General features: G+C 55.1%; 2 protein-coding genes across 3 annotated transcripts; one reads left to right on the top strand and one right to left on the bottom strand.

The window, feature by feature from the left end:
• Positions 1-23,307: 23,307 nt before the first annotated feature.
• Positions 23,308-54,653, top strand: DAP (death associated protein). The gene is made up of 4 exons (XM_084233973.1): positions 23,308-23,434; positions 33,552-33,648; positions 53,864-53,906; positions 54,402-54,653. Exons 1-4 carry the CDS (start codon positions 23,380-23,382, stop codon positions 54,513-54,515), a joined length of 309 nt encoding a protein of 102 aa, XP_084090099.1. The 5' UTR covers positions 23,308-23,379; the 3' UTR covers positions 54,516-54,653.
• Positions 54,654-73,152: 18,499 nt separating this feature from the next.
• ANKRD33B (ankyrin repeat domain 33B) lies at positions 73,153-137,683 on the bottom strand (the record flags this gene model as incomplete). Of its 2 annotated transcripts, none has more annotated exons than XM_084233205.1 (4): positions 73,153-73,985; positions 81,482-81,622; positions 93,858-93,987; positions 137,333-137,683. In XM_084233205.1, the coding sequence occupies 4 exons, from the start codon at positions 137,681-137,683 to the stop codon at positions 73,153-73,155; spliced, it is 1,455 nt and encodes a 484-aa protein (XP_084089331.1). The 2 variants fall into 2 exon arrangements, with proteins under 2 accessions (XP_084089331.1, XP_084089332.1); XM_084233206.1 differs by having other exon boundaries at positions 137,360-137,683.
• Positions 137,684-139,051: the final 1,368 nt, after the last annotated feature.

Below are 139,051 nucleotides of genomic sequence, written 5' to 3'. Positions count from 1 at the left end.
TTTAGTTCTGCTGCTTTTCTTCTATCCCTGCTATACTGTGACTGACCCACACATAGAAACAAGACAGAAAATTTGAAAGTACACGATGGTTTGGATAGAACTGGGGCCCTTCTCATTGGAAGAAATGTCATAGTATAGATCACCCATCGGGCTTCCCCCTCGAGCCTCAACCTTACCACGGCCTTCCATATCACTTTCATTGGAATATGCATTTTGCACACATACATAATTTAAATGAAAATTGACCATAAAAATACACTTTTAATGATAAAACGATATGGGAATTGAAAAAAACTATACTTTTTATGCTTGTACACACTAGTAGATCCATATTTAAATTCAGTTGACATATAAAAATCCTCATTTATTTATAATCAATGCAAACTATTTGGCAGGCTCATTCTGCATGCTCCAAATGTATTTTATTGTAGTAGATATTTCCAAGTAGTTAATATTAACAGTCACCTACTCTATCCTATTTCAGAAGTGGACACTAAAATTGCTGGTGGCGGTGTAGCCCAGAGGAACTTGCCTAAGCAATTTACCATTAAAAAGAGAAATTAAAAGTAATGTTTCTTAAAACTATTTCTATATTTTCTATTTTTCATGGGAATGGGGGAACCCACCTTTACCAAGTAGGTTTCTCCATACAAATAGAGACATCCTAACTATCACAGCTTCTAAGATTGCATCTCAGAAAATTTTTAGGGTCTAGAAACTTGAACAGTAAAGAAACCATAATGGCTCCCTGGAAAGCTTCTTCCCCTGTAACTATCACAGCAAAGGAATCGATAGGAAAGCAAAAGGCAAAAAATGAACTCCCTGAACCATCAGGCCCCCAATGGGGAGGGATGGACGTGGGGTTTCATAGCACCTGGCATGTAATAGGCTTTTAAGAAACATTTATTCATTGAATGAATGAACAGATGGGTGGATGAGTGACTTGGATCACCATGTAAGAAAAAGTTTAGATAAGCCAAGGATAAGAGCTCCTGGCGACAGAATGCCAGGGCCCCGCTGGCTGAGAAGGACGGTGTTTGAGAACAAGTTAGTTAAAATGGAGGTCACTGTTTATTTTCAACAGGCCTGGATTTATTCTAATTGGAAGAGCAGGCAGATGCGCCCGCAGAATACAGATGGACTTTCTGACGCGCCCGGGTCTTGCCTTGTCATCTCATCGTGTCTCTGCAAGACTGAAATAAATCCCGCACATGTTACTTAGAAAACTGGAGGACTTTCTCGAAGATTGCACAGTCCAGAGATTGCAGGAGAGATGGACCGCAGCCCTGGTGTTCCCCGCCCGTCTCCAGAGCTGGTGCTCCCAGCACCTGACGGCGTCCTGCGTCTCCAGCAGGAAGGTTAAGGATGTGGCCGATGAACTTGAGTCCTGAAAACAGCTAATACAATGGCCGAAGGTCATTGCCTTGATTCTATGTTTGCCGCTCAGCCTCGTCTCATCTGGCAGGAGCTCTCTAGAGTGAACATTTCTGCCAGTCACGGACGCCCACCCCTCCCTGTGAGGGGAGGAGACAGGAGGATCCCCCAGCTTCCACCTCCACTGGCCCCTTCCCGCCGGCTCAGCAGAGGCAGACCTGCTGAGCTGGTTTTCCTCGGCCTCAGGTATCTCTGGCCACACTGTCAGTCGAGCAGAACCGCTGAATCTTTACTCCCAGTGATGAGGCAAGTCACGGCAAGTGCACAGCTGGATTTTCTGATCACAGGTTGGATTTGCGAGGCTTAGGGTTGGGGAGGGAGGGAGTTGTCTTTTAATGTGCTCACTGAATAGTCAGTTGGAAGCCCAAATCCATAAAAGCAGAGAGGGAATCCCATATTCTACCGGCTTCTAGTTCTCAGACAGGGATGTCCTCTAAAAAGAAATTGCAGTTTTGTCTTAGGTGATAAAGTCAAGTAAGCAAGAACACCCCCCACGTGACTGGATTTAAGTAATTTGAATACAAAGCCGGTCTTCCTTTTAGGGCTTGTGTGTAAACTTGGTGAGAGTAGAGAGCTCTTCTCCCTGTCTTGCCCCACAGGACAATTCAGGGGCCACACACCTAGCAGGGGGTGAACAAATATTTCTGAAAGGCGTGAAAGAATACCAACCTCACACAGTTTAACGCTCCACCAAACAAATGAACAAGCCTGAAAGGAGACACACAACATAGAAACTCTGCAATCTATTTGCAAGAAAACACCCAACCCCCTCCCCCACCCCCCCAATCTGGCTGGTGTGCCTGGTACCTGGTTCCCTGAGAGAACATTAAAGCCTGAAAAATCCACCAAAGGCTCCTGGACTCTCCCTATGCATCTGCTCGAATCCACAGTGGACCTGCCCTGTGCCTGCTGGCCCGTAGCCCTGCACCCTGATGTCAACCCCAAAGGTAAGCAGAAGGGGGCGATGTAAATCAATTTGCCTTTGCACAATGCAGGAGGTCCAGACTGACCCACTCATGCAATTTAAGGACAGTTCCCTCTTGTTTGCACAGCAGATGGTTTAAAGCATCTCCTGGGCTTGGCGGTCTGCTCCCCGCTGGATGGAGCAGCTCACACCCCACGGAGCTTCCCTGAGGAGTGAGCCCCAGCATGGAGCTGCAGAGCCCCCGTGGCCAGCTTGCTAAGTCCGCGTGTCCTTATTTCCTCCAGCATTTGTCCCATTCAGCCGCATCCCATCTCACGTAACCCCCAGGGCAGGGAAGGGGGCAGAAGGAGGGGGCATCTATGATGAGGTCTCTTCTCTTTGGGGCATCACATCTTCCTCTGGGTCACCCCAGAATCCATATAGTGTGACCTATCTTTCTTCTTATTTTTTATGGACATGGTTTTCATTTTTTTGCCCATTTTTGATCCTAGTTTTCAATCTGGCCTGTCATCTTTTTTTTTTTTTTAAAGATTTATTTATTTGTTTGTTTGTTTATACAAGCACTGGGTACAGTCAGAAGCGCGGGAGGGTGAGAGAATTCACCAGAGCCAGAGCGGGGAGCAGAGCAGGCAGAAGGACCGAAGGACACTGCTGAGGGGAGCAGCGGGCGGCAGGAGAGGTCTGCGCGCCATGTGGGACCCTCCTCCAGTGGCCGGGGAGCAGCCGGGGATCGAACCGGCACCGCAGAGGCCGTGGGCAGCTTCGCAACCCAGCGCTCAACCGCTGCACCACCGGGGAGGCCCTGGCCTGTCATCTTAATTCCACTCATCTTTGTGAAAATACATGACTTGTCGAAATACCCAGATTGAAGACTGACAAATGAGCAAGAGGCAGAAGCCATGCTGAAGACTTTTACTGTCAAACAGGGCGCCAATCAAGAACACAGCTCAGCGAGATTGCTCAGCTGTAAAGACGGGGCATCGTGCCATTGACAACAGGATGGACTTCGAGGGCATCTGTTAAGTGAGCCCAGTCGGAGAAAACTCTGTGGCCTCACGTGTATGTGGAATCTAAAAAAAAAAACCAAAAAACAAAACTCATAGAAAAAGATCAAGCTTGTGGTCACAGGAAAGTGGAAGGTGGTTAGAAGGGAAAACTCTGCTTCTTAGAAGTACGGGGTAAAAGTAGAACCCGAGGACTCTGGTTATGCGGGTGGCCTGGATGCAAGGTCTTTAAAAGTAGAGCCTGCAAGTTGTCTACCAGGAGACAGCTTGGGCTGTACGTGTGTGGATGATGGGTGGGTGTTCACCAGACTTCTGGGGCGATCATTTCAAATGCACGTGGGTCAAACCAGTCTCTGGACACGACTGCGTGTCGTTACCTCTCCATAAAACTGGAAAAAGAAAAGAAAAAGTAAAGAACACAGCTGCCGGTTGAAGGCACAGGAAGCCCCGTGCGGACTCACAGGGGCCCGCCGAGCACTGCGGAGGGGAGCACAGGACTGCAAAGGCCGAGGCCTCCGGCCTGCAGGAGGGACAGGGTGAGAGTTCATAGTTAGAACAACACGGGCAAAGTGCGCAAGTGCGGGGTCGTTTTCCTTGGAGGGAACCACGAGGGTGAAGGCGCAGAGGCAGGAGCATCACAGGCCTCCTTGCGGCGTGGAAATCACCCAGCGTGAGCCAAAGCCTGGGGGGCGGACAGAGAAGCAGGGGAGGCAAGTTAGCACCAAACTGCAAAGTCGCGGACAGGCCCCGGGAGACGTCACCTTGATGTGCGCTAACTGGAAACTGTGCGCGTGTTGGAGCCTGTGACTTGCTACAGGTGCGCCGCGGTCACCTCCTGGGCACCACAGCCAGCGACTGTGGAGGCTGCAAGCCCCAGGTCAAGGCGTGGGCTGGGTGGGCTTCTCCGGAGGCTGGCGGGGCTCCTCTGTGCTCCTGTCTCCTAACGGCTCTTCTACGAGGACACCAATCCCATTGGACCAGAACCCACCCCGATGACCCCTCGTCACTTTAAAGACCGTAGCCCCAAATACACTCATCCTGAGGCTCTAGGGACGAGGGCTTCAGCGCATGAGCTGGAGGAAGGGGCACCGCTCAGCCCACGTCAACAACATCCCAAAGGTAGATGGAGGCAGAACAGAGCAAGGGGCCTGGGCGGCCCTGGAGGCACAACAGGCCCCGTGAGACACAAGCACAGGGGGGACTCGGGAGGTTTTATGATGATGGATCTTTAAACTCGGTCTGATGGATACCGGGGATGGTGGGGCGGTGGGGCCGTGCGGGGAGAGCAAGCCAAGACACCCCATGAAACCTAGAGCCAGGTTGAAAGTGTCATGGCCCCTGGCGCCTACCAGCCCATGGAGACAGGGAGAAGGGAAGACTGGCTCCGGGGACAGAGGTTGTACAGGACTAGGGCAGGAGGCAAACTGCTTTTCACAGTACCTGTGTGATGTTTGGGTTACTTTTTTTAAAGATTTAGTTTAGTCATGCATACAAGAACCGGGGTACAGGCCAGGGGTGTGGGGGTGAGGGTTAAGAGGATTCACCAGAGACAGAGCAGGGAGCAGAACAGGCAGACTGATGAAACACACTGCTGAGGGGAGCAGCGGGGAGACAGGAGAGGTCTGCCCGTGCCATGTGGGAATCTCCCTAGCCGGCCAGGGATTGAACCCGCACTGCAGAGGCTGAGGACAGCTTCACAGCACTGCGCTCAACCACCTGTGCCACCAGGGAGGCCCCGGATTATTTTTTTTAATGGTGTGTGCCAAATAATTGTGGAGCATCAAAGGTCTTTCCTTTCTGGACTGGCTTTTCATATCACTGGACTCTTTCCCTGACCCCTGCCCATGTAGGTTGAAGATGCCATTTGAGGAAAGAACCCAGGCGAGAAAACACAGTGGTCAAAGGTGAGGTCAAGGTTAGAAAAACCAGCTGAAATTCACCAGAAGCACAACAGGGCAGTTTTGTAGAGAGTGACAGGATACAGGAAGAATTAGCCGTGGAATTAGCCTTGGAATCTTCCAAGAAGCTTCAGTAACCATCTCCCCAAGAAAGCTCATCACCGTGGGGCTGCTGAGTGGGCTGAAAGAAAGGGTAGCACCCTACAAGCCTAGCACCCCAGAGTGTCAGCCCTCCCCCGGCCCCCACCCTCATGACAATGCCCTGGGGCTGCAGAAGCATCTTGAGGAGCCCTCAGGGATGGAAGCGAAGCACTGATCTTGGCTGATGCCCCAGCAGCTCTTCCCTCCTTACTTAACCTGTCTGGAGGCTGGCGGCTCTGGACTGAGGCTCTCCTCTTCCCCCAGGGAGGACCTTGATGGGCCAGTCACGGCCACTTCACTCCCCTGTGGGTGTCAGGCTTTGGAAGGAAATGCAGCCGTGCTCTGGTGCAGCGGGAGGCGACCCGCTGGGAAACCTCTGGTGAAGGCTACTCGCTGCTAGGCAGGCAGAGACGTGCCAGCGCTGGTGTCCCTGGACTGCAGCAGCCATCCTTGAGGGAGCGGAGAGCTGGCCGACAAGCCAAGTCCGGGAGCAGCCGGCAGGCAGGCGGCAGGACAGAGTCCGGGTGCTTTTGCTGAGCTGTTCACTTACCCCATCCCGGCCCCGCCTCCCCGGCTTCCAGGTGAGGGTTAGAGAATGCGGTGAACCCGGCTAGCGTGTCCACCTGCCGTGCAAAGCGCCCTGACCAGACCCCCCCCCTTCGGCTCCTGGCAAAGCCTGGCTCTCATCCTGCTGCCTCCCGCGCTTCTCCACCCGGCCGGGCAAGCTCCAGGCGCGGGCCAGGGCGCCCACGACCTCTGCGCCGAGCAGGTCACCTGTGCCGGAGCCCCTTCTCCGAAACACCCGGGAGGGAGACAAGCGATTTCCTGGGAGCCCAAGGCACATGACCCCCCCTCCCCAACCGCCGCCGACGCGGCCAGCCTCCCGGGACTCCTGTCCTGAAGCCCGCGCGAGGCCCAGCGCGCCAGCGGCTGTCCCCAGGCTTGGGTCTTTGTGTTTGTGGCTGCAGCTTCTTTTTCTGGGATGCTTTCCTCCTGTTCCGCCGAGAGAGAGACAAGTTGGCCTCCCCGGCCTGCACTCCGGGCCGGCTGCCGGGTCCCGGCACCCGCACCCCGCTGGGCTGGAGAGGGGCGACCACCCAGTTTACAGAGAACTTCCCTCCAGCCCCCTAACGCCACCCTCGCGACCACCACCCTGGACCCCTTGTGAGGTGAGCAGAACAAGCCGCTTCACCCCTGCGCTGCAGAGGCAAGACCTCGCCAGGGAGGGTGATGGGTGTGCAAGGTCGAAGGGCAGAGAGGGGGCCTCTCTGCAGGCGCAGGCGGGTGAGCACAGCGCGGGGAAGCTGCCCGCAGCCTCTGCAGCGCTGGTTCGATCCTGGCCTGGCCGGCCAGGGAGGGTCCCCCATGGCGCGCAGACCTCTCCTGCCGCCCGCTGCTCCCCTCAGCAGTGTACTTCGGTCCTTCTGCCTGCTCTGCTCCCCGCTCTGGCTCTGGTGAACCCTCTCACCCTCCTGCGCATCTGGCCTGTACCCCAGTTCTTGTATAAATACATCTTTTTAAAAAGGGGGGAGCGGAGAGCTGGCACGCGTGCAAATCAAATCCAGAGCTAGACTGCCTCTCAACTGGTTGCATCCCCTCGCACTCACATCGCCTGGGGCTGCCCCTGTGCTGGGCGCCGTGGGCCTGCCCGGGAGAGGTGAGAGGCGCGTGATGTTCTCGTCCTTCCGCAAAGAGCAGCCGGGGCCAAACCGATGCCGCGCGGCCTCGGCTGCGCCGGTGTCAGCGGAACGTGCTCCAAGTTGGAGACGGTCCGCGCTCCCGGCCGCTGGGACGACCCTCTGGGTGGGCAGGTTGGCTCCTGGCTGTCTCCAGTGGGGAGCACAGGGCAGAGCGCGAGGACACCCGGCGGGGAGCGCACGGGCGCAGCCCCCAGAGCATCTCTGCTCGGTCTGTGTTGACTCAGGTCGACCCCAGCCACGGAGAAGTGTTAGGAAGAGAAAGTTTCCTTGAGACTTTTGCCAAAATAGAGTTAACCAACGTCGGCTTTCGAGCTGTCCAGAAATTGACATATGAATATTACTGGGTAAGCTCTGGGGGCCGTGACTTAGGAATCCGGGGGGTGGAGGGGGGTCGCTTTAAAACAGCTTAGATCACACTGAGTCAGAAAAGCAGAAGCGCCTAGAAATGCTCCCCAACGTAAGTGAGGCCCTCGAGGAAGGACCTCAGGGAGGTGGGGCGATGCTCGTTCTGCCAGATCCTCCTGAAACAGCTTCTTTTCATTCCCTGCTTCGCCCAGGGGCTTGCAGTTCGGGATCTGATTAGGATGTAAACCTGACATTCCCCCCACAGCAGCAGAGGACGCTTCTGTTCCCGTCCATTTGAAAAACTGCCCGCTGGAATTGGGGAAGAGAAAGCACATTCTTGCATTTGCCCAAAAGCAACGGAGCCTCAGACAGTAAGTTAGGATCATAATATTCTTGAGGGAGACAAAAGCCTCAGTTCCAACATCAACTGTGCAATTGGTGATCTCTATACCGTTAAGAAAATGTTCCCCTGAACAACCAAACATCCTCGGTAACTGAGCTCCTTACACAGCAGCAGGCAGAACAAAGGCAGAGAAGAGGTAACAATAGAATCCTCCTCGGCCTACCCGCCAGGAGGAAGCTACCACCTGTTGGCAATGTGGGTTTAAGGTGTCATCCTTCAGGGGGTTGTTAATGATGGGTGATCAGAGCCTGGATTTATGAGGCTCAGGACTCACACCCAGACACCAGAACTCAGAAAGGGGTGCGCTCGCCCATTCCCAGGGCAGGTGCATGAGGAGTCAGGACCGAGCCCCAGTCCTCTGAACCCGGGATACAAGGTCTTTTCTAGAGCCCAGGAGGGGCTCCCATAGCCTGTTTTAAAAAAAATAGCACCTCCCCTGAGGCTCCCTGTGATGCAGGGGTTGTCTCAGCACTATCAGGCTATGGCCAGCCGCTGCACCCTGAGTTCGATCCCCAGCCTGCTCCCCTCAGCAATGGATTTCAGTAGATCTGCCTGCTGTGCTCCCCGCTCTGTCTCTGGTGAATCCTCTCCCCACCCCACATCTCAGGCCTACACCCCAGTTCCTATATACATAGATAAAATTTTTAAAAAATTAAAAATTTAAATTTAAAAAAATAGCACCTCCCTGGTGAATTTGAATGACACAAGCTTTTCTTTTCATGTACTTTCTAGATACTTGCTTGTTGAATGAACTTAGGTGAACTAGCCTTCCAGGTGAAGGGGGGTCAGACAGAGGATAGGAACATCCAGCACCAAGTCCACCAGAGAGCGAGGTGGAAGGGTCTGGGTGTCCTCGAGCTGACCCCTTTCTCCACCATTTTGGAGCTGTACAACCTTTGACGGGATCCTTAGCCTCTCTGAGGCTCAGTTGTCCCCACTTAAAAAATAAGCATCTTTGCATGTAAGCGGCAACCCCGTTGAAAGTGGTGGACATGGGGCCTCCCTGGTGGCACACGGGTTAAGTCTTAGCACTATGACACTATCACCAGCCACCGCAGTATGAGTTCGACCCCCGGCCAGGGATCTGACCCACACCGTGCAGCAGACCTCTCCTGTCTCCCTGCTGCTCCCCTCAGCAGTGTATTTCAGTAGATCTGCCTGTTCTGCTCCCCACTCTGTCTGGTGAATCCCCTCACCCCACCACCCCTCCACCTCTGGCCTGCACCCTGGCATTGGATGCATAAATAAATTAAAAAAAAAAAAAAAACAACGAAAGTGGTGGACGAGGTAAACCAGACACGTGTGAAGCCTCAGCTGTCGGTTCTGCTTTTAGTTGACATGAAGACGCTCATTTTCAGATTCTGACATTCTTCGGTGCATCTGACAGCCTCCAGCACCCTGGCATCTAGATTTGAACGGTACGTCTTACAATCGCTAAAGTTTGGATTTGATGGAATATGGTGTTGTAATTATCAGAACTATTATTACCAAAGAGATCAGACCATGCAATAATAATGAGAGACTGCTGTGCGAGCCACAGACAATACGCAGCCTTGTCATTTAATAGCAGGGAGGCCCAGATCTCCCGACTGGAAGACCGTCCGGGGCCTCAGCGCTCTGGCTGAGATGAATGAACAGGACCTTCTGGCAGCAGCAGGCTGGCTGTAGATCTGCATTACCTTAAGCAAGCCCAAGATAGGAAAACCCAGATGTCTTTTTAAAGAGCTAGTTGAGGTAATACTTCAATCTAGAAGACCTTTACGACAGTATCCACTTAGAGTGGTTTCTCCACCCTGTATTTTTGCTTCCCCCCTGCCACAAGCTTTTTTAGATAATTTTGTCCTAATCCTCAATGAAATTTTAATACTAGAGACACACTATCAGCTATGTCTGCGCCCTGTGGACAAAGCCGTGTAAACAACATCACAGCACAAGTCCCTCCTCTCGCTGCCCCCAGTGAGAACACGCTGCAGACACAGACCTCGGACACATTCAAAATACTCTGTGATGGAAAATTTTTATTTGCACTCAAACTTTCCGTGACACGACAGCTCAGAAAAGGAGGAAACATGTAAGCTGTTTGACGAAAAGTCCACACTGTGTCCTTGCGTGCTTTGGGAGTTTCGGAGCAACACTCCAGGATGCAGGACACACGCCAGTCGGAACTTCCTCAGAGGAAAATGCCCCAAAGGTGAGCAGACGCTTCCCAGTGTCACCGTGTCCACCTGCCCCATCCCCTGAAAGCAGGAGGTCACCAGTCATGCGTAAAATGCACTGGAATTATCCCCACGTTAGCCCCCTGATGGCTTCTTATCTCCCATTACTATTTCTCAGGCAGCTGAAGTCAGCATCCTGGTCCACAATTTTCCTGAATATTCTTTACAACTAGTGTCCCCAGTTGCACAGGCCATGGTCAGGCAGGAGTTTCCTGGACTCCTGAAGATGCACAGACAATGGCTTCCTCCTTCCTGTGCCCCACTTCCTGCTTCCTGCCTCCTGGTCCCCATTTCCTGCTTCCTCCTTGCTGCATCCCATTTCCTGCTTCCTGTCTCCTGCTTCCTGCTCCCCATTTCCTGCTCTCTCCTTCCTGCACCCCACTTCCTGCTTCCTCCTTCCTGCTCCCCATTTCCTGCTTCCTGCCTCCTGCTCCCTCCTTCCTGCACCCCACTTCCTGATTCCTGCCTCCTGCTCCCCACTTCCTGCTTCCTCCTTCCTGCTCCCTATTTCCTGCTTCCTGCCTCCTGCTTCCCATTCCTGCTTGTTTTTTGTCGAAAGCCCAAAGCAACAGGACTGTGGGAGCCCAGTGCCTCTGCCTCGGAGTGGATGGGGCCCAGGCGGAGGCTGGTATGGAAGACGGACACAGGGTGGCCCCTGCACTGGAAACCTTTGCAAGGGGGAAGCGGAGAAAGAGGCTGGAGGCCCGGCGGGAGGGGCGATGGGAAGCCCCAGCTTCCATGGAGGCAGCCAAGGGAGACGCCAGGGGCCAGAGCCAGGCCTCGCAGGGCAGAGCTGTGATTTAACATGTACTTGGCCCCACGGTCAGCTGTCAGAACTGTAGCAGCTCTGGCTGGCAAGGTGGGGTGCACAGGAAGCCCCCTGAGGACCACTTTAACCCAGAGGAAGGGCTCAGGGTGATGGCGGCGGAGCCGAAAGTACAAAGGAGCAGGGGGCGAGGGCTGGCTGGGCCCGCGGGTTCCCCCGGGCTGTGCTGGCTTCCCCGACCCCCCAGGCGGCTGTGAGGTCACATCATCTCCCTTTCCAGGCACCGCGCGGCGAGGGGACAGCGCGGGTTGGAGCCACAGGTGAGTGTGCGTGGCCGGCTGCGTGTGTCCTAAGTGCACACCCACCACAGGGGAGATGCGCCTTTCACCCTGCAGATCCTCCCCAGGCGACGAAGGGGCTGCGGTGGCGACCTAGGGTGACGTCGAGGTGTGGGAGAGAGAGGGCGCAGTTGTGCGACAGAGCACAGCACCAGTCAGAAGCTGGAGGAGCTTGAGACTGGCAGGGGAGGGGCCGCATGCGAACCTGCTCCTGGTTGACCCCAGGATTGCAGCCGGCGCCCCCTGAACGTGCTGCACTGGTTGTTGACCCAGGACTCGACCAACCCTCGGAGCAGCAACCTTGTGCACGTTGTTCAGCAGCGTTCAGGGGTCTGGAGCAGCGCCTGGAGCCAGGCCACCCCCCTCCCCGCCCCACACACACACACACACACGTGTGCTGCCAGTGAGGAAGGCAGGGAGGGCTCCGCAGCTGGACACTTATCACACAGTGGGCGCTGAGGCCCGCAGGCTGTGTGGCCACGAGGTTTCCTCCAAGAGTCCGTATATACTGCAGCGGACCGAGCAGAAAACCGCAGCTCCTGGAGAGAGATCACCTCCTGCATTCTAAAGCGCCGCTGGCGTTTCAGCCACATAACCTGGAAATACCTTATTCCAGGCAATGGGCTGAAGGCTCGGCTTTCTCTCTTCGGTTTGGTGTCTGCACTGCACTCAGAAGCCCCAAATGCCCACACTCTGGGTGCCCCCAGAAGCAGCCCCACCCCTGGCCCTGTCCCCAGCCCCAGGGGTCGCCCCGGCAAGGGCAAGCGTGGCAGCCCCGTGCTGCGGCCTCCCGGGAGGATGCGGCTGGGGCCCAAGACCCAGTGGCGTGATGGCTCAGCGTCTTCTCCGCAGCTGTGAGCGAAAATGAAAGAGATTTCCATCGAAAGGGGATGCTGCTGCGAATGAGCGGAATCTTAGCCCGCATCAGCGTTCTGGAATTAGGTGATGATCTTGCGGCAGTGAACACACTTTGCTCATGAAGCCTTTACCTGTAAGTTCTTTCCAGATGCCTCGGCCGGGGAGTCTTAACACGATGTTGGCTTTGCAGCCAGTGGCGGGAGGGAGAGAGGAGCGGCTGGGAACGCAGACGCCCCTGAGGACCCACGCTGACTTCCCCGCGGCTTGGCCTCCCGAAAAAAGGTAGAGAAAATGAAGGATTTGGTGACGCCCAAACTGTGGGGTGAATCAGAATCACGTGGAGGACTTTATCGAAATACTCTGGCGTCCCCCACGCAGATTTTCCCACGGAGTGGATCCGAAGTCGCATTTCTTTTTTTTTTCTTTTTCAAAGATTTTATGTATTTATTGATACAAGCACTGGGTACAGTCAGAAGCGCGGGAGGGTGAGAGAATTCACCAGAGCCAGAGCAGGGACCAGAGCAGGCAGAAGGACCAAAGTACACTGCTGAGGGAGCAGCGGGCGGCAGGAGAGGTCTGCGCGCCATGTGGGACCCTCACAGGCGGTCGGGGATTGAACCAGTGCTGCAGAGGCTGTGGGCAGCTTCACAGCCCAGCGCTCAACCGCTGCACCACCAAGGGAGGCCCATGAAGTCGCATTTCTTTACAAGGTTTCATGGCACAGATAATCGTGATCCCGGGACTATATTTTGAGAACCATTGCTTTCAAAGGAGCCTGCAAACTTTCTGGAAGAAGCCAAATAATAAATATTTGGCCTTGCAGCCCACACCAGAGCTGCTGCAGCTGCCACCTCTGCCATCCTTACTGGAGAGCAGCCGCAGGAGACCCACAGGTGAACCTGCCTGACTGTTTCAGCAAAACTTGATTGCAGAAGCAGCTGGTGGCTCAGCCCTGCCCTCCTGCCCCAAGTGAAGGGCTCTCCCCACCAGCCTGCCCAGCTCCCGGAGCAAGAGAAATCCCTGCAAGGGGCAAGCCGTGTGCAAGCCAGGGGCCTCCCACCCCAGCTTCTTTCCTGAAGGGTCTCGCTGCACATCCGCCAAGAGCCAGAACCCCACGGCACCTTTTTATCTTTCATCCTTTAAAATGTGTCCCTGGGAACTCAATGTGCCATTTGTAGAGAACGAGACAGCAGGAGACCAGGCAGCCTTAGCTCCACGGGAGATGAGACCTTTGGCCCAGCCGCAAGATATTTGTGGAATGAAATTAAGCAATAAAACTAATAAATTCCTTCCTCTTCTTGAGATTTCTGGATCTGCCCTCAGAGCCCAGTAACCAAGCTCGCCACCTTCCCCCCACCGTTACAACCCAGGGAGGACAGATTGGGTAGGGGCTGGGGGTCAGGGGGTGCTGGAGAGCAGAGCTTCCCGTTGTATTAGAATCCACCACAGCCACCACTTTTTTATTTATGTGCACTTCGTACAAGGAGAAACTGTAGACCCTGAGGCTTGTGAATCTTCCCAAAGCAGTGGAATTTACGTGAGATGTGTAATCCATGATGGTGTTGAACTGGCACGAGGCCAGTGAGCTCATCTGCTGCTCCGTCAGTCAAAGAGGCCGGGGCCAGAACAAACACGGCTGCTTCCCAGGGGCAGGCTGAGCATGATGCAATTCTCTCCTTTTTTAAAAAAAAAAATTTATGCATACAAGAACTGGGGTGTAAGCCAAATGTGCGGGGGGTGAGAGGATCCACCAGAGAGGGTGCGGAGCAGAACAGGCAGATCCACTGAAATCCACTGCTGAGGGGAGCAGCGGGCAAGACAGGAGAGGTCTGCTGCGCCATGTGGGTAGCTCCCTGGCCAGCGGGGACTGAACTCGCGCTGCAGTGGCTGGCAATAGCTTAACAGCGTTGTCTTTAACACCCGCGCCACCAGGGAGGCCTGTAATTCTCTTAAATGTACTTTGCCACGTGGAGCTACACATGGTCTGGGTTAAAGTGTTCCATTCCTGATGAGCAAGCAATGACTCACGGAAGGTCCTTATCTCCTGGCATGGAATTCTGGAAAAACCTGACTGAGCAGGTCGTTGGCATTTATGAGAGATAACTGCACGGTCACATTGAAAGTAGAACCTCCTCAGCCTGATGAATCAGTGAACAGAGCTCTCTAGCTGGCTCCTGGGTTATAAATGTCCTAGCCTCTTCTGCGTGGTTATCAGGCCCAGAAAGGCCCTTTAGAGCACAGCACCTGAGGCCCAAGAGTTTTCATGCTCTATGAATTAAAGGTGATCTCAGGGCCTCCCTGGTGGTGCAAGGGGTTGAGCACAGCACTGTGATGCTGTCCGCAGCCTCTGCAGCACGAGTTCAATCCCCAGCCAGGGAGCTACCCACATGGCGCAGCAGACTTCTCCTGTCTCCCCGCTGCTCCCCTCAGCAGTGTATGTCAGTAGATCCACCTGTTCTGTTTCCCACTCTGTCTCTGGTGGATCCGCTCACCCTCACAACTCTCGCCTGCACCCCAGCTCTTGTATGCATAAATAAATAAATCTTTAAAAAAATAAAAATAAAGGAGCTCCCAATGAGTGAAAGCAGTTGTGCTGCGGGTGTTAGGGCTCTCCAGAAAAACATTGTCCACAGGATAGAGAGGGCGATAGACAGACAGACAGTGGGGGGAGGAGGGAGAGACAGAGGGAGAGAGAAGGAGCGAGTCGGCAATAGCAGGGAGAGGCTGGTACAGCCATGGCTGCTGGCAGGTCCACAGTCCACAGAGCAGGTCAGCAGGGAAGAGCTGTAGTTTGAGCTTGAAGGCCTGTGCTGGAAGGACCCCTCCTCCCCAGGGAAGTCTGGCTGCTACTGAGGACCTCACTGAGTGGGTGAGGCCCACCGACTCATGGCCTGTGATCTGCTTGACTCTGTCCACTGATTTAAATGTTCATGTCATCGAGAAAGTACATTTACAGAAGCCTCTAGAATAATGCCTGACCATGTTCAAGGTGAGCCATGAAATGAACTTCCACGCAGTCAGGCCCTGGCAGTGACCTGGGGAGAAGAGCCAATTCCTGGCGTTTCCAGAGCTTTCCCAGTTTGCCTTCTTCCTTGGGCTCAACGACCCTCTTCCTATTTCCATGACCTCCTTCACTGCTCTGCAAATACTCCAGTACATTATCAGAGCTGGTTTTTCTTCTGTAAATATAAGGAGGAAGAGGGGACCGGAGGGGAGGAGAGAGGAAGAGAAGGGAGAGGAAGGAACGGGAAGGAGAGAGGGGATTAAGAACAATTTCTTAAATGACAGGGGAGCAGTAAATAAGCCATTTGCACCCATCCTGGCTCAGCATGCCCCCCCCCCACGTCTGTGGGAGCAATGTCCCCACCAAGGTAGCTTTTCCTTGCAGGGGACTCTGCAGAGAATCTTCCAAGTGTCAGGGGCCTCCCCGGTGGCGCAGCGGTTGAGCACTGGGTTGCGAAGCTGCCCGCGGCCTCTGCGGCGCCGGTTCGATCCCCGGCTGCTCCCCGGCCACCGGAGGAGGGTCCCGCATGGCGCGCAGACCTCTCCTGCCGCCCGCTGCTCCCCTCAGCAGTGTCCTTCGGTCCTTCTGCCTGCTCTGCTCCCCGCTCTGGCTCTGGTGAATTCTCTCACCCTCCCGCACTTCTGACTGTACCCAGTGCTTGTATAAATAAATAAAAATAAATCTTTAAAAGAAAAGAATCTTCCAGTGTCCCTTTTCTTTCCCTGGTTCTTTGCTGAGGAGACAAACAGTCAAGTAGGTCTCCAGCAAGCTGCCAAAGCGTGTCTGCTTCTTTTATCTTTCCCATGGCCAAAGGCAGTTTATTTACGCCAGTGAAACTCTCGGAGTCATGCCCCACAGGGGCCCTCCGGCCCTGAAGGCTGGGTGTGGGCTCTGCTCTGACCTGGTCTAACAGCCAACGTATTTCCCAAACTCAGATCTTTTCTGAAAATGGAGCAAAAACACCACTGGCATTTCTGCAAGCCCAGTAAGAACCATCTTCCTTTCTGATTTGAACTCAAGCCTTTTATTTCTTTGTCTTGCCTAACGGCCGTGGCTACACTTCCAGTATTACCTTGAGTAACCAACCTTGTCTCGCTCCTGATCTTGGAGGAAAAGCTTTCAGTCTTTCACCACTGAGTGTGGTGTCAGCCGTGAGCTCGTCGTCGATGGCCGTCTTCATGTTGAGTAAGTTCCTTCTAAGCCCAATTTGGCGAAGGTTGTTATCACCAGAGGAGGTTCTATGTTATCAGAGGCTTTTTCTGCAATTATGAAGATGATCATGTGCTTTTTATCTTTCATTTATGGACCTGGGTAGGTTGAACCATCCGTGAATACCAGGGATAAACCCCATCGGGTCACAGTGTACGCACCTTTCCCTCTGCTGTTGAATTCAGTCTGTGACTATTTTATTAATTATATTCACATCTGGATTTATCTGGATCACTGACCTAGACCTCCCTTTCCTTATAGTGTCCCTCTCTGCCTGTTGGTATCAGGGTCTTGCTGGCCTCATAATATGCGTTCCCCTTCTTTTTAAAGTTTTGGCATTTTTCACATTAATTTTAAAAAGTCATAAAATTTGTATGGCTGCACAAAGCAGTCCTGAGGAAGAAGAACAAAGCCAGCGCTCTCACACTTCCACATTTCAAACTGATTTGCGGTGCAGCATGACTACAGAGCGACAGTAACGAGGGCGGTATGGTGTGGGATTGGTCTAAAAATAAACACATACACCAACAAAAAAGACCAGCGAGCCCAGAAATAAACCCTTGTATATGGTCAACTAATAATTCACAAGGAGCCAAGAACAATGGGAAATACTGCTGGGAACACCAAATAACCACAGGTGGGGAAATGAAGTTGCCTCTCTCTCTTACACCACTCACACACACACACACACACAAAAAAAAAGCACCTCAAAATAGATTAAAGATTTAAACAAAAACCTGATACTATAAAATTGCTGGAGGAAAAATCCTAAGGCAGTGGTTTTTTGACATTGTTTTTGGCACTGATTTTTTTTTTTTTTTGACAATGACACCAAAAGCAAAACAACAAGCAAAAATACACCAGTAGAAATTGATCAAACTAAAAGTCTTCTGCAGGTGAAAAAAAATCAACACAATAATAAAAAAAAAAACCCCTTTGAAATGGGAGAAAATACTTGCAAACCATCTATCTAGGGATTAATATCTGAATACACAACTCAGTTTTTTTAAATAAGATTTTAAAAATGGACAGAGAAACTGAATGGGCATTTTTCCCCCCAGGAAGACGCCCAGATGGCCAGCGGGCGCATAGTGGATGCTCAACACCACTCCCTGTCAGGGAAAGCACATCCCACCCCCAGTACACACCAGCTCACGCCTGCAGGGCTGGCTCCCGCGAAAAGAGATTACACGTCACAGTGAGGATGGGGGGAGAGGGGACCCCCGAATGTTGTTGTCAGGGATGTGAATTATTTCAGTCTGTGTGTAAAACAGTATGGAGGGTCGTCAGAAAATCAAAAATAGAACTAGCACATAACCCAGCAAGCCCATTTCTGCTTAGATACCCAAAGGGAATGAAAAGAGAATATTAAAAAGCTATCTTCACGGCCATGTTTATTGCAGCGTGAGTCACAAGAGCCAAGACAAGGAAAGACGTGGAGACCACCTAAGTGCCATCAACATGACGTGAGGTGCAGACGTGTTATTCAGACGTGAGAATGTGGGCAGGAATGAGGGCATCGTGCTGAGGTAAGTCGGCACAGAAGACAAATACTGAGGGATTTCACTCATGTGGGCTTTGAAGAGGTTGCGCTCGTAGAGTCCAGTTCTGGTCACCAGAGCCTGGCACAGGGGATCCGCACGTGCAGAAGCGGGCAAGCACTCCCGGGGGTGAAATCACAGGGCTGTGAGGGCAGACGGCGCTGTGCTGTGACCTTCCACCCTAAGAGCCTAGACCTGAATTGCTCTCAGCTCAACAAAAGGAGTGGTGACCAGGCGGCTCCATGGAGGTGCGAGCTGCCCCTCAGGAGTGTTCGTACCACAGCACGAAGTGTATCAAGCCCACACCTTGCACACCATAAACAAGCACAATGTCATGTGCATCATATTTCCATTTTTTAAAAATCCCTGTGAAAATCCTTTTGAGCAATGGGGTCACAACCAAACTCAAAGTTGCTCACGCTGCCTTTGCGAAGGTGAACAGCACAGAAGGGGGGCCAGAGGGGAGTGGGGAAGAGACAGCGGGGGCACCGGCCACTGTCGGGTGTGCACGTCGCCCTGGGGCCTGACCTCGCTGGCCAGCGCCCCTGGAGCCCACCTGCTGCCCTGGCCCCCCGCCCCGGGTGCCGCCAGCTGGCACTGCCTCCTGCCCTGCGTCCCCAGCAACCACAGTGTGCTGCTGCTGTTGACTCCCTTCTCAGTCTTAACTGTAAATCAGTGCGTGTCTGTAGACTAAGAGAGAAGAGCAGTTCCTTTGACCCATCCGAAGGGGTCTAGGAGGTCCAAACTGATTTTTGAAATCATCCTGAAATGTTATTCACTTTCCCCCACTCAGTCTCTGGGGTATGCCGGGAAGTTTTCCAGAAGTTCCATGATGTGTGAGAGCAAGGGACTGAATGCAGAAGCCAGGGTGAGGAATCGGCCGTCTCCTCTGCAGCCAGACCTTAGCCAGGCCCTCCTGGTCCTCATGACTTCCCAGGTGACTGGGTGGGTCACATATGGGCATGTGGATGCTGCCTCCTGCCTCCATCTGCTTTTCCTGGTAGGAAACGCCCTCCCCTTGCCTCCTGCCAGCCAGAAGGCCCCACTCCACATTCCCTCAAAGCCTCTTCATCATCCCCACCCCCGCCCGCTATGAGCCCGCAGCAGTCTCTCGCTGCTCTGGCACATGTACGCCTTCTGCCTTGAGTTACCTATTTACTCTGCTGTTTCTCTAAAATGTCTCTAACAAGCAACATGCCTTGGGGAGGCTGTGTGTAGTTCCTTAACCTTTACAAAGCATTTTCAAGATGCCCCCACCTACTGTCACTGTCATTCAGAAGGTTCTAGAGGGCACAGTCTTTCCGCCATCTTTAGGTTTGGGCGCTGAGACTCACCTGGGCTGGTTTCCCAGCATCACACTTCTGGTGTGTGACCAGGCTGAGTCTCAGACCTGGGTCTGGGGACCCCAAGATCAGTGCTCCATCGTTTATAAATTCTCCTTGTCAGACTGAGGCCCTGTGATGAGGCTCATGGGCTGGGAAAGGCAAGAGAAAGTCTTCCACGTTCTTTGACTACTTGCCACTCACTTGGGATCTCCAAATATGACACACTCACACCTGACGAGACTTTTGAGTTGGTTGTTGCATCGTGCAACACCACACTGGTAAAGACACGAGAGTCGTGGAGCAGGCTGCACAAGGCAAGATACTGCTGAGAGCAAGATCCTGGCCATTTTTATTGCTAGAATAATCATAGAGCATCAGCTACGGGCATTAGGAAGACAGGAGAAAAGGATGGTGAAACTCAGGAATGTCATCTAGGGCTTGGGGGACACGAGTCTGCTGCCCGTGTTATCAGCTTGATGGCCAAGTGTTGTCATCGAAACTAAACCCCAGGCCCCAGGCCATGGTCCTAATCTTATCGACAAGGCACTCCATTGATCAGCTTCTGGGGTCCCTTGTCATACATCAGTCCTCGGCCCCCCCGGCATTCCCGGTCATACCTCATGATGTGTGAGTCGGGAGTAAGTTTATGCATCCGTCCTCAGCCCCCCGGGTGTTCCCAGTCATACCTCTTGATGCACACCCTTCCAGAGTGATCCAGCTTTCTGCTCTTGACTGATGGGGAAGGCACCTTGCAAGGTTTGGCTCACATGACTGTGACTGGACAGTGCTGACCTTCGTATGGGAACGCAGAACTGCAGGTAACCCTAGTGGTGGCTGAGCAGGCCGCTTAAGTCTAGCAGCCACGGAAGTCTAGCAGACCCACAACTGTTTTATTTTTTTTTTAAAGACGAGGGTAAAATGTTCTAGTACCAGTGGCTCCCTTTTAAAAAATAGGATCGTCTTTTAAAAAGCTAACAAAAATATGTTGTTCCTCAATGTTAGATTTCAGACTCCCTAGAGATGATTTCATCTTGCCGAGAGCCTCTTTATTCTTGATGCCTTTGTCATGTTTATTTTTATACTGATAGCAATTCATACACCCTGGCAAGGAATTTCATACAAGGAGATAAATGCCAAGACATAATATTGAATAACTATGCGAATTCCCATGTAAGAGGGCTCTTGCTGCCTCGGTGCGGAGCTGAAATCAGGGGGTACGGGCAGCCGGCGCAAGGTCACAGAACGACTCCGCGAAGAGCCAGAAATAAAATCTCCCTACCACACACCCCCATTTCTCTGCAAATACACATTTGACATGAATAACTGACACCGCGGCAACTCCACAGGACATCAGTATTCGCGGCTGTATTCCTGCCATCTCTACTGCGGTGTCTATTCTCTGACTTCCAAATAAAGATAAAAGGAATAATTTTTCAAGATTCAGACCGCTTGTGTTTTTCTCCACATATCTTTAGCCAAAGGATAACTTCCTATGTGACTAAAGCTGGCCTCCATGTCCCTTAATAGCTGTTGAATTACTTTTGAAAAATTGCCTCAAAGTGCTTCTCAATTACCCTGTGGCTGGCTGACCTGCTGGAGCCCAGTGGAAAATCTCAAAGGACTCTTCCCACGTGGGGGCCTACGGGGTGTGCAAGACATGATGTAATCAGATTTCCAGCTTAATTGGTAGGACAAAAGGAATTTAGAGAGAAACCCAATCAAAGGTTCCAGCAAGCTCTGTGGTCACACACTAGGAGAAGGGGTGCAGCTGCCTGAGTCACACCCACCTGACTGCAAAGGGGCGTCCTGGTTTCATGGGGTTGATCCCCATGCAGGCCAGTGGGGAGGCAGGGCATTGGCAGGTAGTGGGGAGTCCAGGCCTTCGTGGTTTCAACACAAATGAGTAGTTGACTTAGTAACAGCGAAGTAAGGTGACACCACGGAGCAGGTTCCAGGGGCCCTGAAATGAAATTCTACCATTTTTTCATTTGACCTTGGGACATGCATAGTATCACCGAGTGTTACATGTGTATCTGTGCTCTGATTAAATTGTATTTAAACTGACACTATTTAAAAGCTGTTACATCATCTAATAAGCAATGTTACAAAGCAAACTCTAAGAATGACCACTGCCTTCCCTTTTTTTTTTTTAAGATTTATTTATGTATACAAGAGCTGGGGTACAGGCCAAAGATGCTGGGGATGAGAGGATCCACCAGAGACAGAGTGGGGAACAGAACAGGCAGATCGACTGAAATCCACTGCTGAGGGTGTTATAGGACAGGGAGAGGGTCAGCCCAAACCCTGCAAACCTGCCTATTCTAAATGGGTTCTGCCATCCGCCGCATCAACACAAAACATATAAGACTTTAATGGGGAAAAACTTTAATAAAACTAGGAAACAATACAGGTAAGGCAAAGAGTCTAGTTTCTAAATGAAGCACCCAAAGTTACCCGTCCCCTCGTGGGTAAAACTTCATCCATATGGGATCGGCCCAGAACAAGGCCCCAAAGCCTGCCCCAAGTCTAAAGCATCTTCCAGTGGGGACCCACAGAAAAGGGTCACAAACAACCAAACAAGCCCAGAAGGAAAAGAGCAAAACCAACATCAAGATAAAAGCTGCCATGGTCACCTCCCCATGGGTCTCACCCACATCTGTGTCACCCCGTCCACGACCAAAAGACAAGCGCAGTTTCTTCACGTGTCTCTAGGCTCCATGCGCCTCCTCCAGGTCTCCTGGCTCCATCCTGCTTCCTTCCTTCCTCAGTCCCTTCTTCAGCTTCTTCTCTTCCTGCTCAGCTCCACCCTTCCTTGGGTGGGGCAAGGAACCTGGAACCTCCCCCTTTCCTGGGGACCCCCCTGTTACAAGGGGAGCAGCGGGGAGACAGGAGAGGTCTGCTGCGCCATGTGGGTAGCTCCCTGACTGGCCGGGGATCGAACTCGTGCTGCAGAGGCTGCGAATTGCTTCCGTGGTGTGCTGCTGAACCCCCTGCGCCACAGAGCACTGCCTTCCCATGCTGAGCCATGCCAGCAGTGGGAGAGAAATTCCCCGAAGTGAGCACATAAGCTCTCCTCTGCCCGGCAACAGCACGAGACAGAAATCGAGGACCCACACAGCCACACACGTGCGCACACACTCACACACACAAGCACACACAAGGATGCATGCACATTCCCACCACACACGCGCGAGTGTCCCCACACGTGTGCACATCCTGCATAAACACACCCGCACATCAACACACGCGCACAAGCGCCCCCGCAATGCACACACAGGGGGGCACGCGCATTCACAGCACCCGCACACATGAATACACGCACACATGCAGACACACACGTGCAGACACACACGTGCTCGCAAGTGAAAGTGAACTCGGAGAAGATCCCGCGGCGGCCTTCAGGCTGTGCACACTCTGCAGGCGCCACCTCGCGCGGTCCTCGCCGCTGCCCGTCGTGAGAGGAAAGTCGTGAGAGTAAATGACCCACGGGGGGGGCGGGGGGCACCCACGGAGTGTGACCCCTGCGTCCCTCCCGGCTTTGGGGGGCCGGGACTTCCCCCCTGATGGACGCGGCCTCTCCCCTGGCGGGCTGACCGGCCAGGCTGGCCAGGGAGGCGGGAGTGACCGCCGGGCCACGTGGACTTGGGACGAGGCCAAAGCGCGGACAGTCACGCCGGGCCCCGCGCCGCGGCCGTCCTCACCCCAGGGGCTGTCCGTCCCCTCCCCGCCGCGCCTTCAGGCACGCGGCGCGCACGCCCCCCGGGGTCCCCCCCCCCGTCCCCGCCTGCACCCGGGCGCCGCCGCAGGGTCAGCCGGGAGGACGCTGGGCGCTGCCCGACCACCCGCTCCGCCGCGGCGCCCCCCGGGCGGCCGAGCCCCCGCGTCGACCCGGCGGGCTGGCGGCGCGCGCCCCACGGAGGAGCCGCTTCCACCGCTCGCGCCCCGCGCGCCCCCACGTGGCACCGCCGACCGCGCAGGCTCAGCTCCGGGGCGCGCGGCCCGGGGCGCGCGGCCCGGGGCGCGGGGCGCAGCGCGCAGCCGCGGGGGGCGGGGGGGGCGGGGGGGGGCGGGGGGGCGGAGGGGAGCCGCGCCACGTCGGCGGGGGCGGGGGCGGGGGCGGGGGCGGGGGGCGGGCGGGGCCAAGTCCGCGCGCGGGGCCACACCCCCTCCGGCGGCGCGAGGAGCCCGCCCGCCCCCCGCCGCGCCCGCCGCGCCCGCCGCCCGGTGCCCGCGCCCGCCGCCGTCCCTGCCCCGCGCCCGCCCGGCCGCGCCATGTCTTCGCCTCCCGAGGGGAAGCTGGAGACGAAAGCCGGACACCCGCCCGCCGGTACGGACTCGCTTCCACCCTGTCTCCCTGGCGGCGCCCCGGGGCGGGCTGCGGCGCGGGGGGCCGGGGGGCGCGGGCGGGGGCGCGGGGCGCTCGCGGGACCCTGCCCGGACCGTCCCGCCGGGCCGCCCGCCCGCGCGCCCGTCCCCCAGACGTTGGGGCGGCGAGCGCCAACTTGGCGCCCCGCAGGCTGCGGGGGAGCGGGGCGCGCGGCCGGGGCGCGCTCGGCGCGGGTGGCGGGGCGACCCCCTGGCGCGGGCCCCGCGCGCGGACGCGGCTCCCTCGGCGCCCGCCGGACGCTCAGCCCCGCGCCCCGGTTCCGCGGCGTCTCCCCCGAGCGCCGCTTCTGCGCGGGGAGGGGTCGCGCGCTCTCCAAGCCCAGAACTCAGAGCCGGGATGTTGCCCAGGAAAGAGCCTCCCTCCTGGGACGCAGGAACCGCGGCACCTCCATGTGCAGGGGGCGCCCCCAGAGCCCAGCTCCTGTGTCCCCAGGACCGTCCCACTGGGCAGCTCCACTTGTCCTCCCCTTGGGGCGTCTGCCTTCCATATGGAAGGACGTGGGGGGGGGGGGGGCCGGCCAGGGCAGCTGGGTCGCCAGACCGTGGCCTCTGCGGGAGAGAGGGGTGGTCAGGGGCCTCAGGGTCCACACCGGGGTCATCCGCTCAGTCTGGCTGAAGCCTTGGGCCGCTTTCTGGGGCCTACGTGGCCTCCTGTTCCAGATTCCAGTAACCTGCATGGCTGCCGCACCAGCCTCTGCCCCCACACCCGGGGTTGCTTCCAGAATAGGTCTTACTCCTCACTGGTTGGAGAGGCTGTCCTCAACACCCGAGCTGGCGCTGCAAGAGCCATGACTCACTGATGCGCTTGGGACTGTAGGAAATAGTTACGCTGTGAGGACAACAGGAGGGGGACCTTCGTGTGGCCTTAGTTTTTTAAAAAGTATCAGAGGAATTTTCCTTAAAGACAACTGACTGGTAATGCCTCCTGCAGTGGGGCGGCGTCCAGCTGGCCCCGCACCCCAACCTGGGCAGCTGGGCAGGAAGACACCCTGGTTTCCTCTTGGGGTTCCGGCTGTAGAGGCTGTCAGTGCTCCCCAGCCCCAGGTGAGGGTGACATTCAAGTGTATCTATTGGAATGAAACCAGATCAAAGCAGCAGTAATTAAATTGCTCCTGGAGACTCAGCCATATGGAGATGTTTAAGATCAGAAGTATAAGCTGCTCAGATTAACTCCCTGGGAGGAGTCACGTGAAGGGCTCTGGTGTTCTTTGAACTGTAAACAGCCAGGCTTTGTGGATTTCACATGAAATAGCACATTGTGCATGAAGAGAGAGGCGCCGGCTTATTTGTGCTCCACAGCACAGTATACCAGTGCCTTGGGGTTCTCAGTTTTGACACTTGACAGACTCTGTGAACAGGTTTGGGGGCAGTCACAGGCCTGGGCTCACTACTTTTGCTGCCGTTACTAACCAGCCGTCAGGATCGGCACCCAAAGGCAGGTGACCCCACAGGTAAACTCAGGGCAGGCCTGTAGGGTAGCGGGCCCCAGTCTAGCCGGAGCTGCTTAGCCCCGTGTCACTGTCCGGCTTTCTCCAAAGTCAGTCACACTTTGCCAGAGTTGGAGAAGGATGTGGCATCACTGTGCAGAGGTTGAAAGGGGCCTGTTGTGGGTTGCAGTATTCTGCCTCCCAGCAGCACCCCTCAGATGCATTCCACCCCCGGCTCCCCATTGTACAGGGGCCCTCCTATGAAAGCCTTTTTTTTGGCAGAAAGCTCAGGGCGTTCCTGTTTAGTCTGGCATTGCCGGAGAGCAGGCAGTTCTGTAAAGTAGATGTTTAAAAGGGAAAAAAGCAACCCACTAAAATAAATGATAATCATCAAGGATAGCCAAGAGCACAGTTCATAAATCAAAATAACAGCCTTAAAAACTGTGGGAACACGTTCATTAAGTGCTTAAATTGGATAACTAAGACTTGTGCTTAACTCCTCAATCGGAAACAATAAAACTCTCCACATGACCGACGTCATGTCCTTTGCGTTTTCTCCTTATTGCAGTGGAACCAGGTACCTCTGTGCGTTCCCCAAATCCCCTGTTTCCTGTTACCCCGCCTGCCTGCTTCGGGGACTGGGGTTTGGTGATGTCTTTATTCCCAGGGCTGCCACTGCGCCTGGCACAAAATAATAATCAAGTGCGTCTCCCTGAACGCTCGTGTTGCCGCTCACTCCCCCATCCCTGCGGGGCCTGCGCTTCCCTTCCCTGACTGTGTGCAGCTGCGCCAGGCGTGTGGGCGAGGGCCCAGCCGTCCTGATGCTGGAAATAGTGACCTTGGTTGAGTGTGTCAGGGCACCAGAGAAGTCACCCCATCACCTCTCTGGGTTCTCTAGGCTGGCAGATAAACAAGCTTCAGACTGATTGATAAGAAAAAAAGCCAAAAGAATTTAATAATAACGTGTGTATTTCCTGTCTACATGGGAGGTTACCAGCACGAATGACTCATACATCTGGCCTCAGAGCCGTGTTCACGGCTTAGCTAAGGCAGAGCTTTGGAAGGTGAGGGGGAGGCAGGGGGAGGTTCGCTGGGACGGTCAGCTGGGGAGGTCACCAGGGGACACCAGAGACAAAGACGCCGCCTCAATCCTGCCTTCTGCTTTGATTTTTTTAAAAAGAATTATTTATGCATACAAGAACCAGGGTACAGGCCAGAGGTGTGGGGGGTGAGAGGATTCACCAGAGACAGAGTAGGGGGCAGAACAGGTGGGTCTACTGAAATCCACTGCTGAGGGTTTCCGCGGGTGAGGCAGGAGAGGTCGGCTGTGCCATGTGGGTCTTGAAATCAGATTGGGTCTTCCTGGTACAGGCCCTTCCAGAGAAGTTTACTTGTAAAAATAGCTTTTCAAACCCATCCTCCACCCAGTCTTCAGAGCCCCTCCCATGAAATAACACCTTTTTACCAAAAAGACATCTTTTGCGGGGCACATTTTTGCTCCCCTACATCTGTCTTTGTGGGCCTCTGCGCAGAAACAGGGTGAGGCTGCGTGTCGTGGAAGCAATCGCTGGTACAGATGAGCAGCGTTAGAGTGAGCGAGGCTCTGTCTTCATCAGACACAGCAAGAGGACGTAATTACCAGCCCCAGTGGCTAATCTCTGCCGTCTGTGAGTTCGTGGCCGTGCTGTGGATAAAATCTCTGTTCCGCACACTTTGCTGGGCACATTCCCCTCCCCCCGGAGCCAAAACCATGTCAGTCACGTTGTCATAAATCTCAGAGATGACAGCTTTGAGCGCTCCTGGTTTTACACATGGTTTTCTTTGAAAAGTGCCCCCTGGGCCTCCCCTGGTGGCGCAGGTGGTTGAGCGCTGGGCTGTGAAGCTGCCCGCAGCCTCTGCAGCACCAGTTTGATCCCGGCCGGCCGGCGAGGGTCCCACATGGCGCGGCAGACCTCTCCTGCCGCCCGCTGCTCCCCTCGGCAGTGTATTTCGTCAGTCTGCCTGTTCTGTTCCCCGCTCTGGCTCAGGTGAATCCCCTCACCCTCCTGCGCATCTGGTCTGTACCCGGGATCTTGTATAAATAATAAATAAATCTTAAAAAAAATTCTTTTAAAAAAAGAAAAGTGTCTCCCCTCTAGACCAGAGCCATGTGGAAATACGAGCATGATTGTATTTACTTACAGTGAAGTGGGGAATAAGCTACTTTGTTCTTTTTCGGTAACTTCAAAGTAAATTCAATGTTCTGTTAGGTTCATCAGTCAGACGGTGCGTTAAGGACGCGTTTTGAAGGTGGCGGTGAGAGCACTCCCCGAATTCTCTTTCACAGGAAGGTTTCAGAGGACCCGGGCCTCGGTTGCTCTGGTTTGTCTTTCATTGCACTGACCTGCTGACATGGGTCAGCTCAGCCCCATGTCCTCAGCCCCATCGCTGCCCGCGGAGCCCAGGAGGGCGCCTGCTCGGCTCTTGTGGGCGCCCTTTCAGCCACTGCAGCGTTGCAGACGCCCAGGTCAGGATGGGCCGGAGCGGGTCTGGGTGGTGGTTTGCGTTTCGCTTTGGTCTCAGACTTGGGGCCTCTTCCTGCCCTTTTCATTTCAGCTGTGCCCTGTGCACTCACCCCTGCCCAACCTCGGTAATCGCAGTTGTGCAGGGAATATTCGCTGGGGTGTAGCTGGGGTGTAGGTACCGTGATTCTGTTGTGGGCAGAGCTAACGGGGATGAGTTACAGTTGCACTGGGAGCACAGGGTTACTATTGTAACAGGCGCCCCATCTCCACCCATGGGGGTTCATTTCTCTGCCAGGAGCCCCCTGCAGCCTCAGCACCGGCCTTCGCATGGGCTCCGGGGAGTGTCGGGACAGCGCAGTGGCCTGTCCCTGCCTCAGCTTCCGGTGGCCACTGTAGCAAAGTCGGACCAACTTAGTAGCTTGAGGCAACACCGTTTCGTTTCCCTAGGCCGCAGCAGGTGGGAAGTCCCAAGGGCTTCACAGGACAAAGTCAGGAACTTGCGGGGTCGGCTCCCTCTGGGGGGATTCTTGGGAGCAGCGTGATTTGGCTTTTCCTGCCTCCAGAGGCTGCTCATGTTCCTCAGTCCTTCCTGCATCGCTGAAGCTGGTCGAGTCTCCCGCCTGCTGTGACTCTGCTGCCCTGGGAAGAGCACCTCGTCCTCGCGGTTCTCCCCCGGCATCGGGCTCGCAGCCCCAGCCCGCCCTTGGCTGGCACTTGTGTCCCTGCCCGGCGAGGGGGCTCGGTCTCCTGGGAGGCGCATGCAAGGACAGGCTGCCGATGTGGTGAAGGGCGCTGGCGTGTGGGGGCTCCATAAAGGGGGGGACGCGTAGCCAGGGGTTGGAAGGGGCAGCAAAGCTGGAGGGTCTGTGATTCTCGAGAAGCTCCCTAACTTAGATGTGGTGGGGGTGAGCCGAGCACATCAGCGGGCACCGCGGCGGCAGCTCCTCAAGGGGGCTTGCTCCTTGGCCACCCAGGCGTGAGCCTAACACCCGTGCACATGCGGCGAGGTGTGAAGCACAAGGACACCCTGGGGGTCTGAGGATGCGACGCTGGCTTTGAAAACCCGCTGCGTGAGAGTAGCTGGCGGGTGAGCACACGCGGGGAGGGCCTCACGGTGCTGCGTCACGCAGTCCTCGGCCAGGGAGGTGGGCACCATTTCTGCAGGATGCAGGGCCTGAGGCACAGAGAGCATCTACAGTTTGTCCAGACATGCACACACAGTCCTGCACAGTGTCACACACAGTCACGTGCATGTAGACACAGTCACACACATAGACACAGCCAGACACGTGCGCACACACACACACACACACAGAGCAATGTACATGCGTAACAGGAGACACGGACACACACAGACACAGCCAGACACACATAGCCCAGAGATACAACTACACACGTGTGTGTGTACGTGTTTGTGCAGCTGGGCTTTGAACCCCGAGCTCCGGGCCTGTGCTCTTTAACCTCTGCGCACACTAGGGTGAAGGGGAAGCTTGTCACTCACATGATGCTCTCATTTAAACAACAGTCACTTCCACAATAACCCCAGGCCTTTATTTCTAACATTTCATAAAAATACTACGTTTGCAAATCATTCTGCCAATAGAACCCTTTCGCGGAGGGCTCAGTGGCAGCAGGAAAAGGGTCAGGACAAATCCGCGCCGGCGTCGCTTTTATCGCGACTTCACACGCAGCTGCCCCGGCCAGAGTTGCGGTCACTGCCCCGGCCGTCGCTGCCCTCACCCCGGATGAGGGACCGACAAAGTTAATTGTGTCTCTCATTGAGCGAATTCTCGGGCAGACGACGAGGCTCGTGGGGCCCCTGTGGAGGTGAACAGGCCGCCCCAGCCGCAGACGTGACCCTCCGGCCTCGCCTTCGCGGTCACGTCATTTCTGTGGCTGTGGCACGGCCCTTTCGCCTTCTGCCGGTGGACAGGCTCCGTCTGTGAGTCACCGTGTCACAGTTTCGTGTCTGCCATGTCGGAAAGGGGGGAGCGTTTTAAAGTGGGTGCCTGCGTTAGTTTGCTCAAGTTGCTGTAACAACCAGGGCTTGAACAACAGAAGGGGAACGTCTCCAGTTCTGGAGGCCCCTGTCCAGGTGGCGCCGGCCGCTCTGGCCTCTCTGTGGCCTCTGCTGTGCCCAGGCCTGCCCCTCCCTGTCACCCTGCAGGGTCTCCCCTGGTCACCCTCCCCGGTGGCTCCTTTTCCAGACGCCGGTCGTGCTGGAGGAGGCCCCATCCCTGCAGAGTCGGTTTAGCTTACCCTCTAGGGGCGCATCTCGGCCCGGAGTCGCAGGCTGAGGTGACGGGGTTGGACTTCAGCATCAGAATCTGTTCCAGCGGGGTGGGGGGCTCGATGGAGGAGGAAAATGAATTGTAGTAAAACATTGAATGGAACAATTCCAGCTTCCTCCTTTAGCCCAAAACATTCATGACTCCAATTTTATGTTTCCAGAGAATGGGGAAAACATACTGCAGAATTTTATTTTCAGTCTCCATTTCTTAAGGTTTGGCAAACTCTAACCTGGGAAATCTTGATAAACTGCCTGCAGACATTTTGGGTTTTTTATGCTTTCTTTTTAAATCTAAGCCAAAGTGAAGGAAACCCCTAGAAACCACACCCAAAGAAGAAAGTGAAATCGAGAACAGCCGGATTGAGGCCTCTGAGTCAGGAGCCCTCTAGTCGGCCTCTTCCTGTCAGGGCCCACCTAGTCACCCCATTCAACCCCAAGCCCCAACCTGAAGCTGGGTGCCCCCCGCCAGGAGAGAGGGTGGAAGCAGGAAGGTGCCGGTGGCACCAAGGGGCAGCAAGGAAGCCCAGGGTGCAGCCTGAGCCGCGGGCAGGGAAAGGGCCTTGAGCTTTTGCAGGCTGGGAGCTCAAAGTGACACTGGCCGCTCCTGTTCTGAGGAATCTGATGACGAAGGGAGTGTGGACAGCAGCTCTCCAGAAAGGTGCCGGCCCCTGAGGGTCCCCACAGATCCAGCCCTGATGTAGACAAGTTCCCACCCCACCGGCACCCCAAATAGCAGCCAGGGTCAGCAGAGCAAAGCTCAGCTCGGGCAATAATTGGATCAACAACTGCGAGGCGAGCTTGCCTAAAATGGAACATGTAAGAGATTAAAAACACAAGAGATGAATCAGACCCTGTCCAAGACCAGATGAATCTGAGGGGAAAAGAAAAAGCTCTAAAAATGAAAATCAGAATGATTGCAAGAGAAAGCAGCAGATGGGATTTCAAAAAGCAGAATTTTTTTCAACCCCCAGGTGGAGAAAGCCCCCCACCCCCCCACCCCGGGCGCCAACACGAGAGGGTGTCCCACAGTTATTACTCGCGCCGAGGGAAGTGGATTTCCAGCTGCTGTAATAGGTTGCGAATTACTTTGGGGGAAGCAGATTTTGAGAGGTTCCTGCGCAGGCTGAGTTTCCTCCTTCCCCACGGCCCCTCCCTCTGGAGAAGAGGCTGCAGTGGCAGGAGTCAGGCCCAGACCTGCAGCGCGCCACACCCTCCCGCCGCTGCCCCCTGCTTTGCACCTTCCTGAGGGCTGCTGCCCCCTTCTTCTGGCGTGTCCCAGGAGATGGGACACTGAAAAAGTCCAAGAGTGTGAGCCTGAGGGGCTTTGCATTCTCCTCCTTGCTCTCCAGCATCATAAACTTGTTCCCGCAGGATCCAGCCTTATTTGAAATGTCAATGGACACTGTGCTATGGGGTCCAAGTCAGGCCGTGGCAGGATGCTCTGAGGCCAAGGCTCGGGAGCCCCACACCCCACCCTAGCCACTGTGGGCACCATGGCAAGTGCTGGGCTGTGCCTTGACCCCCAGCCCCAAGCGCCCCTGCCTGGTCTGCTTGGATGCTGCTCTAGATACAGCCTGGGGGGCTGGAGTGCAAGTTCAGGGCACCCGCAGAGGCCATGTCTGGTGAGGTCCAGCCTCCTGGCTCATCGACCCCGTCTCCTCTGTGTCTGCACGTGGTGGGAGGGTGAGGGAGCTCTCTGGGGCCTCTTATAAGGGCACGGATCTCATCCCAGGGCCCCAGCCTCGTGTCCTAGTCACCCCCAACACCACAGCTCCTGATGCCATCTTTTGGGGGTTAGATTTCAACAGGCTGAAATTTCAGCTTCTGCATCTTAGCACATGGCCCTGTTCCTTCCCACAGAAGAGGCCGCCAGGCCTGGGGGAATAGCTAGTCTGAAGCCACCACCCTGTGGATGTGGCGGAGCTGCTGACCCTGGAGCACCTGCTGGTGGCCGCCTTTCGTGGCTGGCTTTGGGGCGGCATTTCTAAACTCTTCCACGGAACACTAGTGTCTAACAGACGATGACCATCATAACTGCCCCCCCAACAAAATTCTGTGGTCAAGTAGAGTCGGGACAGACAGCAAGCTCACCACCCTCAGGAAGCTTCACAATGCTCATGAACAGCAGGACGGTCTGTCCCAAGGAGACCCATTTAATCTCGTTCATTTCCCACACTTAGTAGATCCTAAAATCCCAATTTTTAAATTTTTTGTTTGGTAAAATGATTAGCACGTTAGCCATAGGAAATGCAGGTCAGACTACAGCAAGATGCCAGTTCACACCCTGGCAGGACAGTAGCTGCAGAGCGGGTCAGTGTGGGCGCGCACAGCTCCGTGGGAATCCTTGCGGGTGAGAATGTAAAACGGTGCCGTGTGTAGCATTTGCTCGAAGGGTAAGCCTAGAGCTACTATTGTAGGTGACTCGGCAGCTCCTGTCCTGGTATGACTCTAAGGAGCAGAGCACGTCTGCCCTCAGGCCTGCACCCAGTCCTGGCGACTGCGTGGTCCACACAGGCTGAACGTGGACCCGGTCAGCGGGTGAGTGGACGGTGGAAGCGGGCTTGTCTGCGCAGGGTCTCAGCCATAAAGGAAGCAAGCCCTGGCCCATGCTCCTAGGTGGCTAAGCCTTGAAAGCATGCCAAGTGGACGAAGTCACCAGAAGCCACCAGTTTTCCCCCAAAGGGTAGCTTATTCAAAACAAGGTGACGAGGAGTAGGAAGGAAGAAGAGCGATCTTAACACAGAGGCACACAGGGAGCTTCGAATTTTCAAAGAAAAAGCCGTGGAGGAAGTTAGGTCACATCCAACAGCTGCTGCCTCGATGGGGATGGGCTGTTTCCGTGCAAACCGTGTAAAGGGCATTTCACGTCAGCCTAAGCCAGCGTGACGCGTGTGTGTTACGAGAGGCTAAACGGCGAACCTCGCGTGTTCCAGCTGTCCGCCCTCAGCAGCAGCTGCGCCGGCCTTTTCCAAGCGGGCCCACGAGCGGCTGGCGGAGGCGCTCCTTCCCGAGCGCGCAGGAGGGCAGCATGGATTCCAAAGACGGACGGAATCCTGCTGGACCTGAACGTGGGCTTAAGAAAGGGGTGAGCGGGGGGGGGCGCAGGGCAGCTGTCCCCAGCAGGGGCAGTCAGGGAGGAGCTGCGGGCCCGACAGGCGCCCGGGAACAAGCACCGGGGCCAGGGCCCGAAGACCTGGGGTGGCCCGGCCTGGCCCGGCATTTAGCTCTGAGCTTCCGCTTTTCTACAAGACGAGGACAGTCATCTGTGACTGTGGCTGTCATGTGCCCAGAGACGGCGGGTGCGGGTGCGGGAGCTGGGGGAGACAGGTGGCGTGGCCGTGGAAGGAGGCGAGGCGCTGTGGGGGGACGGGCCGTGGCGGTGCTCGTGTGAGGCTGATGTGACGAGGCCGTTTAACGGGACACCGTCCGGAAAGGGCTTTCTCGGGCGTCGGGCACCTGGAGCGGGCTGTGTCCTGGCCGCCTGGGACTGCGTCTTCCGATCTCAGGGCAAAGGTCCAGGGGGCCTGGGCTTGAAGGTGCCTCACCCACGCAGCCTCGTCCCCGCGGGGCTGTGCCCGTGACACAGCTACTCTTAGGAGAAATACTTGAGTGGGAACCAAGAAGACAACAAGCCAACAGCCTTGGGAAGTTTCTGGGTGATCTGGAGAGGGAGTGTCAGCGCAGCTTGGTGCCACCCCCTCGCACACGGCGCCTTCCCCGGTCAGCCGTGTCCCTGCCAGGCTAGCAGGACCAACTCGTGATCCGGGGTGTCCCGCAGCCCCCCGTGCTCCCCAAGCTTCCGTGTCCACGTGGTCACACCCCTCTGTTTCTTTGCAGTGAAAGCCGGTGGGATGCGAATCGTGCAGAAGCACCCTCACTCCGGGGACGCCAAGGACGAGAAGGACAAGGATGAGCAGGAGTGGGAGAGCCCCAGGTGGGAGTCCCCTCGCCACCCAGCCCAGTTACACCCTCGCCCGGGCCCTCTGCTTCGGGGTCTCTGTCGGGGTGGGAGGGCCCTGCGGTGTGTTCGCTTCTGGAATGAATCAGTGAGGTGGGGGTCCTGTTGGCAGGATGGGGGGCACGGTGCCTGGAGCCGCAGCCTGAGCTGGCCCCTGGACAGTGACCTTAACTTCCACCGCAGAGCAGAATCCCTGGCACGCTTGACCCCCAGGGCCTGGCCTTCTTGGCAGCGGGGCAGAGAATAAGAGTCAGGAATGTGCGCGGAGGGTGCGATCGGACGGCAGTGGTGGCCTGGATCTGCCGTGGGAAACGATTTTGCCAGGCTGGAAAGGACCAAGCAGCTCTCCAAGGTCAAGTGGGCACCGGTTTTATTGTCATCACACGAGTGGGCCCCAGAGAGGAGAATTCTGTCCTGGAAGATCTGGGCCCTGAACATGCACAAAAGTTTCCTTTTATACTCGGTTAGTTTAACGTAGGTTACATGGGTAGATTATACTTGGAGTTACAAGGTCGTCCAGATGGAGGATGAGCAAAAGGGGAGTAGCGCAGTGGGAGGGAGGGGCAGTTCCCTGCTTGTTAGATTCCAGACCAACCATCCATCCATCAGACAAAAGGAAATTTACAAGTGATAAGGGAAAGCAAACTTGCTTTTGCCCTGGGCTGGCATGCTCATCGAATGGGGCTTTTACTGCATTCATTTGTTTATTGGTTTTTCCCTTTAAGACCCACGCCCCATCCCCCAAGCCTGGTTTTGACACTATGAAGAAAGTTCATCAGCATTTGGGCTCTCCTGACCCCGAAGCCTGATCTAGAGAGCGAGGCCTCGCTCCTGCTGCGCCCTGGCATCCTTGCAACTGCCCAGCCTGATCTAGAGAGCGAGGCCTCGCTCCTGCTGCGCCCTGGCATCCTTGCAACTGCCCAGCCGGCCCTGGGCCCGGCAGCTGGCCTGGCCGCTTCCCCTCCCCCGCCGCTGTGAATTTGTTTTCCATGGAGGTTCTGGTTTCAAGGTTGTCCAAGCACCTGGGTCCAGATCCACTTCCTTCCACCTGGTCACACACACGACCACACCTGCCTGCGTGTTCTGAGTTTGTCCACGTGGAAGAGGGTGGTGCCAGCCTCTGCTCCTGTCTGCCACAGCCAGGGGAGGGGACGGCGTGTGGGCGGCAACCCAGATATATTTCCATGGACCAGGCACTCATTTCATTTCATTCTGATAGTCTCGGTGGTCAGTGATAACCTCCCCAGCTTAACGAGTGAAGAAACTGAAGCCCCAGGGGTGCAGACCTGCCCCTTCGGGTGCATGTCAGCAGAGCAGGAACTTAAACCCAGATCCCAGGGGACCAGAGCAGCCAGGTTTCCAAAGCGTAGCTCCCAGGAGCTGCATCCCATGCTCTGGAACTGCACCTGTCTGCCCAGGTGTGCTTCCCACCGGGGCACGTCTCTGTACCTCATGTGGTGTCAGACACAAAGCAGCCACTTGAGGGGTGAACAGACCATGGGGCCAGATTCCTGAGTGAGTATTGCCCACCCCTGATCAGCTATGTGAAGCTTCAGCCCACATTCTGATTTTTAAAAAAGACAGGTTAAGGAAAGTTCTGGAATGATCCTTCTCCCTGGTCATTTTCACGCAGTTGTGTTTGGAACATAACAACAGAAACTCTTAGAGGTCAGTCCATAGTCCTGTATCAGACAAGCTCAGGGCCACCATATTTCAGAATTGAGGAGCCTCGGGGTGTTGGAGGCCTGCGGGTCTTGGGGGAGTCATCAGCAGGGGGAGCCAGGCCAGGATGGCACTTGGGGCACCACCTCCAGCGGGACCCTGTGCCCTCTGCGTGGCACGTGGACAGACTCCTGTCTGTCCAGCGCAGCTGTGCCTCCCTGAGAGTCACAGGAGACTTCCAGTTTTCAGGATTGTCTCCCATTTGGGATTGAACTAAGAGTGTGTGGCCTGTGGGAATCCCACCTCTGGGAGACCGCGATGTCTTTCCCATCCTGCCCAGCTGTTTCCTTATGGAGGAAAAGGACGAGGAAGAAAGCCTGGCCCAGGAGACAAATCCTGGGAAGGTGAAACCTGCTTTGCTGTGTGCGCGCACGTGCAGCGAGGGCCCGCGGCCTTCTCCCCGTGTGACAGTGTCAGTGCCGCGAGAGCGGGTCATTTATTAACGTGTCTGGGAATAAGGACAGAACAGCCCATTAGTTTCCTTCCTATTGATTTTCTCCACAAGGTAAAATACAGCGTTTATTGAAGATTCACTCTTTAAATAAACATGTCAGAGGATGAGCGATTGCAAGAGAAAGAGCTGGGCCCTGCAATGTAGACTCACCCGGAGGTGTTCTTCCTGGCCAGGTTGTTGGTTAGTTTTACCGGAGTAACATTGCATCAGCAGAGTGTCAGGAGTTTGAGATTCGACATGTGTATGTGCGACATGCAGGTCCCCATGAAAAGTCCAGGTCTACCACATCACCCCACCCTCTTTCCACACTTACCCCACCCCACTGCTAATTGGTCTTATGGTTCAAAAGTCTATTTTTGTTTTATTTAGTTCAGCTGCTCATTTTCTCTGAGTTCCGCGCTGAGTGATGTCACATGGTGTTTGTCTTTCTCCTTCTGGCATTTCACGAGGAATTCCCTCCAGTCCCACCCAAGCTGTTGAGATGGGGGGTCTCGTATTTTTTAATAGCTGAATAGTATTCCATCGTGTCTATGGACCACATCTTATTCGTTCTTCAAATGATGTGCACTTAGGTGGTTTCCAGTTCTTATTGTGGGGGTAGAAGAACTGGGGTGCAGGCCAAAGGAGCAGGGGGTGAGAGGATTCACCAGAGACAGAGTGGGGAGCAGAATAGGCAGATCTACTGAAATGCACTGCTGAGGGGAGCAGCAGGCGAGAGGAGAGGTCTGCTGTGCCTTGTGGGTCAGCTCCCTGGCTGGGGATTGAACTTGGGCCATTTCAGTGACAGCGCTGAGACTTAACCCTTGGCTACCAGGGAGGCCCGTTGTAAGTAGCACCACAATAAACCTGGGGGTACATATGTCTCTTTGAATTTGTGTTTTTGTGTTTTTGGAACTGGGCCTTTGGAAGCAGGCCAGCTGCAGGGTACGGCGTTCAGGACACACGGCCAGGGGTTCGGTCGCCTGCAGCCAGGTTGCTGTCACATGTCCCTCCTGAGCATGTTGGTTCCTGCCTCTTCAGTTTCGCTCGTTATTACTTGGGTTAAATGGAGCACCTTTGAGGGAGTGGGGTGGCCTTATGTGGACACAAGGTGTTGACATAAGCTGCCAGCACAGCTTCCAAAGCCCTGTTCAGGGCGTGGTACCTGTGTAACAGTTTACTTCCACCACCGCGCACTCCCTGCTTTTCTGATGACTGAGTAGTCACAACCGGCATCATCACCACTAGTAGAACATTAGCCTCGCCCGTTCTAAGCGATTGCCCGTGGTGGTTCATTTACTCCTCACAAATACTCGATTTATTATCATCCCAATGTCAGACTTGATTATGGGTTACCATCCCCAGTCTCATTGATGACGCCTACTTCAATGGCTCAGAGAGGTTAAGTGACTTTTCCAAGGTCACACAGTGAATAAATGGCAAAGCCAACATTCAGTCCTCACTCTCGGCTACTCGGCTGTGCTTACCAATTGTGTTTTATAAGGTATTTGTGCGGTGCTTCCCCTTGGGTTTAAGGTCCCAACCACCTGGAAGTGGGTGTTACTGTGCCCACTGTGTAGATGAACACCAAAGCTTAGGGAGGTGGTCCTGCCGTCACCGCCAGCCATCAGCAGCCTGGCCAGTGGTCAGCCCTGCCTCTGACTCGGAGGCCCAGGCCCTGACATGCTGTAGAAGCCCCCCAGATTGGCAGCATAAGTTCTGGATGGACTGTAAGTTTGGTCCCCTCTGTGAAATAAGCCTGTTGACTCTGGGCTTGCCCGGACCCTCCCCCATATTCCTTGGGCTTGACCCCACCCTGCAGGCTCGCTATCAGGAGACGCCCAGGTACCGTTTATGAGGCTGGAGCGACCTGGGCTGGCTTACTTTACATCTGGAAAGGCCTGCGTATTTGCAGAATTTTCCAGACGTTTATTATCATCCCTTGGAAATGCCATGACATGTGACTGCAATATCCACATTATTCTAATTGCTCCAAGTGTCGTGATTTTGCATGTTTTGATCTCGGCGTTCTCCACATAGAAAATAAACGTGTCATCTCGGAAGCCAACTCCCCCAGTGGCCAACTCTCTGCTTCCCTTCCCAGATATTTCAACTGACTTTACGTATACAGACTCCTCTCTGACTGTTGCCTGCCCATTCATCAGGAAATCAAACACTAATTACAGAGAAAATGAGCAAGTGGAGCCCTGAAGAGGTTATTATGTGACCAAACACCCAAACCAAAAAACACAACTTGTTTTCATAATTATTTTTTGGGCAAATATTTATGCTGCTCTTACTCCCTTTAATCGTGTAATTTTCCAGAGATTTACAAATAGTTTTCCGAGCGGCCGATTTGTTTTGAGAGGCTACGTTTAAGGGAGAGGTGGGGGTGTAGCAGAAACTTGAACATGTTGCCCGAGAATTCGCAGCAAGCTGCATCCTGGGGCCTGCGGCCTGCGCCCCTTTGCATCCAGAAAGGAACAGGCTTGGTTATTAGCTCCTGCCTCCTGGAGGGCTGCCGGGCTCCGTCTGAGCACTGAAGGGGGGACGGCGTGATGTCCCTAAGCCTTTTGTGGAGCGTATTGAGACAGTTAAATGTCCTATGTCTTGGGCCCCACCCGAAGGCCCGCTGTGGTAGATTTTACAAAGAAGAGGTGCAGAAAGAATGAGCTAGAACCAGAGGGCTTGACTGTCGACTAGGGTGCAAGATAGGCCAGGCCCCAAGGACGTGGCAGGAGCGGCCCCTCCCTGCATGTGGCTCTCTCGGCCCTGACAGGACCTGGTGCTGTTTCACGTGCCTGAAAAACAAGCAGGTGATGCAAATAGCGTGGGAGCCAAGGCTAAGTGCAGCTGAGCTTCAGGCGCGTGAGCAGTGGGAGGGATTGGGGAGGAAAGCACTTGACTAAGTGAGCGGGAAACAAGGCTTGGAGGAGATACAGAGTCAGTGCTGCATCCCGGGCAGCCTCTCTCCCGGACATGGCTACGGTGTGAAGTCACCCTGTGTTCTGGGGCACCCAAGTGGCTAGATTATGGCTGAGCGCCAACTTTCTCACTGTGTAGGGATCGGACAGGCGGGGGCGGGGGTGGAAGGAGAGGGGCCTGGGATGCAGCTGAGCCTCCCAGGCCCCCAGGAATCTTTACGCTCCTTCCTGGCTCTGTGGCATCCATGGTCTTACCTCTTCTGTAGTCCCTCCACCTCCTGCAGCCGCCCTCCCTCTCTGCCTGCCGCCCTTGTAGCCCTGCCCTCCAGGCTCAGGAGTGCCCACCCACCAGGCCACACCCACGCAGCAGGGCCACCATCAGGCACGCGTGCCCCACCCAGAGCCTTCTGCATCAGCACGGTCAGGGCCACAGATGACAGCTGTAGTGTCAGGTGATGTGAGAACAGAAGCAGTCCGCTTCCCCTACACACTGTTGCAGCAAGAAGCTACGAATAGGAGAGAAAGAAGACTGAGCGTTTAGTGTTGACTTGTAGTTGGAGACACGGGCATAAACTTAGAGCTTTAAATGCATGGGTGCCGGGTGCATGCGTGGGTGGGTGGGTGGTTACATGCTGGGGAGTAGTAGCGCTGGATCACATGGTATTTTGGCTTTCACTTGTACGAGGTGTACATGGCTGCGGGGCTCCTGTTCCCGCCAGGAGCGCCCGAGAGATCTTTCCCCACCCCTCACCAGCACCTGCTGCTCCATTCCCAGGTGCGCTCCATAACCTGTTGTGGTTTTGATTTGCTTCTCCTTGGCGGTCAGTGAGGAGAGGGCCGGTAGGCCCGCGACGGGACCACCTCACTGGCTCAGGTTGGCTCCAGCAGGCCACAGACGCCTGCCAGGCCGCAGGCAGAACCTCCGAGGGGCGGCGGGGTGACATGGTGTGTCCTGGTGAGAGACTGCAGATGTAAGTAAGTAACACCCGTGCGGGAAGGCCGCGTCTACAGCTGCGTGGATGTGAGAACCGACTCAGTCTTGCTTCTGCAGCTGAGCTGGTCAGGGCTGTCTGCTGCTTTGTTCGATTCGGGTCTTCACAAGCATGAAATTAATTGAAAGTGGGGTCACGCCGTGCCCGGTGGCTGTGAGCAGGACGCCCTCCAGGGAGAAGCTGTTCGAAGGCTCCAGTAAGACCCTGGGTGTAAAGCAGCAGACGCCTGGTTTCGCAGCCGCGTGAAGCCGGGGTGAGCCGCCCGGGCGCGGCGGGAGCACAGGAAGGCTGGGTGCTATCGGCCGCTCTCGCTCTCAGGCCTGCCTCCGGGTCACTCACAGACCCAGTTCAGTGCCGGGGGGTCGCGCGGGGCCGGGGTGACGTGGCGTCACCGTCACGTGTGGGCCAGCAAGGCAAGAGTCAGGGTCTGTCTTTGCCAGTGGCAGCCTGGGCTGCAGACGCTGACAGGCCATCGTGGACGGGGCCTACCCGACTCCTGGATGCCCTCGTCTGAGCTAATCCATCCGCCCAGCTCTATTTCCAGATTAAGTCACATTCTGAGGTTCTGGGCATTAGATGTTAGATTTGGGGGCAACGAGGTTCAATCCGTAGCAAGCAGCCACCAGTATCCGGCTGGTACGTAATTTTATAATGTATAGAATGTGTGCGTGTGTGACTTATCCCTGAATTACATGTGTGGGGTGCAGGCACAAGGCACACGTCCCCCCAGCAGCCGCAGCGTGGTCACAAATGAACCGTGAGGCTTACCTGGCAGCTGACGCCCACCTGGGCCGGCACTTGCTGTTGCCCAGGATGGACACCGCAGCAGCCTGCCTTCCCGAACAGGTGGGTGCTTGGTGCCACGGAGGGGACCCCAACCTTTGATAGGGCATGCCAAGCATCAACAAATACTTTGTGCCTGCACCCCCATGCATGTACTTCAGAATTAAGTCACACACGCACACAATGCACCATTCTATAAATTATAAAATTGTGCAAAATGCAGGTCAGCATACGGAAGGTAAAATAAGCAATATTTAAGATGCCCTGCTGTTCGCTGTGACTTGATGTTATTGTCTACTTCTGACTTCTTCTCAAGGTCAGAGATCCTTGAGGTGAGGCTCCTCGGGAAGGACCCAGGGTGGAAATCTAAGTCTCCACGGGTCTTCATGGCGGTTTCAGGTTTGCGAGGAGGCAACTTCCCTTCTGGGCTGCTCAGAGCGTGGGTGTTGGTCACGTGACTCGGGAAGTACCAGCTCCTCCTCTTTCATTGTTCACGGTGCTTGTTTCGTGTTGGCTTCGGCCTCCAGGGTGTTTGTGCAGGCATCTTTCAAGTCACTTGTCCATTCTGTAAAAGTTGTAAACTCATTCACAGCACTTGAGCACAGGAGGAAACTAGATGAACTAGTTTCATACAAGGATGAAACTAGACAAGTGAGCCTCCCACCCAACCGCTGAGGGTCCGTGGGCAGTGACCCCACTCCTTCCTCCAGACCCCCAAGACCGCAGGCTGGTGAAGAGCAGCCGGCTGCAGACCAGCGAGGCGCTGCCCGTAGTAAACAGGGCAAAGCGTCGTTTGTTTTGCTTGGGGGCTTTGTGGAGTTAAATGTGCATGCCCACCTGAGTTCCCTGGCCATAGCGTGGTCTTAGCACGGGGCCTGCCTTTTCCACCGAGCTGGCGGGTGCTGGTGCGGTCCTGTGGCGTGTAGTATAAACTAGATGCTCCTGCCCAAGCCCGCGGCGCCATGTCTTTTAGGGCGAGCGACAGGAATGTTGCCTAATGCTTCGTTGGCCACATTTGATGACTCTGCTCAGAATTGCCCAAGAAGTGCGGAGCCCGAGGAGCGTCACCCGGGCACCTGACGTCCTCCACGACCCAGGTTGTGCGCTGTCGGGAGCTCAGGCCCCGCGTTCCCTTCCATACAGCTGGCTCCAGGGCAAGGCTGGGCTCTGGCGGGTAGTGAATCACGCCTCCCCGCCCGCACAGGGACGGAGCATATGGGCATCCATCTGTCACGGCGCCTGCTGGACTCCTCAGCTTGGGGATGAGGAGGCGGCGAGGCCCCTTCCCTCCAGTGCCGGCTGCTGGCAATCGGCAGAGAAGCAGCGTCTGCAGAACATCTGGTTCCATCAGGGATGCTGAACCAGGTGTGACTGATAAGCTTCCAAGGCCCCGTCCTGCTCCCTCTCCCTCCCGGCCTTCAGCTCCTTACAGGGCGCCCAGGCTCCCCACACCAGAGCCTCGTCTATCAGATGGAGGAGGGAGGGTCGAATGGGCTCTCAGCTGTCTGGGCCCGCAGACAGCGCGATGGAGTCAGCCTCGGGGCGACTGCTCTTGTCTTCATGGTGTTCCTCAAAGGGGCGCGCTGTTCGTCAGGGTTTTCTTCGCCCGTAAGCGTAAGCGTAAGAGCTGAATTGGAAGCGCCTCTCCACTGGCAGACTTTGTAGAGCGAAAGGGAAGACAACAACAGCATCGGCCACGTAGCTGCAGAGGCTCACCTGCGTCGGAGCAGTACCTGGCTTCCCTGGGTTCCTTAGATCCAGCTGCTATCCTGGAATTTTTAAACCCTCATTATTGAGGGTTTAATAAACTCATTGACTCAACTGTCTCAAAATGCATGGCGTTCAGGAAGTAACTGGCGAAGCCGTAATCATGAGCTTAGACTTTGGTTCTTTAAAGGTAAGATCATTAATTAACTTGCTGATGGGCGACTTCTGACCACCAAGGCACCCACAGCCCCCACCACAGTCCATTGGGCCCCTCCCCCATCCTGCCCACGCCACCTCCCCCTGCGACCCTCGATTCTGAGTCACCTCTAGGCATTGTTTTGGTTGAGTGTTGCCCATTTCTTTGTTGTATTTCCTTCTGTTCCACCTACGTGTGAAATCACCCAGCCTTGGTCTTATTCACTTGGTTATTTCACTTAACATAATCTCCTGGGGTCCACGTGTATTGTCACTAATGGCAAGATATTGTTTTTGTCTCGCTGGGTCGTATTCCCTGTGTGCAGGCCCCCATGAAGGGCAGCCCGGTGCTGTGCAGTGCCCGAGGCATCCACAGGGGCAGAAGGAGATGCATGTGAGGACACAGGCACAGCTGTCAGCATCCTCAGGACGGGCAGGGGGCGTGGACCCCACTGTGTCACGCTCCAGCTGCTGCCCAGACAGCCGGGTGCTTCCGCGCTGCTCCTGATGTGGGGTGCCTGGAGAGATGAGTTTTCCACTGAGGGCAGGGAGGATAAAGTCTGTGGAAATGGCTTCAGGAATTATGGTCCAGCCTGAAGCCAAGGACTTTGTGGTGGAGCCTGCTCTTCCGAGGCCCCTCAGTGCGGTGACCATGAAATGTGCAGCATGGCCAGCCGCTCTGACTAAACTTAGAGCAGTAATTGCTGTTTACTCTGGTTGTGGGGGGTGGGAGCGTGCAGGCCTGGAAAGCTAAGCCCAGAGCAGGCGGGCAAGTTCTGACGTGGACGTCCCCAGAGGTGGAGGTGGGTCTGAGGGTTAGGTTTGATTCTAGGAGCTCGAATTCCTTCTGCTGATCTAGAATCCTGCCCTGTGGACCAGCTAGCCCCAAGCTGGGGATGACCTGCACTGCCCTTGGCCTCCCTGGGGAGCGCCCCTCCTGTAGCGCTGGGGTCTGTGCATTGAAAGAAAAACTCGCAGAGTGAACACGTGTTGTTAACATGCTGCTCAGTTAACATGGAGGCCTTGGCGCTCCTGGAGCCTGCGAGCCCAGCCAGGATGCTAGCAGCAGAAGCAGGATGTGAAGCCAGCTCCGTCTGGTTCCAGAGCCCCCGGCCCTTGCCGCCTGCCTCTCGCGCTGGGTCAGCCAGCCCTCTTTTCCCCCAAAATGGGGAACTACTGCTGAAAAGAGAGCCTAAAACTCTACTTTGAACTTTCAAGTGCAGAGGTGGCTTTTCAGCACTGGGGTCGCATTTAGAGATCCTGGTCTCGAGCTCATTAAGTCGTGAGTCTTCTACCCCCCGGCTCTGCAGCTTTGCGAGCACAGGGGCGGCGCCTCTGTGGCGGGGAGCCGTGGCCTGAACAGTGGCACATGCCCCAGAGTCAGGGAAATGACCGTCCACTTAGCAAAGCATCCGCCAGGTGTAAAAGGAGACCCCAGCCCAGAGCCTGGGTCCAAGTCAGTTCTAGAAGCCACGGGCTGGAGAGTCCAGTGGCAGAGAGAGGAAACCAGCCAGAAAAGCACAAATACAAGGAAGCTGGCACGGGGTGAGGCGATGACTCAGGAGGCCAAATTCATCTTGACTCTGTGTGGAGAAAAGAAGTATCTTCAGTGGGTCGGGCAGTGCCAGGCGGGCGCAGAACAAGAGCAAAGGACGGGGAATTTGTCCCCATCACAGGGTCCAGAATGTGCTTGTAGGTAGAAAGGAAGGCAGACCTTTGCAGAGCTGCCAGGCCAGCCTCAGGGCGGGGTTCTCCCAGAAATGCCTCTGCCAGGGCGGGCAGGAGGCCCAGGCCAGCCGAGACTGCAGCGGCCTCCGGGGCGAGGGAGTTCTTCCCTGTTCGCTTCTGGGCATTTGAGCTCCTCCCGCTGAGTCACTGCCCTCAGGGGCCCCAGAACCAGGAAAGAGGCTGGTTCCAGCTTGGAGTTGTGCCCGACTGGGGCTGGGCCTCTGTGGTTTAGAGCACGTTGTTGGCCAGCAAATCAGCTCTTTAGGTACAGGGGTCCCCTGGTGTCAGCCCAGCTTGTCCTCCTGACATGAGGATGCAGCAGTTTGTGCTGGGGAAGTCCTGATCGGGGTGGGGGACAGAGCTGGGTCCCAGAGGCCTGGTGGGGGGCTTCCAGGTAAGGTTCCCACCTGGAGGCTTTTCTCCTCCCCGGGAGCCTGAGGTCTGTGGACGAGTCTATTTCTCTTACAGAACCTTGACAGTGAAAACAGGAAGAGGACAAAGGAAGAGAAGTAACAGCTCAGATGAATTAGGGGGAGTCCCCGAGGTGTGGGGTTCCTGTGTTGAGAGGATTTCTCTAAACTCTGGGGGAGACGAGAAAAGCTCAGGGACTCTTAGGACAGGGAGGAGACAGATCCACCTGCCTGAGGTCAGCTGCACTCCTGGGGCGCCCCATGGCTGATAAGTCATGTGGTCTCAGCAGGATTAAAGATGCTGTGCATTTTGGGCTTTTTAAGGTGTTTACCAAAAATTATTGTATCATTTTTTTAGCACAAGGAAATGGACGTTTGTGCCCCATGCCTGTTGGACAAGCCTCTTGGGCTTACTTTTGCTTTGTATGTTTTTCCTGCTCACAAACAATGCACCATTTGTTTTCAGCCATTTGCTGTCTTCAAGTGGATGCATGCACCCGGCTAACACACAGTCCCCCCAAGATACAGCGCGAGGTGGACGAGCCCCCTCTTTGTATGTCCTTAGGAGCTCAGCAACACCCAAGGTGTCACCACTCAGGATGGTAACGAGGATGAAGATAACAGCATGTAATAAAAAATATAGCCCAGTCAGACCGATTTTTAATGAGCAAGAGCTTGGTTTCACACATTTGTTTTTTATCTTTAGTATCTGGCCCGGGGCCTGTGGTGCAATCGCTGCTGTCAAGCCTCCGTGTTAATTAGTGGCTCTAGCATGCTGGCTTTGTCTTCACTAAAGATGCTCCGGCCCTGGTTTGTTTTATCCCTTACCTGGGTATTCTTAATCGTTCCTGTGCATGCCCACATTCCTCATCTGTTCTGTCTTGCCGCGCGTCCCCAGGAAATGAGCTTAACCACGGTCTTGTTAGGATGACCCAGAGGAGTTAGAGTTAAACAGTGTTTTCAAGCGTCTGTAGCCACTGAATTGTTCTTACGCGGCATCAGGGTGAAATAGAAGGCCTGGTGAGACCTGAGTTGCGTCAGATGTACTCCAAGGGACTCTGGCACAATCCAAGTAATACTTGCTAGATATGCTTATATGCTTAATCCATATTTATTAGAGGGATTGAATTAATTTCCATGGCTTTCAATATTCTTCTGTGTTTTTTTTTTTTTTTTTTTTTACTCTGATGGGCTCTCATTATGGATTCTTCCCCATCTAGCTGAGAGTTTGTTAGAGGGGCTAAATATTCAGCTTTTTGGTTTGGTAAATTACCTGCTTGTTCTAGGAGATGGTGACGCCAGCGGGAGGGAGGCGCAGGATGAAAGGCCGATCTGTCTGCATTTCCTTGGTACTGACATTTCATCAAGGGACGTGGCGCTGAAGGATGGCTGTCCCTTCTAATGGCCGGGACGTGGTGGCTGTAGTGGCCAGAAGCATAAAGACGTGTAAGGAGGATTTCTCGGTACATCGAACACCGAATGTCTTGCTGTGCTGCTTCTGTGATGGATCTTGGCTTCCGTGCTCCCTCCTAGCCGCAGCCTTCAAGGTGGTGGGGATGGCACTTTTGGGGACGTGTAAGTGCGCGTGTGTGTCCATGGGTGGTGGGTGTGAGCAGGTGCAGCTGTCCGTGACCCTATCCCCAGGGGTTTTCCTCGAGGGGACCATTGTGTCCCGTGGCATCTGGCCCTGGTGGGGTGTCAGAGCCAGCAGGGACAGGCCTAGCATCGGCAGCTGCTGGGGGAAGGGGTGCAGGATGGAGGCACAAAGACTTCTTGGGACCCACGGGTGTCTCGGCTCCCAACAGAATTTACTTTGCACAGTTGACCAGTTTCTCAAAAGTTCAACATGAATTGCAGCTTCTCTTCATCAGATTTTCTTGCCTTACCAACATAATTGCAGAGTTGATTCAGCCTCATTGTCCAGCCGGTTCTCAATTTCTGGTCCCCTCCCGCACATCCTACCTGCTTTCATGGTCAGTAAGCACCCCCGGGACGTGCTCCCCCAAATCGGCCACGGCTCCCGCTGGCAGGGCCAGCGTCATTGTGGGCCGGATGCTGCGGTGACTGGTGTGGAAATTAATGAAGCAACCTGGGGTGACCCTCGCGTCCTCTGCCAGGGAAATTAAAAGCGCGTTCATCTGGCTGGAGGCGGTGGCGGCATCATAGGAGGCTCCTGTCAGGTCCAATTTGGGATCATCAAATTAATTGTTGCATGTGACAGCTGACACCGGGAAAGTGATAAATACCTCCGTGCAGCTTCCTGCAGCGACTCCACCGTGAGTTTTCACGGCCTGACAGACAGGGCGGGGAGCCCCCTCCTCGCAGCTGGCCGCTGGTTCCCCACGCTCGGAGGGCGCCCCGGGGTCCAGGCCGCCTTCTTGACCCGGCTCGTTTCTGGCCATGGTGCCCCTCCCGAGCTTTCCCTGCGCTGCCTCCCCAGATGGACTTTGTGGTCGCTTTCCAGGGCGCCCCTCACCTGGAAGGACTCGGCATGGTGCTGCAGGCTCCGCGGGTGCCGGGCCCGCCGGCCAGGGGCCCCGGAGGTGAACCAGCGACAGCCCAACTTCCTCGGGACCCGGAGCCGCGGAGGGGCTCAGACTTCTCTTCCGTGTCCGTGGGGCGAGTGGGCACAGTGGGCACCGTCAGACACGGGATCCAGTGTGCAGGGCTGGGGAGTCGTGGAAACTGAGGCACGGAGCACGTGTGGTGATAAATGCCACCTCCCCTGGTCCTCAGGAGGCTGCCAGCCCCTGCAGACACAGCACCTGGCACGGGGTCTCTGGTGCCGCGGGTTCTCCCCCCTCCAAGGGGGTGGGCAGACACACTCGTGCTGGTCCCCAGCCAGGGGAGGGAGAAGGCCCACGGGTCAGGGGTCAGGGGGCCTGCCCTGTCCTCCACCAGGGTATCTCAGGAGGCACCAGGGAGAAGGTTCCCAGGGCCCCCTGCCCGCAGGCTGCTGGGTGACGTATCAGCTGCATCAGCCCCGATGCTGCCTCCTGCCCAGCCCCAGCCGGATCTGAGGCCCTTGGCAATCTTGTTGTGAGCCCATCGCCCACTATTGAGTCCACACTGCATTTATGGTAGCTGCTTAGTAGCCTAACGCACCCCTCGGCACATTGCTTTGAATTGTCAGGCTGAAGAGCCATGTGGAGCTGACGTCACTGGCAGCTCCCTCGGGGATACTTGCAGCACCCCCAACATCCCACACCGGCCGCCCCTCTGGAGGCAGGGCCTGCCTGCCCCCGGCCTGCGCCCTGGCTGCCCGTCAGCCCTGAGAGTGGGGTCACGGGCCTCGGTGCCCCAACCAGCTCACTGTAGTTTATGAGGGTCACTAACCCCATTTCTGAGGGGACCTCTCCATCCTCCCGCGAGCATCTGTTCTTGGAGCTTAGTCCTTTGTGAGGACTGAGTCCTCCCTTGTAGAAGCGGCCCCTCCCTCTCTTGGGTGCCTGATGAGGTGGGGCTCGGGGGAGCAGTCATGCCTCCTAATTCTTGCAGACGCCGGGACCCGCCGAGCAGGTGGCCGTGGGTGATGGAGGGAATCCCCCCGGGACCGGGGCCGTGGGGGCTGAGAAGCCGGTTGAGGAGACGGAGCCTGTGGGCCCAGCCGAGAGTCGGCCAGCGCTGCTTAGCTCTTCTCCTCCGAGCTTCTGACAGCCTGCCTTCCCCGGACAGCCCTTTCCTGTGGCGCTGGCTTTGGGGTCACAAGCGACATCACGCTTTATTCAAAACACTTTGGTTTCTTATGAGGCCGCCGCCTCGGCGCCTGGTCCTCTGCCTGCTCGCGGGTGCTTTTGGAGCCATCCCAGATTTTTAGAGAAATACGGTCCCAGTCCTACAAGGAGATTTCACCCTGCTGGCACCTGCCAGGACTTGCTGTATGGGAAACAGAGGTTTATTCCTATTAAATGTGCTCATTCGGAGCCTCAAAGAAGGTCTTAGGAAGGTGCCACCCTCCCTTCTGCCCCCGGCTAACGCTGTGTCCTTCGAGATGCTCGAGTTGGACTTGAAGAAGCGAATCTGGCCTGAATTCCTTCTCCACAGGGAGGAAAACTACTAATTTTCAAGATAGTCTGGCCAACGCTGGAAGCCGAGCCTCTTCCGTCGCTCCATCGCCAGGGGCTCCGGCACGGTCAGCTGGCCAGGTGGCAAAAATCAATCTGGTCAGCCTGGCAGGTAGCAAAAATCAATCCCCGTGCCACACTGGCTCCTTGCAAGCCTTCAAGGCCCCTCCACGAGCCCCCGGGACACTGAGGACCGTCCTGGAAGGCTGCGTCTCAGCTGGGAGGGAGTGACAGGCTTTGGTGCTAAGACTCGTCACCCCGAAACTGCCCTGGGGAGCCCAGGACGATGGCTGCTCCGGGAGTGACTGGGGCCCAGCCTCTCTTCCCTCTGCTGGCCAGGGAGGAGGCAGCAGGGCTGGGCTGCTGCTGCTGTTTCTCTTGGAAAAGTAAGACAACCCTGTGCCGCCTGCGTGGCCATGGCTTCCGAATTCTGCAGCGCAGAGGCGTTGGCACTTACGTCCCGAGGTCCCCCAGACCCTCCCCGCGGCCCTGCTGCCGAGCCGTGGCCGCACGGCCGTTGTTGCTTCCTGTCCAAACCGGCACCCCTTCGAGGCCATGCCAAGAAAAAGCGCCAAATCGCATCTGGAGCTTACAACGAACTCCTCTTCGGGGTTCTCTGCACGTGCCAGCACGTCCTTCTGCCGAGGGCATGACCCGGTGGGAGCTCCAGGCCGTCTTCTGCCGGAAGCAGGCGGCATGGACGCAGCATCTCACCCGGGCTGCGTGCGCCTCACGCGGGTACACGCTGCACTCAGTTTGGGGAAATGCCCCCGCAGATGGATGGTTCGGGTCTCGCCCGCACCCTGCCCCGCCAGCCCCCTCCCGCCCTGGGCAGGTCTCCTCCCGGATGCCGCCCTGTGCTGGCTCCCCAGGTGACAGTCCAATATGGGGCATCACCCGGCACCACGTCGAACAGTGCAGGCTCTGGGCGTGCGGCCCCAGGGCAGGGCCACGTGGCATGGACCCTCTGGACCATCCTCTCCGTGGCCCCCTCAGGGCCGCCTGTGTGCTGGCCAGAACAAAATGCACACTATAGGGTCGTCCTACCTTTGGCAGGTGACCCAGGAGACAGGTGCCCTGGCATGTATGCAAGTAGGTGAAAGCCAGGAGCCCAGCTCAGGCAGTGGGGTGCACAGGGTCCAGCCGTCTATGTTGGCTGCTCTAGGTCTCCAGCCCCAGCCCGCAGCTGGCACTAGGCACATGCTTGTGAGGTTGCCATGGACACCGGCCACGCTGGCGCAGGACAGCCCTGTGTCTAGAACACCTGACGGCCTGCCTCCCTTCACAGCTTCTGCTGACCCTCACCAGCGTGTCCTGTGGCCTGGTGAGGAGGTCAAGGGGCCCTCGCCCCACCTCTCTCACAGAGTCCAGGGGTTGCTGGTGGAGGAGGAAGAGGTGATGAGGCGGGCGAGGTCCTGTCCCTGCAGCTGCCATCAGGCAGGAAAGAGGGTACAGCAGACGCCTCAGACACGGAGGGGGCTACCTACAGGGGACGCAAGCCGCTGAGCAGGTAAACGAGATGAGGAATCAGTAAGTAAACCTGAGGGCCCCGGACAGCCCCTGAGCTGGACATCAGGCGACACAGACGGTCACGGGACTCGGCACCTGACCCACAACGAGGCCCGTGGACACTGGTCTGCCCCGCGGCCTTCCTGTCCCCCTCTCGGGATACTCTGAGGGCTTGCTCCCAGCACGCGGGTGAGGCTGGGCGCTCGTCCGAACTCAGTAGCTGCTTTAAAAAGGTGGGCAGTATGGTGGTGGGGTCATCGTCCGCATACTTGACTCTGAGCCTCTTTTTAATTCTGGGAAAAGCGTGTGACCGGGGGGCATCTTCCACCAGGCAGCAGCTGAGTCTGCGGATACTGAGGCCACCGAGGACAGTGTCTGCCTGGCCCTGCCGTGAGTTTAGAGGGGTCAGGTGGCCCCAGTGGCTTTGATCATTACGTGTACTTGACTTTAGCCCATGCTGTGTCCGGCTGCCGCCCTCCACACTGCTGAGTCTCCCCGAGCTCTGTGGGACAGCAGCAAACCCTGCAGGTACCTCAAGCCTCACCGCACACAGGTCGGGACGCACAGCTGGGCTGCTCCAGGCAGAGAGCCCCGATGTCATTTGTTGGGGGCACAGCACCCACCATGGTGGGCCCGAGGGCTGCCCCAGTAGGCTGTGTCACTGCTCCCAGGACGTTTGCACAGCAGCTTTCAATCCGAGAGACTAGTAATTAGATGCTCACTGTACTTGTCTTCCCGCATACAGAGGAGGGAGGAGGGAAAAGCCTAAGGTTGCAGGGTGAGACCCTCCTATGCAGGAGTCTAGAGCTGCAAATATGTGCCCGAGGGGACATAAAGACCCCAGCGCCCCTCACAAGCAGCAGCTGTCCTTTGAGCACCTGTCCCCACCCACCTGGGTGTCGTCTCTAAGCAGTGGGGGCGCGGTGACTGTAAGTCTCTGTGGGCAGATGCCAGCTAGAGAGAAATCCAGATGCCCCAAGGAAGAGCATCTCCATAGAAACCCGGCCCCCCGGTCTCTGGGACAGAGGCAAGAGTGGGCAGCGAGGATCCTGAAGTCCCAGCACTGGTCAGCAGGTCAGCAGGCGACACTGCAGCTTGTTTTCTTCTCATCGGAAGGCAGGTGATTATTCCACAGCCAGCGGAGCAGGAGCTGACCTGGGCTCTGCCCTTATTAAAAAAAAAATTCCTTGCCATGTCTAGAAAGAATAGGTTCCGATTGCTTTGGTTGAAGCAGTTGTGTTGTGTGCGCCTGGAATCAGACCCGTGATGCCCCAGGGAGCAGGGTCACACCTGTCCGAGGTGCCAGGAGCCGGTGGCCACGGCGATGGCTCTGGGTAGCGGCCCCTGAGCCTGACCACTCGCTGCAAGGACCGGCAGCGCCATCTAGTGGGGGCGCCCTGGGCCCTGCGCCCGGGCGGAAGAGGAACCCCCACTCCTGCCTTGGGGAATGAGGTGGCGAAGTGCCTGGTGCTTCCTCTGGCCAGCGGCCACGGGATGATTACTGTAGTGTCTAAAAAATGAGCAACCCAAATAAAGTACCACCAGAAAGATCTTTCAAGAACTGAAATGGCAAGAGAAGGATTTAGTTTTCATACTTGCTCGGAAATGTGTTTAGAATCACGCCAGGGGGGAATGGTTTTCCCATAAGCCCCATAAAACCCAACAAGGGGTCCAGAGCAAACTAAGGCAGCAGAACCTGTTTCTTGATCACCTGCCAGCCCCATCAGCAAAAGACCATTCTCCCCAGGCCTGTACCCCAAATCACCCACCTCCATCATGGTGAAGGGGGCCCCGACCCGGTGCTAAAAGTTAAATCATACCTCTTCCTGCGGCTCCGCGCTGCAGCCTGCGCGTGTCCTCGCCACATGCTCGCCCACAAGTGTGCACACACGTGCATCTGCTTAAACCTTTAATCTGGGGGTCTGTGCCAACTCCCCTCCATGAAGTAGCCGCCATGTGCCCTCTGGTCTGCACCGGTCCCCGTTTATAGGTCCACCTGCCCCTGCTCCTGCCGGGGCCGGCACTCACGGTTGCCGATGAAGGCTTGGGGCACGGGAGGGCGTGCACCGGCCCGCTTGGTGATTCTGCTGGCTCCATGTGAACGGCCGTGGTGTGTGTCAAGTAAATAAATACATTGGTGTGCGTTTCAATGATTGCTGTCTGGGCGCTGGGGGGGGGGTCTCTTTCTTGCCCCTTGGTGTCCATTGAGCGCCGGGTCCCTGGGTCCCTCTCCTTCCTCGCCCCTGCTCCAGTCTCGCATCTCGTCTTCCCCTCTCTTGCCTCCGGTCCGGTCCGGTCCGTCCCCCCGGTCCGTGCCCCCTCTTCCTGGTCCAGGTGCCTGCTGCGCCAGGTCTGGGCAGGGCTCCCCCCTTCTCATCTTCCCTCGGGTCCATGTGGTCCATCTACCCCTGCTCTTGCCTCCGGTCCGTCCCCCCGGTCCGTGCCCCCTCTTCCTGGTCCAGGTGCCTGCTGCGCCAGGTCTGGGCGGGGCTCCCCCCTTCTCATCTTCCCTCGGGTCCATGTGGTCCATCTACCCCTGCTCTTGCCTCTGCCTCTGGTCCGGTCCATCTCCCCTCATGCCTGGGGGCGGGGCGGGTGGGCCCCTGCACCCGCAGGGGAGGTCTGGCTGCACCGTATCTAGGTGGGGCTCCTTGGCCAGGGCTCGAACTCGGGCTGTGGGCAGTGATCGCTCTGGTGCTTAGGCCCCTGCGCCACTGGGGAGGCCCCCAACCTAGGGCCTTTCCCGATACCTATTAAAGAGCTAAAAACTGACGCAATGTGCGTACGATTGGCAGGGCCTGGAGACAGGCACGCAGGCCCACCTGGGTCTAATGGGCTAAATGTAGTTAACAAGGCATTTCCTTAACCCGGCACTTCTACTTCCAGGCCAGTTCTGGGTGTAAGTCACAAAAAGGGGTGCATCGCACTTTTTAAATACTTAAGGTAGGCTTACTTTGGGAAATGCAATCACTGGGTCCCCTAAATTCCTTTTAAGTGAATCTGAGACGCCACTTTAAAATACCATAACTTGAAATTTTGGTAAAATGAAGTTTCTTTCCCTGAGTCGGGGTGTAGCGAGCCAAGGGAGCAAGCCGTGCAGACACCGTTTATGCAGTCCGGGCAATGGGGGTTATGCTCTGCACGGAACCCTCATGGAATGCAAAATGAGGGTGTTTCTGCAAACACAGCTTTGCAGACGCCTCGCCCCGGGCCTTCTCATTAGCAACTTTTTGTCTAAGCTGCCACATCTCAAGGTGTCGAGAAAGCGCTCTCACTGCTTAAATGGAATTAAGAGTCTTTTACCAATATAAGATGTAACACACTGGGGTCCACTGGGGCCCGGGAGCACTGCACGGGTTTTGGGGGTCCCCTGTAGAAGCCCCCGGAAGCTCCTTGCTTGGAGGCTGGTGCGCCCCTCATCTTGATCTCGACACCAAAGCCCCGAGCTTGCCCGTGGTTGCAACTCGAGGATTAACCAAGAAGCAAAGTGCCCTCGGCGGCTCGCCCACCCTTGCCGGGCTCCCTGCCCGCTGGCCCGTCACCTGTGCTCACCTGCGGGGAGGAAGAGCCCCAGGTCCCGGCAGAGGGGGTCGTTCTGACGTCGTGGCTCATCCAGAAGAGGTTTGCCTGCGCTTCCCCTCCTGAGCCCCGCCCCCCCCACCCAGCTGCTCGCAAATTCCCCTCTGAGCGCATCCCGCTGAGCCGCTTTCCGCTTGTCTTCCAGCCCCCCGAAGCCCACGGTGTTCATCTCCGGCGTCATCGCCCGGGTAAGCCTGCCTGTCCCCTCTCCGCCCTCCATCACCCCCAGCCTCGGCTCCTGACGCCCCCCATTCATCAGCCCAGTCGTCCATCTGGGGCCAGAGGCATATGGGGCAGCCTCGCTGGGCCCGGCGGGCTCTGTCCTTGGGAGATGAGGGCGCCCAGGGCAGAGCCGCCGCCCCTTGCCTCTCCGGCCCCTCTGCCGGCTCAGCCGTAGCCGTAGCCGTAGCCGGCGAATGACCCACCCGGGCCGGATCACAGCGCGGTTCCAACAGGGCAGCCTCCGGGGCCTGTGAGCCCGAGGAGCGGCCGAGACCCGGGGTCAGGGCCCGGGACGGAGACCTCCACGGGGAATGTTGGCCTGGGTGCCTCTGGGACCCCACAGCCCGAGGCGTCTGCCTGCCGGCCTCCCATGCCACCCCCACCCGGGACCCAGCCCAGGAAGAGGGAGGGAGGCTGCCTGGGGCTGACCCGCGTCCCTGACCCTCTCCCGTGCTCCGCAGGGCGACAAGGACTTCCCGCCGGCGGCTGCCCAGGTGGCCCACCAGAAGCCCCACGCCTCCATGGACAAGCACCCCGCCCCCAGGACCCAGCACATCCAGCAGCCTCGCAAGTGATGGGGCGGCCCCGCCGGCACAGCTGGTTCCCGACCAGGACTGGCGTCTCCCCGGGACTCCAGCCAGCCCCAGCCCTCCCCCGTGCCTCGCACCCCGTCCTCAGGCTAGCCGCGGGCGGGCCCGCACCTGGTCTCCAGGGAGCCCTGGCCTTTGAGGCCCCGGTCCTGCAAGTGCCATCCGATCTGCCAGAGCTGAGTAAAGTGCAGTCCGCCCATTGCAGCCTTGGTTATTTCCGCGCTCGCCCAGCGCCTGCCGCGTGGCCTGGACGAGAGGCTGCGGGTCGGGGAGGACCGGATCAAGGTTCGGGGAAAGCGCTGTCATCTCCCGCCTTTTAGTAACAGGAGAGTCGCGCCTGCACGCCCAGGGGGAGTGGGGTGAGGGTGCTGGCGGTGGGGTGGGTTTCGGGAAGGCGGAGCAGCGAGGACTTCACTTTAGTTCTGCTCCTGGTGGGACCTGGCCGAGCTCAGCTGCCCCAGGAAAGTCGAAGGCAGCCCCAGACCCGAGATGGCCCTTGGACTCAGAGCCAGCTGCTGCACAATGAGGACCAGACCGTTGGTCCAGGGGGAGCCCTCCCAGAATGAGCTCCCGGGCGGGTCCCGCGTCCGGCACTGCGGTAAGACCCAGCGGCCCCGCCAGGGGAGCCCAGACACCTGCGTTCCCAGCCGTCACCCCCGAGCTGCCCTCGAGTTCCGGGGTGATCGCGGGCCGGGCGCAGGAGTAGACCCAGCTAACTCCAGAACTGACCGCGAGACGCGACTGCCTGGAGCACCTGCCCCGCTCCCCAGGGAGAGGGCGAACCCCACATTCCATGTCAGCTAGGAAAACCCGCCTGCCCGTCGCCACCGTCCAGAGTCGGCGCACGTCTGCCTGGGCCCAACGGGCCTGCGCCCTCTGAGGCTCCTGCCGGGCCCCAGGGCTGCTCGCTGGCTCAGGCCGGGGCGCCCTGTCTTCTGAGAAGCCAAAGCTCTCAGATGTGCAGCCCCCAGAGTGCTGCTCTTAGAGTGGCACCTGGGTCCCCAGGGCACTTGCTGCAGGTCGGCAGTGTTGGGAGCGGCCCCCCGGCGTGTGGAAGCATCCCACGGTGCCACCGTCTGCGGGGAGATGCCCCAGCAGATTCCCCTTCTAAGGCTCCCCGCCCCAGGGCCTTGCCGCTGCCGGTGCGGCCCTCGAGGCCCAGGCCCGTGTCTGCACTTTGGGCTAAGCCGCCTTGGAGGCGAGGCTGCCTGGGCAGAGGCGTGGAGAGCGGCAGGCTGGGCCTGAGTGCACCGTCCCCCGGCCTGAGAGGACATGAGCAGCCCCAGGCGCTCTGAGCTCCTCACAGCCTCCGTTTCCCAGGGGCCGGGAGCAGCGGCACTGGCTGCAGCTCCTGAGCACGAAAGCGAAGCTCCTCCCCAACCAGCTCAGCAATCCTTTATGTCAAGAGCAGTGATTACAATAAAGCTCCTGCGTTTCTGCTGGTGGCTTGTGTGTTCCCGATCGCAGCGTTTTCCTCTCCTCGTGGGGGCCGGGGCCGGGGCCTGTGCCCCTGTTTTCTCCAAGGCTGCGCCCTCACGGGGCACCCCATGCCACAGATGGGAAGGCTGGCTCAGCGCCCAGCATGGACTCACAGTCCACGCATGATGGAGGATAAGGGTAGAAAAACTGGAGAGGAGGCGCCACAAGACCAGAGATCCGGCTCCCACACGCCACGAGCTGGAGGTGCGGGGAGAAGGCGTGAACAGCCATTGACCCAGCTTAGGAACGGAGGCCCTCAGCCGCCAGCCCCTCCCAAAGAGAAGGCTGGGTCAGGGCAGCCACTGCACTGGCCGGGGCAGCAGCCCTTCTGCCCACCTGTGCCTATGCAGGTGCCTCTTTTCACTCTCTGCCTCTGCAGGGCAGCAGCCTCCTGCCTGCCGTGACCTGCACCTGCCCGGGCTTCTCCTCACTGACCCCCTCAGCAGAGGCCGCTCTCCTCAAGGCCCCCGCCTGCGACCTTGCAGGCCTTTCTCAGCAAACCTGTCCCTTTCGGGGCAGCCCTTTCTGCCCGTTTGTGTCTACACAAGTGTCCTTTACTCTTCTCTCCCTTCTATGATAACCTGCCCTTTGGCTAGAACTAACGTCCTGGGGAAACTCGCCGGTGCCGCTGAAAGGGGAGCTCTGGGGAGACCTTTCCCAGAGTGACCCCAAGGACTCCGCTCTCCAACCCAACACCTCCCAAAACAACATCACAAACGTGCCCAGGGGGATGCACAAGTGGCCCCCGAGCCCATAGAAAGATGCCCGCCACTGCTGGCCACCAGAGAAGGGCAAAGCCACGCCAGTGTGGCAGCACCGGCTCCTCACGCCCCGGGGGTCCGTCCAGTACCGGGGCAGTGAGGAGGCCGAGGTCTCCTCGCGCAGAGCCGCTGGGGGCAGAGGACGGCAGGCCACGTGCAACGAAGCAGCTCCTCGAACACTGGCCCGTGGAGCGACCACAGGACCCGGCGGGAGCTCAAACACCTTCACACTGAAACGGGCGCGGACGTTTAGGGTGGAAGAAACACCCACGTGTCCATCAGCTGAGCGGAAAACAGAACATAGCTAAGACGTGTCGCTCGGCAGCTAGCAGACCCCGAGGGGGTCCGCGCGGCCCCGCCCGTGGCTCAGCCCCCACTCACCAGGCAGCGGTGGGACCGGCCCCCCAGGTCTCTCCAGCTGGGCTGTTTCCAACACGAGTCACCTTGGTGTGAGGAACTAAGGGCACCTGGGGCTCCGGGAGCCGTGGGAGAAACTTCCACAACCTTCACTAATGCAGACGACCCCGATTCAGGCCCATTTCCAGGAAAAAACAAAACCCTTTTATTAGAGAACTGACCTGAAGGCCGAGCGGAGCTCCAGAGGCGCGGTTGCAGCGTGTGGCGTCGTCTGCTCTGCATCACGGAGACCCCGCCTTGAGGCCCGCATCCCATTTCTCAGCTCAGGGTATCAGCCCCTCCATCTGCCTCATTTCCTCTAGAACTCACAGCCCTGTCAGTCCTCTGCACGGGTGTGATTACATTCGGTCTTTTTCTCCTGCTACTCTGACAATGTTGATTTGTTCGCTTGCCCAGTGCAAGAAGACCCCCAAAGAGCACGGGACTGTCCCCTTCAGCCCAGCGCTGTACCTAGTGTCTCACGTGCAACGTCGTATCTGCAGTCCGTGGGTGACAGACCCGCCTTCACGCGTGCATGACTGTGTCTGCGTGGAATATTACTTGGCCTTGAAAAGGTGTGACGTGCTTTTCATAGTACGACATGGATGCACCTTGAAAACACTAATTCAGCGACAGAAGCTGGTCACAAAGACTATGTGTTAAGTGATTCCATTCACAGGAAACCCCCAAACTGGGGCACTATAGAGGCGAGGGCCTCCCAGGGCTGGTGGGCGGCGGGGGGTGGGGGGCGCTGTGAGGATTAAAGGGCACCTCTTTTTTCAATGATGAACATGTTCTCAAATCCACTGGGGGTGCTTGCGTGTGCCCGTGAATATGCTGAAAACCGTGAGTCCACCCTAAATGGGTGGCTGCGTGATGTGGGAATTACAGCTCAGTGAAATTGGGTTTTTCCTTTAAAGAATTAGCAAGTGCAGAGCTGGGGCCTGACTCCAGACGGTCTCCCCCAGAGCGGGGCTCTCCAGGGCGCCTGGCCTGGCTCCACATGGCTGTGGGGCCACAGAACAGAAACGCCACGGAGGAGGCTCTGGGGCCACAATCTGCTCACAGACGTGGTTTGGACGCAAAGGGCAAGAGGGTTGAGGTGATGCTGGGGCCCCATGAGGTGGCGAAGGTACCCACCAACAGGAGCGTGGAGCCTGGAGGGGCCTAGCGTGAGAGGCGAGGGGCCAGCAGGGGCTGAGGCTGGCATCCCCGTGGCTTCGAGCAGAGTCCCGAGGCTTTGCCACGTGAGACCCCCACCCGGAGCTGTGCCAGCGCTGTGGGCAACCCAAATCTATCTCCTGGGGGGTCGCTGATGGGCAGGCTTGTGCGGGCAGAGTGGAGACCTGTCTGGGTGAGCCTGTGGGCTGAAGTCCAGCACTGCACTGCCCCGGGCCAGGCGCCTGCTCTGTCCTCACAAGGGTGATGCTGCTGAGCCCTGTGGGCACCAAGGACAAACGTCAGGGACATGCTGCCACAGTCACAGGCTGAAGCCCAATGAGGACAGGTCACGGAGGCAGGAATGACCACCCCAAAGTCAGGAGCATTGCTAGGCCCCTGTGGAGGTTGCTCCCAGACCCCCCACCCCCAAGAAAGGCGGGATGTGGGGGGGGTGGGGGGGGTCGCCTGACTCAGCAGGCTGCACGGTAATCCATTATTTTCAGGCACATCTGCCTCCTGCCTGGCAGCCCCGGGTGGTCTCTTCCGCACTGCAGGGGTTTTCTCACTTTGCAGCTGTCGTGCTGGTTAAATGCCTCTTTTCACAAACCCCAAAGTAAACTTTTTCCCCCCAACACTGGGCATCCTGCTGTTCTCTGCAGTATAAAAATAAAAACAAAACAAAACCCAGGCATTGCGTAACCCTCCCAGGAGGCATCTACAGCCATATGCCCTTGACAGAGGGGAGCTTGAGGGGCGGCTAAACATGAAGGGGAGAGCTTGCTGTCCTCAAGAGCTGCGTTAGCCAGGACCCCCAGAGAAGCAGGAATAATCGGATGAAGATGATGGATGGATGGGTGGGTGGGTGAGTGGGTGGATGGGTGTGGGGAGAAAGAGATGATAAAGAATTGGTAGATGTAATAACAATGTATTGATAGATGCATGCATGGATAACTGATAGTTGATAGATAGGTAATAGATGATGGATGGGTGGGTGGATGGATGGATGGCTGGATGGATAGTAGGTAGATGACAGAGATATGAGAAAGATTTAAGGAATTAGCTCATGTGATCATGGAGGCTAGCAAGCCCAAAATTGACCAGGTATGGTGATGGGAAAAAGAAAGAAAGAAAAAGAATATTAGCCTGGGCCTCCCCGGTGGGGCAGCGCGTTGAGCGCCATGCTGTGAAGCCATCCGCAGCCTCCGCAGCACAGGTTCAATTCCCAGCTGGCCAGGGAGATACCCACATGGCACGGCAGACCTCTCCTGCTCCCCACTGCTCCCCTCAGCAGTGGATTTTAGTCCATCTGCCTGTTCTGCTCCCCACTCTGTCTCTGGTGAATCCTCTCACCCTCCCATGCCTCTGGCCTGTACCCCAGCTATATATAAATTAAAAAAAAAAAATCTTTGAAAAAAAAAAAGTAACCCAAAAGTGAATATGAGTCTGTCATTCTTCTCAGAACATCTTGCTCCCCCAAGTGATTAAGCCTTAGCCGTCACGCCTGCCCCCTACCCTGCGTAAAGCTCCCGTGCAGCTGTCTCTGGATCCTTCTTCTCTCGAGGGCTCAGCTTCCTAACCAGCTTCCCAGCCAGTTAATGGAGCAGCTGAAAATGCAAATGCACCGAGTGGCTCGTTAGAGGACAGAAGTTTGTGGTCCAAGTCCCAGGGCCGTCTGCAGACAAGGCCCTTCCTTGTCTCTGCTCAGAACTTCGACCGACTGGGTGAGGCCCAACCACAGGAGGAAGCACCAGACTTCATTCCAAGTCCATTGATTTCAATGTCAATCTCAGCCAAAACCCCCTCATAGAAACATCCAGAATGCTTGACCAAATATCTGGCCTTTGTGGCCGGCCACGTTACATAAAATGAATCCTCACGAGAGGTCACTGCAGCTTATTTTTCTTGAAGTCCTCCAAGACCCCAAGGTCCTCTTGGATCTGTTCTTACTTTGACAGTTGAAGCATCTGCAGGTCCTCACAATGTCAGGCACAATGCCTGACACTGAACTTGCTTTTCCAAACAGACTTCCTAAAATTCAATTAGGGACATTCGTGACAACAGAATGTCAGCTTCCCCTTTAATCTGAAATATTGTTATAACTCTAACTGCCACGCTTGCAAAAAAAAAATCTAATTTGTCAGCTGGAAAAAAACCAACATGATCTGATACAATCAGTGATGTGATCTGGAGAGTGCGCGACTCCACCCAGTGGCCTTGACAAGCTTCGAGCTTCATGTCCATGTTGTCACTGTGTGGCACCAAGGGTCACTTACGTGGGCTCAGCTTCCATGCACATGACTCAGAAGGCACTTGGTCTTTCTTTCAACAGAGATGTACTGAGGAAATGCATTTAGAGTACTATTAGTGGTCTTCATTCTTTCTAAGGGGGTGGTTTTCACCCAGGGGTGATGTCACCCCAAAGAACACTTGGCAATGTCTGGAGACCTCACTGGTTGTGCCACCCCAGACCTGGAGAGAGGGAGCCCTAGTGGGGAGGACACACCTGTTGTGCAGAGCCCAGCGATACTACTGAAAACCCTACAAAGCACAGGACAGGCCCCACCACAAAGGTCCCTCCCAGCCAGATGTCAGCAGTGCTGCGCTGGGCATTGGCCCGCCCTGTTCTAGAAGTCCCTGGTTTTTAATAATACTGCAGTCAAAAAGTAATGGCCAACTTCCCTCATGTTAGATCCTTGAAGAAAATGTGTCTCAGCGACAAGGGCACATCTAGGGGAAGCAACTAAAGTAACTCAAGCTTGTGTCTGCTTTTCAGTCTCTGGAGCAGAAAATAGCAAATTGCCACGATGCAGATTCACTTCTGGATGCAATGGAAAATTTTACATAAAGCAAGCCTTCTCCTTGGGGGGTACGTGCAACGCTTCTACAGCATAACGGTTGTTTTCTCAGTCACCGGTACAAAGAAGAGCCGAGATAAGTGTCCCAAGGTGACTCCCGGCACCCTCGCCCAGCACGGGCAGGACAAACACATGGGCTCTGGGCTCAGCTCCTCAAACACACTCAAAGGATGGATGGTCTAGGAAGTGCTTTCCAAACAACTGCAGCCTGTTTTCGAAAATGGACTGTGTGCAACTCAAGCTGATGAACTGCAGGGCTGTGAGGACAGGAGACAGAGAGAGAGGCAGAGAAAAGCAGGCATCTCAGCAGGAGGTGGAGGGAGAAGAGAGACAGGCAGAGATCTGCGTCAGGCACGGTCCCCCGCAACCCCCGTGTCCCTGTCTCTTAGCATCGTGCCCCATTCCGCTCCACCCCTCCACAGGAGCTCGTTTCCATCACCTAAGGAGGACCAAGGGCTGGCCAGGAACTTGGAGCCACGGGGCCGTCTCTGACCCTTGGTGCCCACCCGCACTGCACCCCCTGGAGCTGACTAGGAACACTGGGCTCCTTTCTACCTGCAGCCACTGAAGCTGCTCCGTGCTCTGCACAGCCAGGTCACATCACCAGGCCACACAGAAGACCTCGAGCGCCCGGCAGACAGAAGCTTGCAAAAGTCACTTGCTTTTTGCAAAATGCTTACGTGCAGGGCCGGTGGTGCCCGGTGGGTCAGTGGGCGCAACTGTCCAGTCCTGCGGCTTCTGAAGCACTGCGCCCTGTCAGGGAGCGGGTGCTGGTGGCGTCCCTGGACGGCACCGCAAATCAGTGGTGGAAATGAGTCTTGGTCCCACCAGGTTAGGACGCACCCTCATTCTGGCCACCAGCACGGACAGACACAGGTGTTGGATCAGAGCAGAACCGGAGAGGCTTTTAAAGTGGATCTTTCCAATATGTCTGCGAACTGGAACCCAGAGCCAGGGCTGGGCAGCCACTGGCCTTAGGAGGCCAAGGGAAGCCCCCCCACCTATCCTTAGCAAGCCCAACTCCCGGACGAGTATAAACTGGGGCTAGGAAAGCAGATATTAGGAGAAGAACTCTCTGGACCAAAGCAACAACCAAAAGAACCAACTAAGAAGCAGTGTGGGGTAACTGCAATTCATAAAGCATAATGAGGAAACCCTTCAAATTCCGTATGTCACACCCCAAGATGACAGAGTCTGTCACACCAGTTAAAACAACTAATAAAATCTCTCTTCTATTTACAGCTTGAGTTTCACAGCTAAAGCCTTTTTCCTGCTTTAATGCTAATTTTTTCGACTTAATGTGTTGCTTAAACTTAATAGGTTAAGTTATTTAACTCTCCTTGCAGGGCTCTTAGCATATCAAAAGGATTTCCCAAAAGAGTTATCGTAGGAAACAATAACAAAACCAAAAGATTATTGCATTGCAAGCACAAGTGTTGCAGTGTTCCAAAAAGAGACGAGACATTAGTGATAAACAAGTATTTTCTTCAAGGACAATTAGATAACCCGGACATAACAAGACGATGACAAATGGGCATTTCATAATACTTTGCTTAAACTGTATAAACTTAAGTGGAGTTGCACTATTCCTCATGAGCAGGGTAAGGCATCCAAGTAGACAGATTTCCAAGTAGACATTTACCACGGGAGAGGATTAAAGGGTCTAAATCACTATTTTCATCATCATTATCACTAGCACCACCGCCCTCACTACCCTCATGACCAACATCACCATCACAATCATCAATATCTTATCACCACCACCATAATCACCACCACCATAATCACCACCACCATAAACACCACCACCAATACCACCACTATCACCATCCTCACATTTATTGAGCACTTAGTAGGTGCCTAACGTCGGAGCAACTCTCCCTGGTAGATGTTCTTGTTGTTATTTACACTTGAGGTGTATCTTGTTGTTATTTACACTTGAGGTGTAATGTGGTGAAATCACTTATTTCATTCACGCAGCTACTGCTAATTCAATTTGCTATTAGTTGGCAAATTTAACATCAATCAGAGCAAGTCCTATGCTTTCCACCCCATCTTTACAACGTGGCCACTCCACCGTCATGTCCACACTCATCTCATCCCTTATCTAACTCCCGCTCCCACCCGCTGGCCACCATGCCCCCTCCGCTGTCCTCCGCCTGCTGTGCCCCAGCAGAGCCCACGGTCCCCCAGCTGCACTGGCCCTGACAATGAGCAGCGGCCGTCCCAGGCGTCGGAGTAACAGTGAGACCCTCTGGTTGTCAAACATCTCGACTGGAGCCCCAGAGGCGTCTGAGCTACCCAGGGTGGGTAACCCCAGGGGAAGTGTGTACCCCGTTCTTCTCGCAGCTCTGCATTGAGTCAGATCATGAAAGGGAGGAAGTCTTGGGAGACCTGAATTCAGTCTTACTTCCTCTGTGTGGAAATCCAGCTCCAAGCTCCAGACCTGTGTCTCCCGGCACCGAGCAATACCCTCCTGCACGCGTGACCGCCTGTGGGGCCGGAGCAGGGAGATGGAAAGGAAAGTCCTGAGGGGCAAACAGGTCTGGAATGCAATTGTCCCCCAAAAACCAGCCAGAGAAGAAAACAGAGCCTCCCGCTTAGCCCCAGGAGAGGAGTGAGCACAGGAAATACCCATCAGTGACTCCCTTCTCTTTGGGTGCAAGGACACCTATTTCTCCCCAGGGTCCGTTTTGCCTTTCTTCTTGGGAACGGAGCCCGGTTCCACAGCTCCACTCGCCCGCCTGGCGCTAAAGGAGACGGCACGTTACGCCAGTTCTCCTCATCAGCCCCTGCCCTCCGCGGGCGGCGCCAGGCCCGGAGGGCGCTCAGCAGAGTCGCTCACCTTGCAGGGAATGACCAGCAGTCAGAAAGAGAACAGGTCGCAAGGCCCGCCTGGACGCCCCCCCGTGCACCCCCCTCCTGCACCCCCACCCGCCCGTCTGTCTCCAGAGACTCCCCCCACGGCTTGGAATAGGCGCGCCGTCACTTGGTTAATGAAGCAAGCCAAGCAGCTTCTTCCCCATCTGCTTTTCTGGGAGAAGATCCAGGCTGAGTCTAAAAAGTCGGGTATTTTCCACCTTGCTGATTCTGCGAGCTGGTTTCAGCTGGTCTCCATCGCCATGAATGTCCCCAAGTCAAACACCGAAGCCCGATCACACAGCCGGACCCTCCAGCTGTCTCTCCCGACAGCCACGCCACGCCCTGTGCCACGGAGCAGCAGGGGCAGGTCAGCTTTCTGACTCCTGGAAGGGAGGTGAGGACAGCGGCTGCCCTGGGCAGCCCCCCTCAACGCCCCAATGTCTTCAAGGAGCAGGACAACAATGCCCACACCACCTTGGTCCCTGAGCCCACTGGTGCCTGGGCGCGTCGGCTCAACTCGGCTGTCAGCACCCATGTTGCCAATTAAGGCTCACAATAAGGGCCTCCCTGGTGGCACAATGGGTTAAGTGTCAGCACTACGAAGCAAACCGCAGCCACGGCAGCGCGAGTCCAATCCCAGATGTTCGATCCCCCTCCAGGGAGCTACCCACATGGCGCAGCAGACCTCTCCTGCCTCACCCACTGCTCCCCTCAGCAGTGGATTTCAGTCGATCTGCCTGTTCTGCTCCCCACTCTGTGTCTGGGGAATCCTCTCACCCCCCCCACCCCGCATCTCTGGCCTGCACCCCAGTTATTGTATGCATAAATAAATCTTTAAAAAAATAAAGCTAATGAAAAGTTGAAGTTATATCTTTGCAGTTAAATGACTTCTTTGTTTTCTTTGTTTTTTTTAAAATAACACATTTGAAATCTCAGGTGGATCTGAATCTCATTAATAGAGCTCCTTTTTTCCCCCAGCCCGGAAAGCATATTCGCCTTGTACCTCAGAATCTGGCCGTTCTCTCAGCGAGCAGTGATGAGCTTGGACCAATACCAATACCATCTCCAAGGGGAGCAACTCACCCTGCTGCAGGGCAGTGACCCTGGGGCTGAGAGCTGCAGCCAGTGGCAGTTTCCCTGGGCAATTTGCACATCAAAGTTTGTTTTGTCAGCAGACTGGAGATTCCCAGGCCACTTTTCTCTCTGTGACAGGAACTTACTGGGTCGTCATCAAAGGAAACCACAGGAGTGGCCTCTTCGGGTCACCAGAAGGGTCCGGGTAAGGCAGCCAGGCTGCACGCAGGGATCCTCCAAGCCCTGGAAGGCCGTGCCCTTGACCTCATGCTGCCGGGACCGGACACTGCTCCCAAAGTCGTAGGACGAGGCGGAGGCCCAGCCACAGCTCCCAGCCTCGGGGGACGGGAACTCAGGACCTCTGCAGCTTCAGTGGAAAAATGAAGACTCGATGCCCCACTTCACTCTTCCTGTCCCTGCTCTCACTTGTCAAATAGGGGTGCTCCCTGGTAGCTGAACTTCCTGTTTACTGATATCTCCACCGAGACACTGATCCACAGCACCCGCTCTTTCACAAACATATTTAGTTCCAGATAACATTTTTTTTAATTTAGTTATTTATACATACAAGAACTGAGGTACAGGTCAGACGTTTCGGGGGTGAGAGGATTCACTAGAGACAGAGCAGGGAGCAGAACAGGCAGACTGACTGAAACACACTGCTGAGGGGAGCAGCAGGCAAGACAGAAGAGGTCTGCTGCGCCATGTGGGTAGCTCCCTGGCTGGGGCTCGAACTCATGCTGCAGTGCCTGCCCATAGCTTCATAGTGCTGAGACTTAACCCCTGCGCCACCAGGGAGGCCCCCTGATAACAATTTTGACTTAGAGCCACGTTTAATTTAAAATTGGATTTCTTATTGAGGTCCTTTCCTAATGAGTTTTTATGAGAGCATTTGAGTAAATGATGATTTTTAATGCATGAGACTTCAGATTTATGAAATTCAGACTAGAACTTCCCAAATAGGAACCGTTTTAAGGTCCATCAAAAATGATCTAAATAGTGAATTGTGTATGAAGGTGACTTTTCTTTAGCTTAAAAAAAACCAAAATATCTATAAAACATTAGAAGAAAACTTTGTTGGTTTGGTGTAGGAAAGCCTCCCTTAAAGAAAAACACAAAATGCAAATGTCAAAAATCTGAGTTTTACAAGTTTGCATATATCATAATCTAAAACTTTTACACAAGATACCTTAGAGATGTAGGTGAGAAAATAAGCATGATGTAGATCCAAAAAACTAGGATCTGAAATTCATAGCGAATTTCTATGCAGCTGCAAAAATGACACCAAAAGTAAAATGAAAAATGAATGAGAAACAGATGAAAGTAAGAAATTTATCAAACTAGAAATAAAAATGGCTGAAAGACATGTGAAAATATGTTCAACCTCACCAATAACTGGGGAAAACGAAAATTAAAATGAGATACAGCTTATTTTAAAAAAAAACAGATCACATTTGCAAAGGTTAGCAAGTCTGGTGGACACAGGTGGGAAGTGGCCTGTTTTGTCCACTGCTCACTGCAAGTCCTCAGTAGCTTCTACAAGGGCAACTAGGCCGTGACTATTGAGTTCTCTGCAACTAGGCAAATCCCACTTCTGCACTCCTGCCTTAGACACAGTCATTTGTGTATACAAGCAGGGGCACACAAATAGGATTGTCATTACTAAGTGGTAGAAACCCAAAACACCGCAAAAGTTCAGCATGAAGAAATGGTCCAATGAGCCCAGTGCCTGAGGAATACTACGCAGCAATCAACAGGAGCAAAGGGGTTTGAACCATGCTCTCCCCAAAACAGCAAGTAAAAGACTCTGTATGTACAATAGGTTCTCATTTGCATAGCACAAAGAGAAAAAAATCCATAAAAATTATTTCAGATTTCAGTATATACTAAAGGACCGATTTCCATCTAAAGGACACATTTCATTGTCTGAGCCACCGTCAAGGGAAGGGAAGCCATTCTTCCTAAGACCATTTTATGGTGTTTTATTTCTCCTGGTTCTACATTACTTTAGCCAAGGAAAATCAAACATTTTCTAATTCTTAAGATAGCTTTCCCAGGACATAATTTAAGAAATAAAAGAATATTTACATTGTACATTTAGATAAAAGAGCACCATGCAGGTGCAGCAGACCTCTCCTGACACGCCTGCTGCCCCCCTCAGCAGTGAATTCCAGTAGATCCACCTGTTCAGCTCCCCACTCTGTCTCTGGTGAATCCTCTCACCCCTGAACCTCTGCACCCCAGTTCTTATATGCATAAATAAATAAATCTTTTAAAAGAGTACCATACAGACAGAACTCTATTTTGGGGTTAATTCATGGAAACACCACTGGAGGACCCTCCTGATCCATGGGTACTTTTGAAGAGGTAGATAGCAAAGAGATCATTTTAGTGTGTGAGGTGTTCACAGATCTCTCTTAAACTGAAAAATATCTCCTTTGAAAAAAATAAAGTGTGAGAATAAAAAAAAAAAGTACCTCCATCTTGACAAAAATAATTGTTATTAAAAATACTGATGTATTTCATTTTTCCCTTTATACATGCTTTCCTTTATACATGCTTCCTTTATACATGTTTTATACATGCTTTAGGTTTATTCAAAAAATCACACTATTATACCGTAAGAATGTTTATTTCACAGATGATTTTTTAATTCTTGAGCCACAATTTCCCCACGGTATTACATTGCCAATCTTTTCTTCTAAGCTTTCTAAACATTAGATACAGAATTTGTTAATAATTAAAAGAGAACATTCTCTTGAATAATATACCATATTTAACTTAAAGATTCTTAAGAGCTGAAGCTGCTGGGTCCCCAAATAGCCCTGAGGTCTAAATAGGAAAATACCTGCTATAAAGTGTGACAGAATTCTCACCTCAAAATAAAGCACAATGAAATTTACACGATCACCTCCACAGTCAACATTATTCTAACATCCAGAAACCAGCTGGAGTTCTAGAAACAAAACAGCTTACATTCAGAAATCGGAGCTTATACCGGCTGACCCAGCTTGAAACTGGTCGCCTGCATCTGTTCAGCACAGATGGCTCGAGTCCCAGGCCCTTGGGCACCCAGTGGACAGTGGGCAGGACAACCACTAGGACAAGAGCATCTCCACGTTGGCTTTTCCTGTTCACTTGATCAGAGGACACGATTCCAGCTCCTTTATCTGCCCCACTGGCTCTCGAGACGCAGGTCACGCTTCTGGATCTGTTCTATGCTGGCTGTCCATCGAGTCCCACCTACAGTGCAGCTGCAGACCAGCTTCTCCGCCTCAGGCTTGGAGCCTGGTGCTAAAGTGCTTGTTGACCACGCTCTGCAGACCTCAGAGGACGTGAGGTCAACGCGGGGCGGCCGACGGGCCTGGCGGCCCTCTGTGTTTCTCTCCTTCTTCTTAAAACACACCGCAAAGGTGTCACATTATGGGAGATGGTTTCTCTCCAGACCAAATCGAGTTAGCTTTGCTTAATTAGAGTCGCTAACAATTCAGCAGATTTGGCGAAGCGCCCAGTACTTCCTCGGGATAAGGTGCTGATTCTGCGGGACCTGAGCTGGAAATGGCTGGCAGCACCTGCTGGGGTTCTCCCGGGAAGGGTCCCTCCCCTGCCCACATGCTGGTCAAAGGCAGTGCGAGCCACCAGGCCAGCACCCCCTCTCCATGGAGACCTGGGCTATGACACGATAGCAACGCTGCAGGGCACAGAGGACAACAGGTTCCCTCTTGGCCGCCAAAGGTCCTGAATACCCACCCCCAAAGCAGGCACCCCGGCCTCCCAGAGCTGCCGTCGCCTGTGCCAGCAGCACAGGCCAGTCCCCTCCGGCACGCCAGGAGAGCACGCACCCTCAGACCCCATCACCCCTCACTGGGGTGCAACTGACAGCTGGGGGGGCCGGCTTCCGCCCGCCAGGGCCTCATTTCAGGAGCTGGGGCTCCCCTGGTCCAGGTGGGGTGGAAGCTCCTGCTGGCGCCCACCTCTTGCAAAAAGGCTCCTTTGGACGGTTTTTTAGCCACTTACTGAAAATGCTAATGTGAGACAAGGGCCCCGAGGGCAGAAAGAGGAGTGCTGGGGTCACAGGACGTGCAGGTCCCCAGCCCTGGAGACAGCAGTGGGGGCTGCTCCTGGGGGGTCTCCTCAGACAGCCCCACTGCCATGACGACTGGCCATCGTCATTAACTGACTTTGTGGGTTTTAGGAGGATTCTCTCCAGTTCTCCCAGAGATGGAGGCCACTGCCTTGCTGATGGGGTTGGGGGGGGGTGTGTGTCCACAGTGGGTGCAGAACCCAGATGGATCCCCCACCCCGAGAGGGGGCAGGAGGGGCCCCAAAGGGTGGGCTTGCATTTCCGCAAGCCTGGGAAAAATGACAACACTCAAGCACTTGCTCGTGTAAGACCATGCTGGGGTGCTCGAGTTCCGCAGCGCTGGGGCGTCACTGCACGAGGAGCCCCCAGGGCCCCCAGGGGCAGGGACAGGGACCTGCGGACACGTCCAGGCTCCGGCTTGAGTCGCGGACAAACGGAGGCCAACTGGGAAGAGACGGTCTTGCTGGGCCTGTGTGCGGCCGTGGCGGGGACCCGGCCCTCGGGCACGGGCTGCGGCGGCTGGTCGTTTCTTCCCTCTGGGGGACGCTTTTCTCCCTGAGAGCTCGGGGCCCGCGATGCCTCGGGCGAGGGGCGGCAGGTGTTGCATCCACGGCAGGACCCGGGTCGGGCCCCCTCTACGGGACAACAGCCTCGTTGCCACGCAGACAGGGGACGTCCGGGTTCCCAGCCACCCACAGAGGGACGCGGGAGAGGTGGCCTGGCGGGGCCCCTCGGCACCCACAGATCCCGTCTGCACCCGACACAGGAAGCCCCTCCCTGCGCTCTGCAGAGGTGCCCACAGCTGAGAAGACACGCGCGGCCATCGCCCCCTCACACTCCCGAAATCACCCCGGGCTGCCCGGAGCCCCCAGGGGCGGCAGGACCAGCAGGTCTGCACGTCCCGGGGCCCCAGACCTGGGAAGCGTGGGAGCGGCCTCTCCACGCCAAGGTCGATCCAGACGGACTCCCCCTGCCCCCCGGCCGCGAGCTGGTGCTGGGGGGCCCCTGAGCACCTGGCCCACGCGCAGCATGGCCGGAGAGGACAGCGTGGAAGCCGCACCGTCACCCCTCACGGAGCTGACGCTTCAGCCTGGAACACAAGGCAACTGAGAAGCGCTGCAGTGACGTCACACGCGCCCCAAGACCACCTCGGCCACCAGAGTCCCCCCTTTTCCATAGCCAAGACGCCGGCCAGGGCACGGCCACGCGTCTCCCTGGAAAACAGCAGCACGACGCGGGCGTGGAAACGCCTCCCTGTCCCGTGTCATCACCAGTCAGGTAATCCCTGAGGAGACGCCTGTCACCTGGAGGCTCGCGACTGTTTACAGCTAATAAGTATCAGGGGTGCGGCCCGACCCTGGCCGGGCCAGCAGGGGGGCCAGGCCACCCCCTCCCCCAGGGTGCCCGGAGGTCTCTCACGCTGACCCTGCTTTTCTGCCCCGAGAAACCTGAGGAACCAGCCAAGGAAGAAAAGGCAAGAGACAGAAGCACAGAAAGAAGCTGAGGGGGCCAAGCCCAGAGACTCGTGGGGAGCAGAAGGGGGTTCACTGCCCGCCTGCACCCCCAACGACACCAAGGAGTGTGGCGGGGTCCAAATCCACGAAAACACACAAACACGAAAACTGCTGCTGCGGCCACACCCTGCGCAGGATTCCAAGGGGAAAATGGGTTTCGGGGCGGAGAGGGCCGGGGCAGGGCTGCTGGAGGCAGGCTTGGGGTGGGGGGGTTCCCTACCTCTTGTGCTGCAGGCCCCCGGCCGTGGTGACACACAGGAAGATTTAGCAGGCGCGGAGGGTCGGAAAAGCCAGTCCAAGCAGAGGTGGCTCAGCAGGGCTGTCAGAGACGAGCGGGCGTTCCTGGACAGGTGGAGCCCTGGGGGCGCTCAGGATGGGCGTCCCGGAGGCGCCCCTAGCGGCCTTCTACTGTCTGGCGTGCGCACACACGTGTGCCTGGGGACCTTTAGAATTCTGGGGGCAGTGCCCCCCAGACCAGTGAGGTAAGAACCTCTTTAGCAGGAGCAGGGGCCAGAATCATCTAAAAGCTGCCAGGTGATCCTCAGGGGGCAGCCAGCATTGAGAATCACAGGCTGGAGGCCATTCGGCACCACGGGCTGGGCCACAGCTGTCAGAAATTACCAGCCTGGGGAGGCCTCAAATTAGCACACGTGGGAGGAAGATGCCTCACAGCCAGGGACGCACGAGGGACGGCCTCTCAAGAAGGTTCGCCAACCCCTCCTCCCACCCACGGTGATGTGGGCCACCCCAGCTCCTCTCCACAAGGTGCCCCATGGCCAACGAACCCCACGGCTGTGGGTCCACACCCAGGCCACCTCCCGCCTTTCCAGGGTGCCTCTAAAGTCACTGACTCTGACTTTAAAGGCTGCACCTGCAACACACACACACACACACACACACACACCCCCAGGCCTGTGCGCAGCTGAGGGCCTGCTCCACCGGTTTTGAGAAGCAAAGGTGAGATCCCTGGTGGTGCCCGCAGTGGGGAGCGAGTCAGAGGGCCCAGCACCACCTGCCCACATCACAGCACAGCCAGGGGCACACTTTACCCGCGAATCCGGGGTCACATTTAAGAGTGTTCAAATCAGCCCAGAATGTTGTAAGTCTACGGCTTCCAAGCAGGAGAGCTGGAATAAAGTGCTGTCGGCAGTGACTATGGGAGAGAGTCTGCGATGCAGATGGCCGGAGGCTCATTAGATTTCAGAACTTTAGATAAAAGAATGGGCAGAAAATTCCCGCAGAGAGCTCGGGGCCAAGGCAAACCACCTATGTGCTCTGCCAGGACCCCCACATCTTGGAAACCCTACAAAGTTGGCATCACGGTGAACTGAACCTCAGGGGCAGCCATCAAAGAGTGGAAGAAATTACGTATCAGGGCATCTTCGGAACCGAGTCCAGAGAAGCGGGTGCCCCAGCCCGCTCCCAGGGCATGTGCCTAGAGCCAGTTTGCTGACTGTCCAATGCCAGTCCCTCCCTGCTCTTCTGGAAATCACCGCCCCATTTTGGTAGTTTTGCATTTCTGAGTTCCTGACTTGTTTTGTATCTGTTTGACGTTTTAAGGATCACTGGGTTCAATTTATCTAAGAGCACATGACTTAATTTTGTATTTCCAGTAATAATTTATTAGAGTTGCCCCCATTTTACTCAATGACAGCTTTTTCTCACATGGCTTGAATACACTAGAGACTCTGTTATCCAGTGTGTCTAAAACTCCCTGCTGAAAATGAGTTCAGTGCAGCAACAAACACCGGCCTCCCTCTGCAGCGTCACAGTCTCACAACAGGTTTTCTTCATGATGAGGACGCTGTGGGGAAGAGCTTTAAAATAAGACCGGGGGAAATCTCACCCGTCTGCCCCACGCCACCATTCTGCTGTAAGCCAGTGCCTCCATCAAGCAGAAACAATTACCTGGCATCAACAATCAAGCGCATAAGAACATACCCTGGACCACGGCAGAAGGCAACACCCACAAGCCACAGCAAAAAAGGGGAGGGTTTGGGCTGGGGGAGAAGATTCTACAATATTTGCCACGGAGAGCACAGTTATTGCTGGACAGTTTTCTAAACAAAGGGTCTTCGGACCCATGTATCAAACTGCCTTAAATACAAAAACCCCATCACGATAAAATGCTCCAAATCTGATCATGGTTAAAAATACAAAATTACACAGAAAATGCCCCTGATAAATTGGCCTTAAAATTTTCTGGAGAGGTTTTTTCAAGGTAGACCTTCAGGCGCAGTGCCCGCGTATGCTGATCTCCAGGGGAACTGCTTTCTGGCAAGCCCACCGCGCCCGCTCCTCTCTGGGGTGCAGCCGGGGCCCCCAGGGCGCTTTCCGTGGGGGACTGTGCAGGGCGGGCTGCGAGGGGTGAGGTGCAGGGGGCTGATCGCACTCTGCCCCCACCCCAGCCCCTCTCCTGGGGGGACAGCCAACCCCTCACGTCCTCCTTCTCCAGGGTGGCGCCCGCCTTTCCTTCTGCGCCTCCGCCAGGCGCTGCTTCTCCGCCTCCTCCGCCCTGCGCTTCTCCTCCTTGGCCTCCTTGTACCGCCACTTGGGGAGCTGCAGGTGGGCACTGTCCTTGGTGCTGCCCTTCGCGGCCACCCGCTCGGGCTGGAAGGTGGGCGCGGGCGCCTTGCTCACGCGCACCCGGGGGATCACCACACCGGGGCGCACGCTGCTGCGCCGCAGCAGCTGCAGGGCCAGGAGGCTGGCCTTCCTCGGGGCGCTAGGCAGCTGGGGAGATGCAAGGCTGGTTTTCGGGGTCCCCTCTCTGGAGGACGCCCCTGCCTGCGAGGTCCGGAATTGCTGCTCCACGGCCTCCACCTGGTCCCTCTCCTGAGCCTGCGTGCCGGGGTGCGCCCGAGCCTCCAGGATCTCCTGCACCGCCAGCCGCCTCTTCCCCACACAGGGGGGACTCTCGGGGCACACGGTCTGGCAGACGACGGCCACCGCCGGGCTGTGCAGGCTCGTGGTCATCCTGACCATGTGGTCCAGGACGCCCCCATCCACCAGGCCCTGGCGGGAGCGGGAAGTCAGAGCAGACCGGATGAACTCCCTGAGCCTTTGCAAGCAGTTTTTGGAGCCTGGAGACTTCAGCGACGCCTCCAGGGGCAGTGGCAGCTCTGGCTTGTACTTTTCCCCAAACTGCTCTGGGCAGGGTCGTTCCAGCAGCTTCTGGATGAGACGGACCGCCTCCGAACGTCCTGTGTAAGCGGCCCACTCCTGGGGCGACATCCCCCGGTGCGGGTCCCTGGCGTGTACATCTGCCCCTGCAAAATACAAGATAATCAGAGATGGGGGGACGCAACAAGAGCTTCTCCTTCAGCAGGTGGAAAAGGAAGACCAGGGGTGCAGCAGAAGACACAGCCCCAAGCCTACCCACACTCTCCTGCACAGCAGCATCCCCGCAGGAGCCCGGTGCCCACCACCTCCGGGCGCCACTCACTGGTCTGCCTGCACTCTGCACCCTGACCGTGGGGTTTGTTAAAGAAGCAGATGGCGGGGTTTTCCAGCAGTGGAGAGATGACTAGACGACAAAGGTGCTTTGTGAACACTAAATGATGAGACTAGAATGTTCTGAATACATTAACGGTGAGAGGCACATGCAAAAAGCATTTGGTCTCTTTTGTGAGGACTTTGATGGCTCCTAATTTGCAGGAAATGTGGGGTCCTTTACTTCTCAAACTGGGTGGTTAGCTGAGTAAAGACAGAGACCAGGAAGCAGCATTTAATAAAGGCTGGGTACAGAATGGGCAGTGGTCATGGTGGGGAGAGACCTCTTAAGGCCTCGAAGCAGGTCACAGCGCACAGGACTTGGACCTGAGTGTGGAGACCCCGGCTGTGCACGCCCAGCACTCAAGAGGGCGGGCCTCTCCTCCTGGGGTGACCAGTTTTCTATCTGTAGTCTCCAGGGAGTCAATCAAGCACAAGTCTGGGTGTGCTCTGAAAGCATTTTATGGATGCTGTGAGCATCCACAGTCAGTTAACTTTAAGTCCGGTGAAGGACCCCTGATGGGGTGGGTGGCCCAATCAGATGAAGGCCTCGAGAGCAGTAAGTTAAGCTTCCTGGAGAAGGAATTCAGCCCTAAGACGGCAGCTTCCGTGCCTGCCCACGTCTCCAGCTACTGCTCTGCCCGTAGGATTTCAGGTTTACCAATCCCCACGAGCTCATTGCCAGTTCCTGAAAATAAACCTTTTCTATTTCCTACGGGCCTTGTTTCTCTGGAGAACTCTGGGTCTTTCACCCTCACGGTCTCCCTAATCTAGTCACATCTTTACTAAATCTCCCCCCACCGTCCCTCCTCCTATCGCGAAGTTCAACTTCAACTCAACCTGGAAAGATGTTCATAAATTCCCAAGTGGCCGGGTGGAAATTAATAAGGAATTACTGTTCAATTAATCTTGGTCCAATCTCAGTCCCATATACAGCCAAAAATCATTCAGGATTTCAAGTCCCACTTGACACATTTCCACAGGCAAAGCACAGCGGAGAACTAGGGCAACCATCTAGTCTGGGGGTTCCGGGGGGACCAGGCTTCCACCTAGATCCTGCGCAGCCCCGGGTGTCTGGCAGCGGCGCTGGCCCCCGGGGGCGGAACCGAGCAGGGCAGGGGCTGAGCCGCCTCCCTGCCCCAGCAGCCCACCGTGGCCCTGACGCCGAGCAGAGCACCTCACCTGAGCTCACCCCACAACGCTCTTCTGCAATGCATGAAAGAGTAGCCGGTAATTATTTGGAACTGGGAATCAGGATGAAACTCATCAGCCAGAGTACAATTTATAAACTGACTAAATGAAAAGGGGGCAGTAAAAATGTCAATGCAAAAAATAGATGACACATTAAAGCTTAATTAATTGCATGTCACTTTAAAAGGAACAAACTGCAAAATTAAAATCTTAATGAGCAGCGCTTGAAAGAGACATTTTTCAAATGCTAAGGGAAAGCGAAAGGAACCGCTGCCCTCCAGCAGCAGCCGCTCCAGGCACCTCTCCGAGGGTCTGGGGACACACAAACACCCAAGAAGAAAGGTGTTCTGGCACAGGTCTTAGCCCAAGGGGCGGCATCAGGGAGGAGGTCGGGATTCCCTTCCTCGAGGAGCTGCTCGAGGACCGCGTGAGTGGGCTGGGGTGGCGATGAGAGAAATCACTGGGGCTGCTGAGCGCTTTATCCAGACACCTTTCAGAGAACACGGACAACTTCCGGACGACCAGGGTGTCCCCTCCTCCCCATGAGGACGAGCTCCTGCTGCGCAGACCACAGCTGGCTGCTGACTGGCCCACGGGCCGCCATGTTGGTGCTGAGACCTGTCGGCTCAGAGGCCTCTATTTTCTTCCAGGGGCACAACACTCAGTCTCGGCGCCGCCTTGTGGTTGCTCTAACCAGGGCCCTGCAACCTCACTGCTGGTGACTTTTGGGGGCCAGATGCTGCCCTGAGTTTACGGGACTTCTAACAGCACCCTGGCTTCTGCCCACTGGGTGCCAGTAGCAGTGCACCAGTTGCGACAACCACAGTGTCACCAGACATTGCTAGATGCCCTCTTGGGGCACCCCCCGCCCCTGTTGAGGATTACTGGCCTAACCCAGTGGCAGCAGTTCTGCCCCTTTCCCGAGACCCCGCACAGCTGGCCAGCAGGAGGAGACTTTCGCTGTGGATCTGAAGCCTGTAGCCGGTGGCCCTGTGTGTCATGCGGTGACAGTCAACAGCAGAGTGGGCTGGGGAGGGGCGCCCAGTGGACAAAGAAAGCTGCGGGGTCTGTGATACCATCGTGGACAGACCCGCATGGTGACCGGATCAAGACTTGCAGTGAGGAGAGAGAGAGAGAGGCGCCTGCTTCCTTTAAGCCCGTCAAGTCAGGACTTGTGCTGGGCCTCCCCGGTGGCGCAGCGGTTGGGCGCTGGGTCGCGAAGCTGCCCGCAGCCTCTGCAGCGCCGCTTTGATCCCCGGCCACCGGGCGAGGGTCCCGCATGGCGCGCAGACCTCTCCTGCCGCCCGCTGCTCCCCTCAGCAGTGTCCTTCGGTCCTTCTGCCTGCTCTGCTCCCCACTCTGGCTCTGGTGGATTCTCTCACCCTCCTGCGCTTCTGACTGTATAAATAAATAAATAAATCTTTAAAAAAAAAAAATAGCCAGGACTTGTGCTACTGGAAGCAGAAAGCGTGGAAGGAAACAAGCCACACTCACACACTCACTCTCAGGCACGCCCAGCCCCGAGTTACCAACCTCCAAAACCCTGCCTCGGTCTCCCTGCTGACAAGAGGCCTTTCTGGCCCAACAGGACCGCTGTGGCTGGTCCCCGGGGCCCCCTCCTGTGCCCAGCCTGGGCTGCATCCCGGGCACTGACGGTCTCACCACAACACCACGGATGCAGGTGGCAGGGAGGAGCCCTGCACACCAACTCCGGCCTCGGGACAGATGCAGCTGCCCGAGTTCGCACCCCGGAGCTCCTCCGCCCCGAGGACTGGCAGTGGAGGATGAACACCGTTTCCTGGGCTCTTCTGAGATGTGTTTGCGGAAAGGTGGCGTCTGGGAGGCCATTTTAAAATGGAGAGCGGATCAGAGAGAAACCCCGTTCTCTATCTGCACTGGGCCAAATATAATTATTTTTAAGAAGCCCCAGGCACGCCGCTGGCGAGGATCGTCCAGATCAAGGACCTGATGACCACGGACTCAGCTGGAGGGCAGACCATCAGCTCCCTCTGCTCCTTTCTAGATAATCAGCGACCAGCGTAGCCAAGAACAGCGGATGCCTCTTACCACCAATCAACTCTCTAACCGCTCACCTCATCGCCCCGTTTCTCGCATAAAATATCCTGACTTTGCAGCCTGGGGACACGCTCTAGGCTTTCTCAGTGCACCATGTACCCTGAACTGCAATTCTTTGATCCCAAATAAACACACGTTGCCTTTCCAGCTGTCTCTTGAATTTTTCGGGTGATGTCTTTTACCCAGTTGTTCCTGGGGGCTCAGTGGGGCTGACCCCCAAGAGCCAAGGGCCGTTGGCTCCTTGGCACATGTGCCAACCTTCCCAGCTTCCTTTTGCTGTTCCCCTACCCCTCTGTGGCTTCCTGGGGTCACCGTCCAGAAAAGCTACTTGCCCCCAGCTCCGTCTGCATTTGCTCACGTGAGCTGTGGCACTGCCTGCTGATCCAGAACTCCTGAGAGTCTCCCCTTCTCGGCCTGATAAATGGGAACGATTCCAACTCGGCAAATGCTCAGTTCATGGGAAATTCACGTTTTCCTGATACACAGAAAGAAACCGCCACAGGGACGGCCTATCTTCGGTCTTCCGGATGGACAGTCAGGGCTGCCGGGGGAGAACCACCCCGCAGTCAGCAAGCTCGGCCACCAGCAGCCTCTGCTCTAGGTCCTCATTAAACAAGCCCCTCCCTGTCTGCTTCTGTCAGAGGCACAGTGAGGAGCAGCTGAGCCTGAGGGAGCTCATCCCATCTCCACGACCAGCCTCCAGCACCCTGGACTGCAACTCCAGCGTGCCACGCGCCGAGCCTCCCAAACGTGCGTGACGCAGCTCCAGAGACTGGAGGTGGAGCTGGCGGGGAGATGCCCGCAGAGAAGCCACGTGGGTGAGCAAGAGGGGAGGGAAAAGCTCCTGGGATCTGCAGAGGCCGTGGCAGCTCTCATCTTGACTTCATGGTGGATTATAGGGCACATTTTTAATTTGGGGCTCTCCTGCCCAGCTCCCCTGGACCTGCCAGCTAATCCCTTTCTTGTGTGTGCCCTGGACTTGTTCTGGTGTTTTGGGGTCTCAGCCACCCCCCTTTGGGCCAAGCTTGTTTGCGCATTTGCCTGCAGAGGGACGGGTGATCTCTGGAGTTCACCGGGAACCCGTTATTTGAAATCCTTCCTCCCTGTCCTCTTTCTCTCTCTCCTTTGAACTTGCACGGCAGGAACAGAGCCCCGCACTAGCAATCTGCTTCTTCCCGTTTGCGCAGATGGCTGGGCCCTTCGAGAATGTGCCCCTGAACAGAGCAGGGTCCCCGGGTACCCCCCGTCATGGGGTTACACTTTGTCCCCATAATCACAGACGTCAGGGGTTGGTGGACTTGTTTTTGCTTCACAAACGCTGCAGCGGTGACACCACCTCCAAGCACAGACTCAGACCCCCGGAGCAAGTCCTCAGCGCGCCAGCCACAAGAAGCCTGTCTGTCCTCAGAGGAAGCGCCTCCTCCCTTCAGCTTCCCTGAGCCACTTCTTTAAATAGACCTGTCACCTGGGGCGTTCACACCCCCTGGATTAACACAGCCCCCGGCCCCCTGCTCCGGTCTTCAGTGAGCCAACACTATTCCTTGGCAGCCTGAAACCAAAGAGCCAATAAATCAGCTTTTCAGAACCTGACTGTCGTTGCATTGAAATTCCAGGTTCTGATAATTCTAATATTATCTCATTCTGCCTGACAAGGAGGATAGGAATGAACGTGTGTCTGCACGTGATGAATGACTGGACGAGTACACAGGTGAGCAGGGCATCCAATTCAACCAGTTGTTACTTCTAAAAGGAAATGGCTCCTCTCACTGACTGTCACAACACCGCCACTCAGAAAGTCAGCTCCAGGCCAGAATATGTTCAGGTGCCAAAAAATGAGACACACATCTCACCCCTCGCCATAAAGATGTCATATGCTGATGCCTTTGGCCTTTAAAATTCTCACGGGATGACCATTTGGAGATTAGCTCTTGGTACCTTCTGAGCTGCGCATAAATGTATTCTATGCTGAAGAGTCAACAGCTAAAGAAATACTCAGGCATTAGTATCTTGAAAGACTGATTTTCTTAATATCAATATATTTAGATGGTAATCAGAAAAACTATGTAAGAAGACTTAAATATTTGTGCAAATTTGTAAAATATCTGAACAAGTTTCCTTATTGTTATCCACCAAACCCAGGAAAGATACTTTTTTTTTTTTTATAGAGGCATGCTTTATTTATTTGTTTGCTGGTTTGTTTGTTTGTTTTATTTATACATGCACTGGGCACAGTCAGAAGCGCGGGAGGGTGAGAGAATTCACCAGAGCCAGAGCGGGGAGCAGAGCAGGCAGAAGGACCGAAGGACACTGCTGAGGGGAGCAGCGGGCGGCAGGAGAGGTCTGCGCGCCATGTGGGACCCTCCCCTGGTGGCCGGGGAGCAGCCGGGGATCGAACCGGCGCCGCAGAGGCCGCGCGCAGCTTCGCAACCCAGCGCTCAACCGCTGCGCCACCGGGGAGGCCCAGGAAAGATACTTTTTTTTTCCAAAGATTTTATTTATGCATACAAGAGCTGGGGTGCAGGCCACAGGTGCAGCGGGCGAGAGAACTCACCAGAGACAGAGTGGGGAGCAGAACAGGCAGATCTACTGAAATACACTGCTGAGGGGAGCAGCGGGCGAGACAGCAGAGGCCTGCTGCGCCCTGTGGGTCAGCTCCCTGGCTGTGGATCGAACTCAGGGCATAGGGTGACAGCTCTGAGACTTAATCCCTAGGCTACCAGGAGGCTCAACCCACAAAAGATATTAACCACACTTATTTTTCTTTTAAAACATAACACACACGTCTACTATGTGACTAAGTGAAGCTCACTTTCCTGGGGAAATGCAGAGTAAGCTAACTTAGCAGTGATCATAGAAAATGAGAATATTCTGGAAATTCAAGGGTACAACCATGGCCTTAGAGGGGAGCTCAAAAGCTCCCTGAAAAGGGAGTCAGTTTTTCATTTTAAGAAAGAATATAGAAGATGCTGGAAGGATGTGCTCATATACACTGCCTACATCAGCGATCCTCAAAGGAAACCGTCTCTCCTGGGGTCACGTGGAAATGCCTGGAGAAACTGGCTGGCTGTCAAGACTGGGGGTGCTCCACTCACCTAGAGGGTAGGGGGGCTGCTAAACTCCACCAACCCAGGACAGCACCCACCATCCCCACAAAGGATCGTCTGCTCCAAACGTCACCAGTGCTGAGAGTAAGAACCCCAGAGTGCCATGCTCACCACCCCCAATGAGAAAGTTTAAGTATCTTAAGTAACCAAGGGGCGTTCACTGTGGGGGCAGGGCAGGGGTCACTGCACCCCCTTGGCAGGTGTGAGCAGGGAGGCTGAGGGAAGGGACACCCTCGAAGGTGACACGGTCGTGAAGAGTGGTGGGGGGCGGTTAATCCTCTGAGCCCCAGCTCCAGCCTGAGAACATCCCCCTGGGTGACAGGTCATGGAAAAAGGTGCCGAACCCCAAAGGTGACCCCAGCATTACATTACTGGGAAGCCCCCACCATCTTGTGCCACCCGCAACAGGACAGTCTTCCCACGCAGAGCCAAGACCAGAACACACACAGAGGAGCAAAAATTTGCCTCCCCAAGATACGTCTTGGGCAAAGGCTGCTGTCAGGGGAGGGGCTCTGAGGACCGCGGGCGGGGGCGCTGCTTCCGAAAATGCCAGGGGTGACCTCTGGCCTGGCCGTCATCTCCTCTCAAGGGCCCAGCAGAACTTGCACCTGCACCCCTTCGTCTACGGGGCTTCCCCAGAACCCCCAGCTGGCCTCTCCTTTCTCCCCCCAAGGCCTCAGTCCCCACCACTGAAGACCGTCTGCGGCCCAGGGGGCACGCACCGACCCGGCGCCTCAGGGTCACCCCAGGGGTGCGGGCTCACTGCCTCTGCGCCCCCACGACACATTTCTGAAGCACAAACCTGAGGGGAGGAGACCGAAGGGGAGGAAATCACGCAGGGAGGGGAGGGTGTCCCGGGGATGGCACGGCCCCGCGCCCCGGGGTGCCCCGCGCCCACCTACCTGCGAGCATCAGGGCGCGCACGCAGTCGGTGCGGCCCTGCATGGCGGCCTTCATCAGCGCCGTGAAGCCGAAGGCGTTCCTGCGCTCCAGGTCCAGGCCCGGGAAGTAGTTGAGCAGGTAGCTGGTGATGGCCGCGTGACCTGCGGGGGAGGCACGTGTCACCCGCGGGGCTCCCTGCACCCCGGGGGGCGCTCCGAACCCGGGGCCCGGGGCGGGGAGGAGGCACCCCGCGGGTGGGGGCGCAGGCGGGCAGCGCCTGGGGCAGGGAGGGCTGGGGGTGCGCGGGGAGGGCTGGGGGCGCAGGGACCCACGCTCCGGGCTCCCCACGCTTCAGCGGGGAGTCAGCATCGCCGCACAGGACGCGGGGCTGGGGGAGAAACTGCCTGCATGTGTGTGCAGGTGTGTGCAGGTGTGTGCGCGTGTGTGTGCGCGTGTGCGGGCGTGCAAGTGTGAGAGCCTGGCTGCTCTGAGTCTAAATGTCTCTCCTCCCTCCCTTTGCTCTCCCTCCCTGTCTTTCAAAACAGCTCTCAAATTCTTTCCCCTCCCTCCCCCCAACCCCACCCCACCACCCCCCCACCCCACCCCACCCCACCCCACCCCACCCCGTGCTGTTACAGGACCCTCAGCCACAGCCCAAGGGGCTTTGCTTGAGGACACGGCTTCCCCCTTCACCACCCGCTGGCCCAGAAAGGACCTGATTTTCTGCTCATTCCCCAAAGCCCCATACTTGGGGGGTGAGAACTTCTCTGGAAAGCAGGATCCCCAGATTCTCCAGACTCGCCCAGAGACCCAGAGGACCCGCCCCTGCTGCCGACGCCACTGGACACACTCGAGCCCCATGTGAAACGACCCCCCATGTCATTCCAGGCACGGGCCCTGGGGCCATCACCGCCTCGGGGCGGCCTGTGCTCCGCAGGACAGTGAGCAGCCTCTGGCCCCACCGCCCAGCCCGCTGCCAACTCCTCTGCTCCCATCCAGGAGGGGTAACCCGAGCGTGCCCAGATACCGCCAAACGGCCCTGGTGGCTGGGGGTGCCCTGCTGAGAACCAGTGTCCCGGAAGGGCAGGCGTCACTGAGTCTGGACAGACCCCACGGTCAGCGCCGGCTTCCTCTCCTCCTGCCCGCCCGCCCCGGCACCTGGGCCTGGGGGCAGCACTGCAGCCTGGCTCCCGTCACCCGGGGCTCGCACACCCTCGGGGGCCTGGGCAGGCTGCAGGGCCCTCTCCTGAGGCCCGTGGAGGGGCTGGGGGCTGGTCGCCATCCGCACACACGGCAGACCCTGCTCTGGAAACCCCCCATCCATCCCACTGCGTGTTTCTTTGGAACCCCAGGAGCCCCCGGTGTTGGGGCTCAGGTACGAGGGCTGACGGCCATTGCAGTTGTGAACGTACAGTGCAGGGTCTGGGACGCCTCCCTGGCCTGCAGGCGAGAGAGCCACGCCATCCGCGAAGGCTGAAGCCAACAGGCCTGTCCTGAGAGGCACCGTGAGGACCCGGCTACCCGAGGGACACCAGGCTTCACCCCGCTCAGGACCAGGAGCCGGGGGGACTCAGACACCAGTTGCCCAGACCTAGCGTTTCTCCCCAGGTGCTCTTACGTGCCAGGAAGGCCACGACACCCCAGCACCACCCGCCTCTGCGCAGAGCACGGGCCTTTCCTCGGGGCAGGTGCCTGAGGACATGGAAGGATCTGGAGCGTCAGAGGACGCTCGGAACCGCCTCCCCCTGCCCGCAGCAGACAGTTACACTTTTCCACTCAGTGACTGTCCCCACCTACACAAGTAAATTCACACCAATGGTGGCGGCCAAACAGCTCTGGCAGAGGGAAACCTGCCCGCTGCTGCCCGGGTGCGAATCTTGTTGTGATTAGCTAAGAAAGCCTGTCTCACTGTGACTGAACCTTTTTTTATCCATGCACACAAGAGCTGGGGTGCAGGCCAGAGGCGCAGCGGGATGAGAGGACTCGCCAGAGACAGAGCGGGGAACAGAAGAGGTCTGCTGTGCCCTGTGGGTAGCTCCCTGGCCAGGGATTGAACTCGTGCTGCAGTGGCTGCCGATAGCTTCATAGGCTGTGTCTTAACCCCTTGCGCCACCAGGGAGGCCCCTGAAACTTTTATTTCAATCAACACAGTTGACTCTAAACCAGACACCCCCTCCTCGGCCCTGAGACACCCGTAGGCACCCTGGGGACCGGGTGCGCCCAGGCGGGGAGGCTGAGGGGGAGAAGAGCACACGGCACCTCTCTGCTGCTCTGGTCCCCTCGTGCCCACACCCGACACCAACACCTCCTGCCGCACACAGGCGCCCAAGACACGACCCACGGCCAGGCTGCCCATCTGGGGGCTCCTGGACACTGCAGGCCGCTGCCCACGGGGTTCTAGATCCCGTGGCCTCACCTCTCATCCACGTCTAAGAGGATTCTGAATGAGAGCTGAGTTGGACAGCAGTGGAGACAGGGAGTTTAGTGCTTAGACCAGCTGGGCACCCCCAAGTTCGTGTCCCCAACCGGTCACTGAAAATCTGGGTGAGCTTGGGAAGGTGAGTCCACTTCATACACCTGGAAGATGAGAGATAACGTCGGCCTCACAGTTACTGACGCGACAGGAGCGTGTGTAGAGGGCGCCCAGGGGAGATCCCCAGGCAGAAAACTTCTAGTGAAGTGTGCAGGTCCTCGCTGTCAGGGGGGTGAAATGTAACGACCCAGCCTTCACCTGTGGGCGCTGAGAGTGATGTCCCCCCAAAAGGTAGAATATGGGGGCAGGGAGAAGCAACTGAAAGGGAAGAAGTTTGACAGACATGACCTCAGCCAGGGAGTCAAGGTCAAACGAGCAGCTGGGCCACAGGGCAGCACCGTGAGAGCCTCTGCTGGGCCAGGCTGCTTGACCTCGGGCGTCTGAGCACCTCAGAGGCTCGACTGTAAAATCGCCTTTCAGCAAGAACCCCCCCCCCCCCCCGGTATCTGACCGCCCTCCACATCTGGTGGCTTTCTTGTCCCCGGCCACCCCAGACGCCTGGTGCTGTCACCTGCCTCCACCCAGGAGCCTGTCCGGTCAGCTTGCCAGACTCTCCCTTATCCCGAGGCTCTCGGTGACGTTCCACCCCTGGCATCCCCACGCAGTGTGAGGGTCAAGTCCAGTGTCCCCCCGCCCCGCTGAAAACCCCCAACGCAGTGGCCCGCACCCGGGGCCCCATCAGGTCTGCCTTCTCAGGCCAACAGGTGCTGCCGAATCTTGGCTCTCACCCCTGCTGTGACGTGAGGGGAGCTGCACGCTCCTATGTCCCCAAGCTCTGCCGTGGAAACACCACTGGACACACCAAGAGTCAGGCCCCCGCCCAGATCACAGGCCCCGCCATGGAGAGGGGCCCAGGGGCCAACGCGATGCCAGGTGGGCCTGAGATGGCGGCTCAGGCCAGAGAAGGGGCATCGGGGGGAGCAGGGAGTCGGGGTGAAGAATGGACTTGAGATGGTGATGGACTGAAGACGAGAGGAGGGCGGAGGAGGGTGGTGATGCAGCAACGATGCTCCCTCCTGGTCACCATCGCACGAGCGCAAGACCCTGACGACGAGGAAGGCGGGTGCGGGGCGCGGGGACTCTCTGGGCAATCGTCAGTTTCTTTCCTGCAAGCCCACACTACCCTCAAATCAAAAGTTTATTCTTAAAAGGGGAAGGGCCGTTGGGCAAGTGCTCCAGGCAGAGAGGAGGTCACGGCCAGATGCCAGAGAGAACCTCTCCTGGGGGTGCCCAGAGGGAGCAGTGGACAGAGGGGGCAGTGCACAGAGATGGTGGCTGGACCCGCTGAAGGGCAGGAGGATGGAAGAAGTGGCAGGGCCACGCGACTCCCAAAGATGGCGCTGGGAATTGTGGGGTTGCCCCACGTCACAGCAACAGACAGGGCGAAGGTGAGCGCCCGCCCCGGGCCCTGGCCGAGCGCCTGCGCAGCGGCGTGTGTGCCCCACGCCCACGGTGCCCCAGCTGCCCTGGATTCTCAGCTGGCCCCAACGGCGCGTCTGTGTTTCCCAACCGACCACACTCCCCCACGTCCAGATGGGAATTGGTTCACCTTCCCACTCGTAGGTCACCTGCTTCACAGCAAACCCCTGGCACAGGGCGTGCCACACCCCCTACTTCACGGAGAGAACAGAAACCAGAAGAAGGAAACCCTCTCCACGTTCCCACCACCCCACGCCTCTCCCCACATCCGCGCGCTCTCTCCGCCCCTTCCACGGAAGAGGCTGGTTTTTCTCTGTGAAGATGCCAAGCTCTCCTTCCCAACGCTTTCAATACCCGCCTCTGCCCACTTCTGTGGCATCTGTGTGCTATCGGGTACCTCCTTGCTCATCAGCCTCCCCCTCCTGGCAAATCCATTCCCATCAGGGTGTGAAGGGCCCAAATTCTCCACCGGTCCTCTGCCTTGTGACTTGACGGTTCTGTCGAGAGAAGGCTGGTCCACGGGACGTTTGCAGGTGGCGGCAGAAGCCTGGCCCTAGGTTAGAGGTCCTCACGCGTGCTTGCAAAGCAGACGCTTTCTCAGCACTGTCCCCTCGCGAGCAGACCACCGCCCAGCACTGCCTCCTAAAGCCACCACCTTGGGGAGCAAGATTCAACATGTGACCGGGCTGGGGGCGGCCATCCGGTCCCTCGTGATGGTCGGCAATAATCCCCGGGGCTCCATCCTCCCTTCCGGCTGCCGCCGTCCATCCTGGGGTTCCTTTGCAGCCAAACTCCACGCCATCTACTCTCGCTCTCGTCATCTACTGCCCCTGAGCCTCCTGAAACTGGCCCCACAGGCTGTCTGGTGATGAATTCAACAATTCTCGTCTCACCGGACATCTCCACAGATTCGCCATCCTGTGGGCGCACCCTCTTTCCACACGGCCCCAGGGCCCACCTTCTGGTTTCCCTCCCACCTCTGGGGCCACTTCACAAGGTGTCCCTTGTGAGCTCCTCTGCTCCTGCTCCTGCGGGCGCGCCTCCCTCTTCTCGCCTCACGCTCTCTCCCCGTCCCGTCCACTCTCGTGGGCCCAGTGGTCACCTCGCAGGATCCCGGGCCGCCCGGCTCTTGTCTCGCTGTCTCCCCGCCTTTCTTACCTGGAAGTCTACCGGCCGCTTCATCGCGGGCATCCCACAAACAGAGCCAGTTCAGCCCAGAACAGGTCTCCCCCCTCCCACATTCTCCCCTCCAGGACCAACACCGCCCGTCCTCCTGGTGCCGGGCCGGACACCTGCCCCTCGTCCCCAGCCCGCCCCACCTTCCCCCGCCCGACCTCCCCAGTTCCTCCGCCCAGCTCTTGAACACGCCCCAGCCCACGTGTTTCTCCATCTCCTGTCCACCCCCCACCCCACCCCCGGCCAGAGCCAGCACACCCCGAGCTGTGGCTCCTGTCCTAACTGTCCCCTTTCGCCCCACACCCTCAGACAGGAGCTCCCGGAGGAGATGCAGGAGCTCCCGGAGGAGATGCAGGAGCTCCCGGAGGAGATGCAGGAGCTCCCGGAGGAGACACAGGAGCTCCTGGAGGAGACACAGGAGCTCCCGGAGGAGACGCAGGAGCTCCCGGAGGAGACGCAGGAGCTCCCGGAGGAGATGCAGGAGCTCCCGGAGAGCTTCTGGCCGAGACAACCGCTCCTTAAAGCCCCCGGCGCCTGCTCGCTGAAGTTGTGGCAGCTTCTCAGGTTCGGTTCCCTGCAGGGAAGACCAACGGCCGCCCCCCAACCCGCCGCTGTGGCTCAGGCTTGTTTTGCTGAGAGGAAACAGGAACAAATGACGCCCCTTGTCCTCTCCCAGCTCCCTAAAAGCAGGAGCCGAGATGTTGAAGGCGTCTCTCTTCTCCTTTCAGCCGGAGACCCAGCGGCGGACGGCGGGCCTGGCTGAGCTGGGGTTCACTCCCCGGGGTCTCAGGCCTTAGGGGCCTAAGATGCTTTTCTCCCCCATTCCCCCTGTGTGGGACACACTTTACGGGGGTCCTAAGCCCCAAGTGGGTGTTTCTGCTTCCCCCTGGGTTCTCCCCACACACCGCCTGTCTGCATGTTGCTGAGCGTCTGCCTGTCTCTCTCCTGCTAGCTGCCTTCATTGCAAGAGTCTCAGCCAGAAACTCAGAAAAGCACAGATTATTCTCCTCCCGACACCCCCTCCTCACTGCCCCTCAGCTCCTACACACCCCTAAATCACACAACTCTCCTTCCGTTCCCCAAGTGCCGTGTTGCCTCCGACCGCACCGAGGCTGGCCCTCCCCCCTGAAGGATTCTGCTTCCCTTTTTACCCAGCTGCCAGCTCTTCCCTGGCGCCCCGAGTTTGATCAGGCACCTCACCCAGACACCCCACGTTCCACATGCCCAGGGGGCCATGGGTCCCCGCAGCCCCCACAACGCTGCTCCTAAATTCACAACTTCTGATGTCTCGAGCCCAGTGAACACATGACCAATGGAAAAAGCTGCAGGGTTCCTCTCTCTGCCTCAGAGACGGGCCCCTGAGGGTCCAGGGTGCTAATGAGCAAGCCTAGCCCACCTTGCCGGGCTCCGTGGCCACTCCACGAAGAATCACTGACTCACTCAACACCGAGTCACGGAAAAGAGCCCACACACCTGCGCTGCTCCAAAACAGAAAACGCCACTGACTCCGGGTGTAGACTTGACAGGCCTGAGACCAGACGCTCAAGTGTCATTTTCAAAACCAGGCCAGCAGAGGGAAGTGTTGACTTTGGAAACATCACATTCCACAGCATCCGCAGGAGAGGCTGTTCCTCCGTCCTGCAGGAGGAGGGGGCAGCAGGGGGGGGTGGGTGGGGGCCAGGGTGAGGGGCTAGGCCAGGTCTCTGCAGGGCAGGCAGCGTCTGGCTGAGGAGCCTGCAGTGGAGACTGGAGAGCCCTCAGGCAGCCTGGCTGGAAGCAGGCAGAAGGCCCAGAGACAAGTCCACAGGCGGATGCCAGACAAAGCCAGGAAGCCACAGAGACTTGCCCAGCTCTCACTCGACATGAGGGAAAGGAAAGTACTTCAAAAAACCATGAAGTCATGCTGAAGTCACGACTGTAGGGAGCGAGGATAAAATAAGAGAAACAGTGGGCCTCCCTGGTGGCGCAAGGGCCTAAGCACCGCCCTATGAAGCTGTCCGCAGCCTCTGCAGCCTGAGTTCCATCCCCAGCCAGGGAGCTACCCACATGGCGCAGCAGACCTCTCCTGTCTCCCCGCTGCTCCCCTCAGCAGTGGATTTCGTCAGTCTGCCTGTTCTGTTCCCCGCTCTGTCTCTGATGAATCCCCTCATCCCCTGTATCTCTGGCCTGTACCCCGGCTTTGTATGCATAAATAAATAATTTTTTTTCATTTAGAAAATTAATATATTCATGGCCCATTTAATATTAACTGAACAATTAATATTTATACTGTAGCCATGAAAAATGCAGGACTTTTTTTGTATGTCCTTTCTTTTTTTTTTTTAAATAATAAATTTTATTTTTATATTCCCCATACAATTGCAACCCCCCCATTCTGACCCCATTCCCTCCCCTCCCGCCCCCCTACCCCCCAAAAAGTCTCTCTGGTTCATAGTTTTTTGTTGATTTTGATTTTCACTTTCTTATAGTTATTCATTTTCCTGGTCCCTTATTTAAGTTTTCTAGATTCCTGCTATGAGTGAGACCATCCGGTATTTTTCTTTTTCTTTCTGGCTTATTTCGCTGAGCATGATCCCTTCCAGCGCCATCCATGTTGCTGCAAATGGCATGTGTTTATCTTTTTTGATTGCTGAGTAATATTCCATGGTGTATATGTACCACATCTTCTTGATCCAGTCATCTGTTTTTGGGCATTTGGGTTGTTTCCAAAGCTTAGCTATTGTAAACAGTGCTGCTATAAACATAGGGGTGCAGGTGCCCTTTGGAATGGATGTTTCTGTGTCCTTTGGGTAAATCCCTAGGAGTGGAATTGCTGGATCCTATGGAAGCTCGATGTTTAGTAGGTCCAGAAATCTCCACACAGCTCTCCATAGTGGTTGGACCAGTTTGCACTCCCACCAGCAGTGCAGGAGAGCTCCTTTTTCTCCACACCCTTGCCAACATTTGTTGTTGCTAGTTTTTTTAATATGTGCCATTCTCACTGGTGTAAGATGGTATCTCAAAGAAATAGAACAATTATTGATGAAATTCATATGGAATCACAAAAAAACCCGAATAGCCAAAGCTCTCCTGAAAAAAAAAAAAAGAAGGGAATGGAGGCATCACACTCCCAGACTTCAAACTCTACTACAAAGCTATAATCATCAAAACTGCATGGTATTGGAACAAGAACAGACATACAGACCAATGGAATCGAACAGAAAATCCAGAAATAAACCCACAGATTTATGTTCAACTAATCTTTGACAAAGGAGCAAAGACTATGCATTGGAGCAAAGAAAGTCTGTTCAATAAATGGTGCTGGGAAAACTGGGTCGCTACATGCAAAAGAATGAAGCTTGACCACTACCTCACACCATACACAAAAATCAACTCAACATGGATTAAAGAACTAGACATAAGACCTGAAACCATAAAATATATAGAAGGAAATATAGGCAAAACACTACGTGATTTGCACATCAAAGACATCTTTACAGACACATCACCCAAAGCAGTGATAGTGAAGGCAAAGATCAACAGCTGGGACTACATCAAATTAAAGAGCTTCTGCACAGCAAAAGAGACAATAACAAAAACAAAGAGAAACCCCACCAACTGGGAGAACATTTTTGCACCCAACACTAATGATAAAGGACTGATCACAAAAGTCTGCAAAGAGCTGATGAGACTCAACAACAACAAAGAAAATAATCCCATCAAAAAATGGGCAGAAGAGCTAAAAAGAAACTTCTCTGAAGAGGAAATGCGAATGGCCAACAGACATATGAAAAAATGTTCAACATCACTTGTAATCAGGGAAATGCAAATAAATAAATATTTTAAAAAAGAAAGAAAGAAAAGCTTTTAAAAGAGAGAGAGAGAGAAACAGTGAAGAGGCGCTGCTTCTGGCTTCTGGCCAAGCTGTCCATTCGCCTCTAGGGTGGGGCCCAACTCCCCCCCAGCTGGGACTGGCAGGAGAGCCTGCAGCAGCACCCCAGGAGCCTGTCGCCACCCTGTGTCCCTGCAGCCAGCAGCATCAACCAAGCCAGCCTGGCTCCCGGGGCAATCCCTGCAGCATTTTAAAAATGAATTCAAGGAGTCTCAAGTTTCAAGGATGAACCAGAGGTCACCCAGACCCAGCCCAGTTCCAACAACTACGTTATCACCAAGTTCAGAGAAGGCGCCATTTTCCTACCTAGCTCCCTCCACTCTCTCAAAGAGCCACCAGAGGCGAACACAGAGCTCCATCCTGGAACTCATGCTTTGTTTCTTTGGTATTTTATTCTATATTCTATTTTGGGGGCGGCCGCTATGGCGAAAGTTGAAATTACAGTCCAAAGAGATGTGAGGACTTACTTTCATCCATTCTTTCCAGCACAGAAGCCTAAGGTGGATTGAACTGTATTTTTATTGTGCATTAATATTTGAAGAAGTTAGACTTAGAAAATACCCAGCAGGCAGCTCAAGACAGCTGCACCCCAATTTATTAATCATTGAAACTGTTAATTATTGAAGTTATTCATTAATTTACAAATGCTGACTCCTGTAGAAACGCCAGGTAGAGAGCCAGGACTCGCCACTCTCGGGCTTCCCAAGCTGCTGGAGCAGCAAAGAATATAAACACGTTTGCTGGCGACTGTCCTTCCCAGCCAGACGCTGCTGAGGCCAGAGCTGACCAGCTGAGCAGCTGGGGCCACGCTGCCCTCTGCCTGCGTGCGGGCGTGTGACGCAGCCTAGCAGAGAGAGGTAAACAAAACTGCTGGAGGCTTCTGGAAATGTTTTCCTGTCTTGGGGAATGGGACCCAGGCAGGGATTGGCTCCTCCGTGGGGACACAGCCAAGTGGAGTGTGAAGCCAGGGTGCCTGGGCCGCTGGGCCATCCTGGAATCGGGAGGGAAAGGTCTGGATTGTTCCGGAGAAGAAGCCCCGACTTCACGCGGCAACCGATCCAACCCACCCAACCGAATGGGGGAGAAGCAAGCCCTGTTTCGTTGGTAACGGCACCCCAAAACATCAAGACAGATACTAGATTCCAACGAGAAAGTGGAAAAAGCAAATGCAAACAGACAAAGTGGCTATTCCTGTTTATGCCAAATAAACACATTTTCAAACAGGCAAGAATTGAGAAGTTCCACGCGGGGACTGATTCACAGCAATGACCCAGCACGCAGAGGGCTCTTCAAACCACCCCAAGAGTCTCACACTGTGAGATGCCGTGTTCCCCGGGACTCCTGACACGCCTGTGTTAGCAGGACTGGCCCGGGAACGCCACACTCCCGACCTGTCCCCAAGGCCTCTGCTGAGGCGGCTCAGCACTGCAAAGGTCCGAGGACCAAATGGGGCTCCTCCAAGGACCAATCTTTCACCCGTACTTTCTGCCACGTCGCTCTCGCTCCCTCCTGCCTGCCTCCTGACCCACTGGGATCATCCGGCCTGTTGTCACATGCCCAGCCGCACGCAGCCCAAATGCATTTTCCTGCATCGAATCTAAATGCTTCTGGCCAGGTCCCAGCTCCCCCGGCTGGGTACTGCAGTCCTACAGCAACCTGGCGGCCTGACCCCTCGTGGCCCCTCCTCCGCGACCCCTGTCCTAACCCACCAGGCAAGAGGGGGTGTTCTCTGCCTGAGAACAGGCCTTCGTGTCTGTTTCTTGGTCACATTAGCTGGAGAATTACTCAAGGGCACAACTGCCTTTTGCTTCTGCACCCCTGGCCCCCGACCCAGTTTCTGGCCAGCAGGTGGTAACAATGAGCTGAGCCTGAAGCCACTGAGCCTCCTCTTACACGCTGGCAGCTCAGAAGCGGTCGCCAGGACTTCCCAAGCCTGGAGAGTCTCCATGGAGGCAAAGCTCCACAACTGGAGCCTTGGCGGTGGCCTGAGCAGCACAGCCCCGGCCCCATCCCAAGTTTGGGGAGGCCTCCACCTTACACGTCTGGATGAAAAAGCGTGTACACAGATCGCTTCCCTGGACAGGGGTAGACGCTGGCTCTGCCCGCCTCCCCAGGCGGTCAGGTTCACCCACGCGGACTTGGACACGGGAGCTTGGGGGGCGGGATGCGAGGACAGGTTAGCCCTTTCCAGCCTCCACACGCAGTGTGGCTTGGGGGCTTTCTCCAGCTTCTGGCCCAACCCCAGGCCTCGACGACCCCGACACGGTAGCTGCCCCATGTTCCTTTCACAAACAAAGGCCTATTCTCCTGACTCAGCCTGCGGGGGTGCCATAGATGCATCTGAGATGCCAAGAGCTGTGAGCATGGCCAGCTATAAACCTGGCTCATGCTGTTAAAAACAGGAAAAAGTGGCCCAAAATGGGGCTGTTGACGCTGGACCCCGCCCAAACTTAATACCTGATCTCACTGCGATTTCAGCCTCTCCCAGCGTGTCCTCCCAAGCCAGGCCAGCCGGGGTCGCAGGTCAGCACACAGGCCGGCAGCTCCGAGGCCCCCGGCCGCCCCAGGGAAGGTGGCCTCACCTGAAATGCTCTTTCCGTTTGCCAGTGACCTTGTCGTACCTCCTTCTGTCTGAGAACACCCTCCATCCTGTGTGAGCCCTGCATCTCCACTGAAGCCGCCTGACTCACGCATCCTTCAATAAAACCAATTCCATCTCTAATTTTGTGAGTTTGGTTGCTAGCAGCACCCCGGTGGCAATGAAGTGAGGTCCTGAAGGGACAGGCGGAGCGGTCACGTTTGCCTCAATACATGTCCTGAGAAACTCTCAGAGGAGCAGCTCGCGCACTTGGCGATGAGCGTCAGCACCCGGGATGCTTGCAAGCATCACACCCCCAGGCTCACCTGCTGCCCCGATGCACCCCAGCCAGTGGCCCTGGCTTTTCTTTACACCCCGGGGGAAACTGCAAGGTGACCTTGTCAGCGTGCCCACTCTTGCGCGCTGGCCATCTCCACTACCAGCCTCTCCCACGACGGGCTCCCCAGCTTCCCTGCTGAGTCCAAGCACCGGCGGAGGCGGGGGTCGGGGGTCAGGGGGAGGTTGGGGCCCCGGGTGACATGAGGCTGGTGTCTGTGCAGCTCCATGTTCAAAGACTTGGGGCAGTTTCAGAGTTAGGTCCAGCCAGGGCTGAGCTGCGCACCAGCGGGCAAGCTGTGCAGGCCACAGGCACGAGAGACTGTGCCCTCAGCTCCGCCTGGGCTCAGTATTAACCGCACATCCGGCTGCAGATCTGTGTCCGCGCTTGCTCCTGGCAGCCCCGAGTTCATGCAGAGCCCCCGCGCCCCCCACCTGCCAGCTGCCCCCTGAGCTGGCTCTGGGCTGGGGGGAAGGTCTTACCTGCCTGAGCGGCTGTGATGAGGGCCGTGTTCCCCTCGCTGTCCTGCCAGTTGATGTCAACATGGGGGCACTCTGCTAAGACCACCACGGTGTCCATAAAGCCGTGGTAGCAGGCAACGATCAGGCCAGTCTAAAAACGAAGAGGGGAAGCTGGTCAGAAGGGCGGCAGCCGCGCGTCACCCCACAGACCCTGATGCACCCGCGGCCCTCCCAGAAGGCCGAGTGGCACAGAGGTGGGAGAACAGATGGCCTCGGTGACAGTCTCAAGCCAGCCAGCCGATCACGCAGCCCCGAGCGTTCACCGAGCACGGATGATGAAGAAGGAGGCACGCCAGGAACACCCGGGGCAAGGACCCTGCCCCTCGGAGCCTGTCTTCCAGCGGGAGGAGACAGCGCGAGCTGCAGCCCCGCACAGACGGGCCAGAGGAGGCCTGAGCCTGCGGACGAGGGCACGGGAGCTGGCGGGCGCAGGCGACGCGGTTCCGGCCCAGATCGTAAAGGTGGGCTCGCGGAGACGGGGCCACGGGTGGGCTGGGAGGCGCTGCGGGAAGAATCCCAGGGAACAAGGAGGGGCCGTCAGGTGGAGGCCGGTGCAAGGAAGCCAGAGTTGGAGAGGAGCAAGCAAGGAGGAGGAGGAAGAGCCACGCCGTGCCTTGGAGACCAAGGATGGAAGCAGCGGACCCGCTGTAGATGCAGTGAAGTAAAAAACAGGTATTTGGTCTTTGTCCCTGGCTCCTAGCACAGAGCTAAAGCCCTAAAACATGTGATTAGGATGACCTGCGGGCAGGGAGTGCGAGAACCACGTAGCTTCAGGATGGGGGTGAGTCTCTAGAAAAACCACCCGCACGGTAGACAGGGAGATCTTTGAGTCCCCCCAAAACAGGGGTCATCTTGACATCACTTTCGTAGGCCACAGAAGACACGCCTAACGTTCCCGTAAGGCTTGTTTTTGCAGAAATGGTTCTGAACTCGGATTTGCACCCCCTACACACCCCGCGGCTGCTGCTGGAGCCTGCTCACCTGACGAGGGGAGGGAGGCAACCCCAGCCACACAAGAGCCGGCAGAAACAGGCGCCACCCGCGGGCACACTGGGCCCACCTGTGCCTGGCTAATCAGACCCTGTCAAGTTCCAAAACTTCCTCATTTTTAACTTTCATTTCCTTCTCTCGACCTCCATCCTATAATGGCCTCCACCCACTTTAGGCCAGCGCTGGGGGGGGGGGGTGGTGGGCACAGAGCTGAAGTTTGTCTATCTTCTCGCCAGTGGACTTTGCAATAAAACTTTCTTTTCTCGAAAGTCAATGCCATAGTACTGACTGTCGTGCACAGCGGGCCGTGAGCCCAGTGCTCAGCGACAACCCCCCGCAACTCCACCCCCAGAGGAGGGACGGAGCTCAATCACCAACAGCCAAGGATTTAACTGCCAGAGCAAACCATGTCCACTCAACAACAGGAGGATCAAGTGCTGGGAAGACAGCACACCCCGAGCGGACATGGCCGCCTTGTGTCCCTTCCCCAGACTTTGCTCCTGCAGCTCTGCAGTGGATGTTCCTTGTGATGTTGTATCCTTCATAATAAGCCAGAAATAATTTTCCTAAGTTCTCTGAGTCATCCCAGTGAGTTACGGAACCTGGGAAGGAGATAAGGGAGCCAGCTGGTCAGCAGGTGGCCGCTGGGTCATCTGCAGTGAGGGTGGTCTTGTGGGACTGAGCTCTGAACCTGCGGGAGCTGTACTAACTGGTTAGTGTCAGATCTGTATGGCTGGACACCTGCAGGTGCCCCGGGCATGGAGAAACAAGTATTTGGTGTCAGAGAAAACTCACACGATCCGTATCAGAAAGAGACACCCCAGGGGACTCCTCAAGATGTGGGGCCAGCGGTGATGGCAGTCAAGTCAGGGTCAGAGCCGTGGAGGCCGAGACTTGTTGGGGCTGGTAGCTTTCAAAGGAGGACTTGCCCCCGCACGCTTCCTCCAATGAGGCCACGGTGGAAGGTGACTGCACCAAGAAGGGGGCCCTCACCATGCTGGCGCCCCGACCTCAGATCTCTGGCCTCCGGAACTGTGGGAATAGCTTCCTGTCATCGCTACGCTGCCCATGTTGGGGTATTTTGTTGTAGCATCTGAGCGAAGACACCTTGAAACAAAGGGAAATCACCTCGGCATAGGTTCACCTCCTCACACACAGACTCAGTGACATCCGAAAATTCAACCCAGAATAAGAACTTGTGACCCAGAGTTAACATAAAGCGAGTCTCTGCCAACCCCCTGCCACGGGCGGGGCCACGGAGCTGGTCTACGGGACTCCACGGAGGCCCATCCGGCTTGTGCCAGCTCCGTAATCAGAATGCAGTGTCTCAGTGACCAAGGGGAGACTCCGGGAAACCCCACCTGCTTATGCCAACTGCTAACTGACCTCGCAAAATATGAAATCATGAATAGGATTTTTAAGCTTTAAAGAATACCGAACACCACCCGCGTCCGAACACTGACATCCACATTGCCGCAGATCAGATCAACTCATAAATCTTGTGAGCACAGCAAAGCTATTTAAAACCCTGGCATTCTTTGAAATAGGTCACAGAGTAAAATGTTCCATAACAATTTAACTTTAAAGAGAAGAGAGGTAGCCTGAACCCAGGCAGATTCTATTGAGAAGCCGCTGAGACTGTCAGGTTTTCCGATAAGGGAGCTGGCCGGCAACAACACCTCCATCCCCCGCCTGCTCGGCAGTTTAAATGTTTGGCAACATGTGACCCCAGCTGCTGAGCACCCACACTGACATTACTATTAAATAGCATCACCTTTATTCCCGATTCTCTGAGTCTATTCCAAATGTCGTATATTTTCATGTTTGAAACAGTTTTTTTTTTAAGATTTATTTTATTTATTGAGGCATACAAGAGCTGCGGTGCAGGCCAGAGGTGGGAGGGGTTGGGGGGGTGGGTGAGAGGATTCACCAGAGACAGAGTGGGGAGCAGAACAGGCAGATCCACTGAAATACACTGCTGAGGGGAGCAGCAGGCGAGACAGGAGAGGTCTGCTGCGCCATGTGGGTAGCTCCCTGGCTGGGGATTGAACTCATGCTGCAGTGGCTGATGATAGCTTCACAGTGCTGAGACCTAATCCTTTGCACCACCAGGGAGGCCCCTGAAACAGGTTTTTAATTACACAATTGGCCCTGACTGATACAGGGTTGAACGACCCAGGTTCACGATTACAAAATTACAAGATGTCCCCTGTTTCTTGTAAACAGTCAACATAAACCCTATGTGAACTTCTCTGGAGCATGTCTCAAGAACTCTACACTCCCTGACTTATATGGCAAGTTGTACATGATGTCATCATTTCCATTTTACATAATTCCACAAGTTCCTAATTATTACAGAAAAAATATCCAAGAACATAGAGGCAAAAAAAAAAAAAACCTCCCAGTGCAGGCAGACAATCACAAATGTGTGTGCACACCCGCATTTTTCTTTAAACCAAAATAGGATTGTTTGCTCTATGTTTAGGTCATGGAAGTAGCAGCAGCATCTCTCCACATCAGTAAAAGCATCGCGGGCCAAAATGTCAAGGGTCGTGGCTCATTCTCTCAGACCCGGGGCAGAATCCCAGTTATTTAAGGAATCCCCACTCTTGGACACTGACATTGTTTCCATTTTTCTCCATAGTAAAATCTGCCGTGAAAATCCCTGGAGCTAAGGCTGTGTGCATATAATTCTTTAATTTCTCAGGAGACATTCTTAGAATTGGTATTTCTGGATGAAAGGAAAGATTCTGAAGTTTTAATATATATTGCAAACTTGCCCTTCAGAAACAGGCCAAAGGGTACCCGCCTTTGCCAACCCTGCCAACCCTGCCATCCAATCTCTCCTTAAGGACTCCAGGTTCACAGAAAGAATTTCTGCCAGAGGGTGACACAGGGACCTCTCCAGGGCGCCTGCGGGACCCAGCTGCCCTCTGTCCTGGGATCGCCCTCCTGCTACCCCAGACACTGAGGAGGAATGTTCTAGAAGCACAGCCCCTTCCAGTCCCCTAGGGGAAGATCCCCCAAATGGGCGGGAGAGTTCTGCTGCTTATAGCCTAGGAAACTGAGCATAATCTTAGGTCAGAAATAAAGATTATCAGGAAAAAAAATAGGTACTAAATTTGAGAGCCCCAGATAAAATGATATTGGACACAGAAATAGTCACCCTAGTCTCCCCACATGGACACTGTCGTTACTATTAAATAGCATTTCCTTTATTCCTGACTCTCTGAGGCTATTCCAAAAGTCATATATTTTCATGTTTGAAACAGGCTCTTAATTACACAATTGACCCTTGAACGACACTGGGTTGAACCACCAGGGTTCATGATCTCAAAACTATAAGGTACAGGATTTTCTTGTAAACCATCAACATTAAGAAGCCTGTGGTGTCAATAAATACAGTCCAGCACCCCAGTAGCCAGGATCCTGTCTTCCTTAGGGTTTTTAACATTTTCCTCTCTCCAGTTTCCTTCATTATAAGAATAGTGAATGATGCATGTAACATACAAAATACGTATGTTGTACCCTATGTTTCTGTAGTTGTTAACTGGTTGTGTAAGGCTTTAGGTCAACGGCAGGCTACCAGGAATTCAGTTTTAGGTAAGTCAAAAGTTGCATGTAGATTCTGACTGGGTGGGAGAGAGGCAGATCAGCACCCCTGGGCCCCAAGTTGTTCAAGGGGCAAATGTAGTTTAAATCATGATTTCGATGGAGTGTCGTGGTGGCCCCATCAAGAAAGTGGGGTGAGGGGTACAATCTTAGGCAACCCTCACCATGGTCTCCCAAGGCAAACCACAACAAAAGATTGTCACCTTGCTGAATCAACAGAGCCCCATTTGCAGAAGGTTCCATGAAGCCATAGACCTTATTTTTAGTATCACAAGCAAAGTATTTATAAGCATAAAATAATAGTATTAAGACTATTAAGTAAGGGCCTCCCCTGTGGCTCAGCAGTTGAGCGCTGGGCTGCGAAGCTGCCTGCAGCCTCTGCAGCGCCGGTTCGATCCCCAGCCGCCAGGGAGGGTCCCACATGGCACGCAGACCTCTCCTGCAGCCCGCTGCTCCCCTTGCAGTGTACTTCGTCAGTCTGCCTGTTCTGCTGTCTGCCCTGACTCTGGTGAATTCTCTCACCCTCCTGCACTTCTGACTGTACACAGTGCTTGTATGTATGTATGCATGTATGTATGTATGTATAAATAAATAAGACAAAGAGCTCAAATTAAAAACTTATCCTTAAAAAAAAAAGACTATTAAGTAAGCTACCTACAAATGGAAGCCCCCATATGGAGGTTACCTAGAAATTCTAGACCCTCAGAACATAACCTTAATTTTCAAAGTCTACACACCATAGAAAAGTCGAGAAGTTTCTGCTCAAAAATCGTAAGGGCTTGTATACGTCAAAAACCAAAAATAAACTGGAATGCCATTCCTTGCAGGAAGAAAGGATGCGATAACAACCTCATTCTAATAACACTGTGTATCATATTAACAGATTAAAGGGATGGAAGAGAGAGGAAGAAAGATATTCTAAGAGTAATATCCTCAGTAGGGGTGGAAACAGTGTGGCTGTGGAGGTTAATTTCATGTGTACCTAGATGTCTGGTCAGACATTACTCTAGCTGTTTCTATGAAGGCATTTTTTTAGGTGAAATTAACACTTAAATCAGTACACTTGGGGCAGAACAGATTCCCTTCCATAATGCCGGTGGGCTCATCTGATGAGCTGAAGGCCTTCATAGAAAAAATGTTGACGCTAGCCAAGCAAGAAGGAAAACTTGGGAAGAGATGTATTTACCTTTTACCCTGTGCTTCTGTAGTTAGAATTCTTTACAACAAAGCTGTGCTCAGGAAGAACGTCTACAATTTTAATTCACAGTGAAAGCAGTAAGCAAATACAATGTTTACATTAATACCTTTCTCCTTACGAAACACCATCTTATGACAACTATTGTAAACAAGCACAAACAGAACCGGCTGTGAAGGCGGAGGAGGGGCAGCCAGCAGAAGAAACAAGAGCTGACAAATAGGCCAGGAAAGAGACTGAGACCCAGAGAGGCAATACAAACCCACGGCCAACTGGGACAGTAATCGATAGAGTAGCGCCCCTGGCATCCGGAAGAAAAGGGACATTACCTGCCACAATGAAAGAAAAACGCCCATCACTCAACGTGCAATTCATGAAAGTGCAGAACCGAGAGACTACACTTCACCTACTTGAAAATCAATTTCTAGAAAACACCTTTATATGAGTATTGTATAACCTTTATATTAATGCCATCCCCCAAAGGAGAAGTGTTGGTATTTTTATGAAAGAACTAGGAATTCTGGTTCCCTAGAGACACGCTCTGTCCCTCGGAGGCGGCCTGGCCATTCTGCTGGGGGAAGTTAGGGTGTAGTTGCAAGAATCTCGCTTAGGGTTAAGCTCCAGGACCAGAGTAAAGTCTAGGACGGGGTATTTCACTACGCTGGGGACCACCAAGACCCCAGCCCCAAGAGTCACGCCTGAAGTCACAGGAGCTGGAGGACGGCTGTGGATTCCGTGAATGAGGACCCGGATTATTTAGTAAACAGCTTCCTGTTTGGTAAGCGGATCTGGCCGCTGCAGGATGGCAGTGCCATGCCCACGCTCAGCCTGAAGCCACCGAGCTTGGCACACACACTCCCAGACCTCGCTCTGCACATTTTCCTAAGAAGACAAAGAAAACAAAACCACATCACAGTAACATTTCTTAAACTCGCAGTTTCTAAATCATTCTCACCAAAACTATCACTCTGTGAATGCTGCCTTTGTGTTAGATGTTTTTAAAAAAGTGCAGGTTTATATAACCTTTTTCTTGTCTGAGAAATGTTTCTGGGTCCCCTTAGCAGGGGACAGTCGGGGTGGCTGATGAGGTCAGGCGGCCAGTCAAGTCCATAATTCCCCAGAAAGGGTTGCTGCGGGCCTGGAATCTGTCCCATGAACCGAAATGCAAACTCAGGCCGGCCGTCTGGAATTAAGACCCAGCAAAGCCGTCTCTCGTGAACATTAAGACAATGAGAATTAACATCCAGGGCCTAAGAAGCATCTTCCACAGAGGAATCCAGGATAAAAATAAACGGCGCCACCTGCTCACAGAAAACACAACGGCCCTGAAGGGACGAGGTGGCTGTAAGGGGCCGGGGCCCCCGACTAGTCCCAAAGGGTGATGCAGAAGGACACACACCCCCCAGGGTGGAAGACTGGCTTCTGTTCCACCCCAAACTTCTTCTGAAAACACCTCCTGACTATCCCGTGAAGCCACCGTCCCAAGGAGATGTCAAAGGGGGATTTTACTAAAGTTTAACATTTCAAATTCCCAGGACACCAGCTCATGACTTCAACCATTTCAGACCCGGGGTGAGAAGGAAGCCACCGTGTGAGGGGGGCCCGTGTGAGGGTAAAGAGACTGCGGGCTGCTGGAAGAGGGCCTCGGCGCGTGTCCTTGGCAGGGGAGCCCAAGCTGCACCCCAGCCCTGACGGGCCTCAGACTCCTCACTGACCAAGAAGCATGTGGCTGGAGGAGGGCCCCCCGACCGTCTCAGGGTCACTGGGAGCTCAGCCACATGGCCGGTCACAGTGTCCTCAGGACCCCCCAGAATCCAGATGTGCATGCCAGGTGCTGCCTGCCTTCCTGTCCTGCACACTCCAGAAGGTGCTGGTTGCAATTTTTAGTGTCTTGAGCTGGATTACTTTGTGGGAGGCATTGTCAGCAGTTGTCAGCATTGTCAGCATTGGCGGGGAGGGGAAGCATGTCCATGCAGGCGGGCTGACCACCTGGCCAGCAGGCAGATCCCCAGGCCCTGTCTTGGTGTGGTGTGGCCCCAGCACTGCTCAGAGTCAGCTCATAGTAACAACCACCCAAACATTTCACGTGGAGCTGGGAGAAGCTGACCTTATATAATGAAGCCATTTTGAAAACGGAGGAGGTGACTGATGGAAAAACTACATCTTCTCTCTCCTTTGAAGTGGCCCAGAAGCATTGTGGGTTGTTTTTTTTTTTTAAAAGATAAGTATTTATGCATGCAAGAACTGGGGTGCAGGCCAGAGGTGCAGGGGGGTGAGAAGATTCACCAGAGACAGAGTGGGGAGCAGAATAGGCAGACTGACTGAAATACAGTGCTGAGGGGAGGAGCGGAGAGACAGGAGAGGTCTGCTGCGCTGTGTGGGTAGCTCCCTGGCCGGGGACCAAACTCATGCTGCAGAGGCTGGTGAAAGCTTCATAGCTATCGTGCTGAGACTTTACCCCTTGTGCCACCAGGGAGGCCCCAGAAGCAATTGTTTTAGAACTCCCAGGTAAGCCGCTGGTAAGGATCATCCAGATCAAGGACCTCATGACCACAGACTCAGCTGGAGGCCAAACCATCAGCTCCTTTTGCATTCTTCCTAGACAATCAGCGACCAACTAGGTGCAGCCAAAAACAGTTGCCACCTCTTACCACCGATCGACTCTCTCACCACTGACCTCATCGCCCTGTTTCCTCCCATAAAATATCCTGACTTGGCCAGGCTGGAAGAACCCAGAGGGGCGGTGGTGATCTCCTTTGGGATGCTGTAAGGCCGAACACGTGATGACTGCCGTAGCATCCCCCACACGCAGGTCCCTCATCTTATTTATCCATTTCCCTGAACTGATAGGCATTTAAGTTGCTTTCAAAGTCCCACAAGTATAAATATGGACCACTGCAATAAAGTCCTGGATCTCTTGACAGACCTGAGTCAGAGCAGGTCAGGGTTTCTTCGCTGCAGCACTGTTCGCATCCGGGGCCAGGCAGCCCCTTCAAGTAAGGGTGGCCTTGTACACTGGGGGCCGTGTAGCTGCATGTCTTGCCTCTACACAGTATATACCAGGATCAGCTTTACTGCCCGTTTACGCCAACCAAATGTCCCCTGAGAGCAAAGCCGCTCCAGGTGAGTTAGCCAGGGAGAGCAGAGGTGCTGGCGCGCTGCCCAAGAGCTTCCGAAAACTAAAGGCCAAGCAGGTGCGTGGGAGTGATACCTGCTCTTCATTCTTACCAATATTCAGTGCTATGAATGAATGTTTCATTTCAATTTTAATTTAAATTTAAATTGGTGGTGTTCTCTTAATTTCCACCAATCAGGTGGATACACATTGCTATTGTGTTTTTTTAACAGTCCGCTGGCTGCCAGTAAGATGGAACATCTTTTAATATGCTCATTGGCCACCTGGATGCTCTAATGCGTAGAGGAACAGAAAGGTGCAAGCCGAGCCCGGGACTACAACTCCCAGCATGCCGTGCGCCTGCTTCCTGAACAGGGGGCTGCTGGGAACGAGGGGCGGGGCCAAGCGGCCAGCTTGGCTGTCACTGCACACACGTGGGCTCCTGCTCTCTTGCTTTTCTGGTTTTTGGTGCCTGGTTACTGCCAGAAGGAGACACTGGAGCAACCTGAAGGAGGGACATGCGGTGACTCAGAGGAGGCACATGCAAGAAACAGGGGCGGCTGCTGCTGGCAGCCAGTGGTCCACTCTTCAGGTCGCCAGCTTTTTCACTCACCAACTAATTTTACATTTTGGTGCAATCAAATTAACTTTTGACTTTAGGAGGATGTTTTTGTGATTTAAGACATCCTTCACGTTCAAACACCGCTAAAGACACTGCTCTATATTTTATTCTTAAAGGTCTGAAGTTACTTTCTCACAGCGCACTTTCATTCACATGCAAAAATTTTTCCCAGTAGGTAATAAAGGGTAAACATCTTGCTTTATTTTTTCCCATGTGAAGAGTCCATTTTCCCAGCACATCTATAGTCAAATCTGCTCTATTCCTTGATTTCTGACACTCTGCTCAGGCCTCCCCATTCATGAGGAGTGTATTTTGTTTTTGTTTTTTTTTAGATTTATTTACTTATGCATACAAGAGCTGGGGTACAGGCCAGAGATACAGAGGGTGAGGGGATTCACCAGAGACAGAGTGGGGAACAGAACAGGAAGACTGACGAAATACACTGCTGAGGGGAGCAGCGGGCAGACAGGCAAGGTCTGCTGTGCCATGTGGGTAGCTCCCTGGCCGGGGATCGAGCTCGTGCTGCAGAGGCTGTGGATTGCTTCATAGTGCGATGCTTAACCCCTTGCACCACCAGGGAGGCCCATGGAGTGTATTTTGGATATTGGTTTCCTTAGAGGGATGATCCATGTTGGCCCCAAGACAATCCTGACTGAACAAGCACTCCTGCCTGCTCAGAGGGAGGAGCCCCACCTTGCTTCCCCTTCAAAATTACATTGCACAGCTGCCTTGGATGATCAAGTTTCCGGAGGAAAAGCTGAACTCAGTTATCAGTCCTACTAGCAGGGGTAAAAGAAAGAAGCGCAAGCTCTGACAGGAGATCACGAGCGATGCCCTAAGACTTGCTTCAACCGCCAGGAATAAACCTTGGCTGCCTCTCCCAGGGCGGGACAGAGGAAACTGCAGTGGAGAAGTGTTGACTCAGTGATGGTGAGCTATAAATAATAAGATGAACTCTCAGCGAGTCTAGCAGAAAAACAAGATCTGGAAGCATCTAATATGCTGCTGCTCTTCCAAGTAACCCTGAGGATCCCCCAAATGTCCCTGCATTATCTCCTGTTTCTCCTGCCACTGGCCAGTCTAGGACCCACTTGGCCACATAAGAAGGCTGGCACAGAAGGAACAGCTACAGGCACACATACGTTTTTGAAAACCATGGACAATTCAGTTCTGGGGCCCCTAGGGCTGTCCCCCCATGATGTAATTCTGTTTCTGCATGGAAGAATTGCATTTCCCCACCCTCTTCTTGGGGCCTGACCTTATCTGACTTGCTTTAGGTGATGAAATGTAAGGGAAATGCTAAGTGTCACTGTAGACAGAGGTGACATGAGTTGCCACATTCTCTTTCTTTTCTGCCTTGATGATCCTTCGGCTGCAGAGGGAAGTTCCTCTATGAGCCCAGTGCCCCCTCCAGCGAGCCCACAAGAGCACAAGGAGTAAGAAATAAATCGTTGTTATTTTAAGCCCCAAGAGGTGGGCTTGTTTTCTATCACAGCAAACAGTCCCTATCCCAACACAAGACGTCTGTGGAATCCGCGTGACTATGTATGTTTCCACGTGTGTCAAGAGTAGCCCAAAGACTGTCCTCGGGAGACTGCCCTTCCTTTTAAAAAGACGTCTCTCCAGGAAAAAGACTAATCAACACAAAGTAAAAATCAAAATCAACAAGCAACTATAAACCAGAGACACGCTGGGGGGGGGAGGGGGCGTGGAGGGAGGGAGCAGTGGGGAAAGAAAGGACTAGAGTCAAAATAAGGGGGGGGTGCAATTGTATGGGGAATATAACCAAAATGAAAATGCAGACATTGTGCAAAGATGAAAAAAGATGTAAGAATTATATAAAATAAAATATTTAAATTAAAAAAAATAAAAAAATGAAAAGACGTCTCTGTTATTTGATTATGCATAAAACATATGCAATTAGAAAATGACAAGGATAGGGTTTATGATTATCCTTTCAATTTTGTTTTTCGCCTGCAAAATAAAAATTTGCTAATTATGTCATAACACGTATTCCAAACACACTGCAGGAGGCCAGTCCACCAGGCTGGCTGCTGTCCATGAGCTAGCACTAGCTGCCACCGAGGCACTGACCTGACCTGGCCACACACAGTGTCCACCGTTGGGTTCCCCAGGGCCACCCCACACAACCTCTCGTTCGGTCTTCCAAGCCCCCAAGGCTTCGCACATACCTCGGCCTCCCCTGGGCCAGGGTCCTTCCTCCCCCATGGCCCCCTCGCCTGGGGTGCCTGCCGCAGGCCTGAGCGTCTTGGCTTAAGACCTTGTGCCCATTTTCTGGAGCTGCCAGAGTCTCCTGGCGCACAGCACTCCTCCCTGGAGGTGAGAGCGTGGAGAAGGACCCCACCTGTTTAACGCCGCTTCCCCGGCCCTGGCACATACCAGACCCTCCGTGGCATTTGTCGAATCAATGACACGTCCCTGAAATCTGCCTACCTCCCACCTCACACATGTGCACAAACTTCCTCTAACCTGAGGCGCTGATGACTCACAATGACATGAAATTTAAGCTTTTATCTCACTTCTACACTCAAGTCAGGAAAAGACTTGAGATCCCAGGGAAACTGCAAAGAAAACAGTTGCCTTTAGCGGGCACAAGACCGCTGGACTGGTGCCTTGAGACCTGGGAGCGCAAGCCAAGTGCAAAGAAAACGAGAAACCAGCCCAAGAAATGCACCCCTAGGAATTCACCCTCGGGACTTGAAAGGTGATGGGGATCTGTAGGTACATGCGTGTCTCGTGTCTCGTGTCTGGGGAACCTGAAAACCGCCCACATTTACATCGGGAGGTGACTGGCTAGTTCAAGGGCTGCCACGAACTACATCACCCCACCAGGGAGGGGACTGGAGTGCAGGGGCTGGAGTGCAATGGCTGCAGCACGAGTCAGCAAAGGGGGCTGAGCCAGGACAGAGGAGGGTCTCGAGCTCCAGGTGCTCGTGTGTGAACTTCCGAGATGTTAGCATCCCTCCTGCAAAGGCTGTGCACATGAGCGATCTCTTACTCTTCTGAAGAGAGGCAGAAGAAACTTCACTGGTCACCTAGGAGGCACATACTGTGAAAGAGGAGACTTGAAGATTTTGCTATACATTTTGGATTTGTTTCAATGGCCTCTCAAGCCACATGCATTTTTTTAATGATACAAATAAATTTATACTGCAGTGGGCTTACAGGTGACATTTATACTTTCATTTCTGCTTTTCTGTTTCAAGTAAAAAGATGCCTGATAAACTGTTTCTAGATAAAGAAATAAAGCAGGGGCCTCCCTGGTGGCCTAGGGGTTACGTCTCAGCGCTATCACCATACAGCCTGAGTTGGATCCCCGGCCAGGGAGCTGACCCACAGGGCGCAGCAGACCTCTCCCGTCTCCCTGCTGCTCCCCTCAGCAGTGGATTTCAGTGGATCTACCTGTTCTGCTCCCCACTCTGCCTCTGGGGACTCCTCTCACCTCCCCACACCTCTGGCCTCCGCCCCAGCTGTAGTATGCATAAATAAAATAAATCTTAAAAAAAAATAAAACAAACATTGTAGAGATAAAATGTATAAAATCTATCAGAATTTAGTCAGAGGCAGAGCTCACCTCCTTGCTTTGTAAGGAGCAGAGGGAATTCACAATTTTCCTTTAGAGTAAACTTTGCCTAAAACGGGAATGTTATTATCACTGCAAACCTCTTGTTTGGATTTATAATTTTCGGCCCTTAGCGGTTTTAGGGAACTGCTCTGTTCAACTACAGCCTCCCTGCAAACCCACGTCTGTCTCTCACCCCACCCCGCTGACCCTTGCACAGCGACGGGGAGGGCGCAGGCAGTCAACAATGCAAATGTGTCCTCGACTCCCCCAGGCACTTTACTGCTCATCTGCTCTTGACCAGAGCCTCAGCGACGGTGAACACGTTTTACAGCCATGTGTTACACGCCTTATCCTTACAGCAAAGTCACCCGGGGGTAATGGGGCGAAATAAGGAGAGAGAAAGCCTTTCCCGCGCGCCCTGTCACACACCCAGAGTTATGTGCCCTGCGTGCGAGGAGCCGCCTGGGCGTGCACAGTTCACCCCGCGATGCTCCTGGGTCAGCTGTACTCCAACCTAATTTGGGTGTATGCTCCTGATCCAAAGAAGGGACACACACACAGAGAGAGAGAGAGAGAGAGAGAGAGCACGATTCTCCAGCTTTCCCATACTGGCACAGTTTTCAGGGTCATCTTGAAGCAGGAAGTTGCTGCCGCTTGCTGGAGCGGAGACGCTGCTGGGTGACGGCTCTGCTCATTCCCGGCGGTGGCCACGGCTGCCTCGACCCCTTCCCGAACAATCAAGAATGTTATGCTACGATGGGCGGGCGAGCAGCTTTCCTCACACAAGCTGTATAGAACCACCTGCCATTTCTGCTCTCGGGTGCTCAGCCGTTGGGGCGCGATCCCACAGAGCCCGCTGGTGTGACAGGTCAGTCTCTCTCCACCCCTCTGAGCGCCGTCTGACTTCGCCGGGAAATTGCCATAACAATCTTAGGAGAAGTCCGTGACAGAAGACCTGCTACCGGAATAAGCAACTGTCAATGATAACGGCTCCTTTCACCTTCATTCACTGAGTCTTCTCGAAGTCAGGCTTGGAGTTTGAACAATGACACGCAGAGCTCAACAGGGAACCCCAGGGAGCAAGAGCAAGAACAAAACGTACGAAAGCGACACAAGCAGAAGCCCCTCTCTGGCACCGGATGGCGGTCGGCTGTGCAGCCATCAGCTCTCAGACTAGATGGCCCGGCCCTCGCGAGCTGGCCTCACAGGAGCCCCTGGCAGCGCCCCAGTCAAGCTGCCTCTCAATTCCTGGGGGGCAGAAACCAGGGGGAAATCAGCTCTCTTTACTCTCTGAACCCACCCTTCTCCGGGGCGACACCGCAGCACTTGGTATGGGACGCAAACTCCAGCCCCGATTTCTGAGCCCACACACGGGAGCAGGCAATTCATGGATGCCGCTGCCTTGAGCACGTCCCACCCCACCCCCGACAACAGCTGAACACGTGTATCCCTGGTCCATAAACCATGTGGCGTTTTCTCAGTCTCTGACCACTGAGTCTCGCCAGACGCAGCCGAGGGGCAGCAAGATCCAAATAATGCCACAAACCAGCTAAAGAAACTGCCCCCGGGTCAAGTCAGTCACACTGGAGTCTCAAAAGAGATGAGAATCGTGCTATTTCCCCCTTTTTTACAAAAGTATCCTCCTTTTGAGATGAGAAAACAAGTTATAGAACATTTTTCTACGGTGTCATCTTAAATGTTATCAAGGATTAGTAAAGACGAAGTATGTGGGAATCTGGGTCACAAGGAAAGGTGTCCACTGTAATATAAAGCCACAATACATGTGCTTTTATGCATAATTCTCTGTCAACAATGCATGAAAAAAAAACTACAAAGCAATACGCCGAGATTTCAGGCCTGGTCCAGCCGCAGGCCGCCCGCGGCGGCCTGGAGGCCACCACACGAGAAAGAGAAAGCCGTTCTCCTTTTCTGGAGAGTTGGGAAGGGCGTATACAAATCCTTTTGCAAGCAACGCGTGACAAACAAACTGGGCCTGCCAGGACCTGTAGACTGTCATCAACTTTCTGAATTGGTTGTGAAAATGCTACATAAAGACTCAAGAGAGAAATCCAAACTATCCATGACACTGGGTTCCAAGAACCGAAGCCCTTGCTGGAGGGTTCGCCGACTCTGCAAGTCTTGTCCCTCCCAAGCCCCACGTAGCAAATACTCCCCCACTTCTCTCAAGTCACATTTTTCACAAAAACTGTAATGCACAAACACTGGCTACGTCACATAGCGTGTGGGCCCGGCCCAGCCCAGCAGAGGGAGAATAAACAAGTGACTCACCATCTCCCCGAAAACAACCTATGTGCTGCTTTCACATTGGTCTAACTTCAACCCAACCACTCACGAGGGCTGGGACGTCCCTGGAGCAGCAGCAGCCCCTGCAGCTCCCCAGGATGCTGGTTTCAGGGCCCGGCCTGGGCCTGCTGGTCCAGAGGTTGCACTGTCACAGCCCCCAGAGGGTGTACAGGGCACAAGTGTGAGAAGCACAAGCGTGCAGGGCGAGCTCTCAGGTGGTCAGCGCTGATGGCCATTCCTGCACTGGGGAACCCAGGTGCAGACTTCTGGGTACCCCTTGGCGGATGCCGGCGACGGAGCTGGACTTAATTTCCTTGTTCAGTTTAAATCTGACAGCTTTTTCTTTTGAGGGGGAGGCGCCCGCCTTCTCCTCACACCCAGTCTGTCATACAGTATCAGCATCGATTCTTCCCAGTGCTGGCCCAAGGGCCACAGCACCCCTCAGACGTCACCTGGTTGGTCTCACGTACCCCTGGCTCCCTGATCCCACACCCTGAGCCGCCGCTGGTCCCTCCAGGCACCACCAGCAGGCTCAGGCACAGTCTGCTGAGACAGACCCGGCGCTACAGAGAGACAGCGCGAGCCGGCGGCGCACACCTGCCTCCAGGTACAGCGGCCAGTGGGTGTCAGAGAACAAGTCCACGAGAAGTGGGCTCGGTGGGAGGATGAGCCCACCCTTCAGAATGTCCTCTGCACCCACCGCCCAGCAGGCGATGCTGACGGCCTACAGCCTCCGATGCTGGGTGCTGAGAGGACAAAATGAACCTTGAAATTAAACAGTCCTTCCCCTCGGAAATGCGTCTGGGGAAGGAGATGAGGAAGTAAACAATGAGCGGAGTCCGCCCAGGAGACTCGGGAGGACCGGCCTGGAGACGGGTCCAGGCTGGGGGAGGACTGGCACCGGCCCCGAGGAGCCTCGTTGGCCAGCCCGAGGCCGAGCACCCGGCGGTGCCAGGGGAGGGCACAGAGCTCCACGGGACACGCGACAAGCATGTGCAGAGGCCAGGAGCTGAGACGGAGCGGGGAATTTAGGGAGTTACAAGTGGGCTCACCCCAATACCCAGAGGAGAAGGGGGATCCGAAGGGAGATCCGCCCAGTTCTCGGGCAGATCTGCCATCATCAGACGCGTGCCCAAACGCCTGCTTCTCGGTGGCACGGGGGGGGGGGGGGGGGGGATAGGGGAGCATCTTGCCATTTTCTCCTATTTTCAAAACAGTCCTTCAGTGCGCTCTCCCCTCCCCCTTCTCTAGCTGATCTGGCAACTCCTTTGTGATTGAAGATGTAATAGAAACTGACATCTGTCTGTCTGACTCAGAGCTGTCGGGGCGGCCGGCTTCCTCAGAACATGCGGGGCTTTGGCGTCTGCTCTCCAGGTGTTCATGAATGTTTTGAATTTGATTTTTTTAATGTAAAAATTTAAATTATAACCTTTTCCAAATGTGAAGGTTCTTGATACCGTTAGTCATCAAGGAAATGCAAATTAAACCCACACGGAGATAGCACCACACACCCACTGGCACGGCTAAAATTAAAAAGACTGACAATACCAAATGCTGGTGAGGGTACAGAACTCTCCAGTTCCCAGCAGGTGGGGGGGAAAGTGGAACAAACACTGGGAAACTGGTGGGTTCTGATGCAGCTCAGCACACGCCTCCGTTACGACCCAGCAAGTCCACGGAAATGAAGTGGACATGCAGACCCACATGCAGACGTGGACGAGGGCTTAGCACAGCTTCACCACAGCCTCCAGCAACCACAGCAAGCCGAGCAGCCACCATCCAGGGACTGGACGGGCAGACCCTGCTGTCTTCAGGCTTGGGAATACTACTCAGCAAGCAAAAAGAACAAAATCCCAATACACACAGCTGAACTGACTGATCTCAAACACATTACTCAGAACAAAATAAGCCAGATACCGAAAGTACAGGATGTTGACGCCATTTAACATACATAATCTAAGAACAAAAAAAATTAATCCACGGTGATAAAATCAGTGAGGGGATAACTGGAGGGGGGCGTGCAAGAAACTTCTGGGTAGAGAAATGTCCTATTGTCACAGGGGGGTCCCCAGGAAAAGGGGAGGTTCCAGGTTTCCTGCCCCACCCAAAGAGGGTGGAGCTGAGCAGGGAGAGAAGAAGCTGCAGAGGAGACTGAGAAGGAAGGAGGCAGGATGGAGCCAGAAGGAGACCTGGAGGAGGCACATGGAGCCAAGAGACACGTGAGGAAACTGCGCCTGCCTTTTGGTCATGGACGGGGTGACACAGACGTGGGGGAGAGACCCGTGGGGTGGTGACAATGGCGGTTTTTGTCTTGCTTTTGCTTTTGCTCTTTTCCTCCCCTGTCTGGTTGTTTCTGACCCTTTTCTGTGGGTCCCCCCTGGAAGGTGCTCTAGACTTGGGGCAGGCTTTGGGGCCTTGCTCTGGGCCAATCCCGCTTGGGTGGACTTTACCCCACGAGGGGACGGGGAACTTTGGGTGCTTGATTTAGAAACTAGATTCTTCGCTTTTTCCTGTATTGTTTCCACATTGTATTAAAGTTTCTGTTCATTAAAGTCTCATATGTTTTGTGCTGAGACAGCGGATGGCAGAACCTATTTAGAGCAGGCAGGTTTGTGGGGTCTGGGCTGCCCCTCTCCCTGACTGCAACACTGTGTCCCCATCTGGGTGGCAGTCACATGTGTATATTGTTGAGTCAAAAATCATGGAGTTGTCCGCTTAAGAGGCATTTCACCACGTGTAAGCAATGATAGCATAAAAACCACCTTAGCCAAAAGCATACAAATAACCAGCAAGAACGTGAAAAGCTGCTCAACAGCACCATTTCCCGGGAGGCACAGGTCTAACCGCAAGGAGACAGCATGTCACGCCCACCAGGAAGGAGATAATCAAACAAACAGAAAATAACAAGTGTCTTGGAGGTGGTGGGGACACTGGACCCCCTCAGGGCTACTGGTGTGGATATAACATGCAGCCACTGGGTTTAGAACATTTTGGTTATTCCTCAGAAAACTAGACTCACCATACAATCTAACACCCTCCCCCTACCCGGGAAGTAGATACCAAAGGCATTAAAGCAGGAAGCCGGACAGCACCCGTGTGCAGCAGCAGTGACCACGGACAGGTGAATGGATAAACCAATGAGGCAGATCCACGCTGTGGAATATTATTCAGCCTTGAAAAAGGAAAGGCATTCTGCTACATGCTACACCACGGATGAGCCTCAAAGACATCGTGCGAAGGGAGATAAGCCAGTCAACAAAAGGACAAACGGACTGTTCTGCTTCTGTAAAATACCTAAAAGAGGCAAATTCAGAGACAGAAAGTAAGGGAGAGGTTATGTAGCTGGGAGGAGGAGGAGGGAATGGCAGGTGATTGCTTAATGGTTACAGGGCTTTGTGTGGGGCGATGCAAGCCTTAGAAAGAGACAGTGGTGATGTTTACACAACACTGAGAGCGAATCCAGGCCAATGACCCATGTGCTGGTTACGAAGGTGAAATGGGACAACTTATCTTCCAGTTTGTCACATTTTTTAAATAACAGCCCGTGTCAAAGGGCACACTGGGTTTCCTAGTTTAGAGGGGCGAATTATACAGTATATGAACTTTCTCAGTAAAGCTGTTAAAAATGAAAGAGTAAAGGAACTCAGTGACAGACTTGCCATGGCAGGTGGAGAGACGGCAAAGCCATCAGGTGCTCCTGGAAGAAGCCAGCGCCTGGGCGCACCACGTGGTCCCAGCAAGGGCCCCGGCGGGCTCACCCCACCTGGCAGGGGAGTCTGAGCGGTGCTACCCCTGGCCGGGGCCACACAGGAAGGCGTCAGAGGGAACTTCCTGTGGGGAGGGTGGTGCTGCTAAGGGGGGAGGCTCACGCACGTGCGTGAATTCATCAAGTCATCAGCTGTGCGTTTGGAATTTGCACGTCACTAGGCGTGACTCCCCCTCCACTAACCAGGATTCCCGGAAAGGGGGGGGGGGGGGTTCAAGCCTCAAGGCAGCAGCACAGCTGGGGACGGGGCATGAGAGGGCAGGAAACCCGGGGCAGAGCCACATGTGGAGATGGCGGTGGAGGAGGGTGGGCGACCGACCTCAGATGTGGGCGCCTAAGGAAGCAAGAAAAGCAGCAGCAAGGAGGGCCGGCGCTGGCGAGAACACGGGAGGGCGGGGGCCTGGGAATCCAGCAGGAATTACAGGAAGACTCGCACCCCAGCAGAGACGGACCCTGGCTCCGCGCTTCGGAGCAGAAAGTGGGATCGCCAGGCCCAGGCGCCTTTCTTTTCAGTGGTTTGGCTGGGGGCGCGCTCTGGCCGGGGCAGTCTGCGGGCTCTGCCCTGCGCAGCATGCCACCCTCCTGAAGCTTTGCCCTTAGCGGGTGAAAGTCCCTCTTCTGTCCAGAGTTAGGGCGCCGGGGAGCCGCCTCACACCTGCCGGCGGTGAGAAACACGCAACGAGGACTCAGACAGGGACTTTGAGGGTGACGGCAGGAAGCCGGGGCAGCCAGAAGAGGCTGGGGTGACATGTCGTTCCGGGAGGAGCCCAGAGCCCCCGTCTCTGAACACCGGTCCCTCGTCCGAGGGGCGCTCAGAGCCTCCCCTCTGCAGGCCCTGACCCCAGAATCCTCTTCCAAGAAGCCCCTCCACGTAGAGGCTGAGCCACCAGCCCGGCCCGCACCTGCCCACACACCGCCTGTGGAACACACGTCCAGGTCCTGGCCTGGCCCCTGGGAAGGTGGGTTTGGAAAGAATCTTGGCAAAAGTGCCCGAGTCAAGGATCTAGAGGCGAGGTCAGGCTGGAGGCTTGAGACACAGGGGAAAGGCCCTGGGCGGGCAGATGCTGACAGAGCTGCAGCCGCAGGTGGCTGGAGAGACAGGGAGGCCCCTCCCCCCGGAGTCGCAGAGCAGCACGGACCGTGTCACCTCGCCCCCCAGTCTCCACCCGTTGGGGCTGGGGCTACATTTCTGCTGTCCAAGCCACTCAGCTTGGGGCACTCGCTCCAGCTTCCCCAGAGGCTCACACACCACCCCCCGCCCCCCACTCAGAAGGTCCCCGCCTCTCCTGCTCAGGAGATGCCACGGGGGTCGGATCCCCTCTCAGCTGCTGCCCTGCAACCCACTGCTCCCCACAAGGCAGAGGACTGGACCCCCCTTTGATCACATCCCCCAGCCCCGCCCCAACCCAGCCCTGGGGAAGAGGCCGAGCTTCTCTTCCACCCAGAAAAGGGCCTGTTCTTCCTCAGACATCAGGTGAGCCGTGAGTGAGGAGCCTCCTGGGCCTGCATCTGTGCACCCCGACCAGGCAGAGGGGGGTGGCCGGAGAACCGCCTCAGCTCCCAGCAGCGCTCACCAAGACAAACACAGCTTCCTCGGGTGGGAGTCAATTAGATCAGGGCCCAAACACGCCTCAGCGCATGGGCTTGCTAAATACTCAGTCACTTTTCACTTGCTAAATACTCAGCCACCTCCGAGCAACGGCTTAACTGCAGAAATCTATCCAGATGGGGACTCCTCTGCTAACGGTTGCTCCAGCTTCTCTGCTGCTGGGGAGTCTGTGTTGTCATCTTGTGTCCTAATGGCCGTGGGCCAAACTGTCTTCTTTCTTGGGTAACACAACTGCCTCACTTCCCTCTTGCTTTGACCCCCTGAATAAAACGAAGGTCCGGGCAGTGCCAGGAGGCTGCTGGACCTGTTAGCATGAATGCTTGGGCCAGACAGGACAGAAACCCCGCAGATGCACCCCCAGGGGAGCGGGGGCCCATCAGGGCGATGAGCACAGAGTGGCCTGTGTGGGGCAAGCAGCTCAGTGACCACGACTGCTTTGAAGCAGGAAAGGAGGTGACCCATCCCACGTGGGAGGGGGTCACTGGGGCCCAGGGGAGGGAGGACAGTGAGCTTGGGGGGGGGGTGAGCTGAGGTGGGAGACAAGAGGAGCTCAAATCGGAGATGTGGGGGTTCAAAAAACCCTGAGTACGTTCACGTTTCAGGCATTAGCAAGTAAAGCAGAATTCCTCCACAGCGTGCTTCTTGCAAGAGAAGAGATGAAGTGACGAGGAGCTAGACCGACTGTGTCTCCTCAAAATGCATATGATGAAACCTCACCCCTATTATGAGGGTGTGTCAGGAGGCGGTTGGGGCCTTTGGAAGGTGATTTGGTCACGAGGTGAATGGGATCAGCACCCTAAAATAGAGGCCCCAGAGCGCACCCTCCCATCTGCCATCTATGGGCCGGGCGGCCTGACCTCACCCACACTGGACGTGCTGCACCTGCTCCCAGGCCCGCAGGCTCCACAGCTACCAGAAATAAATGTCGCCTAAGTCACCCAGTCTGTAGCCACCTGAACAGGTAATGCACTGTGTGCAGAAGAAAACAGAACATGCAGCCCAGCTAATGCGGTCCTTAGCCCCTTTGAGGATTTCTAAACTCAAACACTCAGTGTGTAAGGTGGGTGGGCTCACTCACGGCACCGGTGATTTGATGCGGGCAAAAAGTACTCTTGCAGAAACACTTAAGACAGAAAGATATTTAACATGCATTTTATTTATGGGACTAGTCATTTTATTTTATAAAAACTGTACGGGCAGAATTTCATGAAAAAAATAATAGGCTATAGAGATAAATGAGTCCCTAAAACATCATTCAGTCTACTTATTACTTGAGAATATACCTTCACTAAATGTATCCCCAAGCAGCACAGACAAACCGTCTGCAAACATGTGTCTATCAAAAACGGGCACCGTCTTGGCCAGTCTGAATGCTGCCCCTTCTCAAAGTGGGTTAAGAGTTTATCGGGGGGCCTCCCTGGTGGCTCAAGGGATTAAGACACAACCTATGAAGCTATCTGCAGCCACTGCAGCACAAGTTCAATCCCCGGCCAGGGAGCTACCCACATCGTACAGCAGACCTCTCCTCTCTCCCCGCTGCTCCCCTCAGCAGTAGATTTCAGTGGATCCACCTGTTCTGCTCCCCACTCTGTCTCTGGTGAATCCTCTCACCCCCCACACCTCTGACCTGCACCCTAGTTCTTGTATGCATAAATAAATAAATCCTTTAACAAAAACAAAAACTGCCAGGGCATAACTATCAATAGATGAGGTTGTCCCTCTCTGTGTGCAGGTGGCGAAGGTTCTAGCACTGTGACCGCCGCATCTTAACATGCACGACTTCCAAATGCACAGCATCCTTGACAGCTTGACATGATGATGACACCCATAGGCCATGCTTGATTAAGAGAGTTTGTAGGAAAAGGTACTGGGCCACTGGCAATTTTTAAATAGTTTTCTAGAAGACCAAAATACAAGCAACATCACTCTATTTCCTGTTCAAAGATAATCAGCTAAAAAAAAAAAGAGACCCTTCATATTTAAAGAAAAATAAGCCAAAAAGAAACTGGGGCAGGGGGAAAGAGGAATTATTTGACACATGTGCAGAAACAAGACCTTCCTGGGTCTCATCAGTGCCCCTGGCCCAGTGCTCTGAGACGCCCTCTTCCGGGTCCCCTCCGCGCCCAACTCAGTGGGCATGGGGCGAGTGGCACCTGCTGTGGGGGTGCAGATATTGCTCTGCGCATTTGCAAAAGTAAGATCCAACTGTGTGGGGCCTTGGTGTTCAAAATGCCCAGCAAGTTGCTTAGCTTTCGTTCCCCCAGCCGCAGGCAACCTCAGCTTTTCATAAATGGAAAAATATAGCTGATCAGGGGAGTGAACAGAGCAAACACCACAAACACAGCCTTGCATTCTAAACGTGGCTCCTGCAAAGTGCGGATGCAAATGCGAAAGAAACAGCCCTGAGCCACTGCAGGCTTCAAAGAGCATCCCCCACGGGAGCAGAGACGCTTGCTGGGGCTGCCCACCCTCTCGTCTACCCTTGCTCCTAGGTCCCTGTGACAGAAGTTGACGCTGACCTGCAGGAAGGTGGTGTCACAGCAGGGACGACGCCTATAAGTCACAGACCACAGAGCATCCCCGGCCCCGCCTTTCCAGGGCGCCTGGTGCCCCATCTCGGTTCTGTGACTTGGGCTCCAGGTGCCTCTGGGCCTTCACAGTGAGCAGCATTTAAGTGCACTGGAAGCTGCAAACATGCACCTGCAAAGTTCTACTGTTTTTTTATTAACAGATTTTCCTTTTGCACAGCAGTTTTAGGCTCACACACAACTGGGTGAAAGGGACAGATATTTCCCTGCCTGTCAAGTTTTTTTTTTTTTTTTAAGATTTATTTATTTATGCATACAAGAACTGGGGTGCAAGCCGGAGGTGCGGGGGCGGGGGCGGGGCGAGAGGGTTCACCAGAGACAGAGTGGGGAACAGAGCAGGGGGATCTACTGAAATACACTGCTGAGGGGAGCAGCAGGGAAGGCAGGAGAGGTCTGCTGCGCCATGTGGGTAGCTCCCTGGCCGGGAATGGCTGTAGTGGCTGGCAACAGCTTGACAGCACTGAGACTTTAACCCCTGCACCACCAGGGAGGCCCGCTGTCAAATCTTAATAGCTCCTATGATGACCCAAGCAAAGCAGCGCCTAAGTCACATCCAAGTATCAACAGTGGGGCTGTGAAAGCTAAGACTGGCCTTTTGTTTTCTTTCTTTTTTTATTTATTTTGTCAGAGAATAATCGGTTCATAGGTAAAGCTGTACTCCCAAAAAAAGGGAGGAGAGCACAGTTACATGTGTTTTATGCCATAATCATCAAAATGCTACCTCATAGGGCCTCCCTGGTGGCACAAGGGGTTAAGCGCAGTGCTGTGAAGCTGTCCTCTGCAGCGCCGGTTCAATTCCAGGACGACCAGGGAGATTCCCCCATGGCGCAGCAGACCTCACCTGTCTCGCCTGCTGCTCCCCTCAGCAGTGCTTTCGGTCCGTCTGCCTGTTCTGCTCCCCACTCTGTCTGGTGAATTCTCTCACCCTCCCACGCCTCTGGCCTGTACCCCAATTATTATATAAATAAAAAATAAATCTTTAAAAAAAAAGTTACTGCATAAAAGAGGGAAAGAAGTCCCAGCACATTAGCTGCACCTTCACTTAACAATAATTCTATTGTCCTAATAATATAAATGTTACATGTTTGCAACTCTCAGAATCAAGCTATGGACAGGTGGGGATGACCATAAGCAGAGTTAGAAATTTCAGAAAATGTGTCGACCTTGCCGGTGGGAAGAGAATGAGGAAGAGAGGAGGGCCTGGGGCAGGTGAGGACTCTGCTCTGGTCCTCAGACATGCTGGCTCGACCTGATGGAAGAGACACCAAGTGAAGCGAAATATATTATACAAGGAATCAGAACAGTAAGTATGAAAAATGGCGGGTGAGTGTGTCTGGCCGGGGAGTGGGGAGAGCAGTGGAGAGAGACAGGAGGCCTGACACTGTGGGCAGGAACAAAAAAAAAGGAAATCCCCCCCATGCCCCAGTAATGCCACTCTTGGGCGTGTGCCCCAAAAATACGAAACCATCAACGCAAACAAGGCTATCACCTAAGTGCAATAAAATGTTTGCTGGCGCACTGCTTGTAACAGTTAAGAAACGACTCCGAGCCCGGGGCTGGAAGAGTCCATGGAGACGCGCTCTAGTCACACCACGGGATCCTGTCCCGCCACGAGGAAAGACGGACTGCCGTCATTTACAACAGAGCACAGGGGGCTCGAGGGCATCGTGAGCAGTCCTCACACAGCCAAAGCGAGAAAGACCAATAGTGGACATTGACATAGCGGACAATGTGACAAAGCAGAATATTTACAAAAACTAACAGATATTAACAAACACCAGGACTGTGAAGGCAAGGGGGGGGGCTCTAGGGGCGGCCCAGGGGGGCAATAATAACAACAATAATAATCTTTAAAAGTAAGCAGTGTGAGTCAGCAAAGGCCTCCACCTGCCACCCCAGGGAGTTATCAGCATCACCCCAAATCATAAGGCCAGACAGGCCATGAAGAGCAAACTGTCCGCCCACAAGAAGGGTCACTTCGGAGACGCAGGCCAGAGGGGAGGGAGTAACACGTCCTTCTGCAAGATTCCCTTTTCTATGGGACGCGTCCATCTGCTCCCCACTCTGGCTCTGGTGAATCCTCTCACCCTCCCGCGCTTCTGACTGTACCCAGTGCTTGTATAAATAAATACATAAATCTTTAAAAAATAATAATAATAAATAAAATAAAATAAAAGTACATTGGTGGAAAAAATTAAGCAGACGGCCTCAGAATAAGATCTTTGTCTTCAGACTCAATGTCCAAAGGGGTAATCCGGAAAATGCATGGCTTATTTAACCAACTCTGTTAGAAATGCTGATTATTAAGAAGAAAAAATACACACCCCCCATATTAAAATACAATTCAAAAGGGCAAAAACAGTAAGGACAAAAATTAATACGTAACAAATATGCCTACAATGGTTAACTAACGAGAAGGAAGGGCTTCAAAAGCACAAGAACTTTGAACAAAATGTCAAAACTATAAAAAATGTACTTAACTACATGAAAACATAATATCCATTTACTTCAAATATCCTTAATAAAATTAAGAGGAAGTTGAAAAACAGCAGCCAAAATTCATGACATAGAGGGGATTTTTTTAAAATAGCAACAGAAATACACCGACAGTATAATTTTTAAGCAAATAAAGAACAAAAAAATCAAAGCAGCACAGCAAAGAGCCAAAAAATACATACGAGATCGTCACAACCTCACCAGTACACAAAGTCACGCAAATTAAAATACTAATAAGACATCCTGGACTTCACAAAAAAAGATTATATTGCAGAGATCTTCACTGAGGGTGGATCACTCAACTAACGGTGCTGCACAAATGCCCCCGTCATATGGGAAAACATGAGGCTGGGGTTTCACTTCCCGTCTCGTGCCAGAATGAATCATTAAATTCCCAACTATAAAAACAGTGGAACAAAAGTTTGATGATTATTTCTATAAAGTTGGCTTTATTTTTTTTTTTACTGCTTTCTTTTATTCATTTTTAGACAATTAGTTATTTCTTATAGCTTTGTCTATATGGTTTTGGTTTTTGGTGGAAACAGGTTAGAGCTCTAGTTTTCTGGTACTCCATACTTTTGTAAACCCATTCAGATGTCTGGTATACATTATCAGTTTGATTAAGGTTTGTAGAAATGCAATGGTTTTTTTTTTTTTTTTAAACAAGATAGACCTCTTTCCTAATAGCTAAAACAGTTTTTTTTAATAATAAATTTTATTTTTATATTTCCCATACAATGGCAACCCCCCCATTCTGACCCCAATCCCTCCCCTCCCGCCCCCCACCCCCCAAAAAGTGTCTCTGGTTCATAGTTTTTTGTTGATTTTGATTTTCACTTTCTTATAGTTATTCATTTTCCTGGTCCCTTATTTAAAGTGCCCCTTTATTTTTTTTTTTTATAACTTTTTTTTTTTTTTAGAGGCATGCTTATTTATTTATTTATTATATTTGTTTTGTTTATACAAGCACTGGGTACAGTCAGAAGCGCGGGAGGGTGAGAGAATTCACCAGAGCCAGAGTGGGGAGCAGAGCAGGCAGAAGGACTGAAGTACACTGCTGAGGGGAGCAGCGGGTGGCAGGAGAGGTCTGCGCACCATGTGGGATCCTCCTCCGGTGGCCGGGGAGCAGCAGGGGATCGAACCGGCGCCGCAGAGGCCGCGGGCAGCTTCGCAACCCAGCGCTCAACCGCTGCGCCACCGGGGAGGCCCTAAAGTGCCCCTTTAAAGCCAACTTTAAGTTATTTAACTTAAATAAGGGACCAGGAAAATGAATAACTTAAAGTTGGCTTTAAAGGGGCACTTTGAAGCATGATTTCAGAGCCAGAAAACAGATAAATCTGACTAAACAAAAAAGTCGATGCCATCTCAGCAAAACCACAGTATAAACAAAGTCAAAGACAAGAGACAGGCCCTTTCACTTTCAGCTCTGAGACCCCTGGCCACTGAGCCCACCGCCCACGGAGAGCAGCAGGTTGAGGCTCGACTTTTTTTTTTTCCCACCCATTTGGACACATTAGACTTCCAAGGTAGCCAGGACCACCAAGGCCCCAGAGAGGGAAGAGCCGGAGATGACCTTCTGCTCTCATCACGCCCCCCCTACGGTGTCTGGGATTGCTCTGGAACCAGCAACATGTCGAGCGCAGTTGTGAGGATGAGAGGGGCGAACCAGGGGCTCCAAGGGTCCACGGGCTAATCAGACAAACTCAAAGCTCACGCCTGGCGAGTAAGCCCAAGGGGCTGGCCCAACAGGGCGAGGCAGGCCAGACCAGACCTTGCAAACACGACAGTGCAGCCTGGCGTCGCCTGCCCCCTTTGTCTGCCAGAGCAAATTAAATCCTCCGTGGAGAAAGGTCAGCACTCCCTGAGAGCCGCCGCCACTTCTCATTCATGATGTCTTAACATTCAAAATAAATTGATAACCAGGACCTGCTTGGTGGCGCAGGGGTTAAGTCTCAGCACTGTGAAGCTATCACCAGTCTGCACATGAGTTCAATCCCTGGCCAGGGAGCTACCCCCATGGCGCGGCAGACCTCTCCTGTCTCCCCGCTGCTCCCCTCAGCAGTGTGTTTCAGTCAGTCTGCCTGTTCTGCTCCCCACTCTGTCTCTGGTGAGTCCTCTCACCCCCGTACCTCTGACCTACACCCCAGTTCATGTATGCATAATTAAATAAATCTGAGAGAGAGAGAGAGAGAGAGAGAGAGAGAGAGAGAGAACCAGATGTACCAGGAGACAAGAGCAAGAAAAAAAAAAAAACAATAGAAAACACCTCCAGAGATTCAGAGAGGAGAGGCCGACTTTAAGACATCAACATCTGTTACATGATCAACATGTAACAGAGAATAATGATAAATGGAAGCCAGAGTCTAGGCCTGGAACAGAAGGCCCACCAGCCAGGACTCACACTGGACTCGCCAGGGCACGTGGCAAGGCCGAGAGTGATGCCAGGGGAGAGGCCTTCTGGTGGCCAGGGAGAGGCAGAACTACTGTTGAAAACAACAGAACCCGCCCCCACAGGCCCAAACTTAAGACCTAGTAATTTCCTAAGAAAATGATTAAATCAATGTGCAAAGATTTATGCAAATTGCTGCGTGGCTCCAAAATGACAAATCCGAAATAGCCTCCGTGTCTACCGGGAAGTCATAAACAAAACCAATGAAAATATCCAGGAATTAGAATACATAGTAGTTGTTAGAAATAATGATGTGTATTTGCTGATATGCAAAGATGTCCTGATGAGTTGCCAAGGCAAAAAAATACCACATGTACCGTATTATATGAAATGAAGTTATACCTAAAAAATGTGATTATATCTAGATCTGTGTTTTCCTCTTTGGCATTTTCCCATCCCACCTTATCTGCATATGCTACAATAAGCGTGCATGACTTGGAATGTGTCAAGAAACAACAAAGCCATCGCCATTTAACAATTCATGTTCGGCATGGTGAAGATGTAACAGGCAAGTTCTTAGCCTGCTGGTGGAAGGAGAAATCAGTGCGATCTCCCTAGAAAGCAGGTGACCTTTAAAAGATTCAGTATCGGATCAAGAAGATGTTGTCCATATACGCCATGGAATGTTACTCAGCATTCAAAAAAGATAAACACATGCAATTTGCAGCAACATGGATGGCGCTGGAAGGGATCATGCTCAGCGAAATAAGCCAGAAAGAAAAAGAAAAATACCGGATGGTCTCACTCATAGCAGGAATCTAGAAAACCTAAATAAGGGACCAGGAAAATGAATAACTATAAGAAAGTGAAAATCAAAAATCAACAAAAAACTATGAACCAGAGACACTCTATGGGGGGTGGGGGGCGGGAGGGGAGGGATTGGGGTCAAAATAAGGGGGTTGCAATTGTATGGGGAATATAAAAATAAAATTTATTTAAAAAAACAAAAATAAAAATAATAAATAAATAAATAAAAGATTCAGCCTCCCCAAGCCAATATATGCCTTCTAAGATTTGATCTAAAAAGGGGTGCTCCCTTGGGCCTCGCTGGTGGCACAAGGGGTTAAGTCTCAGCATTATGAAGCTATCACCAGCCACTACACATGAGTTCGATCCCCAGCCGGGGAGTTGACGCAAAGGGCGTAGCAGACCTCTCCTGTCTCCCCGCTGCTCCCCTCAGCAGTGTGTTTCAGTAGATCCGCCTGATCTGCTCCCCACTCTGTCTCTGGTGATTCCTTCACCCCCAGCTCTGTACGCATAAAATAAAATAAAATAAATCTTTAAAAAATTTTTCTTAAAAAAATTGCACCTTGCTTTCCCAAACCCATCCTCTGCACACATCATTGTTGCATTATTTGTTGGACATTTTGGGTTTCTGAGATTCTGCTGTACAAGTATTGCTCTGTGAATGACACTCAGTATATCATGATGGATACCCACCCGACTGTCCCTTTTTATCTTATTTTTTAAAAGATTTATTTACTATGCATACAAGAGCTGGGGTACAGGCCAGAGGTCCAGGGGGTGGGAAGACTCACTAGAGACAGAGTAGGGAGCACAGCGGGTGGACTGACTGAAGTACACTGCTGAGGGGAGCAGCGGGGAGACAGGAGAGGTCTGCTGCGCCATGTGGGTAGCTCCCCAGCCGGGGATCAAACTCGTGCTGCAGTGGCTGCCAACAGCCTCCTAGTGCTGAGACTTAACCCCTTGAGCCACCAGGGAGGCCCCAAGGTGCATTTTTAACATAGAAATGAGCTTATCCATGAAAAGAGTAGGCTGCAAACTGGACTTTCAGGCTACACGCTGCAGAGACAGACAGGTCACACCCAACACTGGCTTCATTCTCTCCAGGTGCTGCATTAATTCTCTTCTTTGCATTTTGCTTTTTCCCATGTTTTTCCACATCTAAACATTTCTATTGGAAATAGAAAAAAGTCTAATAAATATTACTGTTCAATGTTGTCAGCGTAAAGAGGAAGGACCTGAGAGTGGGGAGAACAGGGCATCTACGAGGAGCTTCGCGAATCACACAAATCAGGACCCGTGCCCCATAATGAGCTCTTCACGAGCCCTAACATCATCACCCTCTGAGATTCATCAGACAAAGGACACCCCAACCTCTTATTCGAGCCTGCTCTGCTGCGGAGAGTCAGGACTCCCAGGAGTGATGAATGTTCTGGGAAATGTAAATGTGTCAGGAAAGGGCCACACACCCCGAGAAGTCACAATCTGGAAAGCAAATGAGCCACAGCCCGGGACGTGGAAATGTAATGAGAAAGGCCCATGTCTGCACCGGAAAGACCTTTCTTCATTGGAATCTGCTCCCACCATGTGAGTCCAGGAGCAGCGTCAATTCAGCAGGAAGAGACTGAAGGCGAGACCCATTCTGCTGGCCCAGAGGTCATACTAAACTATATGGAGAGAGGAGAAAGCAGCTCGCATTTGCACACGCACGTTCCAGGGACACACGCATCTTCTATTCTCATCAGATTCCAACAGTGACGTCCACCCAGGTGAAGAGTGGCTGTGGCACGAGGCAGGCGTCTGTCTCCCCCACAGGGGCTGCACTGCTCCTCCCTATGACCCTCAAAGAAGGGGGTACCTGCCGCGAGGAGCAAGGAAGTTCGCAGCTATTAACGAAGACTCAGAGTCTAAATGAATTTGCAGCAGGGGGAGGCTGGGAAGAGCCATCGAGAACAACTGTGCCTTTCACTCTCCCAGCCCAAGCTTTTATAAACAATATGAACAAAGGAACAAGAAAACGGTGCGCAATTGGTTTCTCTTACATGAATGAATACCTCACTACGGGAACACGTTTTCCTAGTGAGTAGAGAACTTGTGCACAAGTCAGCACGTCCTCAGAAAACAGGAGTCAGTTCTGGGAAGAAGTTCTGATTGCAGAACTCCTAACCTCCTGGAACTCCGTGTGCTGAGTAAACAGGTGCTTTCAGGAAACTCGAGCCCCTTTAGTGCAACAGGCTCCCAACAGGTGCCACCAACTGGAGGCCTGGCATGGACACCCCACGGTCACTCAGCATCAGGGTCTTCAGCACAACTGTGGACAAGCCCAGGCATCCCTGGCTTCCTCGCAGGGCCTGGTCTGGGAGGAGCGGAGGGCGAGGAGGGTTAGTTCTGGCCTCTGTTCCAGAAAGGAGGGCAGGGAGGGGCTGAGGCATTCAACGTCTTCCTGATCCAGCACCGCGTGCCTGTTCCACTTGCCACCCCCAACCCCAAAAGAAAACCCAAAGCCCAAATGGACCTCCTCCTTATGGGAACCAGGAACACCCCACTAGGAGACCAGCTCTGGGAAGCTGGGCCACAGCCTAAAGAGGAAACCACAGTCCCCCCAAGGGTGTCTCTGGTTCTAGAGGTTTCCTGTCACAAGAGCAAAGCCTTGTGTAACACGGAGTTCCAGATCCACCTTCTTGAACTTCCCGAGGCAAAGGAAACAACCGCCCAGACATGAAGTCAGCGGAAGCTCAAGGGCCCAGGTGAGCAGCCTGAGCCCAAGGCTGCCGTCGGGGAACAGTGTTTGGAGACCCTGATCTCTGAGGCCCCAGGTAGACGTGAAATGTTTGCTGACTCAGTGGCGTGCGTATTAAAAAGGCAGTAATTCAACTCAGAGCCACGCAAGACGGTCTCGTCCTCCCTAAGTCTCACCGCCCAAGTCTGCCCAACTCTCTTTAACAGATACGCCAGCCACTCCTGACCCAGTCTCCTGCCAGCTTCCCCACTTCCCCTCAGGTCTTCTAGCCATTCCAGAACATTCCAGACCCTCCCACCGCCCTTTGTGCTTCCTACGCCATCTGCCTGGTCTGCTCTTCCCCAGGAAACCACACAGAGCAGCTTTCACTCCCTCCGGGCTTCCCTCAAAGTCAAAGAGGCCGATTCCGCCTCAGCCCAACTCTGGGTACCCACGTTCAGTAAATATTTGCTAAATAAACAAATCCATTAAATGGGTAAGAAGGCGGCTTCTGACAGAATCAAGAAGCATATTTAATGCACATTGTTCTTTGTGGTATTTCTTTTCAAAGGAAGAACTGCAGGAGGAATTGCTGGGCAGTGTTGGCTGCAAGTGTTACTCCTTCATAAAACCCCTTTGAAGGCAAACCTGAAATGCACCATTCTCTTATCAGGGGGGCGAGGCCCAGCCTCCAAAGGCATGAAACGCGTCATCACTGGCTCATCAGTTTCATTATCAGTCCAGCTCCCCCTGAGCACGGGGTGGTCACTGTGGAGAGAGGCAAAGAGAGAGCCCCGCAGACCCTCGGGAAGTGAGGGGTGCGGCAAACCTCTGCGGCTACTCTCCTCGCGCTGTTTTTAAAAGCACAGCTTGTCCTGTTACGAGTATTTCCCACAAGGAAAATAGAGTCTAATGTGAAGATTCTAACAATACAGCCCACGAGAGGCTGAGAAGGGCTCGTATCGCCAGGAACGCTAATGAGCGGGTTCTCTCACTTCACAAATAGGAGCATTTGGAAGGAGCTGTGAATAAATGTCCTACTAAACTGTGTAAATTATTTAACTTTAAAAAAATCACCTGACAGCGCTCTGCGTGACAAAGAGCAACAGCGCACCCAGGCCAATACTCCAGGTCGGGCCTCCCCAGTGGCGCAGCGATTGAGCGCTGGGTTGCGAAGCTGCCCGCGGCCTCTGCAGCGCTGGTTCGATCCCCAGCTGCTCCCCGGCCACCGGAGGAGGGTCCCACATGGCGCGCAGCCCTCTCCTGCCGCCCGCTGCTCCCCTCAGCAGTGTCCTTCGGTCCTTCTGCCTGCTCTGCTCCCCGCTCTGGCTCTGGTGAATTCTCTCACCCTCCTGCGCTTCTGACTGTACCCCGTGCTTGTATAAATAAATAAATAAATAAATCTTTAAAAAAAAAAAAAGTTATGACTTGTGAGTTTAAAAAAAAAAAAAAATACTCCAGGTCCCCTACAGTCCTAGCAGTTACTCCACATGGAAGGGATTCACATCCCCAACTCAAAATCATAGAATGAATTTGCCTTCATCTCCCCCTCCTCCGAGGGGCAAGTGAATGTTAATGTCTGGAGACAACTTTGGTTATCACAACTCGAGGAGCTGCTGAAGGCCAGGGACACTGCTCGATACCCAACGATCCACAGGCCCCCCAGTGTCATAGCGCCAAGTTTGCAAAGCCTCACCACAACAAAGGTTACTTATGACAAGTCCACAGCAAACAACATAGTAAGAGGGATGCTGACATCTGTTCCTGGCACAAGCGAGGATGCCCACTCTCACCACTTTCATTCAACATAGTATCAGAAGCCCTAGCTATAGCAATCAGAAAAGGAAGAGAAACAAAAGGCAGAAAGGAAGAAGTAAAATGGTCTGTTTGCAGATGACATGATCTGACATATAGAAAACCCTAAAGGCTCTTCCCCAACACTGTCAGAACTGGTAAATGATTTCAGTAAAGTTGTAAGATACAAAGTCAACGTGCAAATATCATCTCCATTTCTTCACACCAACCAAGATCTACCCCAAAATAAAATCATGAAAACAGTGCCATTTTTAACAGTATCAAAAATAGCAAAATACCCAGGAATAAATTTAACCAAGAAGATAACGATCTCTACTCTGAAAACTATAAAGCATTGATGAAAGACAGTTAAGACACCAGGGCCTCCCTGGTGGCCCAAGGGGTTAAGCACAGCACTATGAAGAAATCCAAAGCCAATGCAGCACGAGTTCAATCCCTGGCTGGCCTGGGAGCAACCCACATGGCAGGGCAGACCTCTCCTGTCTCCCGCTGCTCCCCTCAGCAGTGTGTTTCAGTCAATCCACCTGTTCTGCTCCCCACTTTGCCTCTGGTGAATCCTCTCACCTCCCCACACACACACCTCTGTCCTGTACCCCAGTTCTTGTATGCATAAATAAATAAATCTTTTTTTTAAAAAAAGACACCAATAAATGGAAAGATATCTCATGTTCATGAATGGAAAGAATTACTATTGTTAAAATGTCCATGTTATCCAAGGTGTTCCAGTGCCAATGCAATTCCCATGAAAATTCCAACAGCATTTTCCACAGAAATAGAAACAGCCATTCTAATATTTGTATGGAGTCATCAAAGATCCTGAATAACCAAGGGAATTTTGAGAAAGAAGAACAAAGGTGGAGGCAGCATACTGCCTGACTTCAAATTATATTACAAAGCTACAGTATTCCAAACAATATGGTACTGGCAAAAAAACAGACTCTCCAGTGGAACAAAATCAAAAGCCCAGAAATAAACCCACACATTTACAGCTCATTAATTTTTGACAACAGCACCAAGAACACACAAAGGGGAAAAGATAATGTCTGCAATAAAGGGTACTGGGAAAACCAGCCATCCACATGAAAAATAATGAAACTGCGTATGTATCTTACACCACCCACAAGAATCAATTCAAAATGGAGTAAAGACTTAAACAAAAGACTTGAAACTGTATTTTTATGTATTTTCAAAATAAAGGTGTACAACTGACAGCAAGACATGGTGCTTTGATTCTACTGAATAGGCAAACACCAACCACCCACTGTGTGCAACTAACTCGCCAGACTGAAGAAGGCATGCACTGGATGATGCTGAGTGCTTCCCTCTCGGAGCTTTTCAAGGTCGGAGAGGAAATATCCACCCATCCTCATAAAACAAAGCAGAAAGAATGGAACTTTCAGCCGTGACAAGACTTCAAAGTCAGATGCCAATCAGCAGAGGGATACAGGCCAGGTTCCTGAGGAAGGTGATGTGAGAGCTGTGTGCAGAGAGGGGAGGAGCATGAGTTCTGGCGAGAGGAAGAAGCTGCTAGCCCAGCGGAGGTGGCCCAGAACGTGGGGGACAGCAAGGCACCCAGCATCTGCACACAAAGCAAGAGTGGGGCCCTATGGTGGGAGCCTCAAAGGAAAAGTGAAGATGATGCTGTGGTAATACAAGCTGCCCTGGGCATAAATCCAGAAGTGGATTTACTGGAAAAAAGAGGAGATACAGCCCTAGAAGTGAGCATCTGTTAAGACACCAAAGGGGCCTCCCTGGTGGCACAAGGGGTTAAGACGCAGCCTATGAAGGCTATTCGCAGCCACTGCAGCACGGGTTCCATCCCCAGCCGGGGAGCTGCCCACACAGCACAGCAGACCTCTCCTGGCTCGCCCACTGCTCCCCTCAGCAGTGGATTTCAGTGCATCTGCCTGTTCTGCTCCCTACTTTGTCTCTGGTGAATCCTCTCACCCCCCACACCTCTGGCCTGTACCCCAGCTCTTGTATGCATAGATAGATAAATAAATTAAAAAAAAAAAAAAAAGGCAAGACACCAAAGCCTCAAAGCGACGCTGCCACGAGACATCACCAGAGACAGCCCAGTGTTTAGAAGGTGACTGGGTGCAGGAATGATGCTAGGTCAACTCCAGGTTGCAATTATGGGCAACTGGAAGCATGGGGACAACCAACAAAATTCACAGCCCCAGCACAAAGCAGAACGGCAGCACCTCCTTCAAAATCACCGAGTTTCAACACAGCAGCACACGACCCATGTGACCCTTCCAAGCAGAGGTCCTGAGGAATGCACCACTTCCCTGCAGTGTGCACCCCTGCAGCTTGCCCTGCAGGCAACTGCAATAATGTTAAAAAGTTGCAGTGGTGGGTGAGTTGTTTTTCAAACATGGAAAGTACCAGACACTGGGAGGCTGGTGGGAGAAATCCTGTGGATAATCTTGAATGCAAGTCTGCCTCTCAGAAATGCATTCCAGGCATCGGTTGTGCAAGCCTGAGGGGTTCTGCAGAGGTAAGATTCCCAAGGGAATGCATGAGTCAGAGTTTTCCACCCAGAGAGACAGACATAAAGAAAGGTATTTTAAGGAACTGGCTCACATGGTCATGGGGGCTGGGAAGTTGGATCAAGCATGAGCAGATGCTGCAGCCAGAAGCAGAAACCCTTCTCCAGTCTTCGTTCATCAAGCCTTCAGCTGATTAGACATGGCCCACCCACATTGTCTCATTTATAACCCAAAAGATTTAGATTTGTTTACACCCCAAAAAAGTCAAATGATTATCTCTATTAAAAATATATTTGCCATGGCCAAGAGGCATATGAAGAAACGTTCAACATCCTTCATAATCAGGAAATGTAAATCAAAACCACACTGAGATACCACCTTACACCAGTGAGAATGGCACATAAAAAAACAAGCAACAACAAATGTTGACGAGGATGCGGTGAAAAAGGAACTCTCCTACATTGCTGGCGGGAGTGCAAACAGGCCCAACCATGGTGGAAAGCTGTCTGGAGGTTCCTCAGTCTGCTGAAAATGGAGCTACCATACCCCCCAGCAATTCCACTCCTAGGGATCTACCCAACGGACAAAAAAACATTGATTCCAAAGAACACCTGTACCCCTATGCTTATTGTAGCACTATTTACAATAGGTAAAACGTGGAAACAACCCAAACCCCCCAAAATAGATGACTGGATCGAGAAGATGTGGCATAGATACACAATGGAATACTATTGAGCCATCCAAAAAGAGAAACTCATGCCTTCGCAGCAACGTGGATGGAGCTGGAAGGAATTATGCTCTGTGCAATAAGCCAGAAGGAAAAAGAAAACTATCGGATGGTCTCACTTACAGCAGGAATACAGGGGAACCCAATAAGACATCAGTGTAAAAAAAATGATAACAGCACAAACAAAACACAACAAAGCAAAAACGGACCATTATAAACCAGAGCCATCCTGCAGGGGAGGAGGCGGGAGAGGGCTCAGAGGGAGGGAGGGAGGCGCACAGGGGACGGTGGTGATGGTGCATGGGGGCCTTGGGGAAGGAAACTCTGTGGGGACTACACGGGGAGGGGGGGAGCAAATATTGTTTAAAAATGAACGATGATGCTAAATGAATAAATAAAAATGTATTTGCCGCAGTTTCCTCGCTACGTGGCAGGTATCTGAATTTTTTTAGGGAGACGTGTCTGCACCACTTTCCGTGCATGGTCATGGAGACCCAAATCTCCCCCTCCCGCCCTTCTCCACAGATCCTCCTGGTCAAGGGTTCTCGGGTCTCCAAAAAGGCTCCCAGTAGCTGTCCCCGCTCCGCGCCCCCCTGCAGGGCAGCTCTCCCCTGTGATGAAAGAGCCCAGGCTGCGTAGCTAAGTTGAGCCAATGCTCCTCCTTGTCTGGAGACAGCGCGCACCAGGTAGCGCCTGCCTGGCTCACGGCGCCCGCCTGGTGCTTCGCCAGTTTCCTAAACCGAGACTCATGTTCCCTAGATCTTTTCCCTGCAGATGAAACAGGCCCCCCGAGACCCCAGCACGCCGGCAAGTCAGCATGCCTGGGGGAGCTGCAGGGATGCTCGACCCGGGACAGGCGTGCAGCGACCCGGCTTCCACGTCTGCACGGCGTCCAGCAAGGCCCGGGGCTGCCGCAGGCGCATTTCATTTCCTAGAAACCCCGCCCTGCTCTAACAGGTCAGAGAAAGTCTAACTTGAGCCGCCCCGGCGGAGGACCTGTGTCCTCACCGCTATCTTTAGCAGCCACCGTCCCTGGAGTTCTCAGATACAAAAGCTGGAAGGTCTAGAAGGAAGCCGTCCAGACTGACCCTCTGGATGGGGTCAGAGCCGGGCGCTGCGACGCCTGGAGGACGGAAGGAATCCGCTGCAGCCCCTGGTGCGGGGGGACTTTGCAGAAGTCCCAGGATGGACCCACCGGGACCGCGGGGCTCTCTGCAGGAGCCTGTGCTCGGGGAAGATGCCACGGGAAGAAGGCAGGCCCGTGGCCATCTCGGCCCCCGGGCACTGCCCTCCCTCCTCGCCACTCACAAGCCGGGGCCCTGCCTCTGAACGGAATCTTTCAGATGGACCTTTTCCTCAGTCTTTTCCCTGGTCTTTATTTTTGAACCGACTTCACGCACTGCCCCTGCGCTCAGAAAATGTGCTACTATAAACCTAACACCTCCAGGGCCCCCCCCCCAGCACAGCCCCTGCCTCTTCGTCACTCCCGCTGCCCTCTCTCTGTCCCCCTCAAAGATGGCGTAGCCTGGCCAGTGGGGTGTCCACGTCAAGAGTCCGCTGAGCCTGAACTTGAAGGCTGGACCACCCGTGTCCACGCCAGCCATGCCACGTGGGGTGCGCGCTGCTGGGGGGGGGGGTGCGCAGGCCTTGGGAAGGACCCACTTGTTTTTCTGCCACTTGGAAAATGCTCTCAAAACCCACCGCTCCAGGGAGACGTTGCCAGCAGCCGGCTGTCTGGCGGGCATCTACCTCCATTTCTGTCTCTTGACTTAGCAGAAATAAGGACAACGTACCTTCCGCTTCTTTGTGATGCAGGATCAGTCTCTTCCAGAGTCGTTTATGCGCAGCCTCTCCTGTCAGGATCAGCCCGACTGATACGTTTGGGGGGTGCCCACTGGGGAGCTGAGGGTCGGCACCTCTGCTGGGAAGTGTGGGTCACAGGCAGGGGCACCACTGGGCGCTTCTCCTAAATGCAGGGCCCCTGGCCTCTCCCTGACCTACAAGGAGACACATGCACAGGCACACAGCCAGCCAGCCAGACAGACAGACACACGGTAGCAGCAGCACTCAAATCCTTCCACCAAAACGAAAGCAGCCGTCAGGAGCGATGCTGGTTGGCACGGGACGATTAGGGTGTGGAGGTCCCTGATAACCTCTATTTGGGCACCTCACTAAAATTTTCCACAAAGAAAATAAATTTAAAATAAGCAAACACGTGATTAAGGTCGTGAATAATTCACAGGAACAGGTAAGTCTGTGCTTGGCCAGGAACCTGATTCTTACTGGCTCTGCCCCCCCCAGAGCTCGACCCCCTGCCAGGGGAGCAAGCCCAGGATGCCCCATGGAGGGTGGGGGTCCACCTGGAGCGGAGGCCAGTCACATGGCCACCACGGCCGTCCCCAACTGGGTGCCCGTCCAGCAGGGTCGGGCCGCCCTTAGCAGATGCTTACTCTGGGGTCCACCCGTGCGGTCACTGCTTGTTTCTCATGCCGCGGAGCGTGGTCACCCATAACAGATGCGTGGGGAGCAGACACACGGATGCTGCACGTCATCGTGATGGACGCTGGACACTATTCGTTTGTGCAGGCCCACGGAAGGCACAACGCCCACAGGGAGCTCTGGTGTAAGCCACGGACTCTGCCCATGTGGGTGCCGTCTGGGGCGGACGCTGACAGGGGAGACTGTGCACGTGAGGGTGCGGGACACATATGGGACATCTCTGCCCCCTCCCTCAACTGTGCTGAGAACTTAAAACTACTCTAAAAACATGCTTCAGCCTTTAAACGTAACAACAGAACCAAGCGCACCCGTTCTCTTACTGGGCCCGGCGCGGCCCTTCCGCAGCAGCAGGGAGAAGCAGACGTCAGCCTGCTCCACGCGAGTTGGGGCCTCCAGACCCCCGTGGGGGTCTCGTCTCTGCTCCAGCCTCTGGGGCTCCGAGTCTAATCTGCTCATTCTCACCTCCTTGCTCCCACCTTCCAGAATCTGCAGCCAACACACGCACGCACACCCCCTCACAGCGAAGCCCAGCTCTCCCCGGGCCCCACGACTTTCCACAAGCACGAAGCAGAAGGCCGGGGCTCCCTGTCTATACTGCCGGCCACTTCCAAGCGAGCGGCCCGTGAACGCTGAGGCTGGGCTGGGCGGGGCGCCCGGCAATTTGATTTTCATTTCAGGGAAAGGTGCTTCCAAAGTGGATCCATCTTCCGGCCACATTCAGAAAACGAGACATTTGCTCACGTCCTTATCAAGACTGGGGGGCCAGTCCCCACTGAGCTCTAAAAGGCATGCAAGCCCCTTACGGGGTGCGGTGTGGGCGCCACTTGCCACCAGAGGAAACATGTGGAAGGACCTTTGAGAAATTTCTCCGCGAGGTCTTGGAATTTGAAGGCAAGCAGAGGAGGCTGCAGTGTTTCAAATTAGCGTAATTGGGCCTGCCTCGGGCCAGAGCTGGCTGGCAAGCCCGGGGCCTCTGGGACAATGAGAACAGCACACACCAGGCACTTCCTTTGTTTTCAGGGCTGTCTCCAGAGCCCTCAGGCCGGAAAGGTGAGCCTCGGGAGACAGTAAGTCAAAGGCAAGAATGAAGGAAAAGAATGGGCAGCTGTCACTGTCCCCAAGCGAGACAGAACAAAGCTGCCATCGCTTTAAAAGCCACACGTCTACTTGGCCTGTTATGGGGGGGGGGGGGGGGCTCTGACAAATATTTACAAGCTGCGCATTACATTATGCCACGCTTTTAGAGCAATAAATACTTTAGAAGGAAACTGCAGGAAGCCACCTCCAACATTCCATCAACCTCAGGAGTCGGGAAAGAATGATCCCTGGTTACCCCAACTGAACGAAACACCTGTCAGCTTAGGCAGCGCTCCCTCCTCCGCCAAGCAGGGACCAGCAGCTCGACACACACACGCACCCCTGAAAACATTTGAAAGGCCTGAGAGACATTCTCCTTCCAGGAAGCAGGCTTTGGGCAACTGGGAGCTGACCGAGTCATGATGATCTTGCAGAACTGCCTGCCTCAGGGCCTTTGCACATGCCCTGCCCGCTGCCTAGAGGAGCTCCTCCCAGGTTATCTTCTCTGCATCTTTATTCAAAAGTCACTGGCTCTCAAATGACCACCCTCGATCCCTGAACTCCTGGGCGGCCCTGACCTGGGTCAGGGTGCTGCTGGCTTGGACGGGGGGCAGCGCGAGGAACTCCCTGCAAAGGAACCGTAAATCAAGAACCTGAAGGCAGTGAGGAAGCCAACTGTGTGCCCATGGGGAGGTGGGGCGGGGGGTGGGGTGCTGACAGCCCCAAGGTTGGACACCCGAATGCTGGACCCAGAGTGTTTCCTAAGTTTCTTTTTTTTTTTTAAAGATTTATTCACTTATTTATACAAGCACTGGGTCCAGTCAGAAGCCCAGGAGGGTGGGAGAATTCACCAGAGCCAGAGCGGGGAACAGAACAGGCAGACTGACGAAATACACTGCTGAGGGGAGCAGCGGGCGGCAGGAGAGGTCTGTGTGCCATGTGGGACCCTCACCCGGTGGTCGGGGATCGAACTGGTGCTGCAGAGGCTGCGGGCAGCTTCACAGCCCAGCACTCAACCGCTGCGCCACCAGGGGAGGCCCGTGTTTCCTAAGTTTCTACCTGCTGACCAGCTACTCCGGCTGGCCTCTGAGGCTTCAGCTCCCACACTGGCCCCTCGCCATGCCACATTATGACCCACCACACACCACCTGCCTGACTAGACAGGCCTCGCACCACCGCCTCCAAAATCTCCTTCCTCAGCTAACAGGACTGTCCCGGGCCCCTCCATCTAAGTCACTGGCTCCACCTCTCTCAGATGCCGCCTCACGACTGCCCCTGGCTGGTCTCTGCTGTCCCAGCACCGGGCAGCGCTGCCCTGAGGTTCCTCCATCCCGGACAGAAAGGTTAAGACTCGAAAGCAGGGAAGGTCGGCTCATCTCCGAGTCTCCACAGTACCTACCCAGTGCCCTGCACACAGTAGGACCACGATCAGCGCGTATACAGGGACTGACTACTCCCCTCTGGCCTGAGGACTTTGCAACACTTGGTGCTTTCTCAGGTTTTCCGGAAGGTGGACTGTTTGGACAACAGCATCCAGAAGCCACAGGGCTCCCGCCTGCCCCCCCAAAGCCCAGGGTCAGGAGAAAAAGAAAAAGTGGGGGCTGGGGGGGTTGTTTTACATATTGTGGGCCATGTGCCACCTCTCCATCATGATTTGGTGGGGAGCAGAGAGAAGAAAACTAAAAGCAAAAAAAAAGGGGGGCTGGGGAGCATGGGCTGGCCGGGCACAAGGACATACAAAGCCTGGCAGGCGGGTTTCCTGAGCGGGGCGCGCAGAGCGGTGGCGGCCCACCCGGGCCAGGGCGGCCTGGGGTCTCAGGCGCCAACCCCGGAGCAGGGGCTGTGTTCATCCCTTCCTACATGGAGGAAACCGAGGCAGAGAGCCAGGAGGAGGCTGGCGGTGCCCTCCCCAACCCGAGTGCACCCTGCTCTATGCTAAAAGAGCACATCTCAGAAGTGGCCCCAAAACTCTGGGAGTCCCCTGGGAGTGGCTTCTGTCCTTCTCCCATGACACATTTGCAGCTGCTTGGAAACTTTTATTTTGACCCCAAAGGAAGTGCAATAAAGCGGAATCCAGCGGAGCCTGGGGCGGGCGCTGGGGGGCCCCACCCTGCTCCTCCAGATTGGGGGGGCTCCTTCAAAGGGCCCCCCAGGTTTCCTGCTTCAGGAAGCAGAGGTCTGACATAAACAGCTGTAGGAGCAGAGCATCCTCGCAAAGTGAAAGTAGAGCCGGCCCGGCCCTCCCCGAGGCCCCTCCCCGCGGCTGCAGGAGAGGGGCGCCTCCCAGGGGGATCCATGCCGGCCCCCCACCCCTTACCAACCGCACAGACCCCCCCCCCCAGCCGGGTCGGGTGAAAGGCGTAAGTGTGGGCGCAGCAGACGACACCGGGCGGGAAGCCCAGCCCAGCCCACCGCGGGGACAGTCCACTCCCCCGGACAGCAGCGGCGGCCCCGGCACAGCGGCCCCGGCCCCCAGTCCACGCGCGTGGGCAGGGCCAGGCCGCAGGGGTCGTGCTCGCGCGTCCTCTCTCCAGCCAACTTTTTCCTCCGTCGCCCCGGCTGCGGCCCTCGGGCGCCCCCAGGCCAGACCCGGCGGCGGGTCGGTGCCGAGTCGGGACCCGCGGGCCGGCGGGCAGAGCGCGGGCGGCGGGGGTCCAGCCCGAGGGCGCGCGGGGGCGCGCGGGCGCGGGGTCAGTAGGGGAAAGGGCAGGCGGGGGGTGTCCCCGGGAGCAGGCGCGGGAGCGGGCACCGGGCCGGAGGGAGAGTCTCCAAACCGGGTCCCGGCGCGGCCCCGGGGGAGCCCAGCGGCCAGGGGGCGGCCGCGGAGACGGGGTGCCAGCGGCGTCTCCCGCGCGCGGAGACCCCGGCGGGGCAGGCGTGCCCGCAACCCCACCCAGCCCGGGGGGACCGGCCACGTTGGGGCCCCGCGCGCCGCGCCCCCAGAGCGCGAAAAAGGCGCGCGCGCCGGCGCCCAGGTCCCCGCGGAGACCGGCCGGGGCCGCGCGCGGGGCGGGGGCGCCGGGGCGCTTACCCGGCCGTTGCGGTCGGTCTCCCGCACCTCCTCGGCGCGCGGGCCCCGCCGCACCAGCGTCCGCAGCAGCCCCACGTCGTTGGCGCTGGCGGCGCGCAGCAGGGTCGCCGCCTCCGGGGCGCCCTCCGGGGCGCTCTCCACGCTCGCCGCGCCGCGCGCCTCGCCTCCGGGCGGGTAGAAGGAGTCGTCCGAGGCGACGCTCGGGGTGTCGGGCAGGCGCGAGAAGTCCTCGTACTCCTCGTCGTCCTCGGGGTCCTCCCGGGCCTGCGCGTCCCGGGGCGGGGATGGCGGCCGCGGGGACACGCAGCGCGCCCCGCCGCCCTCCGGCCCGGGCCCGGCCAGCAGCACCATGCCGGCGGCCGGGGCGCGGGCCGGGGGCCGGGGCTCGAGCCGGGGGAGCGCGCCGCGGGGCGCGCGCGGGGGTCACCGCCCCGAGCGTCCGGCGGCCCCGGGAGAGCCGAGCTCCGCGCGCTCAGCCCGGCGGAAGCCAGCGCCGGGCGGCGGCGGGAGAAAAGCCCCGCGGGGGTGGGAGGGGCCGGGGGCTTTCCCGGGCGGCGGGGGGCGGCCGCGCGGGGGGAGGCGCGCGCCCCAAGGCCCCGCCCGCGCGGGCTCCGGCCGGAGTGGGGCGCCTCGCGGGGCGCCCGGCCGCTTCGCCCGGCAGCGGAGAGAGACGCGCGCGGGAACCAGATGCAAGAACTCGAGAAGCCGCTCGCCCCGCCCCGCGCGCCGCGGCCCCCGGGAGGAGGGAGGAGGTGGGGCGCCCGGGGGTGGGGCGCCCGGGGTGGGGGTGCTCCCGCCGCGGAAACACGCGAATCCGCGGGGGCCACCGCCTGCCGGGGCGGCGGGCGAAGGAGGCGCCGAACCCACGCTTTCCCCTCCCCGGGAGCCCGGGCCCCTCGCCAGCTCCACCCCGGGCTTTGGGGCCGGGCCTCTGGGGCGCATGGGGCTCGGAGGGGACCCGGCCCGGAGGGCGCGCGGGGAGGGGTGTCCCGCGGCTCGGAGCGCGCGCTCGGGGGCCACGGGGAGCCGCGAGCCGGCAAGACGCCCCACACCGCCCGGGGCGCGCAGAGCCGGGCCCGCGGGGACCCGCTACGAAGCCCCCCTGGCGCGGCATCGGGGCGCCCGGGAGGAGCCTTGGGTCCGGAGAGGTGGCCCCGGCGCGAGCGAGCGGCGAGGGGTTCTCGCCTCCCCGGCCCCGGCCCGAGTCGGGGCCTCCGTCCGCGAGGTGGCACAGCCCTGCGGGCCCCGGCCGCGCGCGACCTCTCCCGGCCGGGCGGGCGTCTCCGCGGGGAGCCCCGACGGCCAGGGGCGGGAGCCAGCGCCACTCACGGCGGAGCAGGCGCGTGGAGGCGCGCCCAGCGCCGGGATGGGGGTACTGCAGCTGGGGCGCGGGGGCCGCGTTTACAAAACTTTTGAAGTTGGAGAGCCCAGCGTCGCCTCCACGCGCGCCCCTGCGCGCTCCACCGGCGCAGCCCGCCCCGCGCCCCGCGCCCCCTCGGGGGCCCGCGCAGTCCTGGGGGCCAGAGAGCCCCGCTGCGCGCCGCCAGCTGCTTTTCTTGGGTAAAATTCCGCAAGTGAGTGAAGCCACCCGGCGACCGTCTCTCTCTCCGACTTTCTGACTTGGCACCATCACCTCAGAGCCACCTGTTTCCCCCAAAGGGCGCTGCTGCTTCGCCTGCAACAGCCGAGTGTGCGCCCCCGGCTCGGACGCGCGTGGAG

Source organism: Talpa europaea (genome assembly GCF_964194135.1).
Source record: "Talpa europaea genome assembly, chromosome: 5".
Classification (NCBI taxonomy): Eukaryota; Metazoa; Chordata; class Mammalia; order Eulipotyphla; family Talpidae; genus Talpa; species Talpa europaea.
Note: the sequence above shows the minus strand (reverse complement) of the source record. Positions and strands in the feature narration are given on the sequence as shown.

Bases quoted from the DNA above. Each gene is read 5' to 3' on its own strand.
- DAP (XM_084233973.1), top strand. From the start codon at position 23,380: ATGTCTTCGCCTCCCGAGGGGAAGCTGGAGACGAAAGCCGGACACCCG. The intron at 23,435-33,551 runs GTACGGACTCGC...GTTTCTTTGCAG, and splicing joins AGCCGGACACCCGCCCGCCG to TGAAAGCCGGTGGGATGCGA. The intron at 53,907-54,401 runs GTAAGCCTGCCT...CGTGCTCCGCAG, and splicing joins TCTCCGGCGTCATCGCCCGG to GGCGACAAGGACTTCCCGCC.